At 50.9% G+C, this 121,896-nt stretch overlaps 39 protein-coding genes and 1 pseudogene across 40 annotated transcripts in view, besides 4 other annotated features; 16 read left to right on the top strand and 24 right to left on the bottom strand.

The window, feature by feature from the left end:
• Positions 1–60,287: part of a sequence feature (contig 1.46 1010..103482(-1)) that runs on past the window's edge.
• ANIA_02651 (RTA1 domain-containing protein) lies at positions 959–1,986 on the bottom strand (the record flags this gene model as incomplete). Its single annotated transcript, XM_655163.1, has 3 exons — positions 959–1,182; positions 1,246–1,655; positions 1,730–1,986. The coding sequence occupies 3 exons, from the start codon at positions 1,984–1,986 to the stop codon at positions 959–961; spliced, it is 891 nt and encodes a 296-aa protein (XP_660255.1).
• ANIA_02652 (fungal specific transcription factor domain-containing protein) lies at positions 2,307–4,303 on the top strand (the record flags this gene model as incomplete). Its single annotated transcript, XM_655164.1, has 5 exons — positions 2,307–2,372; positions 2,438–2,509; positions 2,617–2,948; positions 3,009–3,571; positions 3,633–4,303. The coding sequence occupies 5 exons, from the start codon at positions 2,307–2,309 to the stop codon at positions 4,301–4,303; spliced, it is 1,704 nt and encodes a 567-aa protein (XP_660256.1).
• Positions 5,019–6,469, top strand: ANIA_02653 (FAD-dependent oxidoreductase; the record flags this gene model as incomplete). Its single annotated transcript, XM_655165.1, has 3 exons — positions 5,019–5,435; positions 5,487–6,008; positions 6,050–6,469. The coding sequence occupies 3 exons, from the start codon at positions 5,019–5,021 to the stop codon at positions 6,467–6,469; spliced, it is 1,359 nt and encodes a 452-aa protein (XP_660257.1).
• On the top strand, positions 6,910–9,126 carry ANIA_02654 (uncharacterized protein; the record flags this gene model as incomplete). Its single annotated transcript, XM_655166.1, has 8 exons — positions 6,910–6,964; positions 7,153–7,251; positions 7,325–7,433; positions 7,801–7,915; positions 8,200–8,216; positions 8,550–8,701; positions 8,909–8,995; positions 9,068–9,126. 8 exons carry the CDS (start codon positions 6,910–6,912, stop codon positions 9,124–9,126), a joined length of 693 nt encoding a protein of 230 aa, XP_660258.1.
• Positions 9,744–11,067, bottom strand: ANIA_02655 (uncharacterized protein; the record flags this gene model as incomplete). Its single annotated transcript, XM_655167.1, has 4 exons — positions 9,744–9,846; positions 9,966–10,179; positions 10,221–10,650; positions 10,708–11,067. 4 exons carry the CDS (start codon positions 11,065–11,067, stop codon positions 9,744–9,746), a joined length of 1,107 nt encoding a protein of 368 aa, XP_660259.1.
• On the top strand, positions 11,828–13,571 carry ANIA_02656 (uncharacterized protein; the record flags this gene model as incomplete). Its single annotated transcript, XM_655168.1, has 5 exons — positions 11,828–11,981; positions 12,101–12,382; positions 12,432–12,928; positions 13,041–13,071; positions 13,132–13,571. 5 exons carry the CDS (start codon positions 11,828–11,830, stop codon positions 13,569–13,571), a joined length of 1,404 nt encoding a protein of 467 aa, XP_660260.1.
• On the bottom strand, positions 14,518–16,362 carry ANIA_02657 (uncharacterized protein; the record flags this gene model as incomplete). The annotated part of the gene is made up of 2 exons (XM_655169.1): positions 14,518–15,409; positions 15,452–16,362. The coding sequence occupies 2 exons, from the start codon at positions 16,360–16,362 to the stop codon at positions 14,518–14,520; spliced, it is 1,803 nt and encodes a 600-aa protein (XP_660261.1).
• ANIA_02658 (uncharacterized protein) lies at positions 16,512–19,095 on the bottom strand (the record flags this gene model as incomplete). The annotated part of the gene is made up of 7 exons (XM_655170.2): positions 16,512–16,983; positions 17,031–17,292; positions 17,328–17,520; positions 17,571–17,987; positions 18,050–18,583; positions 18,632–18,847; positions 18,905–19,095. The coding sequence occupies 7 exons, from the start codon at positions 19,093–19,095 to the stop codon at positions 16,556–16,558; spliced, it is 2,241 nt and encodes a 746-aa protein (XP_660262.1). The 3' UTR covers positions 16,512–16,555.
• On the top strand, positions 20,075–23,197 carry ANIA_02659 (uncharacterized protein). Its single transcript, XM_655171.2, has 4 exons — positions 20,075–20,683; positions 20,745–21,666; positions 21,713–21,778; positions 21,825–23,197. Exons 1-4 carry the CDS (start codon positions 20,348–20,350, stop codon positions 23,003–23,005), a joined length of 2,505 nt encoding a protein of 834 aa, XP_660263.2. The 5' UTR covers positions 20,075–20,347; the 3' UTR covers positions 23,006–23,197.
• Positions 25,305–26,822, bottom strand: ANIA_02660 (uncharacterized protein; the record flags this gene model as incomplete). Its single annotated transcript, XM_655172.1, has 1 exon — positions 25,305–26,822. One exon carries the CDS (start codon positions 26,820–26,822, stop codon positions 25,305–25,307), a length of 1,518 nt encoding a protein of 505 aa, XP_660264.1.
• On the bottom strand, positions 27,508–32,547 carry ANIA_02661 (uncharacterized protein; the record flags this gene model as incomplete). The annotated part of the gene is made up of 4 exons (XM_655173.1): positions 27,508–28,422; positions 28,630–30,408; positions 30,524–31,047; positions 31,149–32,547. The coding sequence occupies 4 exons, from the start codon at positions 32,545–32,547 to the stop codon at positions 27,508–27,510; spliced, it is 4,617 nt and encodes a 1,538-aa protein (XP_660265.1).
• On the bottom strand, positions 33,081–34,967 carry ANIA_02662 (uncharacterized protein; the record flags this gene model as incomplete). Its single annotated transcript, XM_655174.1, has 6 exons — positions 33,081–33,211; positions 33,265–33,453; positions 33,507–34,115; positions 34,174–34,320; positions 34,382–34,646; positions 34,698–34,967. 6 exons carry the CDS (start codon positions 34,965–34,967, stop codon positions 33,081–33,083), a joined length of 1,611 nt encoding a protein of 536 aa, XP_660266.1.
• On the top strand, positions 35,961–37,493 carry ANIA_02663 (uncharacterized protein; the record flags this gene model as incomplete). The annotated part of the gene is made up of 3 exons (XM_655175.1): positions 35,961–36,453; positions 36,518–36,606; positions 36,657–37,493. The coding sequence occupies 3 exons, from the start codon at positions 35,961–35,963 to the stop codon at positions 37,491–37,493; spliced, it is 1,419 nt and encodes a 472-aa protein (XP_660267.1).
• ANIA_02664 (putative beta-glucanase) lies at positions 38,436–40,343 on the top strand (the record flags this gene model as incomplete). The annotated part of the gene is made up of 9 exons (XM_655176.1): positions 38,436–38,694; positions 38,752–38,844; positions 38,880–39,136; positions 39,205–39,307; positions 39,359–39,623; positions 39,671–39,758; positions 39,816–39,930; positions 39,992–40,021; positions 40,087–40,343. 9 exons carry the CDS (start codon positions 38,436–38,438, stop codon positions 40,341–40,343), a joined length of 1,467 nt encoding a protein of 488 aa, XP_660268.1.
• Positions 41,342–43,122, bottom strand: ANIA_02665 (sugar porter family MFS transporter; the record flags this gene model as incomplete). The annotated part of the gene is made up of 4 exons (XM_655177.2): positions 41,342–41,805; positions 41,860–42,100; positions 42,148–42,845; positions 42,900–43,122. 4 exons carry the CDS (start codon positions 43,120–43,122, stop codon positions 41,342–41,344), a joined length of 1,626 nt encoding a protein of 541 aa, XP_660269.2.
• ANIA_02666 (NAD(P)-dependent alcohol dehydrogenase) lies at positions 43,564–44,767 on the top strand (the record flags this gene model as incomplete). The annotated part of the gene is made up of 3 exons (XM_655178.1): positions 43,564–43,587; positions 43,623–43,766; positions 43,814–44,767. 3 exons carry the CDS (start codon positions 43,564–43,566, stop codon positions 44,765–44,767), a joined length of 1,122 nt encoding a protein of 373 aa, XP_660270.1.
• ANIA_02667 (Zn(II)2Cys6 transcription factor) lies at positions 44,867–47,344 on the bottom strand (the record flags this gene model as incomplete). The annotated part of the gene is made up of 4 exons (XM_050612680.1): positions 44,867–45,105; positions 45,172–47,057; positions 47,139–47,230; positions 47,279–47,344. 4 exons carry the CDS (start codon positions 47,342–47,344, stop codon positions 44,867–44,869), a joined length of 2,283 nt encoding a protein of 760 aa, XP_050468573.1.
• ANIA_02668 (isopenicillin N synthase family dioxygenase) lies at positions 47,996–49,301 on the bottom strand (the record flags this gene model as incomplete). Its single annotated transcript, XM_655180.1, has 6 exons — positions 47,996–48,100; positions 48,150–48,329; positions 48,387–48,788; positions 48,834–48,914; positions 48,964–49,116; positions 49,161–49,301. 6 exons carry the CDS (start codon positions 49,299–49,301, stop codon positions 47,996–47,998), a joined length of 1,062 nt encoding a protein of 353 aa, XP_660272.1.
• Positions 52,396–53,421, top strand: ANIA_02669 (RTA1 domain-containing protein; the record flags this gene model as incomplete). Its single annotated transcript, XM_655181.1, has 1 exon — positions 52,396–53,421. The coding sequence occupies one exon, from the start codon at positions 52,396–52,398 to the stop codon at positions 53,419–53,421; it is 1,026 nt and encodes a 341-aa protein (XP_660273.1).
• On the bottom strand, positions 54,162–54,743 carry ANIA_11359 (uncharacterized protein; the record flags this gene model as incomplete). Its single annotated transcript, XM_050612679.1, has 2 exons — positions 54,162–54,368; positions 54,678–54,743. 2 exons carry the CDS (start codon positions 54,741–54,743, stop codon positions 54,162–54,164), a joined length of 273 nt encoding a protein of 90 aa, XP_050468572.1.
• Positions 55,761–55,837: a sequence feature (Short protein (ANIA_11360, CBF84240.1) was converted to a misc_feature.).
• Positions 55,868–55,874: a sequence feature (Short protein (ANIA_11360, CBF84240.1) was converted to a misc_feature.).
• ANIA_02670 (uncharacterized protein) lies at positions 57,034–62,079 on the bottom strand (the record flags this gene model as incomplete). The annotated part of the gene is made up of 4 exons (XM_050612678.1): positions 57,034–57,164; positions 57,316–60,792; positions 60,962–61,267; positions 61,401–62,079. 4 exons carry the CDS (start codon positions 62,077–62,079, stop codon positions 57,034–57,036), a joined length of 4,593 nt encoding a protein of 1,530 aa, XP_050468571.1.
• Positions 60,288–121,896: part of a sequence feature (contig 1.47 3364..137873(-1)) that runs on past the window's edge.
• On the bottom strand, positions 65,490–68,080 carry ANIA_02672 (Zn(II)2Cys6 transcription factor; the record flags this gene model as incomplete). Its single annotated transcript, XM_050612677.1, has 5 exons — positions 65,490–65,621; positions 65,917–67,076; positions 67,115–67,867; positions 67,915–67,928; positions 67,998–68,080. The coding sequence occupies 5 exons, from the start codon at positions 68,078–68,080 to the stop codon at positions 65,490–65,492; spliced, it is 2,142 nt and encodes a 713-aa protein (XP_050468570.1).
• Positions 70,121–71,882, bottom strand: ANIA_02673 (uncharacterized protein; the record flags this gene model as incomplete). Its single annotated transcript, XM_655185.1, has 5 exons — positions 70,121–70,272; positions 70,363–70,504; positions 70,605–70,608; positions 70,675–71,325; positions 71,674–71,882. The coding sequence occupies 5 exons, from the start codon at positions 71,880–71,882 to the stop codon at positions 70,121–70,123; spliced, it is 1,158 nt and encodes a 385-aa protein (XP_660277.1).
• Positions 73,460–75,529, bottom strand: ANIA_02674 (acyl--CoA ligase; the record flags this gene model as incomplete). The annotated part of the gene is made up of 5 exons (XM_655186.1): positions 73,460–74,030; positions 74,120–74,544; positions 74,639–75,076; positions 75,183–75,320; positions 75,437–75,529. The coding sequence occupies 5 exons, from the start codon at positions 75,527–75,529 to the stop codon at positions 73,460–73,462; spliced, it is 1,665 nt and encodes a 554-aa protein (XP_660278.1).
• Positions 75,886–77,499, bottom strand: ANIA_02675 (MFS transporter; the record flags this gene model as incomplete). The annotated part of the gene is made up of 3 exons (XM_655187.1): positions 75,886–76,710; positions 76,795–77,251; positions 77,318–77,499. 3 exons carry the CDS (start codon positions 77,497–77,499, stop codon positions 75,886–75,888), a joined length of 1,464 nt encoding a protein of 487 aa, XP_660279.1.
• ANIA_02676 (uncharacterized protein) lies at positions 80,578–84,166 on the bottom strand (the record flags this gene model as incomplete). The annotated part of the gene is made up of 2 exons (XM_655188.1): positions 80,578–81,576; positions 82,010–84,166. 2 exons carry the CDS (start codon positions 84,164–84,166, stop codon positions 80,578–80,580), a joined length of 3,156 nt encoding a protein of 1,051 aa, XP_660280.1.
• Positions 84,621–87,539, bottom strand: ANIA_02677 (Zn(II)2Cys6 transcription factor; the record flags this gene model as incomplete). Its single annotated transcript, XM_050612675.1, has 5 exons — positions 84,621–85,725; positions 85,789–85,977; positions 86,042–86,796; positions 86,872–87,322; positions 87,388–87,539. The coding sequence occupies 5 exons, from the start codon at positions 87,537–87,539 to the stop codon at positions 84,621–84,623; spliced, it is 2,652 nt and encodes an 883-aa protein (XP_050468569.1).
• On the bottom strand, positions 88,402–89,280 carry ANIA_02678 (oxygenase MpaB family protein; the record flags this gene model as incomplete). Its single annotated transcript, XM_655190.1, has 1 exon — positions 88,402–89,280. The coding sequence occupies one exon, from the start codon at positions 89,278–89,280 to the stop codon at positions 88,402–88,404; it is 879 nt and encodes a 292-aa protein (XP_660282.1).
• Positions 89,885–91,990, top strand: ANIA_02679 (DUF3712 domain-containing protein; the record flags this gene model as incomplete). The annotated part of the gene is made up of 4 exons (XM_655191.1): positions 89,885–90,135; positions 90,199–90,623; positions 90,701–90,825; positions 90,872–91,990. The coding sequence occupies 4 exons, from the start codon at positions 89,885–89,887 to the stop codon at positions 91,988–91,990; spliced, it is 1,920 nt and encodes a 639-aa protein (XP_660283.1).
• ANIA_02680 (uncharacterized protein) lies at positions 93,377–94,567 on the top strand (the record flags this gene model as incomplete). The annotated part of the gene is made up of 4 exons (XM_655192.1): positions 93,377–93,459; positions 93,610–93,671; positions 93,744–94,073; positions 94,158–94,567. The coding sequence occupies 4 exons, from the start codon at positions 93,377–93,379 to the stop codon at positions 94,565–94,567; spliced, it is 885 nt and encodes a 294-aa protein (XP_660284.1).
• On the bottom strand, positions 94,968–97,488 carry ANIA_02681 (annotated as a pseudogene). Its single transcript has 8 exons — positions 97,429–97,488; positions 97,358–97,381; positions 97,165–97,304; positions 96,668–96,942; positions 96,320–96,615; positions 95,836–96,285; positions 95,520–95,773; positions 94,968–95,460 (listed from the first exon to the last, which is right to left on the bottom strand). Coding segments are annotated over exons 1-8 (1,992 nt in total).
• On the bottom strand, positions 98,583–100,231 carry ANIA_02682 (alkene reductase). Its single transcript, XM_050612674.1, has 3 exons — positions 99,906–100,231; positions 99,210–99,845; positions 98,583–99,148 (listed from the first exon to the last, which is right to left on the bottom strand). The coding sequence occupies exons 1-3, from the start codon at positions 100,146–100,148 to the stop codon at positions 98,789–98,791; spliced, it is 1,239 nt and encodes a 412-aa protein (XP_050468568.1). The 5' UTR covers positions 100,149–100,231; the 3' UTR covers positions 98,583–98,788.
• ANIA_02683 (uncharacterized protein) lies at positions 103,392–105,017 on the top strand (the record flags this gene model as incomplete). Its single annotated transcript, XM_050612673.1, has 5 exons — positions 103,392–103,458; positions 103,523–103,545; positions 103,673–103,709; positions 103,776–104,316; positions 104,420–105,017. The coding sequence occupies 5 exons, from the start codon at positions 103,392–103,394 to the stop codon at positions 104,811–104,813; spliced, it is 1,062 nt and encodes a 353-aa protein (XP_050468567.1). The 3' UTR covers positions 104,814–105,017.
• erg4A (c-24(28) sterol reductase) lies at positions 105,627–107,274 on the bottom strand (the record flags this gene model as incomplete). Its single annotated transcript, XM_655196.1, has 4 exons — positions 105,627–105,913; positions 105,986–106,317; positions 106,379–107,206; positions 107,255–107,274. The coding sequence occupies 4 exons, from the start codon at positions 107,272–107,274 to the stop codon at positions 105,627–105,629; spliced, it is 1,467 nt and encodes a 488-aa protein (XP_660288.1).
• On the top strand, positions 109,706–110,452 carry ANIA_02685 (uncharacterized protein). The gene has a single exon (XM_655197.2). It carries the CDS (start codon positions 110,095–110,097, stop codon positions 110,365–110,367), a length of 273 nt encoding a protein of 90 aa, XP_660289.1. The 5' UTR covers positions 109,706–110,094; the 3' UTR covers positions 110,368–110,452.
• On the top strand, positions 111,950–112,440 carry ANIA_02686 (DASH complex subunit DAD1; the record flags this gene model as incomplete). Its single annotated transcript, XM_050612671.1, has 3 exons — positions 111,950–112,088; positions 112,156–112,218; positions 112,303–112,440. The coding sequence occupies exons 1-3, from the start codon at positions 112,005–112,007 to the stop codon at positions 112,438–112,440; spliced, it is 285 nt and encodes a 94-aa protein (XP_050468566.1). The 5' UTR covers positions 111,950–112,004.
• On the bottom strand, positions 112,557–114,002 carry ANIA_02687 (Rho family GTPase rho4; the record flags this gene model as incomplete). The annotated part of the gene is made up of 3 exons (XM_655199.2): positions 112,557–113,420; positions 113,465–113,668; positions 113,715–114,002. 3 exons carry the CDS (start codon positions 114,000–114,002, stop codon positions 113,070–113,072), a joined length of 843 nt encoding a protein of 280 aa, XP_660291.1. The 3' UTR covers positions 112,557–113,069.
• On the top strand, positions 115,480–117,678 carry ANIA_02688 (PAP2 domain protein). Its single transcript, XM_050612670.1, has 6 exons — positions 115,480–115,794; positions 115,855–116,071; positions 116,144–116,743; positions 116,816–116,917; positions 116,970–117,442; positions 117,500–117,678. The coding sequence occupies exons 1-6, from the start codon at positions 115,737–115,739 to the stop codon at positions 117,565–117,567; spliced, it is 1,518 nt and encodes a 505-aa protein (XP_050468565.1). The 5' UTR covers positions 115,480–115,736; the 3' UTR covers positions 117,568–117,678.
• On the top strand, positions 117,892–121,022 carry ANIA_02689 (SUMO protease ULP1; the record flags this gene model as incomplete). Its single annotated transcript, XM_655201.2, has 1 exon — positions 117,892–121,022. The coding sequence occupies exon 1, from the start codon at positions 118,125–118,127 to the stop codon at positions 121,020–121,022; it is 2,898 nt and encodes a 965-aa protein (XP_660293.1). The 5' UTR covers positions 117,892–118,124.
• The window catches only part of ANIA_02690 (glycoside hydrolase family 16 protein), a gene marked incomplete at both ends in the record, with an annotated part of 1,579 nt that continues 1,475 nt past the window's right edge, over positions 121,793–121,896 (bottom strand). Inside the window, one exon of the mRNA XM_655202.1 lies at positions 121,793–121,884. Within this exon, the coding sequence (XP_660294.1) occupies positions 121,793–121,884 (92 nt within the window). The remainder of the gene's footprint in view (positions 121,885–121,896) is intronic.

The raw sequence follows: 121,896 nt of genomic DNA, 5'->3' as shown, positions 1-121,896 counted from the left end.
GTCCCTCCAATCCAGAAGATATCCGTGTAATCGACCAGATCCCGGAGGGTGACATTGTTGCCGCCCGCCGTCAAGGCTACTCCTAGCCGTGCTCCATCTACGAGAAGCAGTAGATCTCGCCGTCGACAGGTATCCGCCAGTCTTTTCAGCTCTTCTTGTGAGTAGATGGTCCCCAGTTCCGTTGCGTTGGAAATATACACCAATCTCGGTTTGGCCATATGCGGAAAGAACGTGTTCCTTGCGAGTACAGTCTCTAAGTTCTCTGGCGTCATCTTCCCCCGTACCCCAGGCACCATGATGATCTTATGTCCCGTTGTCTCAATGGCTCCAGCCTCCTTGTCGATGATATGGCCCGTTTGCACGGCCAGAACCGCCTCGTACGGGCGCAGGCAGCTCGCGATAGAGATCAGGTTGGCCGCTGTTCCACTGGGCACAAAATGGATGGCGACATCCTCCTCAGTGGCTTGCATTTGTGTCAGAAGCAATTGACGTGCTTCGCGCGTGTAGTGGTCGGTGCCGTAGCCGGTCTGTTGGGTGGTATTGGTGCGGATCAGTGCTTCCAGCAGGCGCGGGTGGGCGCCCTCGCTGTAATCGTCTAGGAAGCTATATGGCTCAGCCGTTTTGGCAATCATTGTGGACTATGGATAATGCAATAAACAACAATGTACAAATGCTCTGTTGGTCCTTGCGGTTGCAGACTCTGGGTGTTTATAGCGTCATTCCCGAGCGGGAATGGCCGCTCGGGAAAGAGCGTGCGAGTCATCGCGGACACGGCTAGAATCTATTACGTATCGGATGGATGTTTTAATCGAATCTAGAATCGAAAAGGAAATGGGATCCATTATTAAACAAGAAACTTCCGCGGGAGGTGTCATTTGAATACAATTGAGAGATATCTATACCGTTTGTAGCATTCTACCCATACCGGAATGCTCCGTCTAACCCTCTCTAACCTTCCCTACTCCATCTCCATCATCGGCCCGGTGTCCTCCTTCTTTCGGTGACCCAGCGCCCGACCGGGATGCAAGACGGTCAGGCAGATGCACGCAATAGAGACCATCGCTCCCTCCAGGATCATGAATGTGACCTCGTCGTTGGCCAGCTCGCTATCATACCCGCCGTTGAGTTCGATGACTCGGAATATTGACCGTGTATAGATAGTGATTGCCGCGACGATAAGTCCTGCTCGTGTCAGTTGAACTCTCTACTACCGAAGAGGATCGTGAAGGAGTGCCAGGAGCGTACCGGCCAGGAAGACCTTCCACCACTTATCGCGGCGGATCTCAGCATACTGATCTTTCACATCGTCCTCGCCGATGGGGACTTGTCCCTCAGAACGACGGCGCTGCCGCCACGCAAATTCGACTGCAAGGGCAATGAACAGCGTCAAGGCAGCCACCTGGAACGCCAGGCCGGCGATCATGATATTGACGCCCGTCTCCCTCCCGTCGGCATCGTCCGCTGTGGAGGTCATGGCACCGCCGATGCTCTGCAACACAAGAGCAACTATATCGCAAGAGATGAAGACGATGGCATAGGTTCTGGGTCGCAGGCGCGAGATGTTCTCTCCGCGATAGACGATCACGATGCGGCCGAGAAGAAAGTACAGGGCGGCGCAGAAGAAGACCGGTCCGATACTGAGGCAGATGAGGTTCCTGTAAGCTCAGTGTTAGCTTGACCCTCTGTCTTTTCTTCTTTATATATATCTTTCGAAAGGAAGGGAAAATACATGAGGAAGAAGTCGAAATTGAAGGGATCATCGTGGAAGAGGATGCGGGCCACATAGCCCAGCACTTCGAGGACCAGGCCTGCGACCATCGACCCTGAAAATCCCCACGTACGGTAGACCGGGACCAGAATAGCCTGGGCAATCAATAAGACCCCAAAGAGGGCCAGGTAGACACTGTTGCCAGCGATGGTGGGCTGATAATGGATGTATGCATCCTCAATCGGGCATGTCTCGAGCGTACAGTCTGCGGGGTTCATGGCGAAATTCTTTTTATTTTTTTTCGCTCTCTTCTTCTTGCCTCTTCTTCTCGTAATGTATTCTCTCTTTACCTTGAGCTCAATAATGTTCTCATCTTCAGTTGGTCAAAGACTATATACATCAGCCGCCAAGGCTGACTGTCCGTGTCCGTGTCCGATCGTGTCCGAATCCGCCGGCAACGAGTAAGCCACACTCCAAACGCCCTGTCTCATAAATATCAATTTCCCCAGGTCCCTTGTCCGTGTCCGTGTCCGGACTCTGTTCTCATCCTGTAGCTCAAATATTCCACCATGTCCGCCTGCTCGGCGCGCGTCAAAACATGCCAGACCTGCGCCACGGCCAAGATCCGCTGCTTACGCTCTCCAGATTCGCCTATCTGCGACCGGTAGGACCTTCATCCGATCAAGCGGGATTGCCAGACTGTTATGGACGGCTGACTGGAGTATGTAGCTGCCTGCGGCTGAACAAACCGTGTTATTTTCGGCCGGCTCGAATACGCCAGACATGGTCGAGAAAGGAGACGTACGTTCGTCCGTTTCCCTTGGAACTTCTTTGCCGTGGACTGACCGGCCAGACGGCTTGAATTGCTGGAGAGACGTGTTGACCAGCTGCTGGGACAGTCGTCGCAGAGCCATAGTCCATTAGAGGTAAAGGCCGGCGATGTCATCGACAAAGGCCTTCTCTCGCTGGACGAGGCCGCTGCGCTCCTTGCCTCGTTCATGCAATCCATGATGCCAAATTTCCCTTTTGTTGTGCTTCCCGCAACGACAACTGCAGATCAACTTCGCCAGAGCGCCCCATTCCTCTTCCTGGCCATTCTTTCCGTCTCTGTGACCAACGATTCGACGCTGAAGCGGGCTCTCAGGGAGGAAGTGAGAGCTGCCTTGGCCGAGCGAACAGTCCTTATGCATCAACCGCCCTCTTTGGAGACACTACAAGGGCTTCTGGTTGTTCTTGCGTGGTATGAGGCGCCCATTAGACCCGGTTGACTACACTGACTAGACTGACCCCTCGAACTCAGGACCCAGCACCAGGTCCGGCAGCGATCTTCCCCCCGGGACTTTCCAACCTACCTACATCTGGCTATTGGTCTCGTGGTAACCTGGCGATTAGACCAGCCTATCGGGATGCGGAGACGTCAGACCTGCCGGGTGAACATCAGCGAGGAAGGTATCATAGAGCGTCCGCCTGAGACCCTCAGAGCCGAGCAGAGAGCTGCAATCGGTTGTTCTTTTCTTTCATCATGGTATTTCCCGTGCTCGGACAGATCTGTATCGGTTGAGCCTAAGCTTACACTGTCTAGTTCTGCCATCATTACGCAGGAGAGGTGCACCTTTCCCTGGGCTCCAGAGCTAGAGGATTTCGCTGTTGGACTCGCCGAGAATCCCGAGTACGATAGCGACCAGATTATCATCCATCTCGTCCGATTGCAGCACGTTCTTGAGGAGATTGACCGGGTCTCCAAGGATCCGGACTCGTTCGAGACCGTCCATTCCGGCCGCGCTTTCCACCCCTCGTTCCGTACATTCAAGGCCCGAACTCAAGACTACTCAAACCTCCTTTCTCCCAAACTTGCGGGCAACTGTAAGCGTTCTTCTTCATGATTTCATTTGTCCTCCGCCCGTCCGCGACTGACGATCTCCAGTCACCCTTTCAACCCAACTCCACACAATTCACCTCTACCTCTGTCAAGTCGGCCTCTTCGATCGCAAAGCTACATCGCGGCTCCCCGTCGACGTCCGAGCGGAGATCCTCTGCCACGGCCTCACGGCCGCCAAAAGCTTCTTCACTTCCTTTGCGTTGATCGGCCCAGGGGCAGAGCGTCGCTTCAGTTACTCGCAGTGGCTTCAGTCGGGGTTTAACCTTATCGTCTCTTGCAAGCTAACATTGATGGCTGTGTCCGATGAAGCCCTCCGAGACAGTTTCCCACAAGTGCTGACGCTGTGCAATGAGCTGGATATGCCTCAGGTATTGAGGATATGTGTAGTCCGCCAGGATCAGCATTCGTCTTACAGCGGAGCAGCGCCCCCCGCAACAGGTTTTGACTACAAGGGCTGGCTACAGTGGATAGAGGAGTGGTTCTTACGGCAGTATAATGGATATATTGCGCGCCGCGAGGCTGCAGACAGGGCTGTAACTGCCGCATCGTCTGCGCCGGTCGCCCCCCAAGCGTATTTTGGTGTAGACGAGCCAAACACGGGACATATTTATCTTCCAGCATCTGCCAGTAGTATGCTGTTTGATCCATTCCCTGATTTTGTCATGGCTGATAATCCGCTGTTAGGATGGATGGATCTGAGACAGTTGCCTATGTGACCGTTGCAGCTTGTGCTATGGTACTTGATATATGCATCAACCGCCGTCTTTGAAGACACTGGAAGGGCTGCTGGTCTGACTTGTGTTCACTTCAAATATCATAACTGAAAGCTGTGAAATATTGGGATAGAAATCATAATTCATGAGGCTGAGTATGGAAACCAAAATATACTTCCGCTCAAGTAGCCTGGAATTATGTAAATCGCAGAAGGCACATTAAACGAAAACCGAATAACGCGCGAGATAAAGCATTTCCTTTCTATACTATGCAAGCCATTAACGATGTCGTCAATACCTTACAGGTGAATGCCTTCAAGAGCCCCTGCAATGACAGCCTTTGTTCTCCGGCGTGAAGGCAGTGAGTCACGTGCATTGCCTCGTTGCGTTGAGCGCCTATCATTGATGGTCGGGACCCGATCCCTTCGGATACTCCATTAGTATTCATCCCATAGTCTAAACCATTGAGCGAATAACGGTTGGCAAGTCATGCCCTAAACTTCTCATATCAGCGGGATGAGATAGTGGAACAGGCGGATGGGCGGATGCTGCACTTGTGTGCGCGGTCCGCTTCCGTCCCCATAGGTACCGTAGATATTACCCACCTGAACCCTCACGAAGCCTTATCTCTGATGTAATACTTATAGACCGAGATGCCCTCAAAATGGTCCTATCACCTGCAGTTGCATCTTCATCTTCATCCTCAAGTACATGCACCATGGGCTCCATCTCTGGCTGGAAACGCTTGAACGTCGCCGTCGTTGGCGGGGGCATCGGCGGTTTAGCCGCTGCTATAGCTCTCCGTCGCGCTGGCCATGAGGTGACCATCTACGAAAGGCACGACTATGCCGGTGAGGTTGGCGCGTCGATCTCCTGTGCTGCCAACGGCACCCGTTGGCTGCATGAATGGGGCGTCGACATCCCCAAGGGCGACCCCGTCGTGCTGAAGAAGCTCATCAACCGGGACTGGAAGACGGGTGAGCCGGTCAGCGTTTACGATCTTGATGACTACGAGGAGCGCTGGGGATACGTTTACAACATGTTTCACCGGCAGTACATGCACGCGATGCTCAAGGACTGCGCGCTGCAGGAGGAAGGCAAGGGGGTGCCTGTCAAGCTGCTGGTTAACCACTCTGTACGCCACAGGATCTATTTTGTAGGGCATCGCTAATGTCAACAGTGCCAGAAAATCGACCTCGAGTCCGGCGTGGTCACCTTCGAGAACGGCGTGACAGCCCAGCACGACCTCATCGTCGGCGCCGACGGTATCGGATCCGCTGCCCGCCGCATTATCGGCCTCAACCCCGAGAAGAAGGCTGCTCCCTCAAGCTGCCTGCATGCAAACGTCATGACCGAAGATGCCGTCCGTCTTGGTCTTGTCGACTACTCCAAGGACTCTGCCCTCGAGTACTGGGGTGGCCAGGAAGGCAAATGGGACAAAATCGTCCTGTCCCCTTGCAACGGCGGAAAACTTCTCTCGTACTACTGCTTTTTCCCCCGTGAAGTGGGCGACTACACGTCGCACACCTGGGGCGGCGAAGACCGCCCTGTTGAGGAGCTGCTCGCACCATACCCAGAACTGGACAAGCAGGTCAAGGATCATCTGGCCATTGGCATTGAAGTCCGGCCGTGGCGTCTGTGGGTCCACCAACCATACGAATACATCAGCAAGAACCTGGTCTGCCTGCTCGGCGACGCAGGACACCCGGTACGCTTCTCCTTCTGCACTACCCTTCCGCCAACTAACAGCTGTGCTCCCAGATGATGCCCCATCAAAGCCAAGGCGCGTGCATGGCCATCGAAGATGCCGCTGCTCTAGGCATATTATTCAATGAGACGTACTTCTCTGGCGACGTCGCTGAGACCCTGCAGCTCTACCAAGAGATTCGACTGCCCCGAGCGACAAAAGTCCAAGCCGCTTCCGCAAAGGCGGCATACAACATCAACGAGCGGATCGGTTTCTCGTCCAACACGAACATCCCGAAATACAGAGTCGAGGATGAGAAGAAGAAGTTGACCATCGAGGAAATGAACGCATATGATATGTACAAGGATATTGAGGAGGTGGTTGCGCAGAAGAGGGGGGTTCCATTTACGGAGAAGTTTATGCGTGGGCTGCCCATTGGGTTGAAGCTGTCGAATGGTGTTACAGTTGGAGAGGAGGCATGATATCCAGGTTTTATGTTTGTATGATTATGCCTAGGTTTGGGATTACGGATATATGTAGTTATGAATCCATTTGGTCCAGTACTTCGCCTCTTCGGATTTTATCGCGGTGAGCCAAAAAGGCACAGCTGCTTGGAAATCATTTTCTGAAATCGCAATATGCTTAGCTGAATATAGTGCTCTAATATGTCCACCTACGGCCGCTGAATTTAAGAACTATCCCTGTTGCTTGGATGAATTCACGAATGATGTAATCTAAGGAATACCGTCCCGGAAAGTGAGTTTCATGATACACCAGCACATATTCTACGAGAATGTCTGCGGTTTTACATATTCCTGCTCTTAAGGTGGCTGTATATGGTTAGATGCCCATGAGGCTATACGCCATCTCGGGGTTTAAACGCCGCTATATAGCCCGAGACGGACTGTAGATTAGGGTAACTATGACGGAGCGGAAGGAACCAGAAGTCTCAAAAAGGACAAAGCTTGCGCTGAAAGGTAGGTCGTGGGTGGGTATTTAGTAGTATGTGCTATTTTCGTTATTCTGCAGTAATGGTTTCGGTGTTAGGGCACGATATGGGACACCCAGCAAGCTGTTGGTAACATTCCTCCAATCATCCTCACTACTCCCGTTACAATACTCTGTAATTATGCTTTTACTTGCTGGTAATTAGACTAGCAAATAGGTCTACGACTAGTCTCCCACCGAGATAACTCAGGTACCGGTGATACACGCCACAACTGCACAGTCAATGCCATCAGTCTTATTAATTGCTTTCGATTAGGTAATGGGAATGCAATGGAAGATTAGAGCGAGAACAAGATTCTAGAAGATGGAAATGATAGATTTGTAACCAGCATTATCAAGCAACGGGGAATTCCTCCGAGTGAATGAGCGGGAAGAGCATCCGTTGAACACTGCTATTTATTGGGCTGCCTTGCAGCTACATGATAGTGTGGAAACGGCGTAAAATTACAGATTATTTATGTGAAAGGGGGAGTATCAATGTGGCGGACTCCTCAAGCAAGTGTGGAATATTGTATTTGCTCTCGTCTGATCACCTGTTCTGCTTGAAGTGGCCGGCCGACAAGGTAGAAATTTTCCAATAAGAAGTCAGCTATTGTTTTAACAAAATCGGTAAAGAAAACCCATTGAGGATGCTGGTTATTGTACTGCGAGGACCACTGGTCATGAGCCCGGTGACTGCAACTAGATAAGTGAAATCTATGAACACTACGAACACATCGCAGCTGATTTACTCTCGCAGTTCCTAGCTAACTCTGATCTAGCTGGACAGGACTCACCATCATGACTTCTACTAACACTACGTAAGGCAATCTCGGGTTTTTACAATCATTGAAGTTGTCAGCCGGCAACCAAGGGATCAGCAAGATATAATCACGCTTCTGAAGCATTTAAGCGTGGTCTTCGGCGCTGGCCTTGTTTTCGTGTGTCTTGGCCACTCTGCACGGTGTAAGAAGTGAAATGCTGGAACTGAAATCGTAATTTGGAATGCCTGGAAGTAGATGGGTCAATGATCTCCTTGGTCTGCATACATGAAGAAGGAGAATACAAACCAACCGCAAATTGGTTAGAATAGCAGAATCATGTTAAATGATTAATATTCTTCAAGGAATTTCTAAGAAACAGGATTTCTAAGCAATAGCATTTATAAGCTCGGTAGCCGGGCAAGCTTCCAGCACCAATAGCGTCGTATAACCGTAGTTGATAGCATAGAGGGCTGTTTTGGTAAGAGCCTGTACTATTAGTTGATGAGTTGGTGTTTCGGATCCATCCATATCCCCAACGCGCGTCCTAAATTCATCCACGTGAGACAGAAAGGACATATCCTAGGAACATTGCCTTTTCTGTACACTCAGCCGTGATCCATACATATCGAAATAAAAGGGGCCATGGTTACTTTAGCTCTACTTATTACGAGTCAAACAGCCCTCAGAGTAACCAGATCCCCCGGATTGGTTCACATTCATACCTCTCGTTATCTAGCATAATGACTCCCACCGGCACTGCTATTTCTTCTTGTCTATACTAACCATGCATCTAACGTATTATACTAAATAGGTGGAAAAAAGAAGAGGTAGATCTGTGCGCGATAGAGGGATGGGGCTGGCACCAACAGCACATCTGGCCTATCCGTTCTGCAGTCCACTACGTGAATACATTTCGTAACTTTCGGGATTCACAGAAGGATGTTTTCGGACTTCCTTGTCTGGGTAAGTCAGTAGGTAGGTGAGTAGGATGGGGTTTGCTCTAAGGTGTTCTATGCGCAAGTTCATCAGAGAACGTGGGAGGTAGTTCGGGACCGTTGTTCTGGTCGTTGTCTTAGAATATGGCGTAAAAGAGGTCGCGACCTGGCCAGAGAGAAGGATCCGCCAATCTGTTATGATAGTGGTAATGTCAGATCTTGCGGTCGTTTTCAGAGAAATCGAGAATTTCACTGCCTCTGATCGCCCTTTACAGCATCGAGAAGTCTTCCAAAATCCAGGAACGAATGTCCTACAAGGTTAGTAAGTCATATCAAATTATTCTTCTCCTCTGTGTTTGTATTAGATGCCTAGAGATTAATGTGTATATTCAAGTACAACGCACTATTCGCGGTCTGAAGAATAGTGCTTGCAAGCCTAGGGGAGTAGTATAATGTATTGGTATTTGCTAGCGGTCAGGGAGCGGACGGTGGGAATATATAGGCTACGACACCTGACAAGAGAAAAGAAATGGAGGAAATGTGAGTGACTAAGAATATTTCCTGCAATCAGAGCTGGGTATAAAGCCCGATAAACTCGGGTAAATTCTTCCGAGTCTAGACGGATACTTTTATTGAAGCTGCGCAGTTGAGTGGTGTTGTGGCTGAGCATGGGATCTAGTTGCCTAAGGATGCCCTCTACTGCACTACAAGACAATAGAGGACGAGGCGTGAGAAAGTTAGCTTGGTATGAGAGACATTTGCAACTTTGGTGATGCTCTTTTCCACACGGGTTTCGTATCCATGAGGGTATAATCCCAGGCTGCCCAGGCCAAAAGAATATAGGGATCTAGTGCGTTTCCTGAATAAATGGCCATTCATAACGCTTTGTAAGTGAACCTCTAGAAGAAGTTTTACTGTACTTCTGGAGCCTTTCCAAGAGCACTATCAGTATTTCATCCTGCAAAAAGTCGAAATGGTCCTGGTTAGGGCTTTGTGGAGGGCTATGCTCTGCAACTCCCGCGTAAAAGCGAACATACTATTGAACTGACCTACCTCCTCAGCTCTCCAATTCATGTGGCATACTTGGAGATCAGGACAGCCACTGAAACGATATACATCTTCTCCAAGCCAAGTTGTCCAGCTCTGTTACACTCCACAACTTCCTCCTGCTTCCTGATTCAGACTAAGCATAGTAATTCTCGACCTTCAGCCCCTTGTATTCAAACTGCGTACCCTCGCGTCTATCAATCACCTTTTTATAATGTACGTCTTTGACCCTCGCACGAACATACTCAGTGCCAGTGGGTGCTGGGATGTTGGGGTCCTTATCCTCGTCTGTCAGCAGACCAAGCCGATCAAGAAGCGGCGAGGGCACAGGCTTCATGATTGTAGAGTCCCCAGGCCGGACGAAGTACAGAAGACCGAGACGGGGAATATTGATTTGGTCTCGGGGAGGGGTCACAACTCGATGTACCGTCGATTTGATAAACCCTGCGTCGGTTAGTGCTGGCTAAATAAGAGTGTACTTTGACAAGAGTAGGACTCACCTTTTGTTAAGAACGTCAACGTATCCGCCGCGTTACAAGTGATGCCCCCTTCCACGGGCTTCACCCATTTCCATTTACCTTCGGGCGTCCTGATCTGTAGACCAGCCACTTGTTGCGAGAAGAGCAGTGTAAGGCTTCCAAAATCAGTGTGTCCGCCCTTCGTGTACACCTGGGCGCGGTCCCATTCTTCCTGGCTTCTGACATTGTAAATCATATACCGTAGATGGTCGTCCGAGCGCTTGTCATATGCATGCGCGTTGGCGAGAAAGTTCTCTGGTAGGTCCAGAATGATGGACATGAGGACAAAGAGTTTACGCGCTACCTTGTCGAATAGTTCGCGATGGAAGCTGGCAATCTCTTCATAGTTCTCGCGCACGATGCGATGACGCGGCAGATGATCCCACTCGGGGATTGCCTTAGGGATGTTCAGCTGGACAGAAGGATATCAGCCCTATTCCGGTTGTCTCAGCTTTCTGGAGAAAAATACCATCTCGATATTATCCTTAACCCCCGTATCACCAATCCACCGCTCATTCTCGCGGTATCCAAAGTACTCCCCCAGGGCAAAGTTGCATGGAAAGACTCTTTTTTCCTCCAACGGCTGCTCGAAGAAGGCATTGCCGAAGCTGAATTGTCGCAGGACGCGCTCGTCGTCGATGCCGTGGCCCACAACAACCCAGAATCCGACCCTGGTCAAAGCATCATACAGCTGCTTTGCAAGAGCTTCTTTGCCACCAGGCTCATTGAATCGCGATAGGTCAATCTTAGCCAGCGGTGCCCAGTCCAGGTCCTCGGTGGTAGGCGGGGGACGAGTCCAAGGCTTAACTGGGACGGGATCGATAGTCATTATGGTAGACGCCAATGCGGGGTTAACTAGCCAACTATCACGATCTAATCTAGTATTACCGTAGTGGATTGTTGAATGGCTTGCAATCGCAGCAAAGCTATGCCGAGCATGGCGTCTTTATACCACCCAGCTTGCACAACCCCATTATCCAACTCCGCACTTGACGCAAATAATAACGCGAGTCATGTTAGATGGAGATGCTCTGTTTATCTGTGTTAGAAGCGGGGTTGCGTCGAGTATCATTTTTGTCTGGGATTGCGTGATTTTGATTCCAACAGGATTAACAAGCCTTGTCTTGCCAAATAAGATGCAGCAACTCTCTGGCCCAAGAACTCACATAGTCTCAGCCTTTGCTGTTCCTTGATTAGTATTTCGCTTGCTCTCTGACCACGGTCAATCTCCTGATTTTCTCTGCAGCTACCGTGTAGGGTATCTATCCTGATAGCATACCGACCTGCAAATATTGAGACTGACATGCCAAGCAGCATGATAGAGCGAGCTTCAGACACAATAGCTGAGAAGATGAGCAATTTGATAATCGGCGATAGCTGTCAGAACCTTGGCAGCTAACGCCGACGGTGATCTGTAGGTAGCACATATGAAGACAATACTCCAATGTCGTGATAGCCTCCATAATGGTATCAGCGCTAGTTCAAAGTCCAGATGGCTGTTTGCAGAGATAACCCACGGCTTATTTATCTATATAAGCTGGGTATCGTTAGCATTCTAGGGGTTTCCCGAGTGAGAGCACGGAGTCAAGATGTCTTCTTCAATATCCGAAACAGCGCCTAAGAAAGGCCAGTCCAAAATCACTACTACCTCTTCAACCACTTCGTCTTCGCTTTACATTCCCAAGATTTCAGGACACCACACTGCCAAGCAGTATGATGCTGAGTTTGAGAAACGTGTGATACGTAAGATCGACTTTTGGCTCGTGGGCTTCTACTCCTTCGTCTACATTTTCCGGGTGATCGACTCAGGTACTCACCGTTTTTAAGCTATTTGCCCATACAAGATTATTAATAACGTCTAGGTAACTACGCAAATGCAGCGATCATCAACCTCGAAGAAGGCAACGGCATCAAGGCTGAGCTCGACTTTTCTCCCTCGCAGTGGTCCTGGTCCCAGTCTATCTTTAGCTATAGTTACATGCTGTTCGAACCGACCAACACCATTCTCTTAAAGAAGATCACACCCTCAAAGTGGATGTTTATTATAATTCTGACCTGGGGAATCTGCGCCACGTCTTCAGGCGCAGCGCATAATTTCCCAGGGATGATGGTGGTGAGATTTGCTATAGGTCTGGCAGAGGCTGGTTTTTCTACCGTAAAACTGCAGTTACAGAGCTTTTCTAACAAAAATAGGCTTCTACCCATCGGTTCTATATCACATGGCATTTTGGTATAAGCCATCCGAGATGCCATGGCGCGTCGCGTTCTTCTACTCTCTTGGGCAATTGAGCAGTGCGTTGAGTGGTTTGCTAGCGTACGCGATCAGCTTTATGAATCGCCTTGGCGGGCTATCTGGATGGCGGTGGTTGGTTATCCTTGAAGGGATCCCTGCAATCATTCTGGCCTTCGTAGCACTCTGGGCTCCAGACTACCCTGAGACAGCAAAGATGCTGACACCTGAAGAGAGGGAATGGGTGGCCAATCGACTGGTGAACACCGCTCCAAGGGGAAAAGATCGCAGCTGGAGCTGGCAGAATATAAAACAGCTCTTCCGCACTTCGACCTTATATACATTCTCAATATACTGGATTGGGCATGGCATTGGTGGGTTTGGGATCAATTATGCCCTGCCCACAGTTATTTATGAGTTGGGTTTTACGACCACTGCCAAATCGCAACTGATGAACATTGTAGGTTTCAGCTCCTCCTGTCAAGAAGCTTCACTGAAGATAAGCGGCCCAGCCTCCGTACGTAGCCTGCTTCTTGTTCCTGAACACAGTAGGGCACTGCCTGCATAAAAAGTGGATTCGACCATGGACGACTGCGGTGGCGAGTAAGCAAACCTATCTATATCCATTTTTCCCTCCCCAGGTTCCACTAACAAACCTCACAGTCGAGATTACAATAATAGTCTGCTACATTATCCTGATAAACGTCTCTAAACCGGTTGTGAAGTATATTGCGCTGATCGTCGCAACCGCCTGCGCCGGCTCCGCGTACCCCGTCATCTGGCCAGAGCGAATCCGCGCCCTAGAGGGGACAGTCGCCGCGGGCATCGGCATTGGATTGACAAATGCGATGGCCCAGTTCAGCGGTATCTGCGGACCGCACGTGTATAATTCACGTTTTGGCCCAACCTACCGTGTTTCCTATATCATCTGTTTGATCTTTCTGTGTATAGCCATCACTGGGATTCTGTTTAGTTGGGTCTTAGTGCGGAGGAATGACAAAAGAAAGAATAAAAGAGTTGTCTCTGGTACTTTGGAGGCAGGAGAGTCCCCCGTTCGTGGAGAGGGGGGTGACAGCAAAAAGGGTACGAGTGCAGGAGGGTGAGGTTTAGGGCTTCTCTTGGGCATTCCGGCCTGGAGGTGTTGACACTTACGATCGACGAATCATTGTATGATACAACAGCCCAATAAAACTCCAAGGAGCACCTTACATTGATCAGATTAAAACGGAGCTCTACTTAACAACGGCGAATCCTTGCCTATCGCATATATGTAGAACGATCATAACAGGCGTATCCCAATCGCATAAGGTGACCACAGTGCCAGACCAATCATAACCATCGCCCTGGAAGTCTGGATTGTCTGATCATAACCTGTACTCTACGTCCTGGGCCAATTTGAAATGATGCTGATTGCTAGGTATGATTTTTCCAGTCCTCAAAATCAACGAATTAAACGCCTTTCCATGTCCTCCGACCCGTGGTCTGGGTGTACGTGAGATATTTGTTGGAGTCAGCACCAGTCTCTCCTGGGCTTACTTTGGCCTCTTAGCACTGCAATGGAGGATCTTCCTCAATGCCTTAACCCATGTTATGCCGTGCTATGGCCGCCTTGCCAGCCATCCTAGGGTCGGAGCAGGACTCTGCAGAAAAGCCCAGCCCATGATAAGTCTGCAGCTCTGGATAAATCTACTCATGAAGCACTGCGTGGAGACCTGTGTTTGCATGGCTGGACAAGCTGGCTTATTTCATCGAGCATCAGATCATAGCTCTGGTAGCTAGTAGAAGTATTGATGACAAGAAAAGGCTCACTGTATTCTCCACCCCTACTTTTCGCCTCAAGGCTGGGGCTCTGTTATTGGCGTTGAGGGTTGCAAAGAAAGGAATCGGTTTTTCCTGCTAAATAAAAGACTGACAAGAAATGGCTTCTATAGTATGGCCCGTTAATTACCAGCCCCGTGACGCTCTTAATGTTCAGTGCTATTATATGCGGACTCCTTCCACACCCATAATCATTCATAGCCGTGATGAATGCCCGGCTAATTGTATACTCTACAACCGACTTCCTCGTTCCTTGTCCCTCTGCCCGCAAGCCCTGTGACTCCTCTGCCTTGGCTTCGTATCTGTCGGGATAACTTCATCCTCAGTCTCAGCTGCATCCAACCGACAAAAGCAGCTCGCACGAATAGGGATATCCGCCCCTTCTAGCGCTTCCCTAAGGTCCTTCTCAATCTCGTTTACCTCCTGGAGCCTCCACATCCGCATCAAACACTCCTTGTACCCGATAAGTGCCCATACATTGCGCGGGTGCCGCCTTGGCCTGATCAGTGTGGTATCGAGGCCGAGGTCAGCACGGTACTCCGCTGCTGCCTGCTCTACATACCCCTGTTCTAGCAGGAGAGCAGCATACGCGTGACGAGAGGGCTGCATCCATGCCCAGGGTTCGCTGTACGGAAGTTGATCATCGAGCTTGGTGGATCGCCGCAGGTGTCTCCATGCGTCTTTGTATTTTTGCTGCCGGTAAGCAATCTCCCCATCCAGCATGGCCGATCCCACAGCCAACGTGTCCAAGGCCTTGCTATTATATGCCCGTCGGGAGGCTGGAACAAGGGCCTTGCTCTTATGGAAGAGGAACCGCTCACGTTTTGCCTTTTCAATATTCCCCATCGCCGCATACGCCAGCCCCTTGGCATAATGCGTCGTCGCCGTAGTGACGCAAAACAGCCGCTGGTTATGCGGCAAATCCATCCCAATAAGCTCCCTCCACATGCCAAACCGTATCATAACATGCACTCTTGTCGCAAGAAAATTCTCCACCCAATCTGCCAATGGCGGGGACCTGATACTCAACACTCCCTCCCAGCTAGGAACACTCTTCTCCATCCGCGCCACCGCGTTAATGGCTGTCTTCTGCTGCCCCGCAAACATCGCCGCATAGATCAAACTATGAAAATTATGTAGTCTGTAAAACGTATACAAATTATACCCCCTTGTCTCAGACATGGCCAGATACCGATCATCAGCAAGCGTTGCTTTATAGTTACTCTCAATTGACTTTTTCCAGTCGCCGACCAGAACATCCAGATGCGTCGGCATATGATGGATATGGCCCGCATCCGGGACAAGGTCGCGGAGTTTGTCCGCGACGTCTAATCCCCTGTCTGAGTCAGGCGCTGGAGACATTTCGATGTAATGAATATATAGATGCAGAAGGCCAGGGTGTTTATCTGCGCCTTCTTGCAACAAAGCCCGTTCTAGGACCGGTTTCACTAGCATTGTGGGCGCATTTTTTGCCGGCGCGCCTGTAGCCAGATTCCAGAGAGCCCATGGCGTAACGTTCATGAGCGCATCAGCATAGAGAACCGCAATATCGATATCATTGCCAAAAACTTCATAAACTCGTCCCATGGCCGCCGCATACCGCCGATTTACAGCGCTTGGATCCTTCGGCGGTCTTCCGTTCTCGAAACGGGATTGCATTGCGAGGATGACAGCTTTTTCCCACGGCTTCAGCCGTGTGCTGCTTGCACCATCAGCTCCAACTTCAGCCTCACTTTCAGCCTCGGATTTATCTTCCGCCAGCCGTGCGGCCCTCTGGGCGGCCTCGTATCCAGTCTTGGCAGAGGCTAAGCGGTCGCGCTGGTCGAATCGTTCCCAGGGTTTATTGTAGTTGGGCCCAACTGCGTACGCAAGACCCCAGTGGGCCATTGCGCAGCAGGGGTCGTACGCGATAGCCTGGTTGAAGCAGTAGACGGCCTCGCCGTGGTTGAAGGCGTAGATCCAGATGAGCCCGCGGTTGAACCATACTTGAGTGTTGGAATTGGCAGTGCTGATGGGAAGAGTGTAAGCGCCTAGGTTATAGTATGGGCTGGACGCTGGGATCCTCAATGTCGTCATTTTGATAGAAGATGTGTTTGGTGTCTGTGACTGGAAGGGATGGGAGTGCGGGGGCGGGTGTTATGGTTGGTGGCAATGGGGAGATATGCACAGTCAGGCATACTTAGTCATAGGCATAGTCATGCACATTTGCGTCTCATGGCTGGAATTTATTACTAAATGCATGCGTTAAATACATCAATACAAAATCTCGTCATGAATTATTCGAATCATTATTCAACGTCGCATTCCGATTGGGATCTGAACTCGTCGCACCCGTCGCGTTCTGTCCCTCCGTGTCCGGGATATCCTCCAGTCCCAGACCTCTGTACCCTGTCGTACTCTCAATTCGGGTCCCCGCTGAGCTGACGCTCGCCTCTGACACCCCGGACACGTACCGCGGTCGTTGCAGACTGCCGTCATCGATTGTGGGCGTGTATGACTGTACGCTCGACAAGCTCGACACGTTGCGGGTATGGGATGGCCGCATCGGTGCGTCGCCTTCTTTCTCCTGCGGAACTTCCGGCGATATCGGGGAGTTGAAGCTCATCGCAACGCTCATAGTCGGTGACGAGACCGGCAGGCTCCCTTCGTTGTATGAGGTTGGGAGTTCGACGGCCGCGGTCTGAGCTGCGCTGTGGCCTGTTTTTTGTTAGAATATCGCAGTCACAATAGATCATAGTACTTACCATGCACCTCGTAGACCGGATCCCCTGCCACCTCAGCCGTAGCCTGAGATGCAGCGACCGGCTGTTCAGACGGTGCAACCGTGCTTTCATTCGTGAATCCACCCGATACAATAGTAGACCTGTCTGGGTCCGTGGGGCCTGGCGGCGCAAAAGCACCTGCACTGCTGACCCATTTCTTGACACGCGAGCTCTGAGATATCTCACTTCCTCGTCGGGATTGCTTTCGCTTGCGACGCCGGAGGAACCAGAAGACAAAGGCACCCTTTAGAGGAGAAGTCCGAGGACAACGCCGATAACTGCGCCGGCCCAGCCGGGGAAGCTGCTGCCACCACCGCCGCTGGATGGGACAGTGGTCGTGGTGATGTTGTCGTTCGTGCTGTTGTAGGGGTAATAAGTTTCGATCGTACGGGTATATGAGGCTGCAAAGACATCGGCCAGGGCAGTGGTAGTCCATGAATCAGGTGCTGTTTTCGTTGCTCCACCGTCCGCGCTATCCTTGTTAGCTATGTCTCTATAGATCATAATGGCGACATAACGTACTCTCCGCCTATCCGGCCCGCGACAAGGTCGGGCACTTTGTAATCGTCCCAGTCCCTTGGATTGTACGTATCCTGGAACCGGCCCGTGTTTAGGTTGAAGACCCGGATTATGTCTGGAATGCAAGAGCTGCTGCCTATATGAATGCCTCCAAGGACCAGCATCTTGTCTGGATACGGCTTGACGCATTTGTGTTCCTTGCGCCCGTTAGCGGTTCCATTTCCGTCGTAGAGCTGGATCCACTCAAAGGACGGGACAGAAAGGACATAGACATCGTCTGAGGGCTGGTTAAGGGCGCCAAGGCCGTCATATCCGCCGTATATGTAAATATTGTGGGAAGAGCCATCGGAGGCACTCGCGTAGACGGAGCAAAACTGGGTGAGTTGCGGGGGGATGTCGCCCGTGGTATTTTGGTTGTACCTGGAACCGCAGGCTGAGTCAGCACACTTAGTCAGGCATACCGTCCAACATCCAGCACTCACCAGCGGTCGCCTGCCACATCGTACACTGAGACCGTCTTCATCAAGGCCGGACTCTCACGCTCACTCTTTTCCATCTGCTCATCGCTCAGTCCGGCGGCAAAGATGGTGTCTGGCTCGGTGACGCCTCCTATGAGCACAATGACCCCGGACTCCGCCACGGGGAGCCATACGGCTTCAGCATTAGCCCGTCCCGGTACATCATCACTGTGCAAGGAAACATTCTCAAACACAGGTTTCTCCATATCCGACATGTCCACCGTGATCATGCGCTGCGACACGTTGGTCGCAGTCTCGTTGTCCCACATAGGACCCCAACCCGGGGCGCGCATCCCGCTGATGTACCAACCCATATTCTCGCTCGGCGCGTTCACGCCTGCACCGTTGGTGATATAGCGAGTGACCCCGTCGGGCAGATTTATGCTGATGAACCGGGGCTCCCACCCGGGCCGTTGGCCTCCGTACTGGTACGCCTGGTAGGCCAGGGCAGTATTCTCGGCAGGGTCATCGAAATCGTCAGTGTTATCAAGAAGACCCCTACAAAAATCAGCGATCGATTGCCGGAGGGTCCAGAGACTCGCTTACCCATAGAGATAGAACAAGTTGTCGTTGGCGAACATGAACCCATCGTGGTAGGTAGGCGCGATGTTGCCCGCAATGCCGCCCGCCTTTTCGAAAGTATCGAAGAGCGCAGTGAGATTGTCGTTCTCGGTGTTGAAGGATTGGGAGAGATCGAGGGTGTAAAGGAGACCTTCGGCATTGTCGTTGTTGTCTACTTGGACCTGTCCGTTGGAGAAGCCTCTGCGCGGGGTCAGTTTGATCAAACCCTCCTGTCACCATCTGATATGCGAGCCTCACCTCTGATAAACCAGGTTCCCGCCGTCCAGATAGACGGTATCGCGAATAACGGCCGCTCTGAGCTGGCCCCAGGTGCATATCGAGCTGTTGATCTGATTCAGGACGTCCAGCTGCGCCTGCGATCGCCCGACAAGCGTCGCGACCGCGGCCAGCACGGCCAGCGCGGCCAAGGACCCAGAATCGAGTGGCATGGTAACTGAACTATAGAGAGAACTTCATTTCAGATCAGCATAATAATAGCCGTGTCGCTGGTCGCCCTTATTCGTTTGCGGCCAGTCGCTCGTTTTCTTTTGTTGGACGCGGGCAACTCTGTGCGACAGACTGCTCGTGGAGGACAAAGAAGGCGACCTCACGTCAAGGGTGGGCTCGTTCGCTTTCGGAGAATTATTTTTTTACAATAGCAATTGGCTCAAAGAGGCGCAGCGATTCATGGATTTGGGAAGTTCTCCGTTGTTCGGTCAGTACCCGCCACGCCAGTCTGACCGAGCCTCCGTCCAGAGACGCGGGAGGGATCAAGCCATTAACAGCTCCAAGAACACGAACAGAGGCGGGGTTGCTGACACGAGCGTCTGGGCACTCGATTGACACTCTGCCACCCTTGCAGCCGCGTGGAGCCATTCGCAGTCCGTCGAAGTCTGCAATGCAACCAAAGCAGCGCTAGGCCGACATGGGTCAAAGCACCTTGCTCTTTACGTTGATCCTCTGGATCTCGAGCTGTAGTCTCAAGTTTTCAGAGTCTCACAACACACTCAGCCTCATTAGAATAACTCTGCCGTTCTTAAGGTTCGAAGAGAAAGCTTCAAAAATGCTCGCCTATTTGGACGTTCTGGTCCAGCCCTATAGGACCGCATCAGGCGTCCAACCATACTTGCTTCTGCCGCTATGACGATGAGTCTATAAACGGGATAACCTGAATACGAACTTTCTGCACACTAACGACCCGCATCACTGCACCCCTGCTGGGCTCCTCCACTAGTCCGTCTGGGCCATCCAAGCTGACTGCCTTCATTCCGTAGCCTTGCAGAAGGTCATCCGAAGTGCAGCAGCCACGTAGTTGCCCTGGCCATGTCTCAGTTCCCCACCCCAGAGCCTCCCATCCGCCCGCGGCCGGCTGATTTAAACTGTGCCTGTTTTTCCGGTGCCCAAGCTACTGCTAAAAGAGTCGAGATAAAGGCCGCCTGCTCTTTGTTCTCCTCCTTCCCCACTGCGACCCTGGCAACCGGTAAACCCCCGTTTCTTGCCTTGCCTGGCCTTGTCGCATAGCTCGATCCCCGATCAGATCTTTTCAACTTAGCTTCTGAACTTTCCCCATCTGACACTTCCTGAATGCATTGCATGATAACTATTGCGTAGCGCAGCGCATCGCACTTGTTCAGACTTCCGCGCTGATAGCAATCGCATCGCATCTCGATCCTGCCGGTCACATTTTGGGGAATCGCAATTATGCGCTTGCGCTCTTTGGTCCTCGTGGCAGCGCCCTCGTTCGCCGGTTCTGTTTGGGCGCAGCTTGATTATGGCGCCTCGAGCGTTGCTGCCCCGGGGGCAACCACCGCCGCTGAGACAGGCTCGGAGGCTTCTCTGACCTCCGAGACTTCTGAGAGCCTCGTAACTCCTTTGGGTCTTGATGCTTCTGTCGGTGTCGGGGCAAATGTGGGCATTGGCGACTTGGACCTTGGGGCAACCGTCGGCGTTGGGGCGTCCTTGGGAGCTGGAGAGCTGGACCTTGGGGCAACCTTGGGCCTTGGGCTGACCTTGGGCCCCGATGATTGCGACTGCACGGTAAGGATGCCCTTCTAATTCATCTCCCTTTGCAGACGCGCGAGCTGACTGGCCACTGCAGGATGGACCACCGACGAAGCCACCTATAACTAGTTCTTCGTCTTCAACTAGCACTTCAGAAGATCCCACTTACACTGAATGCCCGGAACAGCCTCCAGTCACTTTACCTCCAGTCACTCTGCCCCCTGAAACAGTGGTTATAACTGTCCCCGGCCAGGATACATGCTCCGCCAGTCCCCAACCCCCGGCCACAGAAACTGAGACGGTTTCCATTACTGTCCCAGGCGAGGGTACCTGCCCAACTACAACCCCGCCAGCGTCTACGGAGACTGAGACGATCTCAGTGACCGTTCCGGGCGGAAGCACTTGCTCGGCTACCCCTCCTGTGACTCTTCCTCCAGAAACGATAACAGAGACTTCCGTAACAACAGTGCCTGGGGAAACAGAAACCATCACAGAGACCTCGATCTCGACAGTGCCAGGGGCAGGGGTGACAATTACGCTCGGTCCGGGCCATCCCCATACCAAAACTGTCACGATCTGGGAGCCTACTACAATATATTCCAATATTACTGTTCCTACCACCATCTATTCCACTGTTTACTCGGAGACAACAGCATGGTCAACAACAACATTTCCCGGAGAGGAGACTACCGTTTGGGAGACCACAACCCTGCCTGGTGAGGAGACCACTGTGTGGACGGAAACCACTGCTTGGTCAACCACAACCCTGCCTGGCGAAGAAACTACTATCTGGTCCACGACAACTTTGCCAGGCGAGGTAACCACTCTCCCTCCAGTCACAACGACGATTTCTGGTACTACAGTCACAATCCCTGGATCGGTTACGACTTTGCCAGGTTCGACAATTACGCTGCCTGGATCTACAGTCGTTTACACCAGCACCGTTAGTGGTCCAACCTCAATCGAAACCGTGGTTGTTACGCAAGTTATCAGCACAACAATTGTGAATGAAACTCCAGGTAAAAATCATGTGCCTATCTTTTTTTCAATGGCTAATCCGTGTAGGTCCGGCTACAACCCTCACCATTACCTCGACTGCAGTTCAGACTCTTCCTCCGGTAACTGTGACAGGTATATCCCAAGCCCATCATGCCTGATCCTATACTAATTCTTCTAGCAACCGCAACAGAAACAACTGCAACAACTGCAACAGAAACTGAAACCGAAACTGTCTCTATCTCTGTCTGTCCCAGCCTGACGATAAACCCGACATATACACCCGCCACGCCTCTCCCAACGGACTACACTTGGGGCTGCCCACCAGGTTACCTTTGCCGCCCAAGACGCCAGGGCACAGTCGGTGGTTGCAACTTTGAAGCCGGACTACCCGCAGAAACATACTACTGCAGCCCCGAAGAATGTATTGAAGCACCACCCCTGTACGACGAGGACCAATACTGGGGCGAACCCGTAGTATCCGACGAAGTCGGCACATACAACGTTTCAAAGTACTACTTCAACCTCAACCCGGAGCCATTCGGTCTTAACTACTCGATCTTCCGCTTCCCAGAAAAGGATTATGGCGTGGACTACTTCAAACGCTCCTTCCTGGGCGTGGGTCTTGGCAAAATGCTCAACAAGCTACTTCCCCGGCAGGAACTATTGCAGGACGTCATTCGGTTCAGCGACGTCTGCTACGACGAATGCAACGGCGCCGCATTGGAAGCGGAACGACTGGGGAAAACACCCTCGCTTTGCGAGGCTACGTCCGCGTTCATGGACAAGCTCGATCAATGTAGTCGGTGTAATGAGAGATACCCCGCTGAAGACGAGGAAGATCCGCAGGTCATCCCGCCTGATTTGAACCAGTGGCTAGGCTACTGTGACGGGCTGGGCAACGATGAGGACCAGACCTCTACTCGCGAACCGATCACAACGTCCAGCGAGAGCACATCGAGTACACGCACATCAGCCGTGGATCCGACCAGTACAGGCGGGGATGGAGATGAGGACTCCACCTCGGCTACCGACTCGACCACCCTGACTGGGACATCAAGTCCCGGTGATGACGAATCAACCCAGACAGAATCGGGCTCAGATGCCACCAATGAAAGCTCGGGCTCGGGAACTTCGGGTCCATCACCTAGTCCAACCTCTGGCAGTGGCGGTAGCGACGATGGCTCGGGAGGCTCAAGCGCACCGACGCCAGGGTCAACGCCAGGTACCCCGACTGATGTCTCGCCGACGGGCACCAGCTCGCCCTCGCCCTCGCCGCCTGTTTTTACAGGTGCGGCGGCGCGGTTTGGCTTGCCGGTACACTTCGGACTTGTCCCGGTTGTGCTGGGCTTGGTTTTGTAGTGTGGGCCAATGATTGACGAAGCAATGGCAAGATGGAATGATAATGAGGTTATGGAACAAGGATGAGGAATGACTGAAGGATGAAATGTTAAAGCTCTTATGTTTTGTTTATAATTATACCTCTACCTCTGCCTACCCCCTAGGCTAATGCGCCTAATTGATATAATATTGTTTACTGCCAGGCGATTGTCCCTATATAGACTCAATGCAGTTGTTTATCTTGGTATCTTGTATATTGGCAGGATCATTCGTGGAGCTGCTGTAAGCCTTTTGAGTCGGTTGAATCTCAGGTCAGCTTTCAGCCTTTAGTCTAGTTTGTCTGCATTATTGCGCAGCGTTCCCTCCCTAGTGCGATGCATCATCTGCTGCGGGGTGTTTTTGGTATTTATTACTGAATATCGTCAAGCTTTGGGGGCCACGCAATGGCTCTCCCAACACGTCCACTGGATTCGAACGTGACCCTGGCTTGGCTCGAACCAGAGAAGCGAGCAAGAAACATTGCAAGTCGGAGTCCTAGAGGAACTGGAGGACTGAAATAACAGTTGACCTCCCCGAGTCAGACCAATCGTACAGATAGAGTCAGGGCACGTCAACATTTGTGCTGGAAGTATCTTATAATTGGGACACCGCACATTCCTTGCCTTCGCGCATTGCTGTATTGATAATACTCTCAAGGGACATAAGACTGCTGCAGGAGAACGGCATTCTAAAAAGCAACCATGTAAAGCAAGGTCTTATTCTTACCGAGCCAAGGTCTGTGGAAATGACACCCGGGTAGAGACATACGGGTAGATGACTCCTACCCTGAGAGCTCGCTATTATAATTATGAACACGTTCGACCATACCAGGTTCCTCCTAAGCTTATCCTGTAAGTTTATCCTTGGTTACCATGGAGCTCAAGGGAAGTCTACACCTACTCTAACCAGAAGCACAGGCCGATGGACAACAACAAGCAACTCATGTATAGTAAGGAATCCAACCCTGGTTCCTCAGACTTCTTCCTCACGATAACAACGGCTGCACGCGCTGAGGTGGTATTGCATGCGTTGTAGCGACGAATAACAAGGGTCAGCCTTTGCTTAAGCTATTGAAGCGGTACATGTCGAAGGCTTGATTCAACCCTTACCGTCGACTGGGTTGCGCCTTGCTTGATGGGTACAACCCTCGAATATACGTCACCCGGAATGTGCAGTACAAGCCTGACCAAAGATTTCACCATTGAAAGACATCCCATGTACATGAGAACCATATCTAATCCCTTTAGCGAGGTGCGGAAGGTATGTGGCTGTAGCTCCCACGAACAATCGGGGCTTATCAATGTTCGACGCCGTTGAGCCAAACCGAATCTCTAGCAGTGCGATCCGCCACCAATTTCGCTTGTCTTGTTCAAGCTCCAAGAGGATATACGACCGGGGGTAGAAAAGACGGAGTGGGATGACGGACAGGGTGTGGGTGGCAGAGAGATGGAGGGTCGACATGGAAGGAAGAAGCAGTCGCCAGACAAGAAAGCACCAGCTACTCCCGTCTCAGTCCTGCTCAGGTCACAAATTGGTATAGAGACTAGACATGATTTGGTCTTCGTTCCGCATATGTTGAGATATATCCCATAGAGCCTCTGCAGGAGGCTAGGCAGAATACAGCCGGTCAAGCGAAGGACGTCTTGATAAAAGTCTGCAAAACCAAGCACTGCGCCCACTCACTTTGATTATGACAGGAAAGTTGTCATGATGAGATATCCATGAAGACATACAAAATCGAGCAGTCTCTCCCACAGAGGGGGTCCAGTATAAAGGGTTGGCTTTGGCAAAAAACAAGGTTGATCCCGCCTCACAACAGTTTCTGGTAGATATTTTGCTTTACGTACTTTTACCATTATATTCAGAATGCATTTACTTCTCCAGAGCAAAGCGCGGCACTGAAATGGGTAAACTTGCGGCAATGCACAATATTTCCCTTAATATAGGAATAGAAGCGAGGGTCATTGGCATGTTTCGCTGTAGAGCTCCTAGTCAGGGACACTCGGAATTAAGGCTAGACAATGTCCTCATAACGCCGCATGCTAAAGTAAGAAATCAGCCGGCATATAATTGCGCCAAGGGTAATGAAAGGAAGAACTCCAAGACCACACGCGGGATGCAACAATGGCGGCGGGTGGATCAAGAGGTAGGATAGTATCGAAATCCGTTCAATGCAGTCTATAACTATGAAATTACCGATACCCAATCTAAACCACAGCCGGCCATGTCCGCTCTAAAAAAGTGTCACCTTGGTGACTGAGGAGCCGCCGGTTCTCGCCAATCATGCACCGAGAGCCTGGATGGTGACAACGTTGCACCGATCAAGGAATGCCAGAGCCTCGTTTCTGGTATGCCACGCATCGTTGTAAGTCGCGCTCAAGGTAAGTCGTCCGTTCCAGGTTCCCAGGAAAACAGCCAGCCCAGTCACCAAATGCTCCCTGGTTACCCATGGATTGTCCAAGGTGAATGCGCCATGCGTCGGTGATACCGTGTTGTCGATCGCCCCCAAGTCTGAAAGTGATACTGACGGCTTGTTGTAAGGCACTGGGACAGACGGTGTTGCATTATCCGCTGGATAGGGAGGTGTGATCATTGCCCAGTGCGAGGGCACCATTTGAATACGCTGCTTGTCGTTGCGATTTTGCAGGTCAAAGCGACGGACGGCGCTAGCAATTCTCATGTACTCTTGTCGTCTCGGTATGCTGTGGTCGAAAAGCTGTTCAGGTGCGCCGATGGAAGCAGCTGGGACAGTCAAATCAACTGCCAGGCACTCGCCGGATACAGAATGGTAAACGGAGGCTGCGTGAGCAGGCGTGTTGTACGGGTCTTTGCACTGTGGCCGTTCATCAAGAAGGCTGTAATTGACATACCGCACCGTCCGCGGCCGTGATTGTCGTTTCTGGAGGTCCCGAAGGACGATGCCGATGGCAGTGTGATACGCATGCGTCAAAGTCAAGCCCAGGGATCTGCATGCTTTGAGTAAACGATGCGTTGACTCTGTGGACAGTGTGATAGCCACTCGTTGGTGTTTCCCTGGTCTAGTCGCGTACTTTCGATGTGGAAAACCGGCAATCTCGACATCCCTTTTCAGGGCGGCATTCCAAGCGACTGTCCTCGTAAGCCGGGCCTCCTGTTGTTTGCTGAGCGTCGGCGAAATGTCCGCAGCGACACGCAACGGCGGACTCAACCGTGTCCACTCATTATCAAAGTTTGGAACGGTGTAATCATCGCCTTCATGAAGGGCTTGGGCCGCATGGGCGAAGAGAGTATTTAGGAGCATTAAAGTCCCGACCCCGTCGACAATATCGTGACGACAGCGAAGCACCACGTCTGCGGTCATCACACCCCTATGCCGGCCAGGACGCTTTATCAGGAACAGAGTCGGAAGTACTGGAACCGGAGGGTCCGAGTTGCACCACTGCAAGCCGGACGACTTAGTACGGATAACGCGAAACGTCTCCTGCAGCCACATATTTTGTACCTCCGGGCTCGAGATCGCCTCATAGACTTTTCTGCACTTCTGCTGCTGCTCGCTGTACTCAACACGAGATGCGATCGTCGGGTTCTCATACCGCAACCGCAGCCAGGCCTTCCGCAGAGCATTTTCCACCGCGATATCAGTCGCCTGTACCGAGAAGGATATGTATCCCGTTATCGCAAAGCAGCAACGGCCACACCCTTCGTAGGTCTTCGCGAGCGAGGTGTAGAACTGCTCGACTTCATCGATATCACGCTCCCATCGAGCTGGGCTGACCTCGGTCCAAGCATAGTCGCCAGTTGGAGTGTCAAGCGAACCCATGATGCCTCGATCGCGCGACTGGTGCCAAACAAGCTGAAAACGCCTCGGGATGGAGGGGAGATATAGGCATGGCAATGTCTCGGTACCAAGTCAGTCGACGTTCTGCAAGGGAGGATCAGCCGGCCACTGTCCCGATCAAAGGGTGAAGATAGACGACGGATTGCCCAGAACGGGCGAGGCACTCGGCCCGTCGTCCGTATCGAATGCGGATCGCCGTCATCTCAGTTTGACACGACCGATTCCCGACCAGTTTCAGGTTAACATCATCTTATCAGCCATAATGGCGATTTCTATCGCCCATGGCCAGAACTGGGGCTGGCGTGATTGTTTGTTCGGTTCAACTTCGGTGGTGAGTTCAAGTTCGGGAGTCAGTCAGATCGGTTCCGGGAGAGCGTTGGTTTGGTTTGGTTTTATTATTTAACGTCACTCGGCGGATCACGGGGCCCACGTGATCTGCGGCCTCCCAGGGGGCATCTGGACGTGCTGTCTAAACAGAACTCCCTAAAACTAGCTAGATACAGGTTTGAAGCAGCAACTATGGACAATATATGTTGGAAATGAGCGGAAGAAGCATCCGGCGCTACCCTGGCCTGGTCTTCGAGGGCAGATGCCCGTTTTGACTACCTATAGATTGGGGGGAGGGGCCGTACCCTTTATCCAGGTAGATGTGTGGACTGTCGCACTATCAAGCGCTCCGGCGGGCCCAGTTCGGGCATATATCCTTGAAGAAGGATGATTCTTGCACGATGCGGCTGAATTCTTCAGCCCCGGCAGCTGTACTTAAGAGCCAGTCTATTGTTTTTGACGGGCCGTCCCTTATGCATCTCCATCTATCTTTCCAGCGCTTTCTGGTGTATGGGCAGAAGAAGAAGTGTACTGGGGTCTTGGTCTTGCCACAAGAGCAGCTCTCCAGGTAGTCTGAGTGGTTGAAGCGCTGGTGGTATGCCGTAAAGTCTCCGTGGCCTGTACGGGCGGCGACGAGTCGGCCAAGTACCCAACGGGGAAGCTTGTGCTCGCGGGTGCGGCTTTCCTTTGTATGGGGTCTGATATCCAGGGTCTTGTAGGCTTGGGGTGCCTTACTAGCATATGCTGTATATGCCTCTGTACGAAGCCACTGTTTTGCCTCCCGTCGTAGGTATGCAGGGGATGGGGGGATGTTAGGGCTGTATATAGAGGACCCAAGCTTTGCAAGCTTGTCTGCCAGCTCGTTCCCAGCAATCCCAGAATGGCCTGGGATCCAGCGGACTTGAAGGGGCTTCCGTGGCCTGGTTAGGATTGAGGGAGCTTCCAACCACTGGGTAGCAAGCTGGCCGAAGGACTCTGACAGTCCATGCCTATGCGGAGTTGGCCTATAGCTTGCTAGCAGGGAGGCTGCTGCTAGGTTGTCTAGGAGGATAACTAGCTGGGTAGAGTAACCCACACATGGTTGTCCCAGGGCTGCGCGTAGGCCTTCTACAGCGCCCATGATTTCTGCATCATAGACCTCTGTCCTGGGGCCCGCGGGGCCATGTCCCTTGGTCACCAGGATAGGGCCAAAGTAGATTGCATAGCCATATCCTGCCCCTTGGCCAGTTCGCGAGCCGTCTGAGTATACTGATATCTGTAATGGGGCGGGGCTATAGTCTATTGTTGTCTGTTGGAAGCATGCGTAGGGGAGGGAGAGGCAGCCCTATTATGGTGCGCTCTGGCAGGGGGCTAAGGAGGAGCTGGAGGATCCTTTTAAGCCTGGTCTTGGGCCTGCTTGTGGTGGCCTCTGCAGCTATGGTTGGGCAATTGGGTGTTTAATATCAAGGCTCATGTATCTCACTGCTGCCCTTCGGAGGATGCTGTTGAATAGAGCCTCTGGGTCTGGTAGGTCTGCTTCGCGGAGCAGAGCTGCAGTAGGGGTGGTCTTGTAGGCTGGGATAATAGCCAGGGCTGCTGTACGAAAGAGAGAGAGCAGGGAGTTAACAACCCATTGTTGTCTTTTTCCTGTATAGAAGACTTCTGCCCCGTACAGAGCTGTTGGGAGAACACACTGTATAACTGCTGCGCGCATGGAGGCCACTGGACAGCCACGCTGGGTATTGCTAAGTCTCTTTAGGTGCTGGGCGAGTTGTTTCCCGCGGCTAAAGACCCAGTTAATGTGGGCTTTAAAAGTAAGCTTTGTATCCAGAAGAACTCCTAACCAACGTGTATATAGGGATGGTGTAATCTCCCCTATACCAGGTAGAGTGACTATAGGGAAATGCTGCTGCTGCTTTTTAGAGAAGTGTTGTATCTCTGTTTTCTCTATTGAGAAAGGGAGGCCTGTCTCTGTCCCTAGGACAGTAATTTGCTTGTAGGCCTCTACCAGTTGTTGTGAGCTCTCTTCCAGGGTATTCCCAGTTAGTAATATACCCATGTCATCTGCATAGCAGAAGGAGCTCTCTAGGGTAGAGACTATTCTTGCTGCATATAGTAGGAAGAGTATTGGGGATAGGGGGGATCCCTGGGGGAGTCCACCTTTGATTGGTGCTGTAGCGGTGCTTTCTTTGATATGAACAGATACAGAACGGCCAGTAAGCCAGTCCTCAAGTAGCTGGAGTAAGCCTTTATGCCATCCTTGCAGGCGTAGGTGAGAAAGGAGCCGTTGGTGTATGACAGCATCAAATGCCCCTTTCACGTCTAGTAGGAGTAATGAAGCATCCTTTCCCTGTTGAAAGGCCTCCTCTACCCTGTGTACAAGGACCTGGACCAGGTCAATGGCAGACCGTCCTGGCAAGGCCCCAAAGTGGCAGGGGGCTAGCAGGTCTGCCTGAATTGCTCTTACAGCCATCTGCTGTGCTAGAAGGCGCTCGAGGCCTTTTCCTAGGGTAGAGAGGAGGCTAATTGGCCGCCAAGTGTTGAGTTGGGTATAGTCCCTCTTTCCTGGTTTTGGTAACATTATTATCTTTGCTGACTTCAGGCTTAGTGGAAAGCAGCCTTCCTCTATACACCTGTAGTATAGTTGTGTGATTGTGTCTCCTAGGACAGGCCAAAGCTCCCTCCAAGCAGTGGTGGCAAGTCCGTCCTCCCCGGGGGCAGACGGGGGTGGGGCACAGAGAGCGGCCCAGCAGTGTTCTTTTGTTGGCAGGTGTACTGGGCCCAGGGGCTTGTTTGGGGGTCCCTCTTCTGTTTGATTTGGAAGCAGGGCCCCCTTCTCTAGGAGGTGACTGAGGAAGGCATTTGCTTTGCCCTGCGGGGTAGAGACCTGAGCCCCTTGTACATTCAGGGGAGGGGCAGCAAGCTGGTCTGGATGTCTAATCCATTTAGCAAGTTTGAATGCGTCTGTAGGTGCTGTGGCTTGTTCGATCTGCTGCTTCCAGTATTCAGCCTTTGCCCGTACGATGGCCTTCCGGAGTTGTTTATAGTCGGGGTTTTGTTGATATCTTGTTTGGTGTAGTATGTCTGTTAGTTCTGGAGTCCACCATGGGGTCCTGGGGAGTCTGCGAGTATTGTATCTTGATGCGCCTTGAATTGCTAGCTGGGATATCTGGACCAGTTGCTCGGCTAGTAGGTTAATTGGTAGGGTTGGGTCAGGCGGGCTTGCCAGGGTTCTGGCTTTCTCCCAGTTGGTAGAGCCAAGCTTGTGAATAGGAGAAGTGCTCGTCTTGCTCCAGTATTATTCCAATTGTTGCATGGTCGCTTGGAGTCTTTAGATGGTCTTCCACTAGGGCCCTTAGTGGTATGTTAGAGAAGACTAGGTCTAGGGTATTTGGTCCACGGGTAGGGGTGCCTGGCTCGAGGCGAAGTTCCAGCTCGTGGGCATCAAGCCAGTCTAATAGTCCTGTTGCGCCAGGTGTGACAGCATGAGACTCAGTATCTGGCTGCCAGAATGGGTGCCGGGTATTGAAGTCTCCTGCTAGGATGGTGATCTCTGGTGGGGTATATCCTAGGAGTGTGGAAAGTGTAGAGGGTGTTGAGCCAGCACCAGCAGGGGCAACTGGGTCATTAGGGGGCCGATAAACATTGATAATAGTAAGGCCTGCCGTGTAGATTGTGGTGATATCCGGAGAGATAGGTTCCGGGAGGGAATGGGCTGGGAGATCCCTTCGTACATATGTTAGAGTTCTGGGCCTGGCAGTCCATCGGGTTGGGGGACTGAACAGCTGATATCGTGGGTGGGTCTTGGTTAGGTGTTTTGCTGTATTTGTCCAAGGTTCTTGGACAAGGATGATATCTGCTTCAAAGGAGAGTAGCAGGTCATGTGCAGCGCCCCCCCTTCCTACATTGGCTTGTAGAATTTTCATAGTTCAGGGGAGGGCAGGGTTTGGTTTAAGAGCTCCTGGGTGAGCTGTCTTGTAGGCTGGCTTGTAGTTTGGGTACTGTCTGCTTGTTGTTTAGAACTTTCAGCTTTCTTCTGTTCCTGTTGGAAGGCAAGCCGGCCAGCCTTGCGGATAGCAGCTAGAGCATCCTTCGAGAGGCGGGTAATAATGTTCCTCTGGACATGGGGTCTGGCTGGGCATTTTGGGAAGTCTGCTGCATGTGGGCCGCAGCAGTTGATACACTGTACATGGCAGTTATGATCTTGTTTTGAGGATCCGCAGGAGATGCATCGGTCACTAGAGCGGCAGGCCCTTGTATCGTGGAAGCGGTAGCATCGGGTGCATTGCAAAGGCCTTTGCTTGGGGCGAGTGGGCCTTGATAGGCCAGACAAGCCAAAGAGTTGCAGGGGGTGTTGTAGCTTTTTTGGAAAGGCTATGACTGCTGTGATAGAGTCCCTCTCTACTGGGTGTTTTGAGAGCTTGGCCATGAGAGGCTTAATGCCAGTAATGCGCTCTGCTTCCATGCTAATGTCTGCAATTGTTGTATCTATCCATCCATCTAGGGACCAGAGTTGTTTTGGGATCCGGGAGACAATAACCTGGTGGTACTCTGTTGGAATTTCAAAGTACCCATCCCCAGCTAGGCTTGCAGCCTTCTCTGATAGTAGGAAAGCCTTGCCCTGTTCTGTTGTAGTGATTGCATACCCGGTTGATATTACTTGTACCTGTGTGATCCCGTCCGGAACCTTCCCAGCAAGGGTGACCCGGATGCCATGTGGTCCAATAGCTCGGAGGCTGGAGGAGGCCGGGAGCCGGAGGAAGATGCGGTGGTCAGTCTTGTTTGACTGCTTCAGCCTTCGTTGTGCTGTTTGCTTGGCTTGCATATGGTGTTCAGGGGCAATAGTTTGCCAGTTCCCCTGGCCAGTTCTTGGAGCTGTTAGGGATGCCCAGGTTGTAGGCTGCGAGGTTTGCCTGTTCAGGGGGCTTTTGGAAGCTTCAGGAGTGGGAGGATGGTTTGGCTGTTCCATCTGTCTGGGTGGCTGTGGGGGTGCAACCACAGGCATCTGAGAAATCTGCTGAGGGGAGTCCTGCTTTGCAAGGGTGACGAATCTGGCTGCAAGCTCCCGGGCCAGGTCTCTTGGGCGGCCCTGTAGGGAGGAGACAGTTAGATCTAGAGCTTTGGCAAGGGAGGTCATGGCTAGTTTCCAATCATGAAGAAGGGCTAGCTGGTCGTCTGCTACCATGCCGACCTGTTCGCAGATCGACGGGGCTTGCGGCGTATGGGATACAGGGACTGGAGCTGCAGTGGGAGTCTTCTGCGGGGAGAATAAGGCCCTTCTCTTCAGGGAGTTCCGGGGTAGGGGGGTCGGGGTGGTAGGTCCTGAGGGGGGGTCAGAGTTTTCACCCAGGAGCGGAGTCGCCGGACGGGTTCCGCCTGGGGGGGAGATATCCACCTCCATGGGGTGGAGGGGATGAGCAATGAGCCAAGTGTAAGAGATCAGTTATTAGAGCAGTAGGGGTGCTGTTTTCCCCTCGTCGTGTCGCTGTGATGCCTGCCATTCCGGGAGAGCGTGTTTGGATCGAATTGGGAATTACTTAATCTAGTCACGTGAGTGTGCTCTCTCACGTGATTGCGTTTCGCTCTCGGCGCATCTCCGAGTCCGATCCCGAGGCAACTTCAACGCCCGTTTTGGCGGCGGTAACGAAAGGAACCGCTAAGCTTTAATATGCACACTTCCAGAAGCGAATTAGGTGCATATTGGTTGATTCTTCTTTTCTAGAAGTGCAAGAGTCGAAGTCTCGCCAAATCTCAATGACAATGTAGTGATTAGGAGATGTGTCCGACAATATATATCTGAAAGCACTCTACGCTCAGTTCAGCAGTTATATGTGATATACTGGTTTTGCCCGCAAATACTTATACGCGTAGCCATGCAATAATGATTGATTCTAGTCTATATACAAATATGCACTATGTTACCCAGTAACCCCCCTACTTCGCCCCATTCGAAGACGCAATAGCCCTGAGAATGGCATCTGTTATGGCCAAGACCCTCTCATCCTCGAGTCTACGCCCAACGAGCTGCAAGCTCACCGGCATACCGTGGACTGATTCGGCGGAGTCTAGTGCTGCAGTTAGTACATATTCACACTCTAGAAACCCAACGGGCACTTACAATCGTTCTGGATCTGGGCGTCAATGTCGGTCAACGGTTGGTGATTGACGTAAGACTTGTCGATGTCCTTATCTGCTTTGACACCGCATGGGAACGAGACGCCCGGGTAGTCGAGCACATTGAAGACGCCGGTGTAACCAACATAGGCGAACTTTCCGTGCTCGACGGTACTATAAGGTGTTACTGGGCCTTAGGAAACTGTCAGTCACAAGCTCATCAGCGACGGGGGTCATGGCACGTACATAAAACAGCATCAATACCGCTCGCATTCCACCGGTCAAGATACGATTTGCAGAGTGCGTTTCGCTTTAAATGAAGCTGCCACATCTCATGGACGCCGAGTTCCGCCGCATCCTCGTATGCCTTCATCTCCGGACAGAATGGTTCGCTTGTTGGCTCCAAGAGCTTGCGAATGCTCTTGCCCCCATCAGCGACGAAGAATTTGGCCAGCGTAGTGAGCAGGTCCTTATGCTCCGTCGGTGCCCACGTCACAACCTTATGGCCGGCGTCTTTTAGCTTCTGCACTGTCTCATTCAGGGCACGGGTAACGGGAGGCGTGGGCGTCACTAATCCATCGTGGTGCAAGACACCAATTTTCAATGTCTTCTTTACCTCAACGTCCCGCCAGGGGATGGGAAGGCACTTTGGATCAGTGAGCCAAGGCTGCTGGCCGACGACGGTGCGAGCCCAGAGAACGATCTCCTCGAGTGTCTTGGCCATTGGCCCGTTGACACTGTTGACGGCCTCTTGGCCTGCGAGGCCGGAGCGGGTCTGGAAATTAGGAAAGCGGCCAAAGGAAGGGCGGATAGTGAAGATGCCTGTGCAGGCAGCGGGGATGCGGAGGGAGCCGCCTATGGTAGTGGGCCCCAATCAGTACTGATGTCCATGTCCGAGCAAGTTCAAGCTTACCGATATCTGTACCAACACCGATTCGGCTGCCGCCGAAGGCAATCAGAGCACTTTCTCCACCAGACGAGCCTCCGGATGTGAGCTTGCGGTTACGTGGATTGACTGTCCGGCCGAAGACATTATTCACTGTCTCGGCGATCATCATCGCTAGAGGATTCATTAGCATCGGCTTAGCATCGACTCTTGGCAGATTTTGCTGCATACATACCCGTGGGAACATTGGTTTTGCAATATAGGACTGCACCAGCACCGAGCAGCAGATCAACCAGGGTGCTATTGTACGTGGCAGGATCGTCTACCAGAGAGGTGAATCCCACGGTCGCATCAACGCCTATCAGGTTGAAATTGTCCTTGATTGAAATGGGGAGTCCATGGAAGGGACCCTTTGTCTTGCCGGTTTCTCTGTAGTAGGCATCAAGCTCCTTCGCTTGGGCAATAGCTCTGTCAAAGAGAATTTCTGACAAGCAGTTTGTCTACAGATGTTAGCTCTCTACGGTAGCTGAAAATGAACATAGACTTCGCACCAATTGTTGGGCTACAGCAGCAGTCTTGCAGAATGTCCTCGTCACCTCCTCCGCCGTCCATGACCCTGAAGCCAGACGATCTAGGATTCCCTGCGCAGGCGTCGAAGTAATCTCCAGCTCGCGATCAGTAAAGAAGCCGGAGTCCTTAGGAAAGTTGGTCACATCCAGCTGGTCCTCTGGTGGGAAGATCTCAGCGGGGATGACCCATTCAGGAGGAATAGCGTTCTTTAAGGCCTGGCGCTTTTTGGCGGCAACCGATTCCCACGACATGGCGGCAACCTTGACTGCTCAGTAAAAAAACCTTGTTTAGGTGATATTACCAAGCAGATAAGCACAACGAGCTGGCTTTTGTATGCATTGGGGACTGGATGCGGGGTTCTGCAGCCGGATAAGGCGGTTCTTGAAGACTGACATCATTGGCTCACCGCACCGAGGTTATCAGCCAATATCAGGATCTTGGAGTTGAAGGTTCATGTACGCCCTAATGCACGACCCCAAGTGGACGTACTGACTCATTGACAAAGGGATATGCAACCAATCCACTCTCCAGAGCTTCGATTCCACGTGGAAAGAGCGCAGTGGCCAGTACATGCGTAAGCATGTCCTTGGTAGTCGACTGCACTCGGTAAGCTACATTTGGAGTTATAAAAGAGAGTAAGAATCCATTTTCTACGTGCCGGTGACAGGATCATTCTTGCAAGCGACGCCATGTTCCAGCTGGGAAGCAACCGCATGGGTCTCGACGGAAAAAGGAGGATATGACCCTAGGGAGCCTATTCCGTCACGATCTTTCATTAGACGGAGACCACAAAATGCTCTGTGCTGATTGTGTGGAGGCTAGCATGACTCTGCTTCGTATGTGTACTGTAGCCTTCCGATATTGTTGTACTGGCTGATCTGGACTTGGACGGTCAGTCAGCTTAGCAGCCGGGTCTCTATCGCGCTGGGAGTTGTGCCATTTAACCAGAAGACTAGGCAAAGCCAAAACCAGGAACGATACCGTTGGGCCATATGATGGGCCAACATCGCCGAGGTTAATGACGGGATCCTTTTCCTCGGATGGGAAAGCCTGATACCAGAAAAGTTGGGGTAAGCTCCCTCCTGAGCATCTTCTCCAATGCCCTGATAAGCTAGCTTCTTGGATAGGGCCAAGACAGTGGCGTCGATAAGCAGTCACAGGGACAGCCGGACGGCTCCCTCGTATAAAGAATAAGGACAACCCCCAAGCTTTGGGTATCTCTGTTTAGAGAAAATAAATTCATGATGCTCTCCAAAATTGCCGCTTACATCAGAGGCCACGAAACGGTGCCTGGAGAGGCCAAGCTCCTGCGCAAGCTCGATGCAGTGATCCTCAGCTTCTGCTGTCTCTGTTATTTCGTGAACTATCTTGATCGCACCAACCTGAATAATGCCTACGTCTCAGGGATGCGGGAGGAGCTCGATTTCCAAGGAAATCAGCTAAATCAGATCAACACCATCTTCACCGTCGGTTATATCGTAGGCCAGGTCCCGTCAAATCTCGCCCTGACCTTCATCAGTCCTCGACTGTTCTTCCCTGCCGTTATGGTCATCTGGGGCGGATTGACTATGATCACGGCAGCGGTCTCCAATCCGCAAGGTATAATGGCGATCCGGTTTTTCCTGGGGCTGGCAGAGTCTAGCACCTTTGTCGGCACCCATTACATCCTGGGTTCCTGGTATACGGAGAAAGAGCTGGGGAAGCGCAGCGGCATCTTCACCGCGTCGGGCCTAGCAGGTATGAGACAAACGACTCCGTCTGTACCGCTTGGGAAAGAGTTTGAGTTTGACCCCGACTCTAGGGACAATGTTTGGAGGGTTCATTCAGACGGGGATCCATTCATCTATGGACGGAATGCAAGGGCTGTCCGGATGGCGATGGTTGTTCATTGTAAGCTCCGGCGCCCGGCCAATGCATGCAAGAAGCTAATATAGATGTAGATTGACGGCCTGATAACCATCCCAATTGCCATATACGGCTTCATTGTTTTCCCCGACACGCCCACCACGACGAAAGCACGGTATCTCACTGCAGAGGAGAAAGCTCTCGCCATAGCACGAATCCCTGAGTCTGGAACAGTCAAGGTACCTCTGAACTGGGCTTTCCTGAAGAGCGTGTTTCTCCAGTGGTACTGGTGGGCCTTTGTAGTACTGTGGATTATCGCCGGCGAGACCGAGTCATTCTCGACGAATGCACTGCTCGCTCTATACCTACAGTCCCACCCGACAAACTCTTACACCGTCTCACAACTGAACAACTATCCAACAGGCATCCCGGCGGTGGGAATAGTATCGACCCTATTTTGGGCTACGTTGACCGATTTCATGGGCGGCAAAAGGTACCTGGTCGGGTACTTTATTGCCATCACTGGAGTCGTCACCTCGGCAATGATTCTTACCTGCTTTGACTCCACGGCTACAGTAATGGGCGCGTACTACTGGGCCGGCGCGGTGTACGCCTGTCAGGCCACGTTCTTTGCGTGGTGTAACGATGCGATGCGCTACAAGGACGAGCGGCTCCGATCAGTGGTGATTGCTTCCATGAACATGGGCAGCAACGCCGTCAACGCTTGGTGGAGTATCCTTTTCTACTCGGCTGATATGGCGCCGAAGTTCACGAAAGGCATGTGGGCGATGATAGCGGTGTCAATCGCATTGGCTTTCTGGACGATGGGAATAACATTCCTGACGGTGCGAGAGGAGAAGAGACAGCCTGATCGAGACGTGCGCGTCATAGATCTGCATTTGCAAGAGAAGCACGTGTCAATGAAAGCTTAGACGTCTAGACCAGTACTCACTTGCCTCTAATAAGATGAGAGAGCAGTGATTCCATGCCATCAATCATGAGGAATGGTTCCGAGGGACTTCTCTCACCAGATAATACCTTCTAAACTCCAACGTTCAGATAGTATCACTTAGCATCCGACGTATCCTTACCTGATAGAGAATATTTATTGACAGCCATGTGTTCTTCTGCCATTTAGTCGCTTTCACCAAGAATTTCGATCTGAAATTGAGGCCGTAAGTGGTGTCCAGCGGAGACAGACAGGGCAAGTTAATAAATAAGCGATAAAGGCATGAATAAGGACTTGAAAATTCCTGGAGTAGATCAAAGAATTATCAACATTTGTCAGGCTAGGATAGAGGACGAGGACCATAGGCCAAGAAGGCAGAGGGGACAAGCTCGCAGGTCAGTCTACACTGTAGACTGTGGGGTGCGGGGAAGATCACGTGCCTTTTGTGCCTGAGGCTGCGATAGCAGGTCAACACGGCTCCTCTTCTACTTCTTCAACATCTGTTCAACCGCTAGGCCGTCACGCTCTTCACTCCCATCATCAATAGTTCGTCTAGCAGCTTCACGATGACCGCAGGTATGGATTATATACCGACTCTGCAAATGAAAATGCACAATGCCCTGGCCTGGGTACCACCGGGCTTAGCCACGGAGAAATTCCAAGGAATCACGAGATCAGGCAACGATCGACAGACAAGAACGACACAAAGTAACATCATAGGAGCCCAGGCCATCCCAAGAACAATTTCGGAGAAATTGCGGAGAGCTTCATTTATCCCCGCCTTTTCGGGATAGTTCACCCCGACCATGAGATCCAGGACCCTGGTTGCTTCCCCACAGTATAAGTGCGGGCGAAACGGCCTGCCGGAGGCTCACGCCAGGGCAATTGAATCACTGGGCCTCAATCGTCTTGACTGATTGTCGAAATGCGGCTGCTCGAATCTCTCTCCGCTATTCTGCTGGCCTCCGCGGCTCAGGCGAAATATATTGTGCCGGGTGGGCGCTGGCAGGACACTGAGGGAAACTTGGTCAATGCCCATGCAGGTTGCGTGTATTTCGACAAGGAATCGTCGAAATTCTGGCTCTTTGGCGAGTACAAGACCGAAGGACAGGAGGAGGGAGGTGGTGTTTCGGTTTACAGCTCAGATGATCTTGCGACTTGGGAACACCATGGATTGGCCCTCGGTAGGTGCATGGCCACTCCGATTTAGCCTCTCCAATGCTGACTTCTTTCGTCACTAGAACCTATTGAAGGCCACCCGTACATCTCCCCAGAGCATATCATTCAGCGCCCAAAGGTCGTCTACAGCGAAGAAGCAGGGCAGTACCATGTAGGTCACCCGGGGGGTCCCGGTACGCGCGCTAAGTAGAGCAGATGCTATGGCACGCCGATAACTCCACCTATGGATGGCTCCTCCAAGGCCTAGCGGCTGCCGACACCGTCGCAGGTCCATACGAATTTGTTTCTGCGACGTCCCCGTTGGGCAATTGGAGTCAAGATTTTGGTTTGTTTACCGACCGCACGGATGGCAGATCATACGCTCTTTACTCCAACGGTGACAGTGTTGACGGCCGAGATGTTTACCTCACCCGATACAACACAAATATTACTGCCCTCGAGGAAGTGGTACGAATCGTTCCGGATTACGCAGAAGTTTTTTTTTTTTTTTTTTTACTCTTCTGACACCGTCCTAGGTCTACCGCTTCCCCAAATATGACCTAGAAGCCCCAACCATTATCCAGACAGACCACAGCTACTGGGCTTTGATGAGCCACAAGACTGGCTATCGCCCGAACAGTATGCATGATATCCATCCTGAGAAAAGCTGAAAGAAACTGACACCTACAGACGTCGTTGCCTTCCGCGCCGACGAGCTCAGCGGACCATGGTCACAGCCATTCATTGTGGCCCCGCTCAACACTCGCACGTTCAACTCTCAGTCCGGATTCACCATCAGGATTGACGGGACGAAGCAAACAACATACCTCTACCTCGGCGACCAATGGGATTCAAATTCCCTCTGGGAGTCGCGGTACATCTGGCTCCCTCTCCAGATTGATGAGCGCAAGAAGACCCTCGAGTTAGAATGGCATGACGTCTACGATCTGAACGTGTGAGTATTACGGTCATGAACCAGGGAGACAGTTGTTAATTTTTTAGGAAAACCGGAGAATGGCGAAGCATCAAGGGAAAGACATACACAGCCAGCAAAGCAAAAACAAACGGCGATGCCTATCTGCAGGAGGCTGTACGTTTAGAGCCCTCACGATACCCTTCCATCGAGGCATCCTAACTCTGAACACAGAACTTTGGCACCGACGGGGTCATAGCAACTGGCATTTACGGAAATGATAGCACAATCACTTTCGAAGGTATCGAAGGCACCGGCAAGCCGCAGTGGGTTTCTTTCTACTACCAGAGTATGCCTCCTTTTATTCACTGAATGCAGCCCTACTTACTAATGTCTTTCTCTCCATTCAGATACTGACGACATGGGCTTCGGCGACCAACGTATGTACCTTCCTACTATCCTATCTAACATGACCCTCTGAACTTCTCTAGCTAACCTCTAACAGCTGGCGGCACACCTGACCGCATCGGCGGAAGCTGGCAACTCAGACGCATCTCCTCCGTGGTTGTAAACGGTGACACCGAGAACGTACAGACTCTCTACCAACGCGACACCCATAAGGGCATCATTCTGTCGACGCCACTGCAGCTAACGCTGAAGAAAGGGAAACGCAATACCATTACTGTTGGGGGTCTTTACAACGGTTTTGACTACAAAGGAGCGGATCTGGACCGTATTGTTGTTTATCCTCCGGAGGAGTAAACACCAACCTTCGCTAGGTATTGGGCATGTAAACTAGTGTCGGAGAGATGGCAGTTCAAGCAACGAGCAAGCAACTTAGTTGGCGCCGTTATAATAAGGGAATAATAGCTTTTATCCTTTCATCTAAGCCCTATATTGTCACAACGACGGTCCAATATATACTACATGACACCTTACTAGTTGGATCTACCAATTTAATCAAGTACCAGATCCTGGGAAAATGAATGGCCTAAGATATGATTCCACAATGACTATGTGGGAGTCCCGAAGCATCCATCCCGTTAGACCACCTTAAATAATACGTCCACGGTACCAAGCCGCCTGCATTCCTGGCAGATATGTCACAGTGAAAGACCAGAGCGACCCGACGATGTTACTAGCACATCTGGAAGGCCGGAACGTCGCTGAACACATTCGCCACAGGATTCCTAGGGACTAGTAGGGCCACGATAGTATGATTATGGAGGTTGACAAATGTTCGTCTGCCCTACAACGACCTAGATTAGAAATTGACATCCAGGGCGACACTGGGCGCTAATTTTGGGAGTGTCAGCGTTCGGCGGCACCAATACAGCGCTCGCTTCCCGCTTGAGTTCTTCTAAAGCCTTTTGATTGCCATGCGAGGACGTCAAAGAGGCCGGATTTAAGCATATACGCGGGACGAGTACTGTCTATACAAGTGACCACCCTAAGGTCCACAAGATCCACGAAAAGGCCGTGTTACACTTCTCAGTCTAAGAATAAGCTTAATCCTAGCACTGTTTAGTATATTCGTGACCATCTACTGAGAAGAAGTATAGCGATAAACGGCCGAGAGGTACGCCAACTATCATCTGGTGCTAAGAGGGCATCTCAGACGCCCAGTTTAGGCTCCCTGTGCCTGTTTTTGAGCAAGAGTGACACAGATCATTAAAAATTGGCAGATTGAACATACAGAGTACATCGTAGAGTTTGATATCACACTGCATCACATCTTACACACGCCAGTAATTTCACGATCAAACAACCTCCTTCCCCTCATCCTTCCTCACCTCATCAATATGCCCTCCTACAACGGCCTCATCCTCAAACGCTCTATCGCCAAATAGCGCCGCAATCTCTTCGAGGCTACTGTTCGCCGTTTCCACATAATAGAAATATACCAGTCCGGCCGAAAACAGACAGAATCCCGCGATAATAAGATAGAAGTACCCATGAATCCCGGAAAACGCATCAGGCGAGACCATGCCGATAATGAAGTTGAAGACCCAGTTGCTCGTAGTCGCCAACGCCATTCCTTTACTGCGTCCGCGGAGGGGGAAGATCTCGGCGGGCAGAAGCCAAGGCATGGGGCCCCAGGTAAAGCCATAGACGATATTGTAGAGCATGACGAAGGCGTATTGTCCATCAGCTTTGGTTTGAACGGGGAGCGAGGCTTCGGTGAAGGCGCAGACGATGCCGAGGAGTACTGCCATGCCAAGACCTAATGAAAATGTCAGATTTTCTGCTTGTGACCTTTAAAAGGCTCTGGACTCACCTCCTAAGATTAATAGAGGCTTTCGGCCCCATTTATCTGCTAGCCACCAAGTAGCAATGGTGGCAGCTGTGTAGGGAATTGCATTGGCGGCAGTAAAGAGAAGAGATTTCCTGTTGTCAAACCCAGCCGAGGCGAGAGTACTCGGGAGATAGAAGGAGATGATATTGATTCCGTTCAGTTGGGCAAACATCTGGACAGTGATGCCAACGATCGTCCGTTTTCGATAGCGCGTGAACATTTCCTGCCTCAGTCAGCTTCATCAACCCCTCAATTGTGGGGTTGGCTTACCGTCCAAGTAGATTTGCCGAGATTCGTCTCGTAGATGACGGCTTCTTGAATTTCGGTGAAAACTTGTTGTACGTGCTCAGCCTGCGTATCACCATTGGCATGGAGATCAGCAACAGTCTGTAGACTCTCCTCCATAAAGCCATTCTTCGCCAACCAACGTGGTGTCTCTGGAAGGAAAAACGACATCGCGAGCAGGATGAATGAAAGTCCTATCTGCACGATGAATGGACCCTTCCATGACATTTCACTTGGCAGCATAAAATTGAACCCATAATCAACCCAGCAACTGAGCATGTAACCTGCAATCAAAATCGTATATTCGATACCGACCATCAGACCTCGGCTATGCGGGGACGCGATTTCCGTCTGAATGATCGGCACCGTCATGGAAAGAAACCCAACACCAAGGCCCTGAATTGTTCGACCGGCAAGAAAAGTAGCGAACCCAGGCGCAAACATCTGGATGAATGCACTGAAGAAGTAGATGAAACCGCCGAGACGGACGCACTTCTTCCGTCCCACGATATCACCTAGACGACCTGCAATCAGAGCACCAACAGCTGCCGACGCTTGTAAGCACGCAACGGAGATTCCGGTGATGGACGAATTGACTGCAGACGTTGTCCCGTCCCCACCACCGTAGTCCTTGAAGAACCGGCTTACAAACACGGGGTTGACCAACAGACCGGACATAATTCCTGCACGGGTCAGAACCATTGAGCTCTACAGATCCGTCCAAGCAGTCAACTTACCTGAATTGTAACCAAATAGTGCATCCCCCAGGCTGCCGAAAGCACAAGTGGCGTATAGCAATGGCTTCCCTTTGAAGGGATATCTCGCCGAAACCTTCTTGGGCTTCAAGGTCTTCTCCAACCAACTTTCTTGTTCAGCAAGTTGCTCGGCAACAGCTCGCGAACGCCGTTGGATGACAGCATCATGTCCCTGGTCCCGTGATGAAACCTTGCTGTCGGTCATTGTGTAAATCGAGTGAGGAAATGAAGATGATCGTTGTTTTCCTTCATCGGGCCGGGAACATGGCTCTATTTCTACCCCGGAACCGTATCCCACGGGGAAACCCCGGTCTTCTCCAAAGTTCGGGCAACTGCTACGAGTGCGAGACTTTCCCCAAAATCCTCCACAATTCCTGCCCCTCTGATCTCCTGAAGTTTTCATCCAGCGAAGTTCGCCAATTACCATTGTGGGCTGTCAAGCCCATAGGAGGACTGGCCAATCGGAACGGCGGAAAGTGCTTGTATGGCCCATGTTGTTCCGGTTCCGTGCCCACTCGGTTCCGGCGGGTGTCTTGCAGGCACGCAATCCGCCGGCACACTCCCCACACGGAACCGAAAGCCCTAACTATAAACGTCCGGCAATTTCACGATTATATGCGGTGTTGCGAACATACATCCTCACAACATGACTATCCCATTATACGACCAGGTTCGTTTGCCAGATAAGATGATTTCATTCTTCAGCTGCTAAGTCATCAGGCTGTAAATGAGGCCTTTGTCCTCTATCCCGGAGGCTCCTTCGGCTATGAAAAACGGGATATACCAACTCTACAGGCAGAACGCGATGTGCTCGTTCGCGTGGTAGCGACTGGACTCTGTGGATCAGATGTGAGTTGTTGCTTGCGTGATTCTCAGCTTGGCTAATTCTTGGCCAGGTACACTACTGGCAACATGGACGGATCGGACGATATGTCGTCGAGGACCCCATTGTCCTTGGTCATGAGTCTTCAGGCATTGTAGTGCAATGTGGAAGCCAATCGGGATTGACGGTGGGCGATCGCGTCGTGCTCGAACCAGGTATCGCCTGCAACACTTGCCATTTTTGCCGCGCCGGTCGCTACAACCTCTGCCGGGAAATGCGCTTCGCAGCAACTCCGCCATACAACGGCACTCTGGCGACGTATTACAGAGTACCCGCAGAATGCTGCTACAAGCTGCCGTCACATGTATCGCTACGGGACGGGGCTTTGATAGAACCTCTCAGTGTTGCTGTACATAGTTGCCGACTGGCTGGCGATATGCAGGAAAAGTCAGTGGTTGTATTTGGAGCAGGCCCGGTCGGGTTACTCTGTGCGGGTGTTGCGCGTGCCTTTGGAGCATCGACGGTAGTCGTGGTGGACGTGGTAATGAGTCGGCTCCAATCTGCCGTGAAGTACGGCGCCACTCACACACACCAGGCAACCTCGGAGTCCGCAGAAGAAAATGCTATTGCCATCTTGGGCACCGCGGGATTGGGGCTAGGCGCAGACATCGTTCTCGATGCCACCGGTGCTGAACCTTGTATGAACAGCGGCATTCACGCATTAGCACCTGGAGGAACGTTTGTGCAGGTGGGCTTGGGGCGCCCAAATCCTTCCCTGCCGGTAGGCCAGATCTGCGACAAAGAAATTGTCTTCAAGGGCAGTTTCCGATATGGCCCAGGAGATTATAAGACCGCGATCGGTCTTGTGAGCTCCCACCGCATCAGGCTTGAAGGTCTCGTCACCCACGAATTTTCTTTCTCCCAGGCGGAGGAGGCTTTCCATAATGTCGCCAGTCGCGCAGGAGTCAAAAGCGTCATTTACGGACCAGGGGTAGACGAGCACGTGGCCAGAGCCACATTATCATAGACCAGTTTAATAGGGCTTTCGCCTAAAATAAAGTTTCAGCCCGCTTGTGGCCTAGAACGAGTAGCCGGCTGTAGTGCAAGAAATTGCTTGGCCTCTAACTTAAAGACCCGCCCCGTTCCAGGACATGTCCCAGAGCCAATACAGCCCTTGGTCTCCGCTGTTGTCCTGGGTCGGACTAAACTGATCATTGCTCTGAATATTGGCTATTTCCCACTCGGTCTCGCAAGAGGGCGGCCAGGTATGAGTCCGTCCTGGGGGTTGGGCCACGGTGTCGCCAAGGTGACCGTCTCTGCCGGCATACCAATCAGATGGGAGAGTATCATTTCCCGAAGGTACGACTAAATACATGCCAAATCAGTGTCTCCATAGCTAGATTGGATGTAAAAGCATGACAGGGTGTTTACCGTTTTGAACCGATGTTAAACTTTCATTCAGGCGAATGACAGTAGCAAGATCCGGCCAGGCTTGGCGTCCAATGTGCGTGTTGGTCGGTTCCAACGTCACGTCAAGGGGTAGTCGCAGAGTATCCTCCACCGACATACGCCCAGATCCTTGATATGATTGCTGAACATCGTCTCGGGTATTCTCTGCGATTGGGGCAAGGATGGCTTCCGATTCGCGACGAAGGAGCAACGTGACCACCCTTTTTAAGATCGTCGTGCTCTGCTTTGACAAGGCTGAGCGCCTTCCCAAGAGATCCTGCAATCGTAAAATGCGCGTAATGGTACGTTTGACTACTTGAGCGGTGTCTGATAATGGATCGCTCAGTGCCATGACCGCCAATACCACGGCCGCATTGAATAAATTGATGGCGAGGAAGGCAACTAAGTGGCTATCGGTCGCAAGTTGAGCAAGAACTGGCAGCTCGGTTACCCGTGACGTTCTCAGAGCGGCGTTCCACCAGTGTACCGAGCTTGCCACGGATGAGCCTGGCGACAGAGCTTCAAACGGCGAGCCTTTTTGGGATTGCGAGATATTATTAAAACGGCCGTTATCTTGGTCAACTCCACCTCTTCCACCGGGCGTTGAATGATCTGTCGAAAGGTGGTCGACTTGTCGGGCTAGCAGAGGCCGGTGGAGAACGATGAGAATGTTGTCGTAAGTCAACTGAAGCGACAAAGATTGTAGCGCATGCGCTCTAGCTGACGGCGTGCCGTCAGGATGGAAATCCTCTTCGAGATTTAGGACTAGGTTGTCAGGCAGCTCGTTCCGCCATCTATGTAGTTTCTGGGTTGCTTCTTTAACCAGCGCATGGTATGCATCTCCGGCTAGGTCCTTGGATGAACCCGAAGTCCGCGAACCGAAAATAACCTCTAGAGCTGAAGAAGCCATCAGATAAAGACGGTTCAGTTCTCGCTGGTAGGCAGAATAGCAGATGGTATGGCCTTGTTCTGCCAGGGGTGCCACAAAATACGGATTTTCCCAGGTATCCGCTGGGCTGCTTATGTTGCAGTCTCTATCATTAATCCCTAACGGGCGGCCGTACGTGATCGATGCGAATCGATCCCATGTGTATATCGTCCACCAAACTCGGTTTCTTTCTTCGTTGTCCTCAAATGTACCGCGCGATGGTTCCCGGTGCAACCCTACAGCTTGCGAGATTCGGATCGTTGCGCCAAGTATGGAAAATGACAGATTCGGTCGGCCGTGATAGACGCAATATGAACCGAACAGTATCAGGACCTGCGCTGCGGTTACAGAGGGCTGATCCATCAACTCGATAAGGTGTGACTCGACCAGCTTCATAAGTTCAGTGCTCAATCGGCGCCAGTTGTCGTTGTCCGTCAATTCCCTGGGCTCCTTCTGGGATCGGTACCACGCACCCATACCCAACACTACTGCAAGCAGTAACAGAAATGACTTTTGTGACGAACAGGCAAGCCCATCAGCGATGGAGTTGAGGTTTCTGCGAAAGGTCGGCTCGTAAATTACAAGGGAGAACCAATGAACCGCATCAAAGTAGTCCTCAAGTAACAAATAAATGGTTTCTGTCGCAGGCAACGCCTGACCCAATATTGATGAGATTGGAATCCTCTGGCCGATAGCTAGCGTACGGCGATTGGGGACGTTGGTGCTCGCTTGGTAGCCGGGGATGGCGGATGTCGCATGCTCATCAATCAGCTGCCGATCTAAACCCACAATTTTCTGAGCAATCCCCATTGTTGACTCTGCTTCTCCATACTCAATCCGCCCAGACGGGTCACGACCATCTGCGTAATGCTCATCTCTGCCACGCTCAGTGTGTTGTGCTGGGGTTGCATGGTCATAGTTAGCGGACACTGCTAAAGAACTTGCAGATTGTCTCCTCGGGGCAGACTTGGAGCTGGTGTGCGTTAGCTTCAGAAAATATGATAGAAGCGAAGACGCTCACATCCGGGTGGTACTGCGAGGACGAGTGATTGAAAGCGGCCTGCAATGCGCTTGGGCTCTCACGCAGAGGGAGCAAGGCCGGAATGGATCGCACTGGAGACCAGGTCAGAAGTATTTCGGGAGTGAGCCAATGGTGCGTACTCTGGTTTTGTGGCGACGACATCTCTCGCAAGCACTGCTCACTCGCGTCGGCAACGGCGAGCGCATGTAATTGACGCCTCCTGCCTGATCAGTCATGATTGTGGGAGAACACCGAGCACGAGGATCCGGCGGAACCTGGACTAAAAGTTCTCCAGATTCGGAACTGGGGTAGCCATCACGTGGTGTAGCTTGCTGACTCAGCATCCACTATGCCCCACGATTTCATCCACCCACTCGCCCACCATCCACCCATCATCCTTGCAACAAGATTGCCTCGACCAGGAGCCGCAGGAAGTTATATAGCGCATAAAGCTGACTGGCCGATAGCTCCCACTAACGTGGCGCTTTATCTATACGGCCTGGGTGGGTAAGATGCAATATGAGTTTTGTGGATGCGGTCTCGGTCTCCGCGTGCAAGTAGCCCCACCAGAATTGTAGTAAGCATGCTAGAATAAGCTGGGGATTTCTGCTAAAGTACCTCTCGTATACCCTTCAGCGGTTCTTTAAAGATGCTATTTTAGATGTTCTTGTTCCCCAGTTCGCTAGTGAGGAAATATGAATAGAAAATACTTCAGGACTTGGTATAGATTACAGCCGCACAATGATTATATATATCCCACATATTAACACTATTGCGCTCGTTCGATCTCATTGTCTATACACCAGGGGATGTGTCTTATGCTTGCTTCTAGACTAAGGTGTTTACTCATTGGTCATCTAAGAGAGTACCTGCTTGGTGTACTTTTCGTACAAGTGAGGGTACCACTTCTGTCCGACATCCGGGTGACTGAGGATTCTATTTCGCAGATATGCTTCGCCAAACTATACCAACAAGTCAGCGCTATCGAGATCCGATAGAAATAATACTCACACATGAGTACAAAGGCGAAAGAAACTCGCTGGGAACATCGACGGCGCGCTTCTTCCTGTCGTCCGAGACTGGGATGCGGGCGACAATGTGCGCTGCACTTTCCCGGAGTTGCTCCGTTGTAAGATCCATTCGGACTCCTAGAAAGAATGGGATACTATACCGTGTTTTCGTCGTCGGAGCCTGGCGCGATATCAGTAGTGTGCCCCGGAAGAGACCAAGCGCAGACAAAGAACATACGATAACTCGGTGTGTCGTAGCGGCACAGATGCCTCCTGTAATAGCTTCAAGGCCTTGTTGAATATTGACAACAAGACTCCCTTCGATCGGTGGCGCGTCGATCCACTCGCCATTCTTATTCAGAACTTGCAATCCACCCGTATCATCCTGCGACAGGAAGGTGAATAGCCCGGACGAGTCTTTGTGGGGGCCGACGCCTTGAGAGTTTGGCGGCGACCTGGGATACTTAATAAACTTCAGCCTGTCCATATTGCCCTTGAACGCAGCGAAAGTGTCGGGTGGGAGCGAGAGACATTCGGAAACGTATCTCATGAACTGCTGTGATAGTTCTGCCGATCTCGCAATGTACTCTTCGACGAGCTCTTTGACACCTGGAACGTCCGGATACTGACGTTGGATGGACTGTCAAAATACGTCTCGATCTGTGGTTTTCTCAGCCGATCGTACCTGGCTGTTCCCCTCCAACCGCCACCAGATGTCCTTGTCCTCGGTCCACGTCTTCATTCCCGGGGTCCCGAAATCGTATTGCTGCTGCGATTAGCCCTTCATTTGGAAAGTTAGGGTTCAGAGTACGTACCTCTCTCCAATCAGTCTTTGCCGCGGTAGTTTCCGCACCCAGACGCGTGTAGCCGACGAATGACGGGGAGTTGATCATGTCGCATTTGGCCTTGACATCCGCCGGGAGATCAAACAGCTCAGGAAGCTTGGCGTGTGCTTTTGAAATAAGGTTCTATCTTGGTTAGACAGTGCAGCCTGCATTGAGATGCCACCTACTTCCAACCCATGGTTTGTGAGGTACAAGAATCCTACTACAAATATGGCCTCGCGCAGATCGTCCAAGGCCGCTGCTTTTGTACTTGGGTCTTGAAGACGGCGCCAGTCGATAATGGGAATGGAGGAGAATGTATCAGCCATATTTAGTGAGATGGTTGCAAAGAGAGAGGTTTGCCGAGGAGAGGAGGATTTTGAGTGACGTGATCTCGTGACCCCGCACTCTACAGTTGTATACTCCAACTCCCGACGAGCAGCGTGAAAAAGCTATTTTACCGCCCCCGCATATCTTCTTGGCTAGAAAGGTTTCCGAAAAGCTTTATCGCAGTCCAGGTTGATATGAAATCGCTTGGGATAGTACCAGATGGAGCAATAATGATGGGCTCACGATGGTCACATCAAAGGAATCAAGTCACTAGTAAATTTCAGTATCGGTTTCTATCCTCAACAATGACTTCCTTTAACAGCGAATAGAAGGAGAGGAATTAGGACGGTCTGCTTGAAGTTGGTGTGAGAAGGTTGCTGCCCAGGGGCTGCACAGGTGCTGCCCATACGGCTCCGTAAGCGACAACTGATGAGTTCATTGTGCTTTGATATTTGCACCCTGCTTTAAATAGAGATTCGCAATATAAAAGAGGCCGAGCTATGCCACCTTGTGGAGTGGCGTCATCTGGCTCTGGTCAGCTTAAAATTTGCGCGACGTCAAGAACTTTCACGCTCTCCGCCTAATTGGAGACAGCATGATGCAGAAGATTATCAATACTAAAACACACCTGTCCAGCGAAATTGCAGCCGAACATTGGCAAAAGGGCAAGATCATGGCCGCCGTTCGTGCTTGCTGTGCCCAATGGACATGCCGACATTCTGGAACTGCTTGTCCAGAAGGGGCCAAGTGGGAGTAGGGCTTTCTCCTGATGGCTCCTGATGAAGAATATGAAAGATATGATATAGATTCTGATTAGTTTCTTCAGTTTGCGTCAGTTTGCATTCGGCTTGCATTCAGCTTGCATTACAGTCTTCAAGCTTGGGTGGATCCGAGTGTCCGTTACGCCTACATAAACCATGACAATACCCGTTACGGGGGTGCAAGGTCAGAACCAATGGAGCGTCAAACTAGACGTAATTACCAGGAATAGCCGTCAAATAATATAAAGAATGAAGGTCCCCTTCTTCCAATCTAGCTCTATAGGTCGGTTTAGATAAATAAGAAATGATAAGCAACCTAGCCAATACGGCAGTTAGAAGAGACATTACTTTTGAACGGGGAAAGGCAGAAGTCTCTGCATAAGCATCGGCGAGTCGGAACTTACAATTCCGATATCTTAAACAGGGAAGTTCCATATATGGCTAGCTGTCACATACGGTCGACAGAACCTAACCGCGGTCGGGTCCAGGGTCGGGCCCGTACAAACCCGCTAACCCGCGCAGTTTTGGGTAATCCACGAGTTAACTTCCAGAAACAATTTTAGATTTAAAATCTCCTATCAGGCTATCTTCTCTGCATCAAAATGCGATTTATCTGAGGATTAGGCTTATGTAGCATGTTTGTACCTATTGCCCGCGTATTAATCAAATCTTTTACGGGTTGAAGGTGGACCCGTAATCGACTCTGCGGGTTCTGATCGTGTACTCAAACCCGACCCATACGGGTTTGGCTTGACCCGTAACGGGTAACTTGCACGTTTGTCAAAGTCTCTTTTTACAATCAAAGATCAACATTCTGGTCTTGTTTTACCAGTCAATGACTATATTTGACCAAGTCATCCAACTGATGAACTGAGTGCAGATATTGTAGGAATTACTAATGTTATTAGGACTCCGAATCGCACGAAAATAGTCAATTTATACCTACACAGAAGTTGTGAGTTCAGCTGCGATTACTAATAACATGATGGAACCCAGCAAATAGTATGTACACGAACCGATGTGCAGCTGTCGATATGAATACCGGTTTCGGTTAGAGGGAATCCTGAATTCAGGCAAGGGCGCCAGGTCTGACAGGGTAGGAAATTGCCCATTTTTGGCAGTTATGAGATGGAGCTATGGCCGCAGCAGTTCAAGAACGCGGAGAAGGAAGAATCTCCATCAGTACCGCATCGATGTCATCGCTGGGGCTCAGATGAAATGTACGGCAAGTGGTTAACATAGAGGCTGATCTCAATTACCTAGCGGTGTAAGCAGGGTCTCCAAGGACGCAAAACTCTGATGGTCAATTTAGACCACAGTCGGTCAAATTGCCGATTGGTGAGCTCGTAGGGTCCAATACCCCTGCAGACCGGGAAGTGTTATACAAGATACATCTTGCACAGCCTTCCTCGGATCCTTTTCTCATTGGCCCAATACGGTGCTGAATTTTCATCGCAGCCTTAGCATGTCATGGGCGCCAAGCATGAGTGCAAGCATGGCGCCAAGCCTCTAGATTTACAGGACCTACGTAATGATTGTACAGCAGAAACTCCAATACTGAAAGGACTATATTCTAGGAGTCCGTCGATAGGAACTTATACTCCGGTCTGAGATTCAATGTGATGGGGATTGATGTATAGCTGCCTTGCAGCTCGACAATTTACGAGGCTGACGCTGCCGACGGCCCCTGATCACTGCCTACTGACCTCATCTCATAGGGTGAGTGAAGGTGTGCAACAAAAATAGATAAGACAGGTAAATTGCGACACCGCAGGAGTAAGCACTACAATCAGCAGAACAGCTGGACCAGTAATCCAGAGCACAGCACAGCGCAGCACAGCCCTGATCCTTGAGCCCTGGCTGACTGTGTCACGTCGGCAAGTGGGGACTGGATCCAGGCTGGCCATTTTGAGATTAGGGTTGAAACTAAAGTTTACGAGATGACCAATCACGGCTTTCACAATATGAGCTTAATCTCCTAGCGCTGTGAAATGAAGATGCCTGCCTGATCCTTCAGGTTAGGTACCTCTATTTTGATCTATTTTGAATCTGACAGAATGGGCACTGCCAGGTCGTGGCTGAATCTTGGGGATCTGGTAGTGAGAAGACCAAGTATTAAAGGTCTCGATATCTCAAGCTATCATCATCATCATCAACATCAACAACATTAACATCAAGAACAATACAATAACTACATCATTTTTACAGCAGTGTATAGACGGCGACTGCTCTAGCTTCACCCTCATTCTTTATTTCTTCAGATTTGCAGACAGCTTTTCCGTGCCCAGTTCAATCGTTTCTTATTTCAGAGGTTTCTTCATTGGGGACCGCCATGATGGAAACATTGCCAACAAACCAGACCCTCCTCGAGGACCCGTCCCTCTGCACCCTCGACACATGCCCGCTTTCCATGGCCTCCTTCGAATATATCCCCAAGCTGTGGGCGCAGATCCTGTTCATGGCGCTGTTCGGCTTGGCCTTCGTCGTCCAACTCTTCCTCGGCATCCGATACAAGACATACACGTTTATGGTTGCGATGGTGCTAGGCCTGGCAGGAGAAGTGGTTGGGTACGGCGGCCGAGTCTCGCTTCACGATAACCCGTTTAACGACGACGCGTTCTTACAATACTTGGTCTCGCTCACGATCGCCCCCGCGTTCCTGACGGCGGCGATCTACCTCACGCTCTCGCGGATCGTCGTCGCGTACGGCGAGCGTATCTCCTTCTTCAAGCCCAGAACATACACGATCACCTTCATCACGTTCGACTTCATCGCCCTTCTTCTTCAAGCGGTCGGCGGCGCCATTGCTTCTACTGCCGACGACGACGATAGGGATATGACCGACCTCGGCATCAACATCATGATCGCCGGTCTGGCATGGCAGGTTGCCAGTCTGCTCATCTTCATTGCCATGTCCACCTATTTCTTCCTGCGCGTGCGCAAGGCCCCGGGGGCAGACTTAAACCTTAACTTTGACACCCTGCGCCGAAGCCGCTACTTCAAGGGTAGTCTATGGGGTCTCTCCATTGCCACGATTGTAATCCTCGTCCGGTCGATCTTCCGATGCGCCGAGCTGTCGGAGGGATTCGACGGCGAATTGGCCAACGATGAAGTTACATTTATGATCCTCGAAGCGGCAATGATAGGGATCGCAGCTATTTGCCTCACGGTCTTCCACCCCGGCGTTGTCTGGAAGGGGCAGTGGAACCAGGCGGTTTGGTCCACTCGGGGTAAGAGTGGGAAGACTTATGCCAAGGCTTCAACTGCAGACGGGGATTCGGAGGTTTCGTTAAGGAGCATGGGCATGCAGGCGCGGACGGCTTATCCTGAGACGTCTTATCAGCCTTACAACCCCTAGACATGCGGTGACTCAGGCTGTCGTGTGGTTGGTGTTGAGAGGTTGATTGGTTGGTTGTTTGCTTACGGCCTATGGGTCAGAATCCTTTACGATATAAAGCGCTTAGTTACTTGTTTTCCTGGCTATTCTGTTCCCCATTGTTTTCTATTTATTGATACACATGATATCCAGTTTATGTCTTACAATAGAGAGTCCAGCGATTTATACTAGAACTGTACTTGAACTGAAGTAACTGATCACTTTTATGGGGTACTTTGCATCATAGCATCCTGGACCTAAACCACACTAAGGAGCTGACATAGCAGGTGGGATTAGCGGCGTTAAAGGATTTAGAGTACACAGGTCAGGTGCACCTTGGAAAATGTGGAAGCATGAAGGAGTCTGGTATTCAGGGGTGCGGATGCACAAGGAAGCTAGGCTAAATACTAATGAGATGCTGACTAAGACTGTGCAGACCGGGCACCCCAAGGACAGGGGAGGAACTCATGCTCCGACACCCCCCCTCGGGCTGCGCAGGCGCAAGGAAGCATCAAAAGGAAAGCTAGGTACATGCTGAATATCCCATATAGTTTGTAAAGGCCTCAATATAGTCTCAAAGGATCTATATCCCTTTTCCCATGTCCAATGTAATATAATATCCCTTGTGTCCTTCCTACAGGTATCTCGGTCGAAAGGTAGGGGTCTTGCAATATAGAACTGGCTGGCTTGTGATGATATCATGGTTTGTTGGCTGCATTGATTCAGGCTCGTACGGCACGGCAATACTGGCTTGTAGGCTCGGTCGATTCTGGCTCGTCGGCACGGTCGATTCTGGCTCGTTGGCTGGTTGAATTTGGAGGCTCGAACAATGGTAGTTGATAGACAAGACCAGTGAATGTCATGTTAAAATCTCCCCTTTGGTAATAGCAGGGGCTTTTCAGGTTATCCCATGGGTATCGGAAGTTATTCTGTATAGCAATAATAACAAGAAAGGACTTCCTTAGCATGAGTTTGATCAGGATAGGCCTCAGCCCAGAGCCTGGGAAAACACACTATCTCTAGGTAAGAAGGTGTAAATTGCAGCAACATGGCTGCTAGAAGAGTGGCTTGGAGCCAATATATAAGCCTCTATAGTAGAAAGCTCTCAATCTTCCAATAGGAAGTAAAAGTCTAGAGCAACCATCAGGATTATTACAGCTCTGTAGACTATATACACCTTTATACTTACTGTGATGGTGTATTTCAACAGTAAGGAGACATCCTTGCCTAGTACATACTATATAATAAGCAGTACTGGCCTTCCAAGGTTGTTTTTGATGCCTCGTGAGGCTCTTAATCGGCATATTAAAATGCCTACGTGGTCCCAATCCAGGGGTTAAAGCCACGTTGAAGGATGCTACCCCCCCTCGGACAGGGAGGGGGTAAAGAAACAGATAGCATGTTGCTCAGAGCTTCGAGAATCAATTCTGCATATTTATATCCAGCAAGAAACTGAATTCTCTCAGCATAAAGGGCTCATAACCTGTGGAAGCATGAAGGAGTCTGGTATTCAGGGGTGCGGATGCACAAGGAAGCTAGGCTAAATACTAATGAGATGCTGACTAAGACTGTGCAGACCGGGCACCCCAAGGACAGGGGAGGAACTCATGCTCCGACAGAAAAGGTCGGGCGCCCGCCCCACAGGTCTTGGCAGTCACGACGGGGCGCCTCACCTTTTAAATACCATACAGCACACCATGAAATTCGAATTCAATTCTCCTTCTCTAAATATTCTATTGACCATTGAAATTTATGCTTTAACCACTTACCAAGCGCTTATCAATTACTTGAGGCTAAAATGACATGGATTTTGAGGACTTTTTATTTAGTTTTAGGGAGGTTGAGGATGTTTCTTTGAATATTGATCGTGCCGAAGAGGTAAGCGTCTAACTTAGATCCCAAGTACTTGCTAATTAGTTGTAAACTGCTTGACAGCCAGATGCTCCTATTTAATTAACCAATGCTAAAACAAATCTACTGTAAATATTGTATATTGAATATACAGATAACCTTCCCAAATATCCTAGAACTGATCTTAACAGATATTTATATATTATTGGTATAAATAGCTGGTCGCAAGAGGAAGCAGAGCATTTGGTTCAAGACATAAGTAGCTCTAAACCAGTTGCAAAGTACTTGCGAACTGATTAAAATAGATACAATACTCTCAAGCAAGTACCCGTGGGGTCAAAAGTAATATTAAGTCAACTTTTTTGAATTGCTCTGTAAAGAAATGGGTATGGAAATACTCCAGGGCTCAGATATGTCAGTATCTAAAGCCAAGTCTTCATACATTGCATCATACCCATTTAGATGAGGCAATGTGGGCAGAAATACAGAATATTCGGAAGAATATTGCTCTTATCAAAGATGATATTTGGAAGCAAAATACTTATAGGTAAGTATATCTAAACTACTTCCTAAGTAGTTGCTAGGTATTTCTAATAAGTCACAGTCTTTATTGCTTAAAGAAATCTTTCTTTTAGAAAGGCTATTCTTGTATTAAAAGTTTACCTTTATATACTCCTAGATTCCGGCGCTATATTTACCCTGTATATCTTTTATAAGTATTTATAAGTACTTGCTAACTGGCGAGCAGGATATAAATAATAAATACTAGCTATATATTAGATGTATAAATACAGTACCTGGTTTCCTGCAAAAATATTATTATAGCTCTATTAAGAGTTATATATCTATTAATCTCAAGTTTCTAGAGTAATTATTTAATGAATCCCTTCTACCATCACAGGAAGAGTACGGAATAATCAAGCCTCTAATATTATACTAAAAATATTATAGTAAGTACTTGCCAAGCACTTGATAACTGCTTGTCAAATACTTACTAATTACTTAGATTTCAACCATATCCAGGGACCTGGCAGATTAGAACAACTAAAGTATAGTATTACTTTTACTGTATTAGTTCTACTTAATATTAGAACCTGCCCTTTTGTTACTTTTACCTCTTATAGAATCTACCAGTATCTGCCTCCTCTACTACATAAACTACCAGAGCTGGTACTGAAGAGGATTACAGAAATTATTAGACAAATAAGAAATCCTAGCTTGATATTAGGTTAGTATATCTCTGCAAGTATTTAATGGCTACTTATCAAAGAGTTACTAACTAATTTATAGCTCAATTTCTACAAAGTCCAGAACTTGAAGCCTTTTGCCAATAATATAATGCCTCAATGCCAGCTGAGATTCATGCCTTGTTCTCAAATATTGACTGTATCTCTGTAATTATTTAGAAATAGTATCTTCTCTCCTATCCAGCAGGTCAATATTTTAATAAGGTAATATATCTCTACAATACTAATTACTTTATCCAGGTAAGTGCTTATAAACTGCTTAGTAGCCCTCTGGTAACCAGTTATAGGAGTATATTTAGGAGAAGTACCATGACCTAAATAGAATAATAATTCTATATACTTTCAAGGAGCAAATCAAGCTCCTAATAATATTAAGCTCCTTTGAAGTTAATATGTTATACAAGCAAATTCAAGAAAAGAATATAAATAAGGTTGTTTTTACAATATTTCTTCCTAACCATGGTGTTAAGGGACGTATTTAGATGGATCTTCCTATCTAGACGTGCCGTACGTACAAGAAGGAATCGCTAAAGAAGAAATGAGAAAGAAGGATTGTTGTTGCAAGGAAGTCTTGTAGGTGGCTCACCGCCTTCAGGACAGCGCAGGCCTTGGCCGAGTCACTAAGGTCTAAGGTCCTTGTATAGGCAAAGGACCCATAACAGTACCCCCCCCTCCCTCTATGTAGGAAGTACAGGTCACAGGGTAGGTCATGTTGCTTTAGCCTTTATATATGCATCTCTGTTTAGTGAGCCGTCCTGAAGTCTATATTGTTTCGTACGATCCAGCCACTCATCCAGAGCTTGTACTTCCTCCAAAGCTGTGGCAGCTTCCCAGGTTGGCTGAGCATAGCCTGACCATTTCACTAGGTATTCCAGCCGGTGACCTCTCCCGTATCTCCTGCGACGTTCGTCCAGGATTTTCTCTACCATGTATTCTTCCTCACCGTTCACCATGATGCTAGGGGGCTGGCTATCATCATTCTTCTGGGAAGGAAGTGGATCTGATGAAGCCAGCCGAAGCAGGTCCACATGGAAGACTGGATGGATCCCTGGGGGCGTATTCAGCCGTACAGCATGACTGCCCACCAGGCCTATAACCTCATACTTGGCGTTCTTCCAGTCAAGTTTCCTACTGGGTCGGTCCGTACGGATGTTCTTCAGACTTAGCCAGACCTTATCTCCTACTTGGTAGTTTGTGGCCGGGCTCCTGTGTTTATTAGCCTGATTCTCTGTATTCTGTTGGGAATAGGCCATGGAGGCTTGAGCCCAGTCTAGGGCTTCCTTAACTTTCCGTACGATGGCTTCCCCTTTCTGGATAGGACTCTTGGTTGGTTCTTCAGCTAGATGCTCTACCTCCTCGGTAGGGGTAAATGGGCTGAGGTTGTACCCATGGCTTAGATAGAAGGGGCTGACCCCTGTTGCTGTTGATGTACGGCCATTAATTGCCAGCTCTGCAAGTGGAAGTAGCCTGTTCCAGTCCTTCTGGTCATAGCAGGTATACATGCGGAGGTAGGTTTCCACTGTGCTGTTCATTCTCTCTGTTGATCCATCAGTCTGAGGATGATAGGCTGTAGATAGCCGGCGGTTGATCCCTGTCAGGGTACATATGCGGGCCCATGTATCACTTGTAAACTGGCTTCCCCTGTCCGAGGTGATAGCCTTCGGGATCCCGTGTTTGCTTATAAGTACTCGTACGAGTGCCCAGGCCACACTCTCAGAGTCAGTTTCTGACATTCCTTCTAGTATCACACCTTTGGTTAATCGGTCTGTGATAACCATGATGTTTGTACAACCTTCGCTCTCTGGTAGGTCTGTAATGAAATCCATTGAAACCTCCTGCCAGGGACGATCAGGCACAGGGAGGGGCTTTAATAGCCCCCTTCTCTGGTCTCTCCAAGACTTGGTCCTCCCACATATATCACAGTTCCGGACGAATCTTCTGATATCCCGGGACATGTTAGGCCAGAAGTATTCACGGCTAACCAGCAAATATGTTTGCTCTCGGCCAGGATGTCCTGTCAATATAGAGTCATGTGCAGCCTGAATTATACTCGTACGGAGCTGTTCACTATCAGGCACCCACCTCCTCCCACGGAAGAGGATATGGTCTTGGGCGTCCAGCTGGCATTCTGAGATTCCGACTTTCAATTGTAGGTGTGGAGGAAATCTCCTTGCTCCATCTTTCAGGCACAGTACTGCTTCACTATATCTTTCATCCTGTTTGAGTGCCTCCTTCCACATATCACTTTTTTCGTACGGCTCCCATGGTTGCTCTTCAGCCGGTCGGAGGGTGGCAACTACCGTCTTCCCCAAGTGTTTTTCTGTAAAAAGTTGCATCGTACGAGACTTGACCCTGTCATCTTCATCATCAGGCATGTCTTGGTCTCTCCGTGAAAGTGCATCAGCTCTCTGATTGGCTGACCCTTTCCTATATACTAGCTTGAAGTTGAACCGGCTGAGAAATAAGGACCATCGTACGTGTCGTTCTGTCAGCTTCCTTGGGGAGAAGAAGTACTCCAGGTTTTTGTGGTCTGTAATAACTTGGAATTCTCCACATGAGCGCAGTTCAGCATCCCAGGCTTCAAGACATCGTACAATTGCAAGTAGCTCCTTGTCATAGATCTCATAGTTGCATTCAGCTGGAGAATTCCTTTTAGAGAAGTAGGCACATGGGTGCAATTCCCCTTTTTCATTATATTGAGAGAGAACTCCTCCTGTATTATAACCTGAGGAGTCGGTCTCTACTACCGTACGGTAGGAAGGGTTGAAGGTTGCTAGGACAGGTCCAGTAATAAACTTTTCCTTAAGCAGATCAAAGCTATCCTGGCACTCCTTAGTCCACAAGAAGGGTGTCCCTTTCTTTGTCAAGTTGTTCAGTGGGCGTACGATCCCTGAGAAGTTAGGGATGAACCTTCGGTAGAAGTTGGCAAAGCCCAGGAATCCTCGGACGCCCTTTATAGTAGTAGGGGTTTCCCATTCCTTTATTGCTTTCACCTTCTCCGGGTCCATTTTGATTCCCTTCCCTGCCTGTATTATAAAGCCCAAGTACTTTGTCTCCTTGCACTCAAATTCGCACTTCTTAATATCCAAATATAGGCCTGCTTCTTCCAGTTTCTTCAAGACCATTCGTACGTGCTTCCGGTGCTGGCGGAGGTCCCCATTGGTATAGACAAGCACATCGTCGATATAGGCTGAGCAGAATTCATCTAGATATTCCCGGAGGGTCCAGTTGATGTATTTTTGGAAGGTGCTCGGTGCATTAGCCAACCCAAAAGGGGTGACTAGCCATTCAAAGAGCCCGTATCTCGTACGGAAGGCAGTCATCCATTCCTGGCCTTTGGCTATGCGGATCTTATGGAAGGCAGCAGACACATCCAGCTTAGTAAACCATCTGGCTTGTCCAATTTGGTTCAGTGTCTCATGGATCAGGGGCAATGGATAGCGGTCCTTCTTGGTAATGGCATTTAGAGCACGGTAGTCGACGCAGAACCGCAGTCCTCCTCCTGGTTTTCGTACAAAGAGTACTGGGGCTGCAGCTGGGGAATGGCTCACGCGGATAAAGCCTTTCTGTAATAGTTCAGAGAGTGTTTTCCGGAGGACTATTAGTTCTTCCTGGGTCATGTTGTAAAGGGGGCCCCAGGGGACTTCAGGATCCTTCCCACTCTCCTCCTGTACGAGCTCGATTTCGTGATCAATCCCATCTCCCCGGTGCGGTGGTAGTTCTTCTGCTTTGTCTTGTTCGAAGAGCCTTCTTAGGTATTTCCAGTATTGCCTTGGTAGCTTTGTACGGGGGTCAATATGTCTCTTTGGGGCCAGTGCCTTCTGTATATCTGCCAATGAGACCGCAAATATCTCAATATCTTGGCCACGGCACCTTTTCCTTTGTATAAATCCTCCCATGGTTGCGGCGGATATCTGTGCTATGTTCAGCTTTGGTAAGGGCCTCTTTGTAGTACTCCATAGACGGACTCCAGTAGTACAGAGGTACAGCCTGCCCCTCTTAGCCTCTAACCTTCCATCATGTTGCTCCAGCCAGGGGAGTCCCAAGATCAAGTCATAGCCCAGGTTATCGGGTATCACATAGAAGTAGGCTCCTTTTTCTGTATGCGCCCCGATGTCTAGCTGAACCCGTACAATCTTATTAATCTCCTCTATATTCCCGGTCACTCCCTTGAAAGGTTTCGGGTGGATAGGTATGGTGGGTATTTGATGTATCTTGACAAACTTGTCACTGATTACCCCATAGGTCAGGCAGCCTGTATCTATCATTGTACGAGCATTATAGGTATGGTTGACTAGTGCCTCCACCAAGAATGGGGGGGTATTCATGCGCGAGCTGTTGAAATCTTGCCAATCAAGTAGTATTTCTCTAGCTGTATAACCCCTCTGTACGCGACTTTGCACAGAGGTTATTCGTTTTCCGACTCGCTCTCGCTGTAGTCATCCATTTGGTCTTGTTCTTCCTGAACTGTGGCCACCTGCCTAGGGCGCCTGGTAGGTTTTGTAGGGCACTCTTGTATAAAGTGGTCAGGATCACCGCAGCGTAGGCATTTGCCCTCAGACAACCTCTTTTGCTTCTCCTCTGCAGGCGCCTGACTAGCTTTTCTTGGGGTCCTGGTCCCTTTCGTACGGAGGGCCGCGACTTCCTTTTGTAGGGCTGCAATTTGAGCATGGGTGGCTTCCCAGTCCATTTGATCAGGGGTCCCGGTCCGGTCAGAGCCTCCTGCTGGTCTTGTACGAGCGACATGCGTGGGGACAGCAGCGCGAGATCCTTTTCGTGTAAGCCTGGCCACTCTCTGGAGGTTGTGGTTGATTTCGCGCAGTTGATTACAGTAGTTGTCGTACGAATCCTCCTGCCTAATACCAACCATGGCTTTTAGCAACTCAACATTAATTGCCGTGTCCAACAAGGCCTTCTTCTGGTTATCATCCCAATTAATCCCTCCAGCATTAAGAAGTTCTTCGTCAAATTCATTCAAGAACTCTTCAAAGTCACGTTTCCCTTGCTTCATTGTATTCACTCGTACAAGAGCCTTTCTCTGTCGGTCAGGGTCACCAAAGGCCTTGTCTAGTACCGCGGAGAATTCTGCCCATAGCACGGGAGTCTCAGATTTCTGGCGAGCCAAGAGCCATGGTAGTACACGCTGGCTGGCTTTTCCTCTCAGGCGGCTGTAGGCATAGTAAACTTGTTCCTCCTCTGTAGGGTAGCAGGCGGCGTCGATTGCAAACTTCGTACGAAGGTTCATCTGGAAAGGAGGGTAGTCCTTAGGGTCTTCTCCAGTAAAGGGTTCGACATCCGGGTGACGAGGACGGGGATAGCTTCGTTCGTAGGGGGTGGGCGTTGCGGATGTAACTGTAGTGGTAACTGGTGGATGGTTTCTCAGTTGCGAGTTCCGTACGGCCTGTAGTTCCGCCCGTAAGCTGTTATTCTCTTCTTGGAGCTGTTGTTTCTGAGTCCGCATCTCTGTACGGAGCTCCTGGAGCTGCTGTAGCAACAATGCGACGCTTTCTTCTTCCATTGTCATAGTAAAAGGTCTCCTCATACTATTATTGAGATTGGTGAGCGATTCCTAATGTTAAGGGACGTATTTAGATGGATCTTCCTATCTAGACGTGCCGTACGTACAAGAAGGAATCGCTAAAGAAGAAATGAGAAAGAAGGATTGTTGTTGCAAGGAAGTCTTGTAGGTGGCTCACCGCCTTCAGGACAGCGCAGGCCTTGGCCGAGTCACTAAGGTCTAAGGTCCTTGTATAGGCAAAGGACCCATAACACATGGCAAAAGTAGGTAACTACTTGATAAGTACTTCTTAAATACTTACTAACTATTTATTTTAGTTATTATACTTTTCTGTATCTTTACCAGCCAAGAAACAACAGAAGACTACTATCTTTTATTTAAGAGGGTTTTTACTCTTATCCAGAAGATTACTGGATAGCCTATGCAGTTTAATTTAATTTACTCTAGTAGGATTTATGGGATTATCATGGACATAGATACCAAACAGTATATTGGTAAGCAACTACTTATTAAGTACTATACAACTACTTACGAACTAGCTAGGACTTGGGCAATACCTTCAAGAAGTTGATCCCCTTTATTGACCAGTACTGTGGCAGCTGAAGGGATTAATTATATTTTATTAAGTCTACTTTTTTTAGACAATCACTGAAGTAGTTGGAAGCTATAATAAAAGTTCAGGGGTTTGGAGTTGAATGGCTGGTCTAATTGATTGTAAATCTGAAGAGGATTATGATCAGTTATGTGATTTATTAATTGGTAAGTACTTGGTTACTGGTTACAGGGTGGCTGCTAACTGCTCTAGCCAACAAAGAGCCAAAGGTACAAGCCTGGGCAGAGTACAAAAAGCAACCTGTTATCAAGGCTGGACTTAATAAACACTGTTCAAATATTCCAGTATTTATCTATAATTCTATCCAGAATTATATAAACTTAGCTGAATAGTCTTATTACAAAGCAAATACAGGTAGCAAGCAGTTAATATTAACTGCAGCAATCCAAAAGTAAGTAGTTACCAAGCAGTTCCTAACTAGTTACGGAGTATGTACTCACAGATTCTACAACTAGTTCTGCCAAGCTAGATAAACAAGATATCCTGCAATATATAAACCACACCAACTTTAATATTCACTATTTATACCAAATATTAAATATAGAGACAAACTATTTGCGGCATATTGCGTGTGAAGGTAAATATATATCCACCCAACAACATACATAGCAACTATTTACTAAGTACTTAATCCTGCCTAGAATCAAGGAAACATCGCTGTTCAGCATCTACATATCTATCTTCTACTTCCAAGCCTGAATTAGTGCCGAGTAGGTCTTAATCACGGCTCCGAGTTCCGAGTGCCACCTGGTTAGCTATTGTTAATTGCTTTGCAACTAGTTGGCAACTAATTAAGAACTAGTTCTTCGTCCACTTCATCTCGCAATCTTCGTCGAACTTCCTCACAGAATATAATGACCTTTGAGCAGGAAAGACAAGCATTAGAGCTTCGCGAATTAGAGCTTCGGTTAAAGGAAAAGGAGGAGGCTGTACGAGAAAAGCAACTTCAGAATGAGGAAAAAGAGTTGGAGCTAATGGAACAACGCGCGAGGCTTCGAGATATGAATAATTAAAAATACAAGCAGTCTGTAAGCGGTTTCCAAGTGATTAGGAACTGGTTGCGGACTAATATTACCTTATAATTATGGTCTTGGGTCGAATATCACGCTCGACATCACTGGCGTGCCTGCCTTGATCGCGGAGGGCGTGAAATGACGGCATTCAATCCAAGTTGGCTGTGTAAGCCACTGAAAACTTCAGACGCTCCGTAATTAATACGAGTTGCGGTATCGGGCATGTGCCCCGCTAGCCGCATCACATGACTGGTTTCGGGGCGCCCGACCGTTCGGACGAGGCCACCTCACCTGTAACCTGAAGGATTTACAAGGAGTGCAGGTGGAGATGGTGTAAGCCATCAGCCGCAGCAATGCCCCATCTCGACAGCTGGAGACCAAAGGAATTGTGAGCTGAAACTCCTTGGTCTGGTACGTGGCATAATCTCTCTAAACCGCCGGTTTGAAATCACCCTCGCTTTCAAGTATTCCTTAGCGTCTTCCTTCAAGTCTGCAGGTGAGTGACCCCGGTCATAGAATTGTGGGCTTTAACAGGATAGATCCATGAAGTGGTGAAAATGAGGCAGGCATTGCGCCATCATTTACTTCTCAGAAAAGCTATCCTTGCATGCTTCCTGGCCTCTTCAGCTCTCACAGAATCTAGCTCACGATAAAGGTCCCCAAATCATATTTTTATAATTTTTTATAGTATGACTCACCCCCAACAAGTGATCGATCTCGCGCTTTAAATACTCGGCTACCATACGAGGCGAGGCCCGTAATTTGCCAGGCCCACCGGGTATAATTCCCATTCTTAAAGAGGATGTGGTTATGCTGCTGATATACCGCTTTCTATAGTCAACTTCTAGCGTTAGATGACGAACCGTGTCTCGGCGTCACGTTCTGAGGGTCAGCGTATCTACAGTAACATGGCGGTTGGTGAGTATTAGATTCTCGCAGGCCCTGAAAGACTGTTTCCCCGATTTGGCTTTAACGTTTCCGTCTCGCGTTCAGTTTGTGATTGGTCAGTACACCAGAAACTGCTCCAGCAGCGCCTAGAGATTCCAACGGAAGTCTAGGTCCGGCGTCGCTAGTTTGATGTACCGCATGGTTCCGCGAGATGATTTGGCCTAAACGCCAGTTCGTATGGCACCCACCTTGCCCAATCGAACAGATAAGTATGAAGAGTAGGGTAAGTCTTAGGAGGTCACGCTCACTATAACATCCAAGCCGTCGCCACACAAGTAGTAAGCCAGGCCCACAAAGGAGCCCCAGAGCCACAGGACATCGTCTCTGATAATGAGAGATGCTACTGAGCCTAACTGGCTACGTTATGATTATTCTGACGAAGGGCAGAGTCCATATGATGTCTGACTTCGCCCAACCTGACAGAAGCTGATGAGACGGGCCACTGAAGCCATCTGGCCTTGTACATCTGACTATCGTCCGACATCCTATTGTTTCTGATCAATACTTTTAGCATAAGGGTCCTGATATAATACAGAAGCGTCTTGGATATAGATGCACATGGCTTCCTAAGTCTCCACATTTGTTACCCAGCTGCTGATGACGCACAAGTCATTCATTTGCATACTGCTCCCCTGCCTGAACGGGCCGTGATCCCAATTTGACAATTGTTTATTACGGAATCTTCGACAGATGCAAAGTTTGTCTCTTGAACTCGGGAACGAACTCATTCCCCTCCAAGCGCGTGCTGCCTGCACGCGCTAGAGTGCTCTGAGGGAATGGCCAAACCGTCTGGCCTCGGTAATCGGAGGCAAATTGCCACATAGCCACTTAACGGCATTTGATGACCATAGGAGCCAGGTTTATAGATAAGAGCCAGTTCTGTACCCGTTCTGGGCCATTTTCGCTCTTGTCGTGTTTCTGGGCGATATATCTTCACATATCATGCTGTAAAGAATCGTTTGGCTCGAGAGACGCTTTCCCTTATGTCCTACCTGCGTTCATTGGAAAGAAAAGATATTATTTTCCACGCTGAAGCTACTGAAGCTACCCCACGGGGCGCTTTTAGTCGCACAGGGTGTTGGCTACCATGAGGAACATTATATGGAACAACAGTTAACACCACCCAACCCGTCGTACAGCTTCTCTGTCGCTTCAAGGTCGTCACGGCATTGAAACTGCGGGCTTACACCATTGACCCTTATGCTATACTGTCGCACAACGCGCGTGAAATGTCTCTTTGAAGGGTCAGAACTCTTGCGGGCACTTGGTAATGGATAGGTCCCTTACTTGGAAAGAGGTATCTAGTGTCTTCAGTGCCACTTCGTGCGCATGAAGGACGGCTCCGCAGCCCTGCTTTGCTAGATCTATTGCCCCGGCCTGGCTTATCTGATGCACGACTGAGAGAAAGTCGAGACTTCCATGGAAGAGGTAGGTCCCAAATACGAAGGGGATAAACGACAAGTCCTGGTCCAGGTTTAGTATTTGGTTGATAGTATATCCAGCAGCGACGGAATGGGCTGTGTATGCGAGCGGAGCACAGCTTGCATCAAACAGACCAACTGTGACCAGGTCCCATCCACGGTGCAGAAGGATATGTAGAACCTGGATCAGATACTGGCCGTACGCTACAGCGACTTCAACCCGTCGCAGCTCGGTTTTCGTCGAGCTTGCGCGGGAAGGCGAGCCACTGAAGGAGGGCGGATTCGGTAACATGAATAACTCATTACTGCAAATCTTGGTCGATTCCTTTACGGCCTGTAGAACGTGGAGACTGTACTCGCAGTCAGCGAGCGCTGTCTCAACGGTGCCGGTGAGGTAGGATCCATCGAAGCCTCTCAAACGCGGATGCTGGTTTCTTGAGCGCAACTCGATGATGTCGCCAAGGATCGCCATTAATGGGAGAAAGTATTCGAAGAAAGTGGTGCCTGTTATACAAGTCGGAGGCCCAAAGACGCGTGGTGGGATATCCTCCAACGGTATCTTGTCAAGATTTTGCCAGACTCGTTCAGGCAATGGACATAGCACCTGACACTCCCGATCAAGTATGTGCAGTGGTTCGTTATAGGACAGGGCTAGGTGTCGATCGAGAGAATAAACCAGCCAAAAAGCCCTCCTTCGTTCTTCCTGTTCCTCGCGCGCAGTCAAGGACATCTGCTGCCAGGAAGGTGTATTCTCCGCTATTCGTGCTTCGGAATGGAACCCCAGCCTCTTCACCAGGCGCACAGCTTTGTTCCACCATGTTAGAGCCTCGTCTTTGAACTCGGTGACTGAGACTACGCATGTTAACAGGACGTAGCTCAGCACGTCATCCACACCTTGCTCGACCTTCCCGTCACAAACAGCAGAGGGACCAGTGTCGACGCTCGTGCCATATAAGGGCATATCAGACAGTGGTACGCACTCGCCTACCGGAGGAACGGTCAGCCATATCCATCTTGGGGCTGTTTCTGAGAGGAGGAAGTTATACGGCAAGCTGGAGACTTACCAGCTGCTTGATGCCAGGTCTCGCAGTCTCTGGCCCGCAGAAGCTTCATCGAGAGAAAATACAAACGTTGCGTGACCCGTAGACGTGTACTCGAATCTGAAAAGATGCCCAGATGGGCCGTATGAGAGGCGCACCAAAGGATTATCATCAGGAGAGCAGGTGAAACCGGGCGCGGGTTTGTCTCCCGCAGGAGCGACTGCACTCGAATGATTGGTGAAAGCACGTACGGACAGCCAGAAATTGAACCTCCCGTCTCTGGATCCGCAAAGTATATGTCAAGGAGTTTGCATGCATCTTCTGCTGTCATTGTTCCCTGCAGGAGCGGAAGCACCGGGTTTAGACATGGATAGCGGCAACTGGGAGTACTGTAGATCTTGTGACTCGACATCGCAACAGACGATAAATTCAGAGGAAAGTGAGTGCGGTTAGGGATACTCGTTACTGAACCCTCGGTCGTCGCCTTGTCCAGGTACAAGTGATCATCCTGGACGTTAGCGCTGAAGTAGAGCCCGTCAGCCCTCACTGGCGTATTCGGACAGCTCCCATTTTCAACCCGTTCTGACTTCGCGCATGGTGATCCTCTATCACTACCAGGCAGACTTTTACCAGAAGCTGTCGATACCGGCGAAGGGTAGGTCCTTACTCGTATACCAGCGTTGGCGCTGCGCCTGGCTTGGTGGGTGCTCGACTGGGACCTGGGTTTTGGACCGCGTTTCTTGACGGCACGCTCATACTGGCAGGCGTAGTTGAGTTCTGTCTCTGTCAGAAGCGAAGAGATCCAGCCGAAATGGTGTACATACTATCGCAGCGCCGACTTCCCACGGAACAACCATCGTCAGACCATTCTCATCCTCGGGTTCAGCTGATTGGAAAAGTGGCTTACCAGGGCAGGTCGCCGCTGCAACGCGTCCGGGAAGTATTGCATCGATCACAGGCTCTCCGAACCCTATCTAACGATTTATCCATGCATTCTAGTTCGCAACCGGCGCTCTGCAAAGCTTGCATGGTGAGTAAATAAAATATGTCAACTGATTAGGCGTCAAACTCTTAGTCTTTGTGGCCTGGCTAGAGGCGGGGTACGCATGATGATATACCCCCGGGCACATCAGGCTTTTATACGGGATACGGAGGGATCTGTTCATCTTAACAAGTCAGATTCCTCAGTTTTACACGGCAATGGTACTCGTACCCGAGACTAAAGATATTAAACGAACGCCCTAAATCCTAGCGGAACTCGCCAAACAAACTAGCAATCCTTGATCTGCACGCGCACTCCCAGATTGGTGGTCTTCCGTAGCCCCAGATTAATTCAGTTCTGCACCCTGACCTAACTATTACGACAACAACGACAAATCTGGGGAAGAGTCGGGGTCTCCGTGTGGGGGAGACCCATTCTAAGCATCCAGCATGGGTCCTGGTATCCACTGGCTAGAGATGGAGTTTGAGTCCGCTCCTGTCCAAACCCTGCCGCAGGAGGAGAGCTAGCTCCTCCAACTCGGACATACAGACGCGTAACCTTGAACTAGGGAATTGAATGTGTCTGAGTCCGAGCGACTGGGCCAGAAGCAGTTTGCCGATTCCCTTATGCCCGGCTAGTGCGCTCTGGGGTTGGCGGTCTATGGGTCTCACTGGCGTCGAACTAAGCGAGTCTATTGACTGCTAGTGCCTGTCATGAAAAGCATTCTCAAAGTACTCCTGCCAATGATATCCTTGCCAATGATATCCTGTATCTCTCGGTGTGGTTCAACCCGAGACTGGCTTCGCTAGGGTTCCCGACTGGGCGAAGTCGGGCTCCGGGCTCCCAACAGTATACGCCGGTTGTGATGATCAGCTTCAGGAGTAGTCTTTTACAACGGCCAGTTTGAGCAAAGTTTGACCACTGTATAGGATCCACTATTACGCCGGTGGGCGGAATCCCCAAGCCCAAGTAAGCTGCATGGTAGGCATATTCTCAGGGACAATTATTCTCTCCTGAACCGAAGCCTCTCTAAGACCCGACAACCTGTTGCTGACCGGCTACTGACTCCTTATGTTTCCGCGGCTAACGCCTCCGAAGCACCTTTCAGTTAATAAAGCTCCTGGCAAGCGACTGGTGGAAAACGGGATCGACTTCGGCCTGTTCTTACACGAAGGCCGACGATCCCTGCGCGCCGAGACGCCTCCGTCTCCAAGCGCACAGCAAATGCGCTAACCCAAGATGCCTGCAAGGCTGGTAGCATACGCCTGCTATGGTAGGCTGGCAGTGCAAGATGTACCTGTTTGCACTCCTCAATGTGCGGAGAACCCTGCATCTTTCGCTCGCCACGGACAGTTCCTCTCGGCCATCGGGGGAAAGGAGATGGAGCTGTCCTTACAAAATCACCAAGTCCGGTTCGGGAGCCTGCAAAGGGCTGGATGTTGCTTATTTGTTCCTTGTCAGATCTCGGGGTGGGTTTACACCGATGTAAAGCCTGCTTATGTCGTATTGTGGTGGTTTAAGGGAACTATACCGAAATCCAGCGCTTCATACTCGTTCCCTTGCAGAAGAAAGTCCCAGATGATCCACTTCAATCACCCAAAGAACAATAGTGCTGCCCTCTTGGAACAAAGCTCAACACTGTTGGAAGCTCAGACACGAATATACGCCACGGAAGGCAATCATCGCCAGCCTGCCGTTATAAACCAAGGCCTCCAGCTGCGCCACCTTTCATAGCTGGCCGTTTAGGAGTGTTGGGTGCTAGTCTTTGTTTGCGATGAGCGATTTAGCTAGGGCTCATCGGGACCCATAGGACCTGGTCAAAGGATGTCCTTTCTGACTATCATCAATGGTAACATGTAGACTACCTGCTGTTGTGATTGTCAATCCGCTATGCTTCCAACCATGCTTCTCGTCGTCCACCTTTTTCCTGAGAGGAATGTCGGCTTGCCAGCCCAGTATGCGCCTGCCGTTATATAGTTGGTAAATGGTACCAATCCATCTCACGCAGAAGGAGCACGAGGCATTTATCTAGAATGCCCGCACTAGATCTATGTAACAACTCTAGTAGGGATGATCTTCATACTCGCCAGGATAACACGTGTAAGAGGCAGTAATGTTGACACATCCAGTGTCCCCGCTTCTTCCGCCATGAGCAACTCCTTCAGCGTCTGCGTCAACCGTGCCTTTTGTCCCGTCGGCGCTGTTGATGTGGAGACTGAGTCTGCTGCTCTACGCAATGCATACTCACGCGCCTCAAGCCACTCTCTCAAACTACACGATCGCCACATACACTCCGGCGCTGGAAGTGGTAGAGTCAGCACGGCTTCGTCGTCCAAGGGCTCGAAGTAAGCACTACTGAGCTTTCCCGCTCGAGCATCGAGTATATTGATGACGTTGGCAAAGAAGATGTTTCGACGAAGCGACTCAGCGAACTTCCATAATTCCCAGTTAAGTTCGGCGTCGTGGGTTGTTTCTATCGCGGTGCGGCAGTGTGCGTACAAGCAGCGGATCATCTAAGCATTGTAAGCTGACATTTCTGTCGGGAACAAATAGAGAGACAGCTACCTTTAAGAGAAAAGAACTATGTAGTTCTGCCTCTCACTCCGATGCCTCTTTCTGTTTTTCCAGCCCTTCCTCTACTTGTCTGGATAGCTTGACAGCGACAGGCAGGAAATTCCCTCCAAAGAGGCCGGGTGTCTGATAAATGCAGACCGCGTGCACGGCAGCAAGGGAATTCTCAGGCGTACCAAGAAACGACTGGAAATTACGGACTAACTTGTCCCGCTCTTTGTTGATCAGAGTATCGACGAATCCGTAGTTTGATCCAAACGAGCCCGTGTAAGCTGAGACACATGCTAAGGCAACGCCCATGGGTCTCGCCATTCCGCCCATGGGGCAGCGGTAGGATCCGTGGTGTATAAAGGGGGACCAGTGGTCGCGCTGGAGGATTAGCGACGAATACTCGCGGAGGGTGAAAATCAGCTGTTCGTACAGTCGCCCAGTGTCAAAGCCAGCTTCCAGATGCGGGAAGAAATCGCGGGCGAAGATGAGCTGTGCCGAACTTTCTGGATTGAAGTCAATATAAAGGAAGTCGTGGTAGCTCTGTCCAGAGGCGATGGGGAAAGAACTGCCGGTTTTGAAGAGTGAGGACATTGCAGCGTTTGATCTGTCATTCGAGTTCTCTGGAGAGAGTGCTCGGGGCCCTTGTCCTTCAACAGGATAGGCGATGATCCAGTGGACGAGTAGCAGCTGCCTATGGAGGCGAGAATCTCCTCGTGCTGACCAAATAATTGTAACGACTGAGAGAATTCTCGGTTCCGCAAGATAGAAGCGAGAAAGTCTGGATTCTGAAACGCGTCCGTGAAGGTATCTGCCCCAGCCGTCGGGTCAATAGTGGCAGAAGCTAAGGTATCCCACGCTGCAACGTCGTTAACCCCATTCAGCGGCGCAGTCTCTGTATAGGGTATGCTCTGCAACAGTGACGGCTCAATAGTCGCGGCTAAGCCCGCCGACGACGTCAACGAGATCAATGACTGGTTTGACGAGACCTGCCCTTGATGCGTGACCTGCAGCACTGATACCGCAGACTGCGGGTACTGACACTGAATCCCGAGCTATAAGGCTGGCTTGTCCACGGATCTCGGCGCGCTTTTGGTCAACTTCGCTGGTGCCCGGGAACGAAAGGGAGGTCTCGCGGGTCTCGGTAAATAGAAGAGCGGCGATGTTGGCTAGGAGCTGGGTGCGCGGTGGCGTGGCTGACGGGTCTGGGGCTAGATGGTGAGGACTGCATTGAGCAGGGGTGCGAGCCATGGACGAGCCGGCGGGGGGTGCAGATGCCCGGCAAGACGGTCCATTCTGTGCTTGTCATGGATGCGGCTGGAGCTGGAGAAGCTGAGGGTGCCATCGATTCGCTAACTTGGATGCCCCATGGTCTTGGGATGAAATGTTCGGCTCGAAGCAGCGGCCCTCTGTGGAATCGCGGGATCGTGGCTCGAGCTATTGAGCTTTGGTGGAAGTACGCAAGAGCCGCTCCCAAAAGAGCTCAAATAGACGTCGGACACTTTATTCCAAGCCTGGAGAGATAGTAGAATAATTAGAAATCAAGAGCTGCGGAGCTTGAGCTTCAGGCGATGGATGGGATACATCCGGAGCAAAATGGTCATGGCCATACTTCTCCGAGACCAATCGGAGGATAATGGTTATGACGATCTTGCCAGCATGTGCAGCCATGATAGGTGACTGTATCAGTTTGATTTGACTCTTCTCCGAGGATAACTGTTAGGTTTGTTGACTTGGAGCGTGATGACGTGTCTGACGGCCCTAGGTCCTACCTCTTGAGTGAGCTTGTGGCTATTCTCCTTGCCAGCGAGTATCCAAATACCATGATACTCCACCGCTATTATCGCTGTCATTCTATCAGCCTCTTACACCACTCTCTTTACGACCTCTCAGTCACATCAAATGATATAGACTCCGTCATGGCACTCAGTATCGCAGTCCCAGCTGAGGGAAGCCTTCATTCAACACACGGTACGTTGACCTTCATCTCGAGATCTGATCTCGTACTCGTTTAGGCCTCTTCCAGGTCTTCAGTCCCTACTCCATTAGCTAAACCAAAACTAGAAACCTGAGACTAACTCCGTCTTCCTAACCCGGTCTGTGTACAAACTGCAAATTGCAGGAACCCATCTCTGCTCCGTCTTTAATGATCACGCCAATGCGATAATATCAGACTTCTCGGTTAGAGAGATCGTTTTCGGTGGTGGTGCGACTGAATGAGTCTGACTGTGTTTAGGGTTCGGAATGAGGCGGGTTGGTGATGCACTGCGTGACTGAGGTATTTCTTCTGTTGGACGTCCTGGATTGAGAACCTGAAGAAACCTACAGCGAAGGGAACTGGCTAGTGCTTTTGTGCTTGAAACAGATATCTCCAGTACTGCTACTCGAGTGATAAAGAAAGGTCCAAGACTTGCGAACGATACTGGAGGAACTATTTCTGCATCGGTATCATGGTAGCTAATCCATAATGCTCTGATGTCAAAGCCATGGGACTCAAAATTACAGGTTGGTGTGGTTTTTGTCTAGTTAGCATGCACTATTCTAGGGCAAGGTAGCGTGCATATGCATGCCATAATCGACTGTACTCACCACTCAACCCAAATAGTAGTTGTTAAGCGAAATAAGAAAACTGATTGGTAGTGTCTGCTACAACGCCAATAAAGATGTATTATATCTCTAGAGTATCCTAAAGTGAACGCTAAGCAACAGTAAGATGAATAAATACGATACCGAGCAACTGACACAACGGGCCCTCCGCTAGGGGTATGGTAAGTGTCCCATATCCTAGCATCCCAGAGGACGAAGCCAAACATGATATACTGAACATATTACAGCTTCGCCTTGTTCTCTCCCGCGCTCTCTCTCCCCTTACTCTCCCTCTCGGCCTCCTTCCTGAGCATCCTTTTCAGGATCTTCCCAGAGGCATTCTTGGGGATCGCTTCCACGAACCTCACACCCCCCGTCAGAGCCTTGTACTTTGCCAATCGTTGCCCCAAATACTCCTTGACCTCATCCTCCGTCAACCCCTCACCCTTCCCAGGTCTTCTAACCACATACGCACGTACCAGCTCACTCCCGTCCTCCCTTTTATCCTTGATTCCAATGACCGCCGCATCAACGATAAGCGGGTGAGAAAGCAGCACGGCCTCGAGTTCTGGTGGCGCAACCTGGAACCCGCGCACCTTGATAAGTTCCTTCTTCCGATCGACAATGTACCATTTCCTGCTGGCGGCGTCGCAGTATGCGATGTCGCCGGTGTGGTACCAGCCGTCCTCATCAAAGGATTCTGCATTCGCAGAAGGGTTGTTGAAGTACCCCGGCGTAACGGTGGGGCCGCGAACGCAGAGCTCGCCGCGCGTGTTGTAGGCGGAGATATTCTTCCCTTGATCGTCGACTAACCTAGCACCCCATCCATTAGCCACCGGCCGTGAAAGACGGGTCAACAGCAAAGAACAGAAACGAAAAGTAATAAAAAAAAAAACGCATACTTAGCCTCCAAATTCGCAATCAACCTCCCCACCGACCCGGTGTCATCGCTTTCTGGGTAAATAAAAGATGTCGCAATGCAGGTGGTCTCAGTCATGCCCCAGACCTGCGTGAATGAAGCGCCGGGGCCGAGGAGTTTGCGCAGTCTCCCCTGGACGTTTTTATCCAGCGGCGCTGCGCCGCAGGCCGCGCTCCGCACAGAGCGCAGGTACGGCTTCTCGTATGCCATGTCGTTCATCAGCAATGCGATGACGAGGGGCGGCACCAGCATCAGATCTGTGATCTGATACTTTAAGCAGGCTTGCAGGTATAGTGCGAGATCAAATCGGCGCATCAAGTGCACTGTATGACCTGATTTCAGGGCGCCGACATGTGTGCTCGGCGCGACGGCGGCATGGAATACGGGTGTTGCGAAAATATGCCTTCTCTGCTCACCGCATCGCAATCAGCATTCCTGTTCATTTATGTGCCAAAAAACAGGGCAAAGAAAAATAGTGAACAGGGTGCATTGGGAGATATACTTCATAGTCTCGCGGGTGGATCTGAAAGACAAGCTCCTGCTGCGCGATAAGATTCCTATGCGTGTTCGTCACGGCCTTCGGGAGCCCCGTCGTCCCCGAACTAAACAGTCTCGCAGCGGCCGTCGTTCTTGATTTGACCTCGTCATCGAACTCGACCCAGCATTCCTCGCCATGATTATAAAGTTCCTTCCAGGAGGCTCTGCCCTCTGGAACCGCCTGCTCAGGCAGCGGGTTGAAGATCCGCACACTGCTCTCAGGGATCCCCACGACCTTCGCAGCCTCCAGCACCGGACCCAGAATCTCTGGCTCAGAGAGCACGAAGCTCACATCTGCTGTGCGGAAATGGTGCGCCAATTCGTGGGAGGTGTAACTGGGATTCGTGCCTGTAAAGATCCCGCCGACGCCGATGGTAGCGAGGACGAGTATCGAATAGTATATCTTATAGCTTCTCAGTACTGTCTCCAGAGAGCTTTCGTAAGAGGAAAAAATCAAAACTGGAAAAAAAAAAAAAAAAAAAAAAAAAAAAAAAAAAAAAAAGACGCACATCGTTGAATGAATGGATAGCAACACAATCCCCCTCCTTCACGCCCCAGGCCCGCAGGCCCGCGATGAGCTGGCGGATTATTGTGCGCGCTTGCGCGAGCGATATTGAACGGGCAGGGTTGGACACATCGACATAGACCTGTTGTACATATAGTCAGCGCCTTAAGGCCTCGTGCCCAGTATACTCGCAGTGTTGCCCATGCCAAGAGTCTAGACACAACGGCTGAGATCGCCAAGTTGCGGGGGCAGACGAACCGGCTTGTTAGGGTCATAGGGAGGGTTGGCGAAGATATAGGTCAGGATATCGGTATTAGGGACTGGAACACGGAGATCTGGTTCGAAAATCATTTTTCTTGATAAAATACCCACATGCTAACGATGAATGGAAGGGAATGTGAAGTTGAATGTGAGGGGAATGTGGAGGTGAAGGCGGCCTGGGGAGGATACATAAGCAGCTAGGCCAGCCGCCGCAGCTCAGCTCGGCTCAGCTAAGCTAAGCTGCTGGCAGCCCGTTAGCGGCCGCTCGGGACCTCGGGACGGGCTCCCGCGGTTGCGGTCGCTAGCTGGCCTTGGGGCATATATTTGGTACTCGAGCCAGGAACAATGCTACTGGTGAATCGCGATGTCTTGACATTTTATTCTATCCATTCCATCTATATGCAATGCATGTAACATGAAAAGAGCAAGAGCAAGGAAAAACCAAACTACAACCGGATCTGAAACCGGGGATGCGTGCGAATCATCTCTCCGTACTTCCAGAATAACACCGGACACGCACACATCGCCAATGCAATAAACGCCAACAACGAGTTCCCCCATCCCAGACCGAGGGCATCATACATGTCTGGCCCCGCCAGCGGCAGCAGCGCACCGCCGAGCGACCGCAGCGCGGTGTTCGCGGCCGTGACCGAGGCCGCATGCAGCAGGTACGAGTCGACGAGATACGTGTTGGCAACCATGAACACAACCATCAATCCCACAGCGAACACGCCCGTACCGATAATCGGCACGATCCAGTGCGTCTTAGCCTCGGCGCTCCAGCCGTACCAAAAAAGCCCGATCGGGATGGCCAGCGACCCAAAGATCATCGGCGGCAGACGGGACTCCGGTTTGAATATACCCTTGGCCGTATGATCGGCCGCGATCTTGTTCCCGATTGCACCGCTAACGATGAGGCCGACCATACTACCGATACCGAATCCCAGATACGCAAGGCCTGCGATTGAAGGAGCCCAGCCGTACTGGCCCTCGAAGATACTGGTGATGGTGGTGAACATGAGGTACAGGTACCCATAGGAGATGGTGGAAAAGAGCGAAAAGAGGAAGACAATGGGCGACAGGAAGAGGAACTTGATCGGACGCGTGAAGGCGTCGACAAAGACCTGCTTCGGGGTCCGGCCGGTATCGTGGACGGACCGCAGGGACGGGTTCCCTGTCTCCTTGCGCAGTCGGGCAGCCTTGCGGGCAAGCAGGACGGGCGCGTATGACTCGCGGTAGGCGATAAGCGCACCAATGCTGATTACGCCGGTCTATATAAAGGGTCAGTACAGCCACTACCTTAGTTGTTTTATTTTTCTTTCTTCTTGGAATTTCCACACTGCGGAAGAGCGTACCGTGATTGCGATAACCCAAAACACCCATCGCCAGCCCTCCGCCTCGGACAGGAACCCTCCAGCGACGGGCCCAACGACGGGGCCGAGGATAGGCCCCAGTGCCCATATGGCCATGATGCCGGCGCGCTTCTCCTGCAGAGTCATATCGGCAATTGTGCCTGATCCGATCGTGATCGGACAAACGCCGGCAACGCCAGCAAACAATCGAAAGACGATCAACTGTGGCAGCGTTTTGGCGACGGCGCAGGCGATGGTGAACACCAGAAACATCACGTTACAGGCGTGGTAGAGCGGGACGCGGCCGTATAGTTCTGAGAGCGGCGCGATGACGAACGGGCCGACCACGTACCCCAGGACAAATACGGAAACGACGAAGGAGGCCAGCATTGTATCACTCGAGTGGAATTCCATCATGACGCCTTTTATCCCAGGCGCGAACATGGACGAGGCGAGAGGGCTGTCCATCGCTTCATTAGTTTTGACCCCCGTCCCAAGTCGCGCGAACCACCCGTCCAGGACTTACGTGATAAAGGTGTTTGCGGCCATCAAAACCAGCTGCGCAGTCTTTTTGCTGGTCGACCAGTTCATCGGGTTGGCGGGGTCGTCAGGGCCGTCCCAGTCGACCTTCTCGTCGCTGTTCTCACTCGGCCCATTTTCTCCTTTCTCGGCGCGGTCGACCTCGGTTGCCAGCGTTGCGGACGACATTCCTTCAGTCAGATATCGGCTTGGAAGCTGCGAGCGTAGCATGAGATGCTTTGGGCTGTCGGGTGACTCCTATTTATTTAAATGACCGATCCTCCCTCATCTTCTCCAAGCTGGGGCCATAGTTTCCCACTCGGATCTGGCCATTTTTAATGCACAGCACTGCCGGCCAGCCCTCCAATGAGCGCCAAGATTGCGGTTGTTTATGCGGCGATTGTCCTGGTTATGAAGAAGCTAGATCCATGGCTCGGGCTTCGTATTCCGGCTTAGTGTACGAGAGCCCGCATAATCGACCTTATGCAAGGTTCCCTGGGATAAGCGATGCATTATCAATCCTCTGGTCCGAGCCTCGACGCCTAAATACCCGGCCGCTAAACGCAAGTTTGTGCTGGTTTCTGTGAGCTTCGTTTTCTAGAATGTTTTCGCCCTTCTCTGATTATGCTTTCTAATCCTGACCGGAAATAAGGCCTTCCAACTTTATCCCCGAATGTACCCCGTACTGCAGCGGAGGCGGTCCGTGTCCAAAATGTCGGAAGATACCTCACAGTTCGTGGCACTTTCCAGTAGCCGTAGCCGTGAAATGCCAAGATGTTTCTGTGGTACAGCCCTCAGCGCATAGATGGAAGATCTGGATGATCTAGATGCACGACACGCCTTCAACTGTGTTCCACCTAGACATACCACATGCTCGAGCAGGCTCGGCATCCCGTGAACAGCGATCTCGCTTTCCTATTTTCCATGCCATAACTTTACATCTTGCACCAATGCCAAGATCATTCAGGATGGCAGGTTGAGAATCTGACAAGCCGGCCTGGTTTCATGATTGTCGGCGCCTAGTCGGAGATATCGGGCTCACGAATCGCGGTGAGTCCGGATCGAGTCGTGGACAGCCGAGCCGGGGGTCATGATGCTGTCATGTTGAAGCATAATTTACAGAGCAGACTGCAACCTTCCCATCACGCGGATCAGCATTGACGCAAACCCAGAGAACGGTTGCCATTATGCCGCCGGATGACTGATAAGATCGTCGTTTGCTCCTCTTGCCCAACCTGCCCAGGAGGCTCGTTGACACCCAATATACATTGTACCAGCTAGGCAAGTGGCACATGCCAATAACTGATGGAACGGCTGTTATCCAAAGGCGGTGCACCGGTTGCAGATCCTAGGATCATGAGAACTAAAGCAGTCGAGTTGTAAAGAAAACACACACGTGCGGGCTCTTAATGGTCAGTAACTTTCGACGATGGAGCTTGTTCACTTTCAGGTGCTGCCTTTAGCTGCGGGCATAGATTGGACGATCACATTGTTGTTCCGGTAGGGCTCGCGAGCATGGCACCACCCATCCTCTGGCGTAGGATCGGGATTCCGGAGTTAAGATTAGTCGCGAACTGATTCGGGAATTGATTCTATTTCAATTGCACGAAATGTTGATGCTCTCGTAAGATGCGTATGAAGGTGATTCTCGTGTCCTATCCCAGGAAATGAAAGATGTCTCACGCGAGTTTTCGGATGGGCTATGTTGGTTCAGGGTTTCAGGGGGCAACTTAGCGTATAAGAAAACGTATCATAGAGAATACGAGTATATTAACTGCGAGCCCAACCATGGAAGAGTGCAGAGTCGTAACTGTTGATAGTGGCGGCGACGACGGCGTGGATTTTACTTCCGGAAAGCCCGGCTCATTTCCTGCCCCAGGCAGCAAGGCTATCACGCTATCACGCTACAGCAGGTTCGGATGTAGACGGTACCTAAGAGGTTCAATGTCGATCAAGATTCGAAAGATAGGAATTTAGAACGGCGTCCTGAAGTCTTTGTTTTGGGTAGGATGAGGAATAGTTTCGACTTCTTGAGCTCAATACAAGCAACCATATCCAGGAAACACCATCGGTCAGGCCACCGTCTGCAGGGCGGAGAAAATGTCCTTCCACCTGCGACATTTCCATGATCCAGCACGCATGGAACATAAGAAAGTTGGTAAAGTTTGTGTTAAGCTTTTGTCGATAGAGTAAGAAGGTTCTCCCAATCATTTATGCTGGACAATGGAAGGTACTGACGGGAGGATATGCGACTGAACGGAGTAATGCATGTCCATATTTCAGGACAGCGTTGCTGTCTATCTTCTCAGCTGCTCGTTGAGACTCTAAAACTGCGGCGTTTTGGCCTTCGATCCCGTATACTTGGGCGAGGCATTTCAATATAGATATAAGAGCAATCTGAGGCCCAAGATAGAGGTAAAGGCATACGCATATGAGTCAGGTACAGACTCAAACCCAGTGAAAATGTGGAGGGGACTTTGTTGGGATAGAAAGAGAGTGTCAGAATAGTAAACGCTATATGAAATAATAGAATATATAGACAATGGTAACCGCTAATTGCTATCATGGCAATTGGGTTAGGGTTACAGCTGTTAAATTATAATAAAGAAAGGGGTAAACGCTCATTCTATGAATAATATTGATGCCGAATTTCTAGAAAGTAAAGTTGCAGCCAGACAGGATTGAGCTTGGATATCCAAATCCGCTTGGCTTTCATCGAAGACAGACTAAAGGTGACTGGGAAGTAATAGGGAGGCCAAGTTATAATCTGTCCAAACAAACTGTGTCTGGGCAATAGATATACACCATTCAAGACTGACATGGCATTTGGGGATAAGCAGACGCAAGCCAAATGTGAAAGCTGCTAGGGAAAGAGATTTGTGACTGATCATATACAAGTGTTTACAAGGGAGGCTGCTAGATGTCATAGGCAAAGACCCAAAGAAGGACTATTATATAAATCGAATAAATATAAAATTGTGGATAGGGAAGGATGTACAACCTGGAAAAATTGCAGTTCTATGCCAATAAACATACAACTCCTTAGATATCCAATCTGGTGCCGCAGGTAATCTAGGACAGAATCCAATGTTCGCAAGGGGTCCCAAACAAAGTGCAAAAAGTTGATTGAAGGAATGCAACATGCATGAACATTCTTGTTAATTCCCTGGCATCATGGAACAGCCCAATTGTCTATCTGCAACCGTCACCAGATACACATCCAAATGTCTTGCTTCTCTTATCTTCATCAGACACCAACATCTCCATCTAATGACCCTGGTCCGGCAGTTCCCCAACGAAACGAGCCCTAGACTCTTGAAACGCTTCAAGACATCTGTTCAACTCTATTGACCTTCTCAAATGGCCTTCCATCCACTCCGCAAACTCACGATCTATAATCTCAACAGTAACATCGACCATCCCCAGCGTCCCATGAAACAGGTCCAGAATTTCAGGCAGTGCAGCTTCCGCCTTGCAGCGGTCCTGCTCGAAATCAAGCGTCACCAGCACAGTTGGGACGGCGCGCCCCTCATAAAGGTTGTATGATTGCCTCGTGCACACGCAGATCATCGTCCTGGAGCGCGGGTTGTGATTTTTCAGAATATCCTTGACGAGGGCAAGGAGGATGGGCGCATGCTGGGCGAGGACTACTTCTGAGTTCGAGCTCGAGTTAGGGTCTGCGTAGAACGTTATCGCGGGAAGGGTGCAGAGCAGTCCGCCGCCCATGCGGGGATGTACGGGGTCGATGTATATGGAGGTCCAACTATTATGACAAGGGGTGTGCGGCGAGACGAAGGGCTCGTTGGGGAAGATAGCTGCGAGTCGGGCTTGCGGGCTTAGATCGATGGTGTCCTGGATGTCAACGAAGCTGAAATGGTTGGAGCCGGTGGAAGTAGAACAGAGGCTCTCATCCAGAGTCCGGTGCTGAGCCCCAGCACCAACACCAGCACCAGTCCCCGCTCCAGGAACGAAGATCTCAGCTTTTGCACTGAGTTCGCTTCCGCTGGACGGACTGTCCTGTGCAGAGCGGGAGCCGGGGCTGAAGCTGGAGATGAAGCCTCCTTCAACGGCAGAGCGACCTGCCTCGTTAGCACATAGGGCCAAACAGAAAAGTGCAGCAAATAGAGAGTGACGTTTACCAAAAGCAGGGTATAAAGCATAGCCATTGCCGAGTTGCGCGCAATCCTCGGGAGTAGGTCGAAAGGCATCACGCCAGGTGTTGAACATTTCATTCATGAGGACATCGTAGCGCACGTCGTCCGGCATCTCGAGGTAATGTAGATATAAAAGGTAGCAGCACGAAAGGGTTGAGGGCCTGAAAGTATATCTGCAGGGTAAATTCCAGAAAATGATGGGGAGAGGAAGCAGTCGATTCATTAGCAGGGGGGACGGGTATACACAGGCGCTGGTGACGATCTCGCCGCCCGGAACATGATCGCGAGGCCTTATCGCGTGCGCCCGAGGTCTTCCAGAAACCTTGCAGGAGTGCTGGGCTGGTCCAGATCTAATCTTAGCAACGCGGACACATTGTCCGCGTATCAGGGAGCGACGGCGGCTCACAACTCTTCATGACCTTCAGTGGCAAGGTTTATTCGTTCGACGTTGACTCAAAAACATCGAGAACGCTGAGGAGGAATGAATTGGTCTGGAATTGTCAGGAATCGCTCTGGGTATGAGAAGATGCAAACCATGGGCCTACCGAGTTGAGAGACTGCAGTGTCTCTCGTGTCTTTTCGACCTCTCCAGGGGCGAGGCGGGCATTGAGAATCTGGATGAGCCTCGATATCTTCTCGTCATCGGCAACAATTGGTCCCAAGATAGGACCCAACTGGATATCAAACACCCCGAATGTAAACTCGAAGGGAGAGGCACCGACGCTTGCGTTCCGTGCGATACCATTATTCACAGAGATCAGATAACTGGACGTAGGCTCGCTCCTCTGAAGATCCGCAATCACCAGCCGCAACTCTTCAAGCCTTTCTGGGTGCGTTAGTCTTATTCCCGCGTCGAGAACGCTCTGCAGATCCTCGAGTGCTGACCCCTGGAACAAGGAAACCTTCTCCATAATAAACCCAGCCATGTCCCAAACACGCGCTGGGAGCCTCTCATCGCGGGTCCCGGGAGGTAGCAGCGGCCGAATGAGGTCCAGGAAGTCACGAAGGACTTCCAGCATTCCAGGAACCGTTACAGCTGCCAAGCTGACTTGATCGAAGAAAAAGTGGAGATCTTCTGCAAGGCCTGCCGTGAGAGGAACAGAGCGCTTCTGCATGATACCAGCTACTGCGTTTATAGTCTGACTCTTAAATAGGGAATGCACCGCATCAAGAAAGCTCTCAGCCTCGGAAATGCCCTCCGCGGTCGCAAACTGCGTCTTGATGTTCGTCCCTAGAAGATCGCCGAATGCCTTATATTCGTCACGGCTCAGATCGAAGAGTCCCCGCTCGTCAAAGATGGTTCTCAGTCGACGGACTCGTTCGGCAGTCAACACCTTCTTCGCGCTCCCCATTGAAGCGGAGATTCCATTCAGCGTAACCGGGTCGTTGACGACAATTAGGAACTCGGCTACTTCGGGGGACGTGAGTGCCTTCCGCCATAATGTGACTCGATCAGTCAGAGCCTGAATATAGCTTGGTTGGAAGGTAGTCATGAGCCAGTGCAAGCCGCGGTATACGGAACCCAACACTGGGCCAAGGTCAGCACCCAGTCGCTCGAAGAATGTCTTGAAGTTTCGATAATGCGATATAAGCGATGGGTTCAAAACAGTGCTTAACGAATCTGCTGCAAGGAGTGCAAATGAGCGATACTCATCCGGCACCAGCGGACTGGAGCGGATAAAATTCTTCAGTGCGGAGAGGACTTCCGGCGTAAGAACTTTTCCTGCATTATCAAACATCCACTGAACTGTGGGCGCGACCTCGGGGTCTGAAATCATGTGGTGGATTCGTTCAAGAGGAGAGAGTGACCGAAATTCCTCGGAAAGTTTGGAGAGTTTCTGAGCAAGCCTGCTGAATCTCCGCATTGCTTCGAGACGTGTGAGGATGTCTTGAGTCGGAGGCTGGGCATTCTTTTGCCTTGTGGTTGGACTTCCAGTTGACTTCGACCTTGACTGCTTTCCGGCTTGAGAGAGCGGCCGTTCTGATGTTGATGGTCGACAGCGTGTACTGTCCACAGATCCGGGCTGCACCAACCATGTGAGGTGCTGCAATGCTTCAAGGCCATCCAGGATATTCACGCTTGAGGCTGGGGGTGGGACTGAATCTGAGGGAAGACACTCTTTAAGCAGGGGGGATCCTGCTCTCGTCCCCGTTGTCCCTACAACCGAATCATCTTGAGCAGGAGCAAGTCCACGTTCACCACTGTCGGATTCCCCCGATCTGAACCCGTCAGCAAGCACTGCATACTGTTGTAGGATATCTCGAGCATTGTTGGCATTTGCATCCACATTCGTAGCCGTAGCCGCATCCATGCCCGAGCAGGCCACGCTGTCCACCAGGGGCACTGGCGTTGGCGTATTTCCCATGTTGTTGGACAATTTTCCATCCATACTTCCAGATTCCAAGGAAACGAGCCAGTCAACCGTGACGGCTGGATCATCCTTCATATGCCGCGTAACTTCCTCATGCTCTCCAAGCCCTTGCTCGAAACTAACTGCAAGCTGAGCACGATCGGAAGATGGTGATTCATCATTCTTGGCCGCGAGGAGGGAAGCCAACGAAGAAGTAAAGTCAACAAGATACTTCAGGTTTGTAAGGGCCTCGATGTCCTCCTCAGCTCCAGGACGTTCATGCTGTGCATCACAGTGGACGGCACGGGGGATCGGAAGCCCTACGGGGAGAAAAAGGTATATGGGCCGCATTTCTCGAAGGGCTTATAGATCTTGTAACTGCCGCGAAATAACGGAGCATGAATTACATTGTAAGCTATCTATATTATATGACAGCGAAGGATCTTCCTAGGCCGCAGCCGTGCGGGGAATGCGGGTGCCCGTGCGGTTCTGACTCGGCCATTCTGAGGTTTGGTCTATGGATAAAGATATGATTGGGCGGGCTATATTATTTAATTAGGTACTCTCAATCAGTGCCCCTTGTATATGTGAACCGAAAGCAAAAACATGTGATAGTCAGTCTTCTCTTGGGACCGTAGGAATAGTCACAGGCGGTTCCTAACAAATGGAGCTAACCCTAACTTGCATCATGCTGCATACATAACAGCCATCGTTTTCATAAATCACTAGGAACGTAATAATTATAGGTACCTAGAATGCTTGTACAGTCTACCAGGCATTGTTCTGCTTTGCCCGGTACAACAGATTACGCCAGGCCCAACCCATCCACCTGCATATCAAGATCCATCCCAGGGCTAACCACCGGAGGGGGGGCCGACTCCCCAAAGTAATCGTGCACCCACGACGATATCAACGGGTCAAATCCCTGTGCTAGGTGTTGGAGGTTGATTCTGTCAAAATCTGTCACTCCCTGGTTAATGGCTTGTGCGTTGGCGTCTGGCTCGATGTAGAGGTAGTCGAGATTGATCTGATCTTGCTCGGGCTGGGGCTGAAAGTTCTCGGTAGGTTGACGCGAGCTTGTGAGAAGAGGAAAAGAAAAATCCGTCCCAGTCGCCTGTGCCGGCATTTTCATGTTGATGTTCGTGCTGGTGTTCATGTTCGTCTGGACCGAAACATCATCTGGCAGAGTCCGGACATCGTGATCATAATCGTTGCCCCGCTCTGCCCTTAAGCCAAATGCACTTCCTGGCGTCCCAGCCTGGAGATACGGCGAACTATCTCTCCTTGTATTGTTCATCTCCATCGGCATTTTTATCCGCGGGGTAGCACCCTCGATCGTCCAAGGAAGCCTAATCGCCATTCCAATCGGCGGGATACACCTCACCAGCTCCGGCAGCGCATTATCGTATGGCAAGCGGCCGACTGCAAGACTATAATCCACACTTGTCGATATAAGAAGGTATGCGCGGGGAAACCGAAGGAATGCTTCGTGCCATGTGTTTGCCCTTCCGCACCCCATTCCCGTGTAAGACGACTTATCCACCTCCAAGCCAGCCGAGGCCGAGGCCGAGGGTGAGAGGTCTTGTGGAGGGCTGGGGCTAGAACTGGGACTCGAGCTGGAAGCAGAGTTAGAGCTGGCAGTTGACCCGCTTCTCTCGGGCATACGGGTCTGTTGGCCACCATTCTCGTCCCACCGCAGGAAAAGATGCTGTGAGGTAATATAAGCCAGACGTAAAATATGATTCGTTCCCGCGGTCACAAAGTCGGTGACATCGTAAACGCGCCCTGAATGCCGAACGATCTCACCGAGTGCATCGAGTCGTCTCCGGCGACGCACCATTTCTGCCGACGTCGGAGAGAGCTTGAGGTCGATTGCCGTGAGGACAAGAGGCATCGCTACGTAGGCGAGCCTATGAACATCTTAGTTGGCGCACAACTGTCAAGGAGTGCGGAAGGGGTGGTGAAAGACTTACACACTCAGAGGTAGATTCTGCGCGCGTCCCTCTCGTCCAAAATATTCCATTATGGCGGTTAGCTTTGCCATTGCGTCTCGTAGAGTATTGCCTGCTGAGAAGAGATGGTTGAAGTAGTTTTTGCCGCTGAACAGAGGGTGGTTCTCGAGCAGCAGCGCTTCGTAGTGGGCTAGGTCAATCCGGGCAGTCCTATAACATTTATTCGTTAACCAGCTGTCCTTAGACTCCGGTAAAAAGTGTGAGGGAGACGCACTGGTAGTACATATAAGTGAAATTCACGAAAAGCATTACTGCCTCAGGGGCCTTCTCCTTTCCATTCCCTTTCCCTTCGATCCCTATCCACTGGTTCAAAGACGAACACTGCTCCCACCTGCCCATTGCATTCTTTGTCCTGGTAATCTTGATTAGTTCCTCGTGGAACTGCTCGAGGCTCAAGCTCGGGGCCGCAATCCCATGGCTCGCGAAGACAAAGGTAATCATTTCGGAAAGCAATACAGCGAGTCGACATTGCTCCTGCAGAACCTTTAACAGCATTCGTTTGATCTCAAGACTGTAGACGGGCGAATCAACAATCTCGTCTGCGAAATCCGCTTCGTCAGGAAGCTCTGTCACGACACCCATGCTCATATCAAACGATGTGACCTGCGGACGCCGCCGCAATCCGAGACACAGACTCCGGTCGCGCAGGATAATCGACCACCACAGCCTCTTCTTCATTGATGCTTTGACTACCTCTGTTTCGGATCCAGCGTCGGCTTCAAGAGCGCCAGGTCGACAGCCACTTCCGATGATGAGCGCATTTTGGATCGCCCGCGTCAGCCATAGACTGCTGATTTGCGGCTCTGAAGCGGACGTATGTAAAGTCAGGATGACGGCTCCTTGTGCTAGGCAATACGGCCTGTCTTCAGCGTGAAGGTCATATAGCGTTTTAACGCGGGCATAGAGGCCATTACGTGCGGCGCGTTTATCGCTCCAACCGCATTGGCGGATCGTCTCGATGGACACGTACTGTCAACACAGATCCCTTATTAGCTCGGAGTCACTTTCTTGGTTTGACGAGAAAAACGGAAAGGGGGATCATACGGGAGACCCGGCAAATATGACGGCCTGAAACACGAAGAGAGAAATTTTCTTGCCCCTCCCAGCGGCAGTCTGCGAGTTCTTGTAGATATGCCAGAACTCCGCTTCGTCTACCACCGGGGAACTCGGGTGGACCTGGAGGAAATATTGACGGACGAACTCATCGAGTAAAGTCTCCACCGGAACGCTTAGGCAACCTTTTGCTGCAAGGAAGGCGAGGTCTGCGCGGTCGAGAGTGGTGAGAGTGCGAAGTTCGAGGAAGGGATAATCTGTGAAGCTGATGTGGCCCGGAAAAGAGCTCGACTTAGAAGTAGACGAAAAGGCGAGGTCTCGGTCCACCCCGTCCGCTTCAAGTGCCAGAGCCCGGATGCGCTCCAGGTGCGGGTTTGTCGCGTTGATCGTGTCTTGGTCCTGATTATTGCCAGCGTTGCTCTGCCCTATGAAGCCGGTGAAACTGCGCGTTATCGAGTCAATATCCCGTTACCGGTTCAAACAAGATCTAGACAAGGAAGCGCTCACTTTCGCGGCATTTTCCCACGTAAAACACATTCCGGCCGCCCGTCCTGTCGACAGCGCGTACATGGACAACCCCGGATCGAGGCATCGCAGCGGACTTTACGGTGGTGACACCAGGAACACGCCTTGGGAGCTCGTCGTGTACGGCGCAGCATCTTTGCCTCAGTCTTTCGTCAGGGCACAACTGGCATGGATATCAGATCAAAGTGTCGCAAACAAAGTGTCGAATGAGAGCTGCCGAGGATTGCAACAAGGGAAAAGAGATAGACAAGGTGATGCGGGCAAGATCAAGTGGGCAAGGGAGATCAAGTAGATTGCAGGCAGCACAAAAGAGAGCTCAGTGCGCTAGCAGTAATTGTTTAGATTGCGGCAGTGAAGCCATGTGGCCAGGATGCGAGCAGTTGACGTAGAAGGTTCAAGGCTTTTGCGTGGCATTGTAATCTACCACCTAGCCGAGGACGGTCATCAGCATTCTGCGGATCAGCAATCTGGTCTTTAGGGCGCGGTCGGTTATAGGATAGACTCAAAAGGCTTCTTCTGAGTCTGGGGTGATTCGTCTGGGGCTGGCCCCGGGTTGCGGAGTCAGAAGGGAGAGTCAGTCTGACAGACTGGAAGTTAGGGCTACTGACTCAGAGACCCTGACTCCAGACCGAAGCCACAACGTCATGCCTCAGCTGACTCGTAACTACTGGATGTCGATATATCTAAGTTTCTGGCAGATGCCCCTAGTCCAGCTTCACCCCTCTATTGAAAATCCCCCGCCTTAACGCGGGCCTTCGTTCTGGCTCTGGCGGGGCCCAATCTATCCCAGACCTAATCTACAGCACCTGTACCTACCTAGTGGTTATGGACCGCGATAGGGAAACAGTGCGAAATAATTATATAAAGCCTAACTGAAGGAAAAGCAATTTGCCTAAGCATCCCAAAACACCTTTCATCCTAATCATCCCCGAATTTGGGAGACTCTGGGAGAATCTGGGAGCCTCTCGAGGGGTCTTTCAAGGGCGGGCAGCTAGCCTAAATCTTCCTCTGCGTCTCCCCATACTTCTTCATCCTTTTCCTCATATCCTTCATATAGAACTTGACTGGGTATGTCCTGATTGCTCTGGGCAAAAATGGATACGTCGCCTTTGTGATCGCCATCGTCGATTTATACAACCGCTTGCGCCCCTTACTGCTTTTCAGACCATACTCCTTTCTCAGGCGCTCGGGGAGCAACTCCGCCGTAACAAGACGCAGCGTCGGCATCAGTGCTTTGAAGTAGAACGGAATCTTGGGGTTATACAGGAGATCGTGCGCGACGTTCTTTGCTTCGTCGCAGATGTCGAATGTCGCGAGCTGCTCGTCCCAGTAGATCCAGAAGGCCTCGCGGTCTTTTGGCCACATTTCTACGGGCACGCGCAGAGAGGCGCCCAGGACAACGTATTCTCTGTATGCCTGTTCCGCCGTTTCTTCGTCCAAAACGCCGAATATAGACTCGTACAAGTCAACGCCAACGGCGTACAAGGTGGCCGCAACCCAGAGCTGCGCACTGGGATCATCGGCTTCATAGTCTGACCCTTTGACGGGCGCATGAGCGCGATGCACCAACTCGATGATTTTTTTCTTCTCAGCTGGTGTTCCAAACAGCATGCTGTAGACGTAGGTCATTGTTGTTCTGAGTCTGTCGACGGGGCGCGTCGCGAAACTGCTGTGGTAGTTGACCCCCTTTGCAACGCCAGGGTGCGCAACTTGCAGGAGAATCGCGGCGGCACCGCCGCCCAGGATAATGGCTTCACTGACAATTTTCTGGATGTGTTGGGGGTTGTTGAGTGCGGATACTATCAAGTCGGTTTCGGACTGGGTGGATTTTTCGGAATGAATATGGGAATCGCTTGAGGGGGTAGAAGGCGACATTGTTATGGTCTCTCCTTGGAAAGGTAAACTAGTAGACAGTTAAGCTTTGAATGTAGAGGACTGTAGAAGAGGGGTAACGAGATCTGAGCACGGTCGACAGGCGTGATCCCATTATAAGCCATCTTCGTCTCATGGGAACAGACAGCCAGCGGTATCATATGGATATCTCCGCCACACGAGCCGCGGACCGGTATTGCCGCACCGCTGGCATGATTGGCGATCGCTGCAGGACAGCTTGCAGGGTCCACTGGCGCTCGACTCGTGCTATCGAGTCATCCCCTGTCTGTTGCTATCCCAAGGAAGGATTATGATGCGGGCCAGAATCTATGGATTAGCCGTCGATGTGGGCAACGCGGGGTTCGCGCGATCGTCCATGTTGATGCTAAGTATTGATTAAGTAGATACTAGATCGGCATTGGAGGAAGTGGAGGCAGATAAGTATAGTCAGTAACCTACCCCGGATTATAACTAACCCATCTGCCAGGGCCGGGGCAACCCCATATTACCCCACTACGAGCATCCCTCCCCTGCCCCTTTCCTTTGCAGCTTGAAGTGGCATCACCGGATCAAGCCATCCTCTCACCCTTCCCCAGGGCCCAGCATTATGGCCGTAGGAGACGCCTACAAGGCGCGACAGGCCCAGAAACAAGCCGCTGAGGCTGCGGCTAAGGCAAATAGTTCCGTCGTCAAGGGCAAGGGCGCAGAAATCGAGCACGTCGAAGCCCTTGCAAGCGGTGGCAGCCTCGTGAAAGGGAAACTCGGCAAACGACAGCGTCTGAAAAGGCATTTTGCACGATTCTGGTGCTGTTACCTTCTCGCCGGCACTATCTTCCTCGCCATTTTTCTGCCGGTCTTGTATGTTCCAGTTCAACCGTATTCGCATGGCAGTTAATTGTTGAGACTAACAGGCACGAATAGCTTCCTCGTCGCCATTCCTGCCATAGCCCAGCGCCTTGTCGAAGATACCTCGCTTCCTGTCTACGGCGCGCACATCACGAACCCCAAGCCGGACGCGTTGACATTCACCCTCGACTCAGGACTTAGCGTACCACTCGGCCTAAGCGTGCGGCTTGATCCCTTCAAGCTAGATCTTTTCAACCGCGACTCCGACCCGGAGATAACGTACCTGACCATTCAGGTGCCGGAGTACAAGATCAAGGGCAAGACGAACCTCACCGTTACCAGCGAGAACACACCGGTGTGGGACGAAGACGAATTCGTCAAAGCGCTCACCAAGGCGGTTTATTCAAAAAGATTCACATTGTCTGCGCTGGGCAAGACTACGGGGCATCTCGGGGCTATCAAGGCCGGGCTCACGTTGGATAAAGACGTGGAATTGGATGGTATGGCTTCTTTTCCTTCACTAATAGTCATGCTTCCAAGTGGATGAGAAACATGACTGACGAGCGTCATCGGACAGGACTCGATAAGTTAAGCGGTTTCTCCATCGATGAAGCCGCGCTCCTTATCCCGGCCATGGGCGATGGGTCAAATCTGCGCGGCAAAGCAACACTGCCAAACCACTCAGTTGTCACTTTTGCTTTGGTATTTATTCCGTTAGCCCAGCATGCTATCACTGCTAACATCACAGGGAAACGTAACCCTCAACCTCAAGTCCGGCGACATATTCCTCGGTACCGCCCTCTTACCGGACGTTACCCTCCTCCCAGGAGACAACAGCGTTGGCTTCACCGGCAAAGCAGACATAACCTCTGCACTGGCTAACATCGGTTCAATCCTCTCATCGCAAGCAGACGCGCTCAGGAACGGCGAGGTCGAGCTCAGCGCATCTGGGAACCAAACGATCTTCAACGGCGAGCACATTCCCTACTTCGAGCGGGTGTTGAATGATCTCACTATCACAGCCAGAGTATCGATCCTCAAGATCCTCCTTGATACCGTTAGCGATTTCCTCGGCGAGGGGTCAGAGGGTGTGATACAGTCCCTGACGGAGATCCTCAACAAGATCGACTTTGCGGCTCTGTTTGAGGGGGTCGATTTTGATTCCCTTGTTGGGAGTGTAGGCGAGATCATCAACAATCTAAATCTGGGACAGCTGCTCGACGGCATCGACCTGAATGAATTCCTACAGGGGATTGATTGGGCGAAAGTCGTCCACGGCCTGGGTAGTATCCTGGAACAACTCGATCTCGGCGCGTTTTTTGAGGACCTCGACGTGGCGGGGATATTACAAAGTATTGACTGGACAAGTCTGCTGCAGGGCGTAGCATCCTTCCTCGCAGACATTGACTGGTCCTCGCTTGCAACGACGCTCAGCACCATCGTGAGCAGCGTAGACTGGTCCTCCCTGTCGGAACAGCTCCAGCCTATCCTCGAGAAACTCGACATCGGCTCGTTTCTGTCTAATATCGACTGGGACGCCATATTCGACAGTATCGGCCCGATCATCTCGCAGATCGATCTCGGCGCCATCTTCGAAGACATTGACTGGAGCGCCGTGTTGAGGGGATTAGGCGAGATTCTGACAAACGTCGATCTTGGGCAGTTATTTAGAAGTCTCCTTGACGCATTGAGCGAGCTGAATTTAGGAGATTTGTTTGATATCGATATTGGCGGGGTGAATATCAGTGATGTGCTCGGTGGTATAGCGGGTTCTGCAAATGGAACGAGTGTGGATGAGGCCTGGGAAAATCTCATGGATGCCTTGGAGAACTTTGGAAGCAGCGGTAATGACACTGCGAGCTCATGATACGCTAGTAATGGCCTGCCTTTACATTATCTCATCAACGCGTTGCAAATATCTAATGAACATATATCTCCCTGCCGCGCGACAACCTATCCTCAGCGCTAAATCTGAGCCATTCTGGGAATATGATAGCAATATCTAGTCGGCTCCCACCATGTTCACTTCACGTATTGACTTGAAGCAAGAGAACATCGCAGCTGGGCAAGCGCAGGGCAATGCAGCCTGAGGCTGACTGAAGTACCTCCCTTGCCTAGGGCTTTTTATTTCACCTGACAACAATGCTTATGTACAATGTACTTATCAGGAACGTACTCGTCTGGAGGCGCCATTGGACTTTTGAACACTTACGCAGGTTGTATTCCGTGGGATATTCGATCACAACGGTCATAGCACGTCCTGCTCACACCGAAGCAAAACCTTGACATCATTGCAAGATAACCCCAATATATAACGCCAATGATATAGACTCTATAGTCCACGTTGACGCATCAAGTGGTGCAACCGCAAGCTGTGAGATGCAGATCTCAAGTGTTTATATAACTCAGTAAATATATCTGACCAGTTAGGAGAGTAAATCCTGATAAAGAAACTAATGAATAAAAAACGAGAAGAAGAAGATCCCGACGACAGCTCTCTAGGACCCTGTAGAGGGAAATTCGACCGAACTCGAGGACAAAGTTGAGGTGAGTTGAGGTGCTGTGGTCAGCCACCGTCGGACTCAGTTTCCCTACCAACAGAAGCTTCGTGAACGCCCCTTTATCGCATATTGCTTTACAGAGACCACAACGATGTATCGAATGCAGGACGAGCTCGACGTCCTCCGCGAGACCTTTTTTCCAGAGATCAAACAGACCAAGGTTTCTTCGGCTAAGAATTCCAGAGCGGGAGTGGACAAAGGCGAGGAACAACTGGAGGAATAACTCGCTGCACTCTACCGCGAGAAGAGTATGACGATGATTACTATGTATACTGCATAGGTGCCATACCCAAAAAAGAATGACCCTTTCCTACCAGTATATTGGAGAGCATTCCAGTTGAGTTGAGATACATGAAAGGTGACGAGAGCCCATTCATTTTAAGAATGATAAGACAGTTTATGTATAGTTTCTCAGGTACAAAAGAGGCCATAATCAAAACGAAACAACTACCAGGCGGTACTATCATGTATTACGGCCAGGTTCTTAATCGACGTGCTTAATCTTCTACCTCAAAAAGCCTGGTCGGTGCGTTGCTGATCATGCCATGCCTGCCATATAAGCCTATTGGCTCGGAATTGATCACAACTCGTTGAGTTTCATCGTTTTCCTTAAAACTCCTGAGGGGTGGAGCTGAGCAGTATCGAGCAACGAGACAAGGAGAAGGCCAGAAAAGAGACCAACCGACGAGAGGATGGACGGGATAGACGAGGCTGATCAGATGCCCGTCGAGGCTGCTCCAGAAGACAGCGATCCCCTCTGCTACATATGCAGCTGGTACGTGGGCGACTTCGAATGCGATCCGAGACCCAAACCGGGTGTCTACTACGGCAGCGGAATGATGAAGGATAGACGATTCTGGCGAAACTGCGCATGGAAACGATATTTCCGCATGAGCAAGTAACCCTCCCTAGCTCCTGAAAACAGTGGGCTACGCCGGGGAAAAGAGATGACGACTGATAGAAAGTCTCTAGTCTTATTCCACCCGCGTAAGTCAATCTGTCGCCTCTCTGGCATATCCTACTTTGTCCAACATGACTACGCCTTTTACACACTCCAAGTGCCCTGGGATGAGAACTCAGGCATTATTCAGTCCAAGAAAGGCCACATTGATAAAGCCCTCTGTGCTACAGCCCTCAGGGACGAGGCAAGCGCAGCTGGGGTAGGCCATGCCCTGAAGCAAGACAGGCTAAGGGGCCTTGTAATTCATGCTCGCTGCTGGCAAGTCCTTCTAAACCACAAGATCTGGGCCCTTACCAACGGCGATATACGTCTTATTATGGAAGCTTTGCGGCGCAAGAGCGTAAGGGACTGGCAGTGGAAGACGCCCCTCCGTCCAGCCGGGATGAAACTCCACGAAAAGGCGTCGGCTGTCGGGCTCAAAAAAGGAGGTGAGTATCCTCCCTTGCTTATGAGCGCCTATAAGCAAAACCAAACGAGATCTTAAGCGGATGTTGAGATTCTGACAATTTCAGACCCGTTCTATAGCCCCCGCGTCTTGTGTATGATCCGCCACGCCCGCCGAAGAACACGCGCGAGGCTACTTATCGACAGGCAATCCAATAATACGTACCTGAGATTGGACCTTCTCCCCACGGAGATCCTATATCTGATTGCAAACCGCCTGTCGTCCTCCGATGTTGTCGCAACCCAGGAGGCAATGGGGTTGTATTTCGGTGATGCGTATTGGCGCTCGAGGATCCCCAGTAACTTCTTCCATGAAGTAAAGGGTTTGAGGGAACAGACGCTGGACTGGGAGTATCTCTGTCTGAAGCTGGAACTCTTGGCTTCTCATCGCTATTGGGGTTATGCGCACAATGAGCTACTAGGGAGACATTGGGTACTCACACAGTTGGACGAGGTTGCAAAGCTTGTTGTTCATTGACCTTATTCTGCCTTATATGTATGGCAGACGGTTGACAGAAAGTCAGTGAAGTCTACCTACCTAGCAGTTTCGAGTGTGACCATCTACCAAACAGAATTGCTCAGAAACGAGGTAGCTATACCCGTCCACAGCGCCATCCATACCAGTCCTCTTGTTTCAGCCTGTTTGATCCTCTCCTTCTTTGCCCTCAGGCAATTGTAATGCTAGTCAGAGCATGATTCTCGTCCGACAATCCATTAGTCATTAAGCCTTTTTCTGTGTCTGTTCGCAGGCAACACAAACATCCACCCCAAATATATTACCGCAACAATGACTTTTCAAGACCAAGCGTAAGTGGCCGTCTTGTAATATGCTAATTAACACAGTTACTGCGTTCCGTTTCGCTTCTCTGCTTGTTGAGCTAGCCAAATCGCCCTCCTCCCCCAACCCCGCCCCTCAAAATTTCGACAGCTGACCGTCCGGTGCCAATGAAATCATTCAGGAACATTCCAATGTCAATATCAAACTCGCCGTGTCCCTGTCCTTCGGCACCAATCTGTTGTTCAAACAAATCTTCGGGCCAGCTTAGATCCGGTAACGCGATATCACCTACCCCTGACCCTGTGCCTGTCCCCTCATCCGAAGCCGCAGTGGTTGGCATAGACATGACGAGGCTTCCATCCTGATTAGCAGCAAGACCGGTAAGTGCCTGTCCCGAAGTAACGAGGACCTGCGCAGCACGTGCAAAGCTCGCACAGATGGAGTGGAGATGTGCGGAGCCGCGCGAGACACCCTTGATTAGGTCGAGACTGTGGACAGTCTCTTGCAGAAGACGAAGATCGGTGGTCGAAGATGTTGTGATTGCGTGCGTAAAGACAATGATGAATGGGGTGAAGGACGGGTAGAGCAATATCCTTCAGCATCAAGCCCAGTTAGCTTGCTCAATAGAAAGTCGGGAGTTTCGAGGACATACGAATTCACATATTCTGCCTGTTTGTGAGCCTTCCGATCTCTGAAGTATGTTATCGCTTTGAGGTGACTGTGGAGGGCTAGACAGGCGGCTTCATAGCACTGGGAGGATATGGCCAGTGCGGATGGGCGGGGTTGTCCTTGTGTCTGTGTTTGGGCGCGGTAGATCACCGTCAAGACAGAGTAGGCTATAAAGTCTGCGCAGGCGGTCATGCCATGAAGCGAGTCGGAGTAGAGAAGGTCCGGACTGACTTCAATCTATAGCACAATACACGATTAGTGCCACAAACTTATTCGTAACTTTGGGGGTAATTGCGTACCGCAAGTAATCGACCACGAACGGCCATGAGGTCCGTTGAAAGACCCCGAATGCTTTCCATCTTCTCCTGCTCAGTCATTCGCATCGCGGAAACTGAATAGAGTCTGTCATAGACGTTTCCCTGGATAGTTGCGAACTCAACGGTCATGAGATTGATCAAATCCCATGCCTGCTGTTTTTCATCCGTCGACGGAGTATACAGCGCCGTGTCAATATCGTGGTCCTGAAAGTGCGAGGTCACACCGATGTTAAGCGAAACGTTCTTGTCAATCGTATACAGGGCCCAGAAGGCGTGGCGCTTGGAGTTCGCCAGCGGAGCGGGATCGGTGAGGGTGGTTGCATTCCGGTGAAGCCCCAGCGTTTGGCACATGTTGAACGCGAGAGAGAGGTAGGTCCAGCAGCGCTGGATGTTAGACTCTTCTTGGGCTTTGATGATCTGCACCATTAATTGCTGTGACGATACGCAAGAGGGAAAGGGGTCATACTCCAATCAGCAAGGCTTGGACCTTTTCTAATGTTGGATCAGACAGCATCTGCGGGTGATCCAGCCCCGCGGAGAAGTGTCGCTCACAGAATAATTTGCTAGAAGAAAGGTCGAAGTGCGCAAGATCAGGATCTCCTTCATGCAAATAGTCGCGAACAACAAAATACATTAAACCGTGAAGCAATGTCGTGGAACCCGACGGGATTTGTTCGAGCGGGAAGTAGATCGATTGGCAGAGCGATTCAAGCTGCCGGGTATCTTTCCATGACTGACTGACGAGGAAAAATGGAGGCCGTGCTGCAATAACATCAGTCAGCGTTAAACTACAAAATACGCATCGACTGCATACCCTTCACTTTCTTTACAACGGCAACGACAAGATCCACAGGGAGCAATGGCTCTTGAGCCCGCGCTGCTTCAGAGGTCGCTTGCGCGGGGGAAGGGGAATGGCTATCCAGACTGTCCTTCAAAGACGACAACGCAGAAGAGACCTGGTCATTGAGCTCTCCCCCGCGGGCTGCCACAACAGCAGAGAGCGCCGCCTCCCTAGCGACAAGGGTCTCGTGGTGGAACGAGGACTGCCCTTCAAATGGAGGAACCGTCTGACGAGACGACACAGGAGTACTGGACACCGTCAATGCCGGAGCTGCAGCTGGAGCTGGAGCTGGTGTCAGGGTCGGAGCCAAATTTGAAGTTGGAGCTGAAGATACACCTGGCACTGGAGACGGCCTTGCGATCTGTGCGAGCGTCTGCTGGATTGAATTGAGTTGCTCCTGGATTGTCTGAAACCTCTGCTCACTGTTCTCCTATCAGCAGATCGCAGCGAAGTGTCATTGCCGCACTTACTACTCGTCACTCTGGACCCGCGACGGTGTTGGGGCCGTGGTGGTAGCAATAGCAGGCACGTGAGCGGGCGCTCCTCCCGCGCTGCATACGATGCCTAGCACATTGCAGCTGGAACATGGAATCGTTTTATCGCATTTTATCTGGGTGCTCCATCGTCAGCAAAGTGACTGTCATTGTTAGCTGCAATAGATACCTTGCGGACTCGGCAATTATCACACTGCGATGGTCAGTTCAGGAGAGCAGCGTAGTGGAATGAATCCATACCGCGCGAACGCGAAAGGAGCGGGCGCCGGCGGTCGTCGAAGACGGAGCCCTCCCTGTCATCAGGCAGTGGCCGTAACTTGCTGGTGAAATTTGCCTGGGCCGGTAGGTTGAAGTGGGCTGGACATCAATTACCCCAGTCCACAGATGTTAGTTAAGTGTTCATACCCATTTCCATGCGTCTCAGCAGCAACACGCTATACCTATTCAGCGTTAGCGGCAAATGCGTTTGTGCCTCAGGCAGAAACATGAATCCTATCACCAGATCTGCACAGCACCACTTAACACTGCCTCGCAGCCGTTAAGTATACAAGGCTATATTCAAGCAGATACTTAACCCGGGACTTTAGTAAACCACAATAATGCAGACAATTTACGCAATGTCAACAGACGTGGGATATTGGCTCGGCGAGTGATGACGCTGGCAATACCATGAATGCACTCGCAATCGGGGTGCTGCCGCAAGTTATGGAGACTTATTACATCGAACAGGCTCCTCAACCCTATGCTTCTTTCTGACCCTGACGACTGTATATCTCCTTCTTTGGATTTATCATCGTGCACACAGAATTAGCCGGGTCTCAAGACTCGAAGTCTTCTGCAACGGTCAGCTCTGTGCTGTCTGGATGAACATATCCAGTGAGAACCGCGCTGCTAGGAATCCACTTAAGATGGAGATATGATTGAATGTATCGGTGCGTCCGAGGCGTTGTAGTAGCGATAGTGGTGTTGTAGTCTCAGCGAGAACTGGAAGACCGATGCTTTGAGGACGCTCTCGTGGATGAGAGGTACAATCGTATCCTGACTACCTAATACGGGAAAGCAACCGGTTCGGTTAGTATACACCAGCTTCTTTGAATTCGATCATGGTTGAGCTAGAGCTATGGATCAAGGCATGTAGCTTGAGCACCGAACGCCCCGATTGTTCTCTTGATATTGTTCATACCGGTAAGCTTTCCTTATAATCTATGAGAGGTTCCTTATAGTTATGCTATTATATGATATCCTCAAAAATATAGTGTTGAAAGATACATCTAGGCAATATGGCTAGATAATGTTAGTACAAACCTCTCTTTCCTTCCTTTGTATGTATAATACTCCACTTGTGACTAGTCCAACTATACGTAGGTACCCATTGAGGGAATAGGCTGGCGTATTTATTGTATTCTGTGTACATAGCCCAAAGAGTTTGCCAGGTATTCTTAGGAGGTGATGTTGCCGCAGGCAAACAGTTCTTTTCTAGTTTACCTCTCCCGCAACTCACGATATACTTTAGCTCAATCCTAGTACCCTGGCAGGCCACCATGGACCAAGATGAATAAAGATATATATCCTAATGATCGACAGAAGCGCTCTGCAATCCTCACTGTTGAATCTCGATCCGAATATCTGTGTGCCCCGTAGCCGGCGGGTAGTCCGTATAACAAATCCGGTTATCCTCAAACGGCCCATAAAATCTACTACGATCGTACGGGGCAAAAGGCGTGCCCGTCCTCAACCTCTCCACCAGATCTGGGTTGCTGGTGAAGTACCGCCCGTACAGCAGGGCGTCGTACCGGCCGGACTCCAGCACGCCCCACGAGTTGGTCTGGTCCCAGCCGCCGGCAGAGAAGAAGGGTGTGTCGCCAAAGATCTCACGGAAACTGGTGAGGTCGACGTTTGAAAGGCCCCAGGACGATAGGAAGGCGTCTTTCTCGGCGGTGCTGAAGATCTGTTCGTAGCGCTGTGCGAGGTTAGTCATGGCAATCTTCCAAGGGAGCCTTAGAATGGAAAGCGGAGAGTACCGGTTCAATGAAGCTGACATAGGAGAGAGTCGGGTGGGTGCGCTTCAGCTCCTTGCACAGATGCGTCCAGGTCTCCATCCGCTGCTCTCCGCGCGCCTGATTGAAAAGACCAAAAGGCGAAAGCCGGATCGCCAGGTTCTCCTCGCCAATGGTCTTGGCCAGCTCATCCATGAGCTCGAGGACAAACCGGCAGCGCTTCTCGGGTGACCCGCCATACTCGTCTGTTCGCTTGTTGATATTCGAGCTGAGGAACTGCTCGGGCAGGTACCCATTCCCACCGTGCACCTCAACCCCGTCAAAGCCCGCTTCCATGGCTGCCTTGGCTGCCGCGCAGTAGTCGGCGATGGTACGCTTTATGTGGTCGACCGTCAGCTCAATGGGAGGGTGTGCGGAGTACGGCACGCGCTCGGTCGCGCCGACGGGCGGGTGCGAGTAGCACTCTGTCGGGTCGTCCCAAACGGTCGCAGACGCAGAAACGGCCGGCGACCCGGTCATTTGCGGGATCGTGGCACGACCAGCGTGCCAGAGTTGGGCGTAGATGTAGCCGCCTTTCTCGTGGACGGCATCGACGACGCGCTTCCAGCCGGCGATCTGAGACGGGGTGAACAGGCCGGGGACGCCAGGCATGCCGTTACTCTGCATCAGCCACTGTCAGCATAGTCCGTGGAGCATCGCGAGCCCAGTACTGGAACGTGCCTCTAGAGAGGGCGGGATGCCCTCTGAAATGATCAACCCGCCATCCGTCGCTCGCTGCCGGTAGTATTCGACAACCAGGTCGCCAGGGTACCAGACCCGGTTCGGCTTCTCGGGAGTGCTGACGGGACTCTCCGGGACACCGCGATTGCGAGTCAGTGGCGCATGGACGACGCGGTGTTTAAGAGTGATATTGCCATTGTTGATGGCGAGAGGCTGGAAGAGCTTGGAGTCTTGGTGCGCCATCGTCAACGGGAGATACGACCTACGCTGTTCCTTGGGAAATCGATACCGAGGCTCAGACGGAGTAAGGATAAAGATTGGACTGCATTGATTGCATGATTGACAATTGAATTGATATACTTGTCCCCTCCAGCTCGCCAACGGTCAACGTCTCCAGTACCCCTCCCCCCTCAGTAACCTACGGGCGCGCTGCCTCACCTCCAGATAAGACACCCACTGGGATCCAGCACTGCGACGGAGGTCCGACGGGAGCGCCGGAGGGCGGGAACGGGTCAGAAAGCTGGGCCCTGATAACGGATGGAGAGGAGCGGCCCAGTGGGAGCGTACAGCGAAGGCAGATGTCGACGTTAGTGCCGGCTAGTCGGGTTGGCCGCGGGCTTAGCGGCAGGCCGCGTTTCATTAGCGACGCTGCTCGGCCCATTGATCGGTGTGAATCATGCGGTCTGAGTCTGATGCTCCAAGTTTGTGCACGGACGCTGAAGTTATTGAAACAATGCAAAAAATTCAAAAAGTAGCTGGGGTCGGCGGGAGAAGTGTCCAAGTGTTCCTGCAGGCATTTCTAACGGCATGTTTCGAGTAAGAACAGATGACTAGACGCTGCGTCGATCACTCAGAGACTGGGAGACTCGAACTTAGACAACTCTGGACAGGAGAGAGTGGGCCTGATTAATTAAACTGTCATTCTTTGAACTTGGCTTGACAGACACTGACGGCTACTGACGGTCCTGTGGTGAGCTCGGCTAAGCGTGAAATCATGGAGTAGTGTGTTTCATTTGTATTTTGCAATTCGGCAAAGTTACGATCTTTTGCAGATTCTTGTACAGTCTTGCAATTCTATTCGTCTAGGCAGCATTGCCGGTTTTCCAAGTATTCGTGACGAACGACGTTACAGACTAAATTTACCACCACTATGTACATTATTCGCATGCAAATTAATAATTGATCTATACGGGAGACTTGGACGGGCTCTTAACATACAACCAGTACCATTGAGGTCTACTCAGAGTATACGATATCTCGTTTGACGGTCTCACGCGTTCGCTTGCCTCGGTCCTTAATGATCCTGTCACGCCCAGCATGCATGCAAATAAATAGTGGGACTATAAATGATAGATAAATGCACGGGCGAACTATGAGTAGGTGAACAAGCAAGCGGATACTGGAGGCGTAGCAGGCTAGCAGCGTCAACTAGCAGCAAGCCACAAGGAACTGTTCATTGCTCACTGGCAGCGTCAAGACAGCTATGGACGTACAACTATGGACGGTCAACGGCTCGCACCTAATCAACCAAAACGCCATCAAAAGTACCATATCCCCAGAGGGTGACGAACCCAGTACTGCTAGCATGACAGCCAACTCCAGACGATCAAGAGTTTCACCTGCTTACCACTGCAGGCTGCATCTCGATCTGGTTTTGGTCAACGTGCACTAGCACCAGCGCCACCCATTATTTCGGCTCTGGGTCTCACTCAGGGGTAAGGTTTAATCCTGCCTTATCGTGATCGCTTCTGCCTGTTTTCCGATACTGGGTTAGATCGCGAGATCAAGTGACGGTTTCGGACCCAGAGTGTTGCCGGTATATGTATACAGTGCGAAACTGAATTCTAAGCAAATTCTGATACCGACGGCTGGGTGACAAGGCCAGCCATAGAAGCCACATTGTATAATGTATTTGGCGTTGAGTAGCAGGAACCATATAGAGCCAGGAAAAAATAATAAGAAGAGAAAAAAAAAAAAAAAAGAAAGAAAGAGAAATCACCCCGCCTGCCTAGTCCTGATCCCGAGAATCAGGATTGACTAATTAGATGGAAGGGATATGTGCCCCCGAGGCTTTACACTACGCCAGTGTACCTGGGTTACCTGGGTTTGGAATTATCCGCCAAAGTCTCTCCTTATTGCACATCAACTTGAGATTGAGAGGGCAGCTGTGTCTATCATTATTACTATTTCCTTTCTCTTTTTTTCTTCTGCACAGTCCACGTCGAGGGACCGAGAACCCTTGGGACAACATCTAACCGACTGGATGCCTGAGGCAGAAGCGCAGGTTTAGTGTACATTTTGTGTTCACACAACGGACCGACGTCAGTCCAGAGCAGGAATCTTCGACGTTGCTAGCTGGCTCGGAGCCACATGCAAGCGATGCCTTCATTTGTCCAAAAGAGTTTGTGGCTCCTGACTTGACCCGCAGATTGGCGTTTGCGCAAAGATGTCATATCGTTCCGATTCTCGCAACCGCGCCATCGAAGACCCACGCCAGAGACCGTCGAACCTTGATTAATGAATCTGAAATCCGTTTCGAACTCGGCTCGCTTGGGATGTACTCCACACGGGCCGGGTGATTGGAGGTGATGCTGATCATGCACGTTGTTTCATTCATCGTCGACGCCGCGCAAGTTGGCAGTCGGAGACACATGCACCGAGAACGCCAAGGTCGGCAGGATGTTTACGAATTACGAACGGATGCGAGTTATGTCAAGAGTGGCGTGGTCATGGGCGATCATGATGAGAACCACTGGGGACAGCAGGAAGAATGACCTGAGTGCTCAGAAACTGGACTGCTACAAGAAGCGATGTGAAACAGATATTTCTCGTGTGCCGGGTTTGCAACTGTGGTTCATCTCGTGTTTGCTTTTATAATGCCGATCTAGCTCTGTGAAGTTTTTCATTGCATCTTGTTGCTTTTTTCTGGCAAGCTTGTCATTTTCCCTTCTGGGCTGTTCTGGACTGGGCGTCGTCTCAGGGCAGTGGGCCTGGAGCCTGAACCTGAGCCCTCAGTCACCACTCAGCAGTGACAAGATGCGAGGATTTCCATGACATTTGTCGTTTAACTCGGTCTGACGAGACCCAGTCTACCAGATTATCACCCATTCAGCTGATGGGTATCCATAATTCAATGATAATTCCATTACCATCGCCATTGCCATTTCCGTTCCCTTCTCGCTGGAGTCCCAAGTAACCGGGGACCTGCTCCATACTTGACAGTCTCAATGTCGGCTTCTGGCACCATCAGAGCCGTCCCCGATAGTCTGGATTAATTGCTTCGAGCCAGCAACTCTAGCTCATCCTGCAGGTCATCTTGTCTTTCCTTGACATTGCTTAGTGCCCTACCTACTTAATACTGCACCGCACTCCGCCGGGGGTCTTCAGTCTAGAGGGCCTCCACACTTCTCCCTCGTCTCTAACGTCTATCGGGACATCCGCCAGAGCTGTAGTAGGCAGGAAGGGAAGAATGCTGGATTGGGCACCATGTCTACAGAGTCAATGAGTCGTGACCGACCCGATATCTTAAACACCGTCAACCTTGTTACGCAATGTCTCTGTATCCCGATTGTCACGCTCTTCGTCGGCCTGCGGTTCGGCATTCGTGGGTGGTATAGACAGTGGGCTGGGGCTGAGGATTGTATGTTCGCCTTCTATAGCTGCAAGTTACAGGAATACACCGTACTAATGGGAGCCTCTAGGGACATGTTTCGCCGCGTGGGCAAGTACACCATTTCTCGATTACCGTGCTCTGTTAACCAGCCTAGATCCTGTTCATGGGCTACTGCGCCATTGCCATTGTTGGTACGTACCTCCCTACCTCCTCCTACCTACTGCCACTATCATCAAGCCCATCCTAACATCACACAGTCGGCAAGTACGGTGGCGGTTACCACTACACCGACGTCTCCTCGACTGATATGACGCTGTTTCGCAAATTCTGCTACATCGCAACAGTCCTCTACTGCCCGATGGCGTTACTCACAAAAATCGCCCTGTTATCGATCCTCGTGCGCATCTTCTCCCCCTACAAACACCGTGTGCGGTTCATCTACGGCTTCCTCGCCGCAATCACTATCTACTATGTGATCGCGGAAATCGTCAAGATTCGCATGTGTGATCCTGTCCCGGGGTACTGGACGCTTGATCCACATGCGAAATGTCTGGACCAGCGCGCGGCGCTCATCGCCGACAGCGTGATCAGCATGGTCTCCGATATACTGATTCTGGTCTTACCGCTGCCGTTGACGTGGTCGTTGCAGATGTCGCGGAACAAGAAGTTGCGAGTCGTTGGTATGCTCTCCGCTGGTGGTCTTGCGACGGCGTTCAGTATCTATCGTCTTATCCTTGTTCTGCGCGATGGGAGTTCGCCAGATATAACCATCTTCTTCGTCTGCGTGATTCTATCCGGGTATGCCTTTCCCTTCTCAAGCCCGGCGGCGGATGACCCGCTTGCAGCATTATTTCCATCCTCCACAGTAGATAGGGCTAGGGTACTGACTGACTGCGTACAGAAACGCCGAAGGAGGCGTGGGCCTAATCTGCGCCTGCCTTCCGTCACTAAACATCCTGATCGCCAAGGTGCGCAACCACAGTTACCGCTCGAAATACGGATACTACGAGCAGCAAAGCGGAGACGTGCAGCTGTCCAAGGTCAAGGGCGGCACAAAGAATGGGGCGTCGGTAAATCTGTCGCGTCGGGATCCCGAGGAGCAGGACTTTGTGTCGGATGAGAGCGGCCTGATCAGCCACGCGGGAGCCGCGGGGGATGTTGCTGTTGTTGATCGTCATGGAGATCCAGCTGGGAGGAGGAGTAAAGGAGGGATTCACAAGACGGTGGATGTGCAGCAGACGGTGGAAGTTTTGGCTGGACGTGTGCAGGCGGGGAAGAAGGGTTCAACGTACTGAATTGATATATAATATATTATGCCTAAATAGGTATGGGATGGCTTGGTTTGGATTGGATTCATTCGGGTTTGTCCGGGTTTGGGTTGTGGTATTGTATATTCTAATTAGATGTTGGAAGGATGGTTATCTGGAGTGAGTTCATCAGGCCTGGAGTGAAGTCAGGGACTTCGCCCTCACTATTGCTATATCTCCAAGATCTGATTATGACCCGCGCGTGCCCGTCCGTACCCTCTTATCCCAGTTCGACGAGTATGAAACGAAGCCCTCTTGGCGTAATAGGGGGACCGCACAAGGCCTGCGCCTACGAGTGCCACGATCCTATACAACTTACGTCAAACCGGGAGACAGTCAGGTACCATGGATCCTGGAAGAAGCGGGAAATGAAACTCTGTTTCTGACTCGTCGACCCCTGAGTCAGTCTCTGAACTCCGACCTCTTACACTGGCCGGGTTCCTGCAGAGTTCTATGAAGGGGCCATCGATTCAAGCGTTCTGACTCTGACATGGACACGGATAGGCTCCTGTGCAATTAATCTATGTACCGTTCAAAGAGCAGGAGAATCAAGAAAGCGAAATTAGTATTAAACGTGGAACTAGACTCGTCCACTGAAAGAGTCACTAGAACTGTGGATGAGTGCGGTGACCCGAAAATGTTATAGCTCCAACGGGTAGGCAGCCTGGGACACTATTGGCATTGTACAAGTCCTCTGACTGCGAGTTAGAAGTCACTGACCCCCAATGAGAGCCTCGATCTACCCTCTACTTCCCCGCTCGGTATAGGTGCAGATCGATCCACCCTAGATAACATACTACATCAAACCTCAGCACGCCATCCTAACCGACGGGCGATCACCACTGAATCCAGAAAAAGGGGGAGACTAACCGGAATAAACAGCCACGGAACCTGCTTCTCATACTCCTTCCAAGCCTCGCCATATCTCTCGCGACAGCGCCGGATATCCCTCCTCGCGCGGTGGATGATCATGATCGTAAAGAAGATAGAGTAGAACCACGGAAACGGCGAGTCGAAGCCTGTAATCAGGCCCCACGATATCGCGAAGAACCAGTCGCAGGTATAGTGCATTTTGCGGGCGATACCATCTGTCAGTTGAACAAGCCATCAGTATACGTATCCGGAGAATAACAGGGACTTAGAATGATTATTGGACGTACACCACCCATCGCAAAGGATCAACCCCCCATCAGCCGTCTTGATGGTCTTCGGGTTTTTGACACTGCGCCAAGGGAGCTGCGGGAAGGACTTGCGGTCAACACTTGCGCCGCGCTCTTCAGCGCGGAAGACATTCTTCTGGCTGTTGCAGGTGTCCCAGATCCAGTAGAAAAAGAGGTACAGTCCCGCCCAGATGATCAGAGTTACCGGGTTCCACCGGTAGGTTGAGGGATCGTGGTAGGCTAGGTATAGGGTGCAGTGGCAATAGCTCATGGGAACGCCGGCGAGATTCCAGAAGATGAGCATGAAACCCCATTTCTCGTAGTACATATCCCTAGAGACCCAAGTATCAGCTTTCTTGATTCTCGGGGCTAAAAGACATAATCTTGACATACCAGCTCGGAATTATTAGGTCCTCTCCCTTCGCACAAGCATTGGTGTAAAGGAAGTGAGCCATCAGCAAGAAACAGACTTCGCCAGAGACAAACCCCAGCTGTTCATACTGCTTCAACGCCGTCGCGAGCGTCAGAAGAAACAATATGAACCAGGGGATTCGCACCTCAAAAAACATCTTCATATCGATCCACTTGAAGAGTCTCGGGTTGAGTTCAGCGCCCATGAAAAAGTCATAGATATGGTTTCCAGTCATCCTGTGCTGAGCACCTCTCGCCAGCGCAGAGACGTATGCGATGACCGAAACCATCCACCCCGACGCAATCGCGACAGACATGATCGGGCCGAATTCGGTGATGAGTGCGTCAAGACGGAAGATACCAGTGAAGTGCAGGCCCAGGGCCAGGCCAATTGTGACGAACCAACTCCAGGCAGCAGAGCAGTAGTATGGGAGCTGGTGTCCATTCAGATGAGGAAGCGGTTTGCCGACGCGGTAGACTCCGGGCAAGTAGAGGTATGCAAAGCCCTCGAAGATGAGGAACGACCAGTAAATAGTCCAGGCCTTTTTGTGTGGGTATGCATGCTCATATGCTAGGTCAACAAAATGCACAAGGAAGTCGGTGATGGACTGGTTGGACTCGGGGAGAGGTAGTTTCCCATCGTAAACCTTTGCGCCGATGAACATATAGTACATCACGAGTGGAAATCCGACCATAAGAGCTGATACTCCAATTGGACCACCGAATTCATAGCGCAGCTTTTCAACCGGTTTTGCTTCGGGTCGGGGCTCGTCGTGAATGTGGCCATGGCGCCGGTTCCTGACCTCAGTGCTGAGCTGGTTAGCTGCACGGCAACTGTGAAAGAGAAAGGGAGGCTACCTTGCGACTGGGGACGACATCCTGCAATTCCTACTCGGGCAATCTAGCTTTGTTTCCGTGCGTTGCAGGTCCAATGTAGAACCATATTTCAGTTTTATATCCCCTACACCATATAGTTGCGGGCTCCGTGCTCGCCGCGGAGTCCGCGGCCGGCCCGGACACATTCGATGCGCACTCAAATTCCATCCCCGATTCCATCCCCGATTCCATCCCCTTTATAACTATAATTATCACAGATCGGTATTGAATAACCAAAACGAGTGCATTGGCCTAGATCGCATTGGCCCATCAAGAATTGTGTTCTGGTGGTTCGATTCGGCTGGGAAACCGCCGGTCTGGACAGGATTGTGTTCAGAAGCCTCTCAACAGCCGGGCCCTGCGCTGTTCTGACATCAATACATCACGGATCGGAAGACAGGTCTTCGTGCCTTAGCGTTTCCAGTGCAAGGAGACTGGATCTAGATGGAGGCTGCGCCATTGCCTCTGATGTCAGCCAAACTCAGCCCCGATCTGATATTCAGGTACGTACCTAACTTGGAATTCGATGACGCCATTTCTCATACGCGAACAGTACAGCACATAGGCTTTATTCGACTGTAGCCGACAGAGAACTGAAGATAACTGCAATGTGAGGTGGCCATAGTCCATAATTCCTTGTCAACCTCGACCAGCCTCATTTCTCACAGCCCATATCATCGACCTTCGGGTAACTAGTGGCTATCGTGCTCCGAGTAGAAAGTATCATGACGAGTGCAAGGCCAGAAAATGTGGCTCAATGTTGACTGTTTCATAAAAGAAAAAAAACTTGGTCATTCCGTAGATTATGAGGTCTTGGAATGGATTCGGCAAGAAGACAACCACCGGTGAGTGAGTCAGCTAAGCGCGGCAGCCACTACAAATCTAGCTACCTAACAAGATTAAGAACAAGAGCGCAACTTCCGAGTCCTCGCCACGAAAGAGATGCGGGGTGGCCTGTTAGATTCTTGAAATTTGGAGCACGAGTTCGTCCTGGTTCCCTGGTCCAGTAGTCACTAAGGCTAAATGATCGTCTACAGCGAATCCTATACACAATGCTAGTACTGAAATGCCCGCTTCGAAAAAGCGCTTGGAAAAGCTTTGGACTAAGACGAAGCGGGGTAAAGAAAGGAATTATTGAATCCTAACCCGCGCTAATTTATTCGCGTGCGAATCTGCGATGATTTTCTTCAGCATCTGAACACGACCACAAGAGCGACCCTTCTCCATTTTGCCCTTGTTCTACTGCTACAAGATGCAGTGGAGAATATGGTGAAGAGGAAATATGAACTGTAATAGCAGCGCTGTTTGTTGAAGTTGCGATGTGACCTCGAATCCTTTCCCACGTCAAGGTGAAGCCGCCCGCTCGAAACGGAATCATATATGCGGATGGCGGTGGCACGTAGGAGTTGGGACAGCGGTCTCTTAGTCTACCCCACGAGATAATGCAACCGATTGCTGCAGTCCGTATATTACCGGCATTAAGAGACTGGAAGCGGGCGGAGATCGACCTTACACTAATCAAGGAAATTAAGCTCAAGTCCAGCACTTGTTGCCAGCTTCGTAATCGGCTTTCGTCCGCCATGAACTCATACGGCGTACGGTTACGCGTCGTCGAGGTTGAGAGAGTGGTGGAGGCGAATTTGACGTCTCCAGAACGACGATCTTGGCTCCTCAGATTGTTATTCGGTGATCTATGTATAGGGCTGTCGAATCTACTCCAGCGTAGATTATCGAGTCGACCACGATCAGTATACTCTGAGTAGACAATTGGGGTACGAAACGGGCGTACGAGACGGGAGTACGGAACGTTACTTCCTCTTTGCGTAATCTTGGATACCGACTTGGGTATACAATAGTCTTTAAGAGCTCAGAGAGGACGGACAACAAATCCGATCCGATCCTGAATGGTTGGATAAGGCGCAAGGGCCCTGCATCGGTTATTGGACGGCCATGCACGCGAGCCTGCAACAAGGAGTACAGAATAATACGGAGTTCTGTATATTTGGCTGTATATTTGGCTGTATATTTGGTTTACCAGCCCACTGATCTTCTGGCTTCGCCAGTCACAGTGGCTCGAGTAGTGGCTCGAGTGCTCGCTCGGGGTCCCCAGGCCCCAATAGTTAATGGGAGACGAACTCTCTGGGCGCCACCTGCAGATGCGTCTGAACCTACTTCGAGTGCTGCGCACAATGCAGTGCACACCTGATCAGATTCAGGATCAGTCCTGTCTTGTGAGCCCGCGCAATCACCAGGCAACATATCCAGGCTGAGGTGGCTGTGGCTGTACCTGTGACGAGCTGATGATGACGACTGTACGGGCAACTATATGGAGTAGGGTGCTGGAGACTCTCTGGGACTCTGGGACTCTGGGACTCTGGAGCTCTGGAGATGGTAGATAAGACGAGTCCTTTCATGCGCCACAGACATCACAGGCAGAGAGACGGACGCTGACAAGCCCAACAGTCCACTAGCAGTCCACTGGCACTACTGCAGTCCAGTCCTTCCTCAACCAATCTACGGCCGCCGCTGTTCGCGCCTGCTCCATCTCCACAGTCTGCTAAAAGGAGGTCCCTTATTCGACTCGGGATCGTCCGTCCTCCGTCCCTTATTATCTGGCGCTTGTCTCGTCGGTCTGTTTGCTTGTCTGCAAACATACATATATCCATCTCCTCCGCAATTACTCGGGTCCGGTTGGATTTACACACTCTCTCTTTTCTCTCCTTCCAAATCTCCAAGACTCTCCCTCCGGCCTATGCCTTCTTGCCAACGGTGAACGTTGATGTCTCACTCATAATCACGATTCCCCACCAACACCGTCTACAATGCGCGACATGCCCTCAAAATTCGTCGAAATCCTCGACTTCAAAGATGCGTACCCTCGCATCTCCGACTCAGACGTGCGCCTCGAAGATGTCTTGGCCGACCACGAGGCCATCGTCAGCCGACCGGTCTCCTCAACACATACCTCCAAGGTCAGCCTCGACCGCGAACGGGTGGACCGTGCATGCCCAAGTTCTCCCACCTCGCCTACATCGCCGTCGCAGCGCTGGAAGCGGCTGAGCCAGATCCTCGCCGTCGCGCGGCGGCCAGACTGAGACCAGGTCTGATCGGATCGAATCATTCAACCACGGACCACAATAGACATCGTTCTCAGAGGTCCCCCTCGGGCCTCCTGGCCCCCGGATAGAACGACAACAATCGTCCTTCTTTACGACCGCGACTCCACGAATCACGATAACGATTATGAAGATAGCTAGGAGGCTTGCAAATCCCTACCAGATGACTCTGCTTCGCTTACCGACCCTTTGGCCCTTGATACCCCGTCCATGTTGTATTGCATAGATTGTGTGTCGCTCTCCTTTGCTTGTACCTTATAAAAAGTGTAGGGATGCGCTGCGCGGATAGTCCAATTTACAATCCCGTGGGATCACCCACACCGCATTCGCTGGCGACGAGGCTCGCTGACTCGCTTGTCTGAAGACACGTCCTATATCAAACATTCCAGCGTAGAATATGCAGTGATGCCTGTCTGTACTACCTTTTAAAAGTTCGGTGTCACCCTCCTGGCATAATGCAATGGGGTCTTTGTCGAGGTCGTACAGTACCGGCGCAATGATCCAGATCATCCTACTTCCGCGGATAACGCACGAGCTGAGCTCACGGCCAGGGGAGCTGCCATGAACAACATCGTAACCAGGACTGCGAGATGGGCTGGAGAATTATTACCGAACAGTCGGGGTTTACCGTCGGGGAATCACAACTTGGAAACGGTTGCCAAAACTTGGAAACTGAAACCTCGTCGGAAGAAACCCACTTAGATGGAACCCCAGCCTAACTCGTAAGGCCCTGCGCACGGCGATAATGGAGCATGGGCAATGGAGATTCGGCGATCGGCAAGACCCGCAGTTTCCTCCACACCCAATGATTCTCGGCATTTTCTCGAACTTCCTTAACTGTCACCAGTGAGATACCAGCAACGGGGCCTGGAGCAAATGTCGCGTATAGTGTTTGTAGATCATGCCTAAACACGCGCAGATAACGCATAGGCGGTGAGCACTGAGGCCGTCCAGCAAAGCATAGCGTATGGAGATCTTGGAAAATTTGGGACATTGTACGCAGAGTGCAGTGTCAAGACTTCAGAGTTTCATCCTGGAAAATAGTTAAGCCGACGCTTCGGCATGAGATCTGCCATCACATGCACGGGAGCATTGGGGCTTGCAGCTGAAGAAAGACGCGCACGAAAAGGAGCTTGAAGGTTAATGCACTTCGAGTTACTAAAGTTAACAATGGAGATTTACCCCGCAGCCAAATGAGATCTAACAGCTGGAGTCGCCGGACTGAACGCAAGATATTCGTGTCGTGTGGACGGTCTCGGGCCTCTCAACTGTAGGCATATCGGTCGGTTGGTGGCACTTAGCTGACACATAAGCGCACCCTGCCGCGTTTGGTTTCGTTGGGCCACCGTTGTAGAACAGGGATAGCTGTGATTTAGTCAATTGTTTCGAGTTTGCTTCAGCACGAAACAGTTTAGGCGGTGAAGAGCGAGTCTCAACCATCGGAAGCTAAACCCTTTTGGCGAATCACCAGCCCCGCATCAGCCACAAAACATGAGAATCGCGTCCAGAGCAACGATCTACTCAGCCCTGAGAGCATCAACACTAGACTAGATCAGTCAGTCTCTACGTCGGATCCAGATTTGTTGTCTCACTCACCACTGCGTAGCAGACACAAAATGTCAACGCCAAGTAGCAAAACGAGAGCCCCGCGCACTGTCTTCGAAGAGCAGCGCGAGGAGCTGGTCAGGGAGATTGCGAATGTGAGTGGCACGAACATCGGATGCTCTCTCCACGGCTAGTCGGCTAATCGCACCTAAATGTCTCCAGGGCATGGAAGAAGTCCTAGCAAACATCAACCGGCTGAGTCGGAACCTGGACAGCGTCATTGCGGTACGTTACCCCGTCAATTCAACATAAAACTTGAGCAACAATACGTGGAACCATCAGTCAAGGCGCGGGCTCATTATGAACCAGGTCGGTAACGAATTCGGGTCTGTCGAGGCGCTCTGGTCACAGTTTGAGACTTTCATGGGCCGATCACAGGAGGAAGTCGAAGGGAATCTTCGACAGAAGGAAGAGCAGGATGAGGGTCAGAGCGAATTGCATCAGTAATGACGGCGACATTCCGAATTGATACGAATAATGACTTTTCTATTCTAATTCTATACATTGCTGAGTCCTCACGTTGATGTTTAACTTTATCCTCATATCCATTTCTAGAAACAGTGGGTAACAGAACAGTTTCGTCATTTGTGTTAAGTACATGGGCAGCCGCATGCGCCAAAACACCTATCCCATGCATGCTAAAGTGCGGCCTTCAGCCGAGTCGAGTTCATGGCCACATCACTAATAAACACATAAATCAATCGTCGCCAAGGGTAACAGTCAGTCGAGGGCGAAAGGGAGGGGTACATTGTTTGGGTCATGAGGAAACATAAAAAACTCTGAAGGTTCGCAACAGAAGAAGAAAAGAAATAAATGGTGTGAGAATACCAACACCTCGACAGCCATATTGGCGTGTCCAGGCTGGGGACAAACAAACGCGGATAAAGTAACAGGTCGGACATCGCTCCGATACTTTTATCCAAATTCAGGGACAGGAAGAAAGCAACGGGAAAACAACGAGAAAACAAGGCGAGCTTGCTCAAGTGAGACGTCAAAGCAACCAGGCTTTGTATTCGTTTTAACATAATCGAAGCTGAATTTGCTGCGCCGCGAGAGAGAATCTGAAGACAGGAGGCTCACAGAATCTTGCAGCTGCGCTTCTTGATCTTCTTACCACCGATGGGCTTGCCACCAGGTTTTCCGGAGGATGACGGTAGGCGAGTGTCCCAGTTTTGCTCCTCGAGGGACACGACAGTGTCCACTGCCAGTTGAAAAACAGAGTCGACACCTCGCATCTCCTTACTGCTGCACTCTACATACGATGCATTCATCCGGCCGGCCACCGCCTGACCTTGCTCCGGCGTGACGGGCGTCAAGCCTTGTGTCTTTAGGAGCTCGATACACGTTCGCTTGTTGCGCAGGTCTGATTTCAGCCCAACGAGGATAATTGGGGTCGTAGGGCAGAAATGCAACACCTCGGGATACCACTGTCCTCGTTAGATAATCCTAGCGCGAAGGTCGGGGGTCTAACCTTATCCATAACGTTCTCAAGAGATGCAGGACAATCAATAGCAAAACAAACAAAGAGAAGGTCGGTCTCGGGATATGAGAGAGGGCGCAATCGGTCGTATTCCTCCTGGCCAGCAGTATCCCAGAGCGCCAACTCCACAGTTTTCCCAGACCTTCTATGAAGCGTTTGTGTGATATAGTTTTCAAATACCGTCGGGACATATTTCTGCATCCGTCAGTATCCCATAATTAGCTCAAAGGACGATACGTACTTCTGGAAAGTAACCCTGCGAATAACTAATCAACAGACAGGTCTTCCCACAACCTCCGTCTCCCACCACCACGAACTTCTTGGAATAGGCTGGCGGCTGGGTGATATTTGTCGCTTCCGATACCCTCCCACTGGACATGCTGTTATCTGTACTGACTGTGCCGTTGCTCACTCTAACACTCTGGCTGCGCATTCGGTTCTGCCGCGGAGCCACTGACGGCGGAGGAGTGACGAGAGAATGGCGGCGCGACGTCGCATAATATTGGTCATCGTACATTGAGCCAGACATGATGGCGGACGGAGATTTCTCTGGAATGTGCCACCCAGGCGAACGGATTCGTCAAATAATCGGCGAAAATACGATGGGAAGTATTGCCCGAGGCTCCACAGCCAGCACGTTCAAGCTGCAATAATTGAGAATGCGATACGGCGTGTTGACGAGAAGGAGGAAAAGGGTTCCGACGTCCTGAGGAATAGAAAAAATCCAAATGCGACTTCAAAACAAAGACAAGAAAGAAGCAAAGGGATGGTTGGCCTGCTCGCTATCTTGAATAATAAGGTATGGCGACTTTACGAGGAGTGAGGCTGGGCTGGGGTCTGGTCTGAAACCCCCAATAGCTGTTTACAGGCGGACGGCTGCCATGGCAACCTTCAACGCCGCGGCTCCAAACATGGGCGCATTTGCGACAATGACCTCAATTCTCAGCTCCCGCCTGTTACGCCTCTCAGTCTAGTCCAATCGCAATAAGCGTTCCTCGATCTGCTCACTATTTTTAGCAGATTCATCATACTTTGCCGCCCCGGTTGGCTGAGGCCCCTTGGTCGAGTCGTTTCGTGAGACGCGTATGAATTCCTGGCCCTCGGTCTCGCCCATCTCGAGCCGCCATGATCTCATCACCACCCCATCACGCCCACTTGATTGCGGCATATCTTGGTCGTCCGTGCCTGAATTCGCTCCGATTCTCGGTTCGATCTGGGGATTAAGCCTTCCGCGAACCCTCACTGAGTACGCAATCCTCAACAAGGGACCTCAAGGGGCCGTTTTTTCCTTGTTTTGCCGCAAAGAGGTAAAGTTAGAGTTGGAACTTGGGAACGAGATCTTGCTGAGATGTCTCCTCCCTGGCATTATAGTCTTTCAGGAGTAGATCTAGACGGAATCCAAGGTTTTTCTGTTGGCTACAAGTCATTTATCTGTTAGATTGTTTACTACCGTACAGAGTTCTCCGTACTGCTACAATGCCCCCTCTATCAATTTAAGGACCGGCCTGTTGCCTATTGGTTTTGATGGCCTAGCGCAATATATGGTAACACTATAGATGAAGGCGACCAGCACGTTCCTGCCCCACGTGCTGTTCCTGACGTTGGAATATATCTTCGCCTCCGCACGGACTGCCATATATCCCAAGCGTGGTTTCCCCAGTCACCATGAGGGTCAGTACATATAATTTCATCTTGTATCATCTTCCCAACAAGCAGTGCAGTTCAAATCTCAACCCCCAAGCATCAGAAGCCCAATACTCAGGCAATGGGCCATTCCACATTATGCTACTCGCTGTACGTTTAAGTGCAAGCATATACAAGAGCAGACTTGGCATTTGCACAGCCACCCAGCTTAATATTACCCCATACTTTCGACCACTGGGAGGGCGAGCTAGCAGTTGAGCAATGACCTCGAAAAGAAACCGGAATTGCGATCATAGATCTCCAACATGGTTCCCTCCCGCTCAACCGCCGCTGCGCAAAGACCACGAATGCGGCTGAGTAAGCGCACAGCTTGACATCGACATGAATGCCAAGAGTCAGCCTGTCCATCACCGCGGGATTCATTTCTAGATTTCTCTCTTTGCGAGACAGGTCACTTACTTGCTGATCCCGTCTCCTTTTCGCGTGAAAGCTTGGTTTCCGTCCTTGGAGAAGCACCCGCCTATTTGCTTCGTCCATTCCCCGTCGCAAGGGCATGCCGCAGATCGATGGGAGGAGCTCCTCTTTGCGCAACACATCGACTTGAATCGTCATTGACACCATGGGCCGCCCGGTAGTGGAGGGCCAGCCGGACGCTGGGTTGAGGAGTTTAGATCATTGTACGCAAGATTTCTGACCATATCCTTACTGGATCTGAAATTGACTTCTTCATGCTCTAGATCGAAATCAACTCCCTCCTTGGCGATACTGGCCCCGACAAAAGCTTCTCCCGTTGATACGATATGAGACCCCTTACCTGGCTTGGTGCCAGGAGAAGATCCGTACCCCGGCATTGGATTCGTATTTCGCATTCACAGCGAATCTCGGAACTCATACATTCTTTATGGTCTTTCTGCCGATCTTCTTTTGGAGCGGCTATCCAAGCTTAGGCCGGGGGTAAGTCGTCAAGGGAATTCATTGAAGCGATTAATTGACCCGCTTTGGTGGCTAACGGTGCGCTTCAATTAGAATGGTCCATTTACTGGCTTCCGGCGTGTTCTTCAGCGGCTTCATTAAAGACCTTCTCTGTCTCCCACGGCCGCTGTCTCCTCCTTTACAGCGAATCACAATGTCTGGCTCCGCGGCGCTGGAATATGGGTTTCCTTCGACTCACTCAACCAACGCCGTATCGGTCGCGGTATACGCTCTTTATTTGTTGAACTCGCCCGACTCGACTTTGAGTGACGGCCTAAACTTCTTCCTCCAAGGCATTACGTATCTCTATGTTACATCGATCGTCTTAGGCCGTCTGTACTGCGGTATGCACGGATTCTTTGACGTTGTCGTTGGGTCGGCGTTGGGTGTTCTACTGGCTGTTTTACATTGCACTTTCGAGACCGCTATAGATCACTACGTCCAGGTTGGTAGCGGAAAGCAGGTCGCACTCGTGGTTCTTGTCATCTTGGCCCTTGTCCGCATCCATCCTGAACCCGCAGACGATTGTCCATGTTTTGATGACAGTGTTGCTTTTGCGGGTGTAATGATCGGTGCACAGGTGGCATACTGGAATCTGGCGCGAGCGAATGCGACCTGGACCAACCCGCATCCAGCAACTCTTCCCCATTCAAGGTATGAGAGCCTCGGCTGGGTAACTATGGGCCTACGTTTTCTTATCGGGGTTGTGCTATTATTTGTATGGAGGGAAACCATGAAGCCCACCCTGTTACGCATTCTCCCGCCTGTATTCCGCGGGTTGGAGAAGCTCGGATTGGTCCTACCTCGCCGCTATTTTACAAACGCCTCGTGAGTTAATCTTCAGGAGTCATTAATTGCGGTCCGCTAAATCATATACAAGGCAATATACAACCGTCCCCTCTCAGCTAAAGGACCACGAAGTCATGCCCAGCTTCTCCGATATCCCCTCCATCGTGGACAATATCCGCCATCCGAGGCGCCGCGCAATTTCAATTGGCCCGCAATCAGAAGCCGACGCCTACGAGACTCTCGCATACCGTGAGAAGCGCAGGCGCGACAGTCTCTCTAGCCCATACCGAGGGTCTCCGGCAATAGATGCCAACAACGATGACGCCTCGACTTCTGGTACAGCCTATCCGAAGCTATCAAGGAAGCCGTCCAAGCTGGACGAGTATGAGCACATGATGGGGAGGGGTACGACCGCTATCGACAGATCTCAGTCTCCGGAAGGCACTGAGCCATTCCCTGAGTTCGTCGACCATGAGCGCGACGAAGAAGAGCTATTTGCGCAGATAAAACGTCCTCGTGTACGATACGATGTTGAAGTTGTCACGAAACTGGTTGTATATTCAGGTGAGCCGACTTCTGTTTTCACATGCCGTTCTTAGTATGGTGCTGACTGTCGTTCAGGAATCGCTTGGATTGTCATTGATGGCGCTAATGTGTTGTTTGAATGGATCGGACTGATGTCGAGTTGAGCAGCACGACGAATTCACGACAATAAGGTCAGAAGGCGCAGGCTTGCCAACTGTCATGTACATACCTTGGTTCTTGCTCCCGATTTATGATAGATTGTGATTGGCCAAATAGTCTCTATAGACTTAACGAATATGATCTTTACCCTAATAATACTGTACCTCTTATCCTGAGGCTCGTGGTGCGGCTAAATGGCGGGTCCCAATCTCACGTGACATAAGGGAGCGCACCGCCCGCACTTCGATCTCAGCCAACCTGCGGGCAGCTTCTTTCCTATTTTGTCTAACACACCTCTTGGTCTTCCTAACAGTCCGCGATTTCTTCCTAGTATCCTCTCATCCTCTTCTTAACCGCCCATTCTTCATGGAGATATCTCAAAATTGGGCGATTCTTGCGACCAGCTTTGTTGTATTTCTCTTTCGAAAGCTTTCAGTTGCCGCGAGTTTTCTCGTGTTGTTAACCGCGCTTTCATTTCTCGACTCTTTGTCGACACCGTCGCAGATACCCCTCCTCCTTCAATTCATTTTATTTCAACCTCAGTCTCGCACCATCGCACGCCATGGATTTCGTTACCAATGGCCAGCCCTCTCCTAAGGATACAGTTATGAACGACGCGTCTCCGTACGACGCTCTTCATCATCAACGAACTAATCGGCAATTCACTAGCGAAGACCTGGCTGATCCTAACTACGTCCCTAACCCCGTCCCATTCGGCGCGAAGAAGATAACGCCTGACGAAACTCATCGCCCTTTCTACCATATACATTCGAGAAAGCCTAGTCAAAGGCCTGATATGGTCCTGAAGCATCAGAAAACAGCTTACAGCACGACCCGAAGGCGTTATGATTCACTCTCCCCACCCCAATTCCAATTCACACGAGGACGAACTGGATCCCAACATGAACAGGCACCACTTGTGTTGCCCCGCGTCAATGAGATTCAGCCCTACCGATTGACCGCAACGACCGCTTCTCGATTGAACGCCACAACCTACAGCAGTAGTCTCATGAATCCGATGCGCTCGTCTGGACACGACTCGATACTTGGGGCTGGTCTTCGTGGTCGTGACCGTCCGCTCTCGCTGTTCGGATCCGAGGCTTCTCGCCAAGCTGCGATGATCCGACCTAGGAAGCGCGACCGCGAAGGCAATATCCTCGACACTACGGGCAGCATATTTGTCCGCAACAACAATGCCAATGATGGGCGCAACAATGACCAACAGCATATCGCGTCAGCCGACGCTGATAGTCCCGTTTTGAAATATTGCCGTGGTGGCACAGAGTCATCATTTAGTGCTGCTGTCGATAATATTAAGAAAGTAAATGGGGATCCAGTTCAACCTTTGGCGCAACGCCCTTCCTTCCACTGGCAGCGCGCTTTGCCTTCAAAGACGACCGACCCCGCAACTCCTGGTAAGCAAACAGGAAGCTCGACTGCTACAGGCCGTATTCCTGGCTGCTGGCCATCGGCATCGAAACATGGTTCGATGCCGCTACTTCCTGAGCCACAGCAGACCGCTCAGACGCAGCACCAAACCGAGTCTCCTGTAACTTCCCAAGAGATATGTGGCCAGGTCGACTTGCCCAGCAATGCAAATCCGGAGCCGGCCACCGTTAACCCTGACCAAGCTATTCTGGACGAAACTCCCTCTTGGACTCAACACTATTCTGGCGTTTATGGCACCCTACGGATAGCTTACTCTTTCCAGTGTGGTATGGTGCAGACTGTTGCAAATGCATTCCATGTTGCACTCGCTGCTGCCAGCACTATAACCCATCAAACGCAACAGGCGCTGGGAACTGTAACACAGCGGGTCATGGCCATGTACAGACAACGTCGCTTTGATCGTGCGCGTTCGCGTGCTCGTGCAAGCCCTGCCGCTCCGGCTCGGCAACCTCCAACTACAATAGCCTCTCCTGCTCGTGTGAACGTTGCGACACTGCCGCCTGGGCAGCAGGAGCGTGTGCGAATCAACCAGTGGCGTAGACGTCGAGGATTTCCTGTCAATGAAGAACTCCCATTCCCGAATATGACAACGCCAATGGGAGCTCTATTCTATGATCCGCAAATAATCACAACATCTTCGCCTAGCGTGCAGCGCAGTCTTGACCTCGTGGTAGATAATGCCTCCGGGGCTACTTTGCACAGGCATCCCGCGCAGCGGCGAACATCTGTGAACGACCGCGATGACAAAAACCGGCCTCAAGCACCCAAAGCTGGGATTCTCAAAAAGAATTCTCTGGTTCCCACCATGAGCCCCGCAACCCGACGTCGCCTCCTTCCTGGATACATCACACCGCGTGACCGTCGGCTTGGACTACAGCACAGGGTCCGTTTCCGGTCTCCCATAGTTCAGCCTTCGCCTTTGCGCCTTCGCCAGTGGGCTAATTCATCCGCCGAGTCGGGACCCGGGCTTGATGAACTGTTGCGCACACAGCTGAACGGAGCCGATGCGCCGTCAACCGTGGCTAGCGATCAGCGTACTGGACCCGATGAACAGCTATACGCGCAATTGGCTGCTTCTCTCGAGCCGTATGTGGATCCTTGGGCGCAGCCGCGCGACTTCACCAAAGGTACTCCTAGGTCTGCTGTCAAACTCGTCAAACCCAAGATAGAGCCAGTCCCCGACGGCCGGTCCGAGTCGATTTATGCAAAGGAATATGAAGAGATGCAAAAAATGAAGAAACTGGAGTATGGGCCAGTTGGACGACAGGTCCCTGAGGGTGTTGCCGTGCGTCCTCTCCCGGACAATTGGAAAGCTCGTCTCAAAGACCTCAAGAAGAAGGCGCATTGGGTAGAGGTTGCGACCACCCCGTCCGGCGAGTCTCTGACTCGGGACGACATCGACACATGCCTTACTCCAATGGCTTGGCTGAACGACGAGGTGATCAACTCGTACCTTGGTCTTATCGTTAACCACATGCGCCACGAGAATGGAAACGCGGGTCGTCACGACAAGCCACGCTACCATGCTTTTAATACATTCTTCTTCTCGAATCTCCGAGACAAGGGCTACGACTCTGTCAAACGCTGGGCTAAAAGAGCTAAGATTGGCGGCAAAGATCTTCTGGATGTGGATACTGTTTTCATTCCGGTGCACAACAAGGCTCACTGGACGTTGATTGTTGTAAAGCCATCAGCTAGGACAATCGAGCACTTCGACTCACTTGGCTCTCTCTCGCGCCGTCATGTTGAAACCGTCAAGGGCTGGCTTCGAGGAGAACTCGGTGACTTGTACGACGACGATGAGTGGGAGGTTCTTCCATCGGAGTCCCCACAACAAGACAACGGCAGCGACTGCGGCGTGTTCCTTCTGACAACAGCAAAAGCCGTAGCGCTTAATATTGAACCACTCGCTTATGGTGCCCGTGATACCCCTTTGCTTCGCCAAAAGATAGTAGCCGAACTTATTAACGGAGGGTTTGAAGGGGATTTTACCCCTGACGGTGCGCTCTGAACATTTAATCTTCCCGACTACATCACGACTGAAACGCAAACATGGGAATATATACACACACATATATATGTATATGGAGGAAACGCATTGACCGCGGCCGTATCTATAAATATCGCTAACGGCATTTGTACAGCGACTTTCAACACAGCATACTATATCTGATTTATTACCAGCGACACCTCTACGTTCATGGCCTGCCATTTTCTTCGTCGTTTATGCTTTCCATATTTTTACATTCTCGGTACAACAGAGGCTGGCGTTGGGTTCGGGTTTTGTTCTGGTTTCGGTGTTGGGGTTGAGCCTGGTGCTGGGGTTGGCTTAATTCATGCTTGGTTTTCACTTGGTTTTTTTATTTGGTCCAGGGTTCCCCGGTGTTTCGGCCGGGACTGCAAAGGCAGCGGCGTTTTTGGTCTTTTTTCTGTCTTTAAATACCCGTCGGTGGAGCATTGCTCCCGACATGCGCTTTTCTTGATGCAAATACATATCCTACCTGTTGTGCGGGTGCTGGCTTTTGATCAGGCTCTTCACCCTACACCAAAGCATGCCTCAGGCAATTTCAATGCCAGGACCACTGATAGGCTTTATGCATCTTTCTTGCTTCACTATATCCCCTACCTGTCGTGCGGGCACTGGCTACTTGTTGAATCCATACGACCTAAACGAGCTAAACATCAGATCACGCCACAGGTCTTTCAGTGCCTGCACGACGGGTATGCTTCCAGTCTTACTACCTGTGTACCTACTATGACCACATCTTTATTGACAAGAAGTTAACGTTGCTCCACATCAAATTCGAGAGATAGTAGGCGCACAAAATATTTGTAGATACTCTTCTGGGCCCGACTGAGCTGAGTTATTACACCTATAACATAAA

The sequence above is a fragment of the Aspergillus nidulans genome, chromosome VI (assembly GCF_000011425.1).
Source record: "Aspergillus nidulans FGSC A4 chromosome VI".
Lineage (NCBI taxonomy): Eukaryota > Fungi > Ascomycota > Eurotiomycetes > Eurotiales > Aspergillaceae > Aspergillus > Aspergillus nidulans.
Note: the sequence above shows the minus strand (reverse complement) of the source record. Positions and strands in the feature narration are given on the sequence as shown.

Excerpts from the sequence above, each read along its gene's own strand:
- ANIA_02659 (XM_655171.2), top strand. The coding sequence starts at position 20,348 with ATGCGCTTGCGCTCTTTGGTCCTCGTGGCAGCGCCCTCGTTCGCCGGT. Across the intron at positions 21,667-21,712 it reads AATTGTGAATGAAACTCCAG|GTCCGGCTACAACCCTCACC; the intron begins GTAAAAATCATG and ends TAATCCGTGTAG. Across the intron at positions 21,779-21,824 it reads TCCTCCGGTAACTGTGACAG|CAACCGCAACAGAAACAACT; the intron begins GTATATCCCAAG and ends TAATTCTTCTAG.
- ANIA_02682 (XM_050612674.1), bottom strand. The coding sequence starts at position 100,148 with ATGGCGCACCAAGACTCCAAGCTCTTCCAGCCTCTCGCCATCAACAAT. Across the intron at positions 99,846-99,905 it reads GCATCCCGCCCTCTCTAGAG|AGTAACGGCATGCCTGGCGT; the intron begins GCACGTTCCAGT and ends TGGCTGATGCAG. Across the intron at positions 99,149-99,209 it reads ATGTCAGCTTCATTGAACCG|CGCTACGAACAGATCTTCAG; the intron begins GTACTCTCCGCT and ends AACCTCGCACAG.
- ANIA_02685 (XM_655197.2), top strand. The coding sequence starts at position 110,095 with ATGCGCGACATGCCCTCAAAATTCGTCGAAATCCTCGACTTCAAAGAT.
- ANIA_02688 (XM_050612670.1), top strand. The coding sequence starts at position 115,737 with ATGGGCCGCCCGGTAGTGGAGGGCCAGCCGGACGCTGGGTTGAGGAGT. Across the intron at positions 116,072-116,143 it reads TATCCAAGCTTAGGCCGGGG|AATGGTCCATTTACTGGCTT; the intron begins GTAAGTCGTCAA and ends CGCTTCAATTAG. Across the intron at positions 117,443-117,499 it reads GAAACTGGTTGTATATTCAG|GAATCGCTTGGATTGTCATT; the intron begins GTGAGCCGACTT and ends ACTGTCGTTCAG.